General features: G+C 39.8%; 4 protein-coding genes across 5 annotated transcripts in view; all 4 read right to left on the bottom strand.

Moving 5' to 3' along the window:
* Positions 1–363: 363 nt before the first annotated feature.
* On the bottom strand, positions 364–34,383 carry LOC104839652 (cytosolic phospholipase A2 epsilon-like). Its single transcript, XM_010580052.1, has 20 exons — positions 34,357–34,383; positions 28,352–28,424; positions 23,939–24,075; positions 22,231–22,362; positions 21,555–21,595; positions 14,939–14,981; positions 14,270–14,333; positions 12,988–13,130; positions 12,745–12,834; positions 11,985–12,022; positions 10,187–10,322; positions 8,087–8,223; positions 6,631–6,853; positions 5,587–5,701; positions 4,662–4,799; positions 4,278–4,385; positions 3,270–3,461; positions 2,627–2,796; positions 1,439–1,625; positions 364–572 (listed from the first exon to the last, which is right to left on the bottom strand). The coding sequence occupies exons 1-20, from the start codon at positions 34,381–34,383 to the stop codon at positions 364–366; spliced, it is 2,403 nt and encodes an 800-aa protein (XP_010578354.1).
* A 7,504-nt stretch (positions 34,384–41,887) lies between these two features.
* LOC104839736 (cytosolic phospholipase A2 epsilon-like) lies at positions 41,888–61,928 on the bottom strand. The gene is made up of 17 exons (XM_010580194.1): positions 61,886–61,928; positions 60,941–61,077; positions 59,543–59,674; positions 54,881–54,944; positions 54,121–54,287; positions 53,885–53,977; positions 53,481–53,518; positions 52,178–52,313; positions 50,024–50,160; positions 48,174–48,396; positions 47,392–47,506; positions 46,235–46,372; positions 45,622–45,729; positions 44,963–45,154; positions 44,272–44,438; positions 43,259–43,439; positions 41,888–42,126 (listed from the first exon to the last, which is right to left on the bottom strand). The coding sequence occupies exons 1-17, from the start codon at positions 61,911–61,913 to the stop codon at positions 41,888–41,890; spliced, it is 2,295 nt and encodes a 764-aa protein (XP_010578496.1). The 5' UTR covers positions 61,914–61,928.
* Positions 61,929–76,863: 14,935 nt separating this feature from the next.
* PLA2G4F (phospholipase A2, group IVF) lies at positions 76,864–101,823 on the bottom strand. 2 transcript variants are annotated; one of them, XM_010580050.1, is made up of 20 exons: positions 101,713–101,823; positions 97,916–97,988; positions 95,639–95,775; positions 94,170–94,298; positions 92,640–92,680; positions 91,986–92,028; positions 90,670–90,736; positions 90,198–90,367; positions 87,948–88,061; positions 87,398–87,435; positions 86,305–86,440; positions 85,433–85,569; positions 84,064–84,286; positions 83,360–83,474; positions 82,054–82,191; positions 81,460–81,567; positions 80,358–80,552; positions 79,857–80,023; positions 79,029–79,215; positions 76,864–77,681 (listed from the first exon to the last, which is right to left on the bottom strand). In XM_010580050.1, the coding sequence occupies exons 1-20, from the start codon at positions 101,821–101,823 to the stop codon at positions 77,452–77,454; spliced, it is 2,559 nt and encodes an 852-aa protein (XP_010578352.1). In that variant the 3' UTR covers positions 76,864–77,451. The 2 variants fall into 2 exon arrangements, with proteins under 2 accessions (XP_010578352.1, XP_010578351.1); XM_010580049.1 differs by lacking the exon at positions 76,864–77,681 and having other exon boundaries at positions 79,132–79,215; positions 79,857–80,033.
* Positions 101,824–104,468: 2,645 nt separating this feature from the next.
* Positions 104,469–121,896, bottom strand: part of VPS39 (vacuolar protein sorting 39 homolog (S. cerevisiae)) — a 25,766-nt gene continuing 8,338 nt past the window's right edge. Inside the window, exons 8-25 of the mRNA XM_010580193.1 lie at positions 121,726–121,896; positions 121,070–121,190; positions 120,582–120,702; positions 119,645–119,774; positions 118,315–118,457; positions 117,286–117,429; positions 116,583–116,724; positions 116,219–116,305; positions 112,805–112,878; positions 112,086–112,184; positions 111,710–111,827; positions 111,099–111,227; positions 110,532–110,634; positions 109,622–109,667; positions 108,845–108,994; positions 108,537–108,671; positions 107,863–107,954; positions 104,469–106,680 (exon numbers count right to left, since the gene is read on the bottom strand). The exon at positions 121,726–121,896 is cut by the window's right edge and continues 13 nt beyond it. Of these exons, the coding sequence (XP_010578495.1) occupies positions 106,605–106,680; positions 107,863–107,954; positions 108,537–108,671; positions 108,845–108,994; positions 109,622–109,667; positions 110,532–110,634; positions 111,099–111,227; positions 111,710–111,827; positions 112,086–112,184; positions 112,805–112,878; positions 116,219–116,305; positions 116,583–116,724; positions 117,286–117,429; positions 118,315–118,457; positions 119,645–119,774; positions 120,582–120,702; positions 121,070–121,190; positions 121,726–121,896 (2,081 nt within the window). The 3' untranslated portion in view covers positions 104,469–106,604. The remainder of the gene's footprint in view (positions 106,681–107,862; positions 107,955–108,536; positions 108,672–108,844; positions 108,995–109,621; positions 109,668–110,531; positions 110,635–111,098; positions 111,228–111,709; positions 111,828–112,085; positions 112,185–112,804; positions 112,879–116,218; positions 116,306–116,582; positions 116,725–117,285; positions 117,430–118,314; positions 118,458–119,644; positions 119,775–120,581; positions 120,703–121,069; positions 121,191–121,725) is intronic.

The raw sequence follows: 121,896 nt of genomic DNA, 5'->3' as shown, positions 1-121,896 counted from the left end.
AGACAGAATAAAACCATACAAATACTGCTTTGAATCACATTTTAATGTGCTACATATTTCATTATTATCTTACACAACACCATATTAATTTATACGGAATATATATATATCAATTGTTAAAGTAACAAGGTAACAAAACTAAACACAAATTTGCTGCTTTGAAGTTTGTTTTGGATTAAATCTCTGATAAATTCCAATCTGTTCATCTGAACAGTCACATAAATGGGATGGAGTCCAGCATGTCCTCAGGATGATGAGATTTCTACTGCAAGTATCACTGGCAAGTATCAAACATCTTGATCTCACCACATAATAGACAACCCAAGAAATATCACGTGGAAAGTTGACGCTAGTGAGCGGTGGCTAATAATTCCGTTGCTTCCTCCGTGCTACTGCCAAGCGCAAGGCCTGAATAATCAACTTCTCGTTATTCAGGACATTGTAATCAGTCAGTTTCACCAGTTTGTCAAAATTCTCTTCACTGAAACACACCTCCCTTGTCGTAAATGGGGAGAGGATGCTGGAGACATCAACTTTGCCTTCAGCCATCTCTTCAGGACTCCTTTCCACACCTGAGGGACAAACCGCAAGGAGATGCACCAATAAGGTTTTACTGCAGTATGTGACTCATATCAGTCATTTAAATAATTACATGTAGAAAAGGGTGATTTGGAGGGAAAGATATGATTTGCCAGAGGGACGTAAAAGTAGTCTAGCAGCATTGTATACTTCAGCCTCTGGATCAAGCCTCTGTCCAAAAAATTATGTAAACCCAAACAGCTGGAAATGAGAACAACATTGATTATCAGCAGCAGCACTTGGAGACCACTCCTTGGACAACATAAAGTCTTTGTTACCCAAACTAGAAAAGTGCAAAGAAAAGGAAAACAAGATACTCTTGTACTGGATGAAATAACAACCCTCTCACTGAAAGTTTAGGAGAAATGATGGCACTCAGAGGACATAGTTCATATTAAAAACAAAGATCTCTGTCCACTTAGTCCTCAGTCCGGGAGATTACTTTTAAATATGTGAACAAAACCCAGATGAATGGGCTACCACCAAAATCTCCAGAAGGTTTTCCCTCCATCTTTGTTTGCAAGCAGCAGCACACAGCAAGTCCACATCTGTAGAATAAAACATATTGTGATGAGGACCTACCACCTATGCTGTACGTATTTGGGGAGTTTTACCTTCATACTATCTCTAGTAAGTCCTACAGATGAAATGCCTATTTTGATCTCAAATGTATTAGGAAAGCTTCTGGAGTTCTCATAGTTCAGACGTACTGACACAGACCAGTTATTTTTGTCAGTAATGAGACTGATAATGCCAGCATTGGAAAGAAAGTCAGAGATGACAGTGAGACATTAGATATGGAGAGGACACACTAGGCAAGTGACTTTTTTATTAAAATTGCTAGCCACAGATGACTCACCAGGAGCTTTATACTTCTTGAAGGTGTCATTTACTAGGGGGAAAAAAAGCACTGTTGGAGCTTGTGGACTGTCAGCATCTTCAAACACGTAGCATTCCTTCAAGTTTTCCCTGTCTTCCTCACTTATCTCAATTTTGGGAAATGGAATTCCTTGCCCCGAGATGTACTTTGCAATCTGATCCAGAGGCTGGATGAATGAATAAAATAAATAAAATTAATACAAAGAATCAAAATTCAAAAAAGATCCAGAGACCTGGATTTTTTAAACTCCAGCAGCTAACATGAATATTCTAAGGCTTGAATCTTCCTGCAAGATGTTAAGTTTCAGACGGAAACAGCCATAACCACACCAGACATTGCAGCTTATTTTATTTTCTGCATTGCTTTAGGCAAAACAATAAAACAGTCACTTTCTTTGAGCTTGAAAATGGAGCCAAAAGCCGCAGGACTGATTTTTTAATTCCAATGAAACAGGTTCAGAAGGGGAAGGCAAAGAAACTGCAAGAATGGAGGAGGACCACATCAGTCCAGATTATTCTGTGTCATTGCCTTGACTTCTTCATTAGTTATCGCTTTCCCAGTCTTTCTGTCCTCTGTGTATTGCTTGATAATGACTCCCTATTAAGAAATACATTTATCAACATACCTTATGACCTCATGAAAAAAAACTTTAACAGCTATATTTACTACATGCCGATGTCTACTTTTATATTATTCTCACTATACATGCAACACTAATTATATTTTCGTTATTAATCAAGTCCAGCATCAGCCAGTACATTTCCCTAAGACTGATATGAGATAAACAGGCCCAGAAACACATAGGGTTTACCATTTAATCTGTTAAAATATTGCCAGGACTTTCCATTGCCTCTGTAACTTGCTCAGTTCAAAGAAAAACAAAACCAGCATTAGAGCTCCAGAATGCTCCTCAGTCAGCTCCTCAAAAACTCTTCGATCCACTGCAGTGAAGACCTTGATGATTTTAAAATGCCTCCTTCCATCACTGTCTTCTAATATCCTTCTTAGTTACTGAGAAATAAACCACCTAATAATCTAAATAATAAATCAGATAATAATCATCTAATTCCCATTCCAGTACTGTAAAGTTAGTTGGTTTAACTGACAAGTGCTAGAGACCAAAAGACCATGAAGGAAAAAGATCTCAGATACCATGGCTTTCCTTACCAGTGTCTGGGACCCTCCACTGTAATTCAAATGCAAGATGACATCCACCTCCCTCTTCGATCTCAAAAGTGGTGGGTAGCTGGTATTGATGAAAAAACCAGTATCAACCAGGGAGAGCTCATCATTTGCTGTTTCCATCAGTTTATTTGGAAAGGAGTCTATCACTGTGTCTGAAACACAAACATTTCTCATTCCAACAAATAAAAAGTGAGATTGACTGCTCCTCTGCACAAAGTTAAAGAGTGAAGAATGGAGAATTCTCCATGCCTTCCTTTGACTCACTAGGAGCACTGATTTACAGGAATAAGTGACACACTACAGCTTTTTCCTTCCTTCCCTGACAACTCAAGCAGCTTTGGCCCTAAGGAGAAGATCCCTCCTGCCTCCTCAGGCTGAGCTCACCTTGTCCACTGGAACACAATCCCCAGAAAATCAAATTCAGTTTCACCCCTCACCTCACCCCTCGACCCCCCCCAAAATGAAATGCTGTTCAAATCTGGCTTCCATGTCTTCCATTTGTGGAAGGGAGAAGTGGAATTTCAGAAGTCAGTCTTGTTTCTTCCTCCTTGTTGGACATCCTAAATGAATTCCCAAACCTAAACCTCCTCAAAATGTTACTGAAAAACATGCAGTGTTACTGTGCCTTTCCAGGTAGAAAATTCTTCACTCTCCAGGTACTTGCTATGCATCTGGAAGCCTCTGATAAAATTGGGATACTGTGCAATGGTTGGGCGTCCTGTTAAGACATCTCGCAGAGCACAGGAGAGGGCACTTGAGGGAGTGAATAGACATGTGTCTACTTCATAGGGATTCATGGACAGAAGGGGCTCTTCCTCTGCAAGAAGGAAAGAAGTTCTGAGTTTAGGATGGTTTTCTGAAATGATCAATATTTTAAAAAAATGGAGTAACTAATAACCACAGTTGTCACCATCCCCCAGCCCAAAGGTAAATCAAACATAGTTATAAGCCCTTAAAGTCTATGCTACCAAATAAAACTCAGCATTAGACAGTGAATTAAATGACAGCTATCTGCAGTTATCAAGCTGCCAGGCAGTAAGCACCACCTCCCACTCTAGGCTTCCTCGAATGATGCCCAGTTCTATTGCAGCGTGTGGTGGAGGGAAGAGCCGGGTCCCAAAACATACAGGAGGGCAACACCGGCCTTTGAACAGGACACCTTCAGAATGCATGTGAACATCACCCTGCTGCAAACATTAGCTAAGTTAGGAGGCCAGTCACTCCAGGTTCCCTGTGCAATTAACACCAAGAGCGAGCTTTCTCCACAGGCAGTTTAGTGGAGAAAACAGCCCTCTGCAAGAGCTGTTGTCTATACTGATGGTATTAGTGGCCAAGGAGGACCATATCCTAACTTAACAATCTTAAGATGTGTTCTAAATACAACATGATTTTTACATCTGCTGGAGACTGGTTTTGTGCCTTTAGAAAAAGGCACGGCTTTGCCAAAGCTTTGCCAAAGAAGCACGGTTTAGTTCTTCTAAATCAAGCAGAAAAATTTCTTAGCTGACATCTCTGCTTTGCTTTCCTCATCTCTTTCTGTCTGACTTCGGCAGCATCTCTTTAGGCATTAGACCCCTGCACAGAATATAAACAATATATACTGGTGGTAAAAAAAAACACAAAAACATCTCACCAATATCTTTTACTCTGTCTCTGGTCCATCTACTCCAGAAGTCCTCTGAATCAGTAGCCAAATTCCAGACATACATCACATCTATGGAAAATATACTACTCCACATGCCTGTAAAGTGAAAGAGAGAATAGAAACTGATTGATGGAGTAGTCTTGGAAGAATTTTAATTGATACATACCTTCAGTCCTTCCCCTTGGATACTTCCTTTCTGTCTGGATGGATATCTTCGTGGGCTTAATTCCCAAGTATGTCCTTGCTAATGCAAACTCACACCTGATCAACCTGTTTGCTGGTGTCTTCCCAGTGCTGTACACTACAGACCACATACTCACTCGTGCCAGCTGCCTCTCAAGTAGGCCACCTTTCCCTCTAGGCAATAGTCACCTTGCATATAGCAGATCCGAGTCTCTGAGAGCCTCTTCACCATCCTTCCCATAAAGAATTCACTTCCAAAATGTTCTGCGCGAATAGATGCTCCGTATTTCAGGAGACTGACTTCGTAAGGAGTGAACTCCAGCCACTCTACGGCAACAGCAGGCAGATCGTGAAAAGGCAATATGTTAACTATTGCTAAACAGAAGACTACTACAGAGCAGGAAAAAATCGTAAGAAAGACACTGGCTAGTTCATAATATGCCATTCACCAGCTATAGCTGTATCTATATTGCCTCAGTACTAATGCCATAAGGTCCTTTCACATCAAGGGAGAGCGGTCCCAGGCTGTGATACAGCAATCTCCAGCAGAAAAGCCCTGGTCTGAATAAAACCATAAGCATTCCCTGCAGCTAATCTTACCCAAAAGGATGCATTGCTCATGTATAACTTGTTCCCTGTAGGGCACCAGTGACAGAAAGCTTAGCATTCACTTGGTGTTATGTACTCAGCTGCTCACATTAAACAAATACTGTGGAAATTAATAGTAGAGGAAGCAGTGATTTTCCTGCCACTGGACCCAAAATTTCAAAGTTTTCCCTTTAATTGTTCAAAATAAGACTCTGTGGAACCATCATAAGAATTAGTTTCATTATAAGGTTTTTGTGACCAGGATAAATTTTGAGTTAGGCATCTTCGGTGGTATAACTATATTCTCACTCCTGGCAATGTAGAGAACTCAAATTCTAAAGACTAAACATGTTTGGATTTTTTATTTTTAAGTGTTAGTCACTATTATCTGAAATTTTAAAAGGGATTTTTTTTCCAATTAGAATGGAAGAACTATTGTATTATTAAAGCTGATTACATGCATTTAGTTTTAGTTCAGATTACTTAAACTATAAAGGTGTTAAGAAATCTAAATCATAACCATTACCTCTGAACGCCTGAGCACTATAGTTGGACTTGAGGTTGATGGCCACATAGATGGGCAATGGGTTCTGACCGTTATCCACTGCCTGCCGTTGGTCTGAGAGTCTATGCTCGTCTTTCTGGTTTTGATTAAAAATGGTTAATGGAATGAGGTGAAAACCAAATTGCACTTGAAATAATATAATGTGAATTATCAGCTTTCTCCAGGTTCTCCTTCCCATTCTCAGCTCACTGGGTTGTTCAGAAATATCTGCCATGGGATATTCCAAACTTGGCAAGTATCCCATAAGAAGCACCTACACCCTATGTGGGTTCTGAGATTCGAGATATGCAGAGAGGTTAACAGTAGATTCAGCAAGGAAAAAAAAAAAACATTCCTGGGAAGAAATATGTGGCTAAGTGAAAGGTAAGGTACTTTCATTGGCTGGATCTCAGCAAACAGAGTTGATCATATTTTAAGATACTTTGCAAGTATATTCATATGCAAGAACATATTCTATTGCACATGACAGTTTAAAACTTCCTTGTATAAACATAAACCAGAAGAAAACTACTTAAATTATACTCTTTTTAAAGTACCAAAATTTCTATCACTCTTTCTTAAAAGTTAATAACATATTTAGAGAATGGTCTTTCCTGCTATTTGCATCATCTCCATATGCAGTATATAGCTAAGTCACTTTATAAATGCATATCTTCATTTATGCTGGTGAAGTAAATTATTTCAAATTTTTAAGTGCCTCTTCTTGTCAGAATATCAAATGGCCAAAGTGATTAGTTCACATTTCAAAATAGTTCTTTCTCAGGATTTTACTTTGTTTAAGAAGAAAGAACACCTTTGACTGCAATGCCATGACTCCTTCAGTTCAAGGTCAACCTCACTTTAAAGAAAGAGTAGTGTTTTAATAATGGATCTGAATATACAGAATTTAATCAACCACTAAACTAATTATTTGCATTAGTAGTACTGAATGGCATCCCAGGATTTATTTTCTTCTCCTTTATAGCTATGGAAGTTCATCAGGTTTCTGGAAAAAAGGAGTAATACCTTATCGTGTAGCATGGATTCAATGACAAGCCCCCAAAGGTCTATGAAAGAAGTGTTACGTCCTTCTTTAATTCTCTCCATCAGGTCATTATAATAGTACTTCAGACAATCCAAAGAAAAACAGCAGATCTTGGATTTGGTTACTTGCTTGCGAGCTTCCTTGATTGCGTCCTCCAGATATTTTTGTGACCAATTAGCATCTTCATACAAGTTTGCCATTGTCCTGAAGAAACATTAGAAGAAAATAATGAAAGAGGAGTAATGCTGCGGTTTGGCTTCAGAGAACTTTTGTGCAACCTGTTTGCCTGTTTCTTAATTTTTATGGGGCTCACAACTAAAAGTTAAACACACCTAAAATACTCTCATTTCAAGATCAAACAAAACCTCCAAGCTTTCCTGGGTTTGATGATAAAAGTTTGTGTGGGGTCAAAAACAATCTGAGAAATTCAAGGGAGAAAAAAAAAACAAAAAACAAAACACCCAAGGCTATTAAATACAAAGACTCCACCAGTCCTCAGAAACTCAGTTTCTTGGAAGATGAGGAGTATTCTATGGAGCAGTCACTACTAGTTTGCTCTCGTCCTACATTTGTTCCCAAGTATCTGCGAATGCCTCCTGCCAGCAAGAGAACTGGGCAGTTCTTGGGTCTTGGGCATGTCCTGGTACAGCCATTCTGAATCGTCTCCTTGAAATCATAACACAGACAGGTACACTCAGATCTCCACATACATACAGAAAAGTTCAAATTTTGGCAAATACTTAGACAAACCTGCCATTAATGTTTGAGCTTATATAATGGACTGACACACAATTCAGTGCAAAAAACCTCTCCACTTCCAACCAACTGTAGAGGAGTGGAGCTACCTAGAACCCACTTGATTAAATACTTAAGTTATTTTAAGTATGACATCATCTGTTGTATGCCCACTGGGAGAAGAGAGCACTTTATAATGAGCAACCATAGCTGCAGTCTCTCCGAGCTCAGTAACTTGGTGTCATTTGTTGGACTGTATGCGACAATATTAATTCCACTAGCCCCAAATACATCTTTTACCAGAGGGAGATGCACTTTAAATCCAAAATGGAAGTGAGAATAACCAGCAAATGGCAGGCATAAATTCTTCTTCCCATCTTTCTTCAATTTCCAGTCTAAAGACAAATTCGTTGCATTCAGTCTAAGGTATAATTGATAAAATATGAAAAGGGAATAGAGCATTTACATGAAAATATCAGGCATAGACTGTGTCCGTGTGGTGACAAAAGCAGCTGATGAATGTGACAATTGATCTCTTAGTATGTTTTGTTTCTTTTGCTCTAGGTGGACACAGAGGAGATTGTGGGGAAAATGGAAATACTTTTGCTTTACTAAGTGCCATATAGGCTGATGGCGCTGTACAAATAGTCAACAGGATTGAGCAGAGAGTACAAACATAAACCCTGTCTGGGTCATTCTCACCATGTGGTACCCGATAAACCACCGATGTAGGAAATGCAGTCTAACAGATTGAGTTTCTGGAGACCGAGCAGGCTGCCATACATCGCTGTCAGTGATCTCGTCCCTCCCCCAGTAGTTGTGATGGCCACCACCGGCACCTGTTCAACACAGCAAGGCAGGAGAGAAAGCCACGCACGGATTAGAGGCAAGCACTTCTCCTTACTGCAGAAATCAGATAACAGGTTACAGGCACCGACACAAGCAGTGACATTACTTTGCACAAAAAGGATGTGATTGTTGCAAAAGGCTGCTATTGCCACCACCTGACTGATGGGAGAAGGAAGGCTTATGTCCTACCCACTCAGATTGGCGCGGGGGGGGGGGGGAGGCTGGGTACTTAATATATAATTGGAATCAACCTCATCACCCTGGAATTCTTCTCAGAGTGTATTATTAGAAGCCGTCATAGAAAATACAGGATTTACCATGCCGGAGTAGATTAGGGATCTGTGATTCTGCCTCTAACAATCACCGGTGTCTCAGAAGAATGCACAGAACCCTGTAATCAGCCAGACCGCACAATAGCCAAAGCCTTCTGGCCTCAGGCCACTAATTACTATATGTCCTGAAGCACAATCATCGATAGGGCTTCCCCCCCTCCAAGGTCCAAGTGTAATTCAAGAGACAGACTATTCTTCTCTTAATCTTTTCCTGATCTAGTACACCCTTTGCTTCCGTTAGCATCTTGGGTTGTGTGGATGCTTACATGCCCTATGGAAAATGTCTATTTATACCTTTCAAGTACTAGCTTCTAATTTCATCAAGTGATTTGCTGTTCTAAAGTCAATGAAGACAGTTTGAAGAAAATATTTCTCCCATTCTATGAAATAAAAAAAACCCTCACACCTCCCCCTGAAAAAAACACGCAAAACCCCAGAAGAGGTGTTCTTCCTACCCTAAACTCAATAAGAACTTAAAATCTAGGAAACTTTATAAAATAATAATGAGGAAAAATCTGATCATCTAACTAAAATTAGAATAATTTCCAAAAGTTATATTTTGGTTTTTACATTTTCTAATCTTTTTCATTATAAATTAAAATTCTAATGATTTTTTTTTTTTCAGATCAAATGTAAGTCAGTTAACAAGGTAGAGGGGATTTTTTCCACAATTTTGAAGTTAAATACATGAATAACAGAGCCAGAGTAATTACACCTTTTCAAAAAACAGCTTTGGTCTTACCATTTTGGTCATACCACCTGAACCATTTTTCCCTGTGTCAGGAAACTCTTAGACAGCTATTTAAAAATGCTCTTTCCAGCTTTCTTGAAAACTTTATTTCCTATATTATTCTCTGCTCTGAAATCCAAAATACGATTTTTTTAACTCTGTAGCCTGTCCACAGCACTATTTCCTTCAATTGTAAACTAAAGAGGATTCTTGTTGTTGGTATGTTTGTACTTTTCTGATTTTCAACAACCCAGTTAGGCATAAGCAGTTACAAAACTTATGACTGAATTTTGGAGGCAGGAACAGCCAGCTACAGTGATAAAGCTACACTTCAGTCAGCTATTTAATCTATACAACTCAACGATGCTGTAAGAGTCACTCTTCCAGCTTGATGGCTTTATTCTAGTAGTCAGATTTCCCAACAATACACCTTTTCTGCTGCAGAAACCACCCAAAGTATTTTTATTCAGATATCTGTGTGAAAATTTTGCTTTCTGCCCTCAAAATCCTTTACAAATGCTACGACCACCACCTTGCTTCTGTTACCAAGCTAAGGCACACTATTTCCCAGGCAGCATCCCCCAGCTGTTCCATGTCTGCCCACTATAAATTTTCCTCCTCAGACCCATGAGCAATATCAAGAATAAAAAGGAATGGGTTGAATTGAGGAGCTGTTGAGAAGTTTTGGGGGCTGTAAGGGCGTTATCCTGCTTTCCCCGCTCTGCTGCATGAACTAGCTACTGCTTCTCTTGCTCATCTCTTGCCCTAGGTGGCCAGGCCTGCCCCAGAATAGCAGGATTAAACAAACTGGTTTTTCATTTGTGGTTTCAGTTTGTGAGCCAGGCCCCAATCCCCGGAGAGGAGTTGCTACCAGGGACTGCACTGGCTTGCCTCATGCTCTTTCAGATCCTCCTCCAAATGAAGAATCTTTTTCAGAGCAGCTGCAACATATTTCTTCCTTTTCTGCAGGAAGTCCTGCTCCTCCGTGCACAGGCTAAACCCCAAGCGCACATCCAGGTCTCCTGAGCTGAAATAGACAATGGCACAAATCAATGCACATGTCATTTATAGCTGATTTCAAGACCTATAGGGCAGGTAGTCAGTAAACTCCACAAATCATCTGTAAAACAGGCTATTTCCAAGTCTGAATACTGGTCAAGGAACAGAAGAAAAAGGAGCATTGCTATTGCCAGCAGGGAATAGTAGTGACAACGAAGAGGAGTTTCCAAGGTACTTCAGATTTCTTGTGAACACGGGCACAAAGACAAGACACACAAGTCAGGGAAAGATCACCAAAAGGGGTAATTTCAGGAGTAATTTTTTCTGTACCCATTCTTTTTTATCACCATGACATCCTGGAAAACTCAAGTGATGCCACCATCACCTGTTCTCAGGTTTTGACAGCTCACTAACAGTATTCAAAGCGAAGGTCCTAATGAGCTGTGTGATGGAGCTTGAACTGCAGAGCAAGCATCATCCCCTACTCAGCCTCTGTCCTGTGAAATCCAGCCTTTCACCTGTGTGCTGAACAGATTTCTAGATAAGCATTTGCAAGCTTCATCCTGCAAATACATAAGAATATCCATCATTTTTTTCCACGTGGGGAGCCATATTGAATTTTCTCCCTTGAGAAAAGTGAAGCACAAGCCAAAAAATTTGCAGAAAAAAAGGTACAAAACCAATCAAATGGCAGCTAATATTTTGTGCCTACAACACCACAAATACACTTCTTACTGAGAAAAGCACTCAATATTGACCAAATCTTCTGGGTCACATCGCACTCTGGTGGCTGTAAACTCTATCCTGAACATTACTTTCACCAATATTTCACAGACACGAATGTTTCAAGGGTTAATGTTAGTAACCTCTCTTCTCCAGCAAATTTGGTATATCACAGTGTAATTTTTAAAACAGAATAACGTCAACTGATTGACCTTATGGAAACAAACAGCTTTTTTAGTGCTAGATTAAAATTTCTCTTGCTCTCTCTATAAATCTGTATCTGTTAGATTTACATTTCAATACATTTTGCTATGGGCTGAGATTGAGTAGGTAGCTTTTCTTCCCATGCTCTGAATTTCATTTACACAAAGTGCTCCCATGCTCTGAAAATCCACCTTGCTTCCCTTCTGTATATCACCCAATATTAAGGATGCTGTGAACCATAAGAAGTTTTCAGCTGTACCATAAAACCTCACTGTCTTCAATTGTAGCTATCACTGGGGCAATTCTGTTCCTGCGAGTGGGTTGACAGAGGTGCAGCTGGTCAGGTTTCAGCTCCCATTCTGCTCAGTGAAGCAGAAGGGGAAGAAGCCAGGCTGCCCTGTGTTTTGGTGACTTGGCAAAGTTAAAGAGGGAGAGAGTTTATTTCAGTCATCATGCAGATCTGACTACTGGCATAAATGGGCAGCAAAATTAATATGCGAGTACTGTAGTTTTACTCATGTCTAAGAACAGTAATCATAAAATAGGCTCAGTTACTCTGAAGAAACCTACCAAGGCTCATAAACTCGTATGGAACTGCATGATCTTGTAACTGCAGCAGACTTGCACTTACCTCAGGCACCACGTGAGTACAGGACAAAGCACTCACGCGGCATGTGTTCATCTCTCCACCTATCATAGAAAAAAACCTAGATAACTAGTTTACAGTAATCCTGGATGATAGGACAAAAAGAGGCTATCTTACCATTTTCTCGCTGTCAAGCACAAGTGAAAGGAATGATCCTAGAAATCCAGAAAATGAAGCTAATTACCACCAAATTTTAAAATATTTCTTTCCTTCAAGCTCAGGCAATGCTCATTCAGTAAGAGAGGAGGTTCTCAAATAAAAATTCATGTAGCTAAGGACGTTATTTTGGTACAATTAACCAAAGTCTCACTCCCTGCTCTAGAATCAAATTCTCTCTTATCTAACAAGCCCATCTGTTTGGGGCAGTTAGTATGCCATGAGCTTGCACGTTACACCAGCTCACATTGTGCACACTTAGAAAGAGCAACAAGAATGAGACAAGTAACCTTATTTTAGAAAAAAGAAAAAAAATTACATACAAAACACTCTCAATATCAATATTTAGACATGTTAAGATCTGAATTAAGCTTGTGTTCTGGATGTTGGTTTTTTTTAATTCCTAGCCATTCTGCAATTACCCCAATACCCAAAAAGAAATTTTTGAATGTATGTGCATATGACAGTCATTTTTGTTCCTTGAAACCACTTAATGCTAATTTTGGAATGCAGGTTTGCAATGATTTTCATATTATTATAATTATTGTTAACACCAGCTTCCTTAAAAGTGAATATGACAGTCTTAATTTTTTTTAATGTTTTCAATAAATAGCTGTACAATTTTACACAGTGATTTTGTTCACTTGGTAACTTTATTTCTAGCAGGACAGCATTGAACACATTTTGAAAATATTTATTTCAAAAGGTTCACAGCACTCACCTCTTCTACTATTATTTCCTTCTGCAAAGGGAGTGAATTCAAAGGGAAGGAAAGGACCCCAGATCTCTCCGTTTCATTTTTCTCTGCCAGCTGAAACAATGTAAAAAGTGGTAGGGATGCGCACATGAAAGGTTTGTCATCTCCAGAACTTCTACTAAAAGGGCTAGTTCAGTTCACTGGTTACGTTAATTTCTTCTTCTAATTTCATTAAGGTTAATGATAACATCCAGAAGGGGAACATACCTCTTCTGGTAATGTGATATCCAGTCTCGTCTGGTCATTTATGACGCAGTGAAATATGATGATCCTAAGGCTAGGGTCAGAGTCCAGCAAAACTTTCTGGCTTCCTTCATGGGATCCTTTCACTGTAAATGTAAGCTCCTGGTCTAACCATGGAGGCAGAAAACAAAGAGAATTTTAACTATTCCAAGCAAACACACATAACTAATAAAATCCACTTCCACGCTTTTTGTCTGATTTTCCTTACACCACGATGATTAAGTAGACTTTGGGTGGCTAAAACAGATTGAAAACTGATATAAAACATCTCAGTGGATTTGTATAAATCATTAATATACAGAAATCACATATTTTTTAAATACTGTAGTGTGCTATTTGGTATGTGATTTCCATAAATAAATAAACCAAGATTTAGATTTAAAGAAGTATCAGCTTAAAGGCATTTTGGATTATTCATATTGAATAAGAGAGTAATTTATTTGATGTCAGTCTGTTCTGGTTCATTGTATACGTTTTATTGTATGTTGGGTCTGCTACAATAATCAAATGATTCAAACCCAAAAATCAAGCAGACTACTTAACATGTGCCCTTGCGTCACCAAAACTGAAACAACCTGTCAACCCAAAGGCTGTGTTCCTTGTACAGAAAAGCCTTTACGTTTACAGAAAGATTGTATGCTGTTCTCTTGCAAGATCAGGGCCAAGATACATATAATTTTAGGTCACAGACCTCTCCTCCCCACATTACATTTCAGTCTGAAACTTCTTACAATGTAACTCAGCCATTGCTACAATTTTCTTTATAAAGGTCAATTTTCCGTTCATGAATTATCTCAAAACAGCCACGATTTTTTTTACAATTTGCCCCATAAGTAGCTTTACACAAGCTACTGTTTATTTGAATGAACTTAAAGACTAGTGAAGAGTCCTGTTACATTTTACAGGCAAAGTCCTGATTTGGTGGTGGTTTGCATTTTGTGCAGACCCCTTTGATATAATTTTACATTTAAATTTAAGAGCTTAAGTTTATTATTTTTGCTCAAGCAACCAAAAAAAAAAAAAGATACCTCTTTCAGAACCAATTTAAGATTTGCCTTGGAACTAAATACTTGACTAACTTGAATTTTGACAGATACAATCTTTCTGCAAGGTAGGGCATGGCGAAACCAGGTATTATGAAACACAGCTAGAGTAACATGCACAACAGATTATTAATTTTTCAACATCTGTTATAATGACTGTATCACAACACAAAAACAATAGGTTAATGAAGCAATAACCTCACTTGTGGATTGCTGCTTCAGCTTCCCCGTATCCACTCTAACCTCCAAACAGGAAACCTCACGTGCCTGTAGTAAGAGACGATAAATGACGATTGAGAAAACTGTAAATGTCATTGCCATTGATTCATACTGTTCTCAACCAAACCCTCTAGTTGATCAATGAGCAACATAATTATTATCTACTACTGTGTCTTCAGATAACATGAGGACAATAGTGAGTGGTATTTTTTCTAAGTTTGAAAGTAAAGAGAAGCAACTTATGAACTGCTTGAACTTGGAGAGACAATTAAGTAAAGACGATAAGACCTATTCAAAATAATAGCTGTACTGAGATATGGGACTCTTCTTACGAGTATTTCATCACTTTTTTCATTAACCCCTGATAGTTCTGAGTATAATGTGGCAATAATGGGTAGGAAATCCAGGTTTATAGAAGAAAGGAGGTGGCACATGCATACTGACAGCAGCCTCACAGCATGGCTTTGCAGAGGTGGCACTGCACTGGAGTGATGGGAAAACAATGATCCTTAGTGACAACAGCAGACCCTTTTTCTCAGTAGGACAGTGTGGGTGATAGCACTGGCTTTGGGACACAGCTCAAAGTTTCCAGTGTTAAAAATATGAACTCTTGTTATGCAGACACAGGAAAGATTGTAAGAAATATACATTACCACTAGAACTCCATTAGTAATAATGCCATCAGGATAGTCCAGACTGAAAAATAAAATGGAAAATACAATGTCATGAGTGGGACAACTCAGATAAATACTTAAGTATACTCAGATAAACATGAGTTAACACGTTACTTATTTTTCCCCCATTAACTTTGACATATCTGACTTTAACATTCTCACTCAAAAATACCTCAAAGCTTTTATCAAGCGTGGTCCTAGACAACGAGCTGAGTTACAAGTTTTTCCATCCACCCATGACAGTATATGAAGCTGGGCTTTTACTCCTGGTTTTTCATACTTGCTTTAGTATGAATTCTGATATGTGAGATACTGAGTTTGAGGAGACCTGGAGGCTGTTACATCCATCTTGATTGTTTTGATCATTACACAGTTAGACCCAAGGTTTTGTACTTGAAAAACTAATACACTTGTCTAGATTTCCACAATTTTCCAAAAATTACCATAACAACAGAAGAAATTGTACTTACCTCTCTAAAGTGATTTACAAAATGCACATGAGATTTCAGTATATCACTATATGTGTAGATGTGTTTCCACTTACCCATCTCGGGGCAGAAGTGGGTACATATACTTCAAATGTCAATTTTTATATTCTTAAATATTTTTCCCTCAGAAAAATCAGGCCATGTCTCATTATGGATATCTTATAATTTACCATTTTATTAAATTGCAGATGTAAATTCATACAGTATCTCAGTAACACAGATTAGTCCAAAGGGAACACACATACATACATAAAATTATAAGGATTGACTCCTCAACCTGCTGCAGACAGTGTGAGCTGTTTATTCAGATTTTACAAGCTATGGATTATACACTCTGTAGTCTCACATAGTTACATAGTTGAGATACATGTTTCATCTCAGCTGAAACCAGGCGATATGCTTCATTTAAAATCAGACGAATTACATTGTTGTTATCCATTTTAAGACAAGGTTTATCACACCTATTAGATTTCAGTATAAACACACATGAAAATAGCTTTGTAAAATTTCCCATGACAAAGAATTCTCCCAGAATTTCAAAGCTCATCAACAGTTTAAAGTTTCATTTCCAAATCAGTATTTTCCTTAAAGAGAAAAATATGAATTAGCTAAATAGAGTGCAAAACAGTAAAAAAAAAAAAAAAAACCAACCAAACAACATCAACCAAAAAAAAACCAGTTATACACTAGAGAAAAAAAAAATTTACTTAAGGATTTTGTAGGATCTTTTTTTGAAAGTGTATTTTAAAAGAGTTCAAGGAACATTGGTCAGGAATGGGCAAAAAATACTCAGTGTTTCTGCCTGCGTGCAGGGGAATAGGTTTAAGTACCACTCAAGTTTTGTTGCAGACACAAACTTTTGCACTTAATTACTATTTTGTAGTCAAACAGTTGTAACATTACATGACATATGGTGTCACCATCCTCAAATACTTTGTTAAAAAAATTAAGGAAAGCAGAGAAACAGCATGGTGGATATTAAAAGATCTATCTCAGCCTGCATAGCCTGGCGAAAAGAAGGTGGAAAGACAGGAAAAGATGTCTCTCTATGGAAGTAAATATCCAGTAGAGTGTAGTATTATTTGAGGTATTGGTATCAGCAAAGTATTAAGTTAGGCTGATAGTTAGGAGGTCCAAGGCATGACCTTCAAGCAGGGTAGAAGAACCTGCACTGTTGGACAGGACGGCTTGGAAGGCTCCTGGGAAGAATCAGGACAACACAGGCATCAAGCACTGACAACTGAGATGTCCCTCTTGGGGTGTCACCTCTGTGGTCACTGCTGTAAGGAAGCCCAGCTGCTGTCACTTGTTGGTTACTCTCCACACTGCACTTCCAACTTTTATATCCCAAATTTCAAGGCTTCTGCCAGTCACAGCACAACAGATGTTTTTAATTTTTTAATTTTTTTTTAACCTGGTGATCCTTACACTTGTTTTAGGAAAAGCAAAGACACTCACCTTTCTCTGAAGCTTTGGAGATCAGCTGTGGCTAGAAACACAGCTGAGCTGGGTGCAGAAGAGCTCTTACTGTTCAGGTTGGCAGGGAACTTTGAATATTTTGCCTATCTTTGGAGCACTGAATAACGTCTACTTCTCAGGACCAGCTGGTAATTTCCCTAACAACCAGCCTGCTATTAGACAGCCCTCTTTACACATACTAACACTCCTGTCCTTCATCACAGTTTGTGATTTGTGGCCTTTTTTAATGCAGAGCTCAGTTTTACTATGAGAATTGGGAGCATATTATGGCCTGTGGCAGGGGAAGCCAGGAACAGAGACCCTGGGCATCCTGCTCCACTAAATGTCTATTGAAGGGGTACCTAAGACTGCAGTGGACTCCGTGAGCCTGGGGATCACTTCCCAACACCGGGTACGCATCAAACTGCTCTAAATGCGAACTGTAATATGAGAATCTGTGTGACTGTAACTTCCCATACAGCATTGCCCATATCATTGTAAGTCAGGCATGATATAAAAAGGAGAAGGTGGCAGACTACTGTGCTCCTTTTCACCAGAGAATCTGGATTTTTTGATACCTATCTACAAAATTTTAAATCTTTCATGTCAGATCCAGCTTTCCCTTCTTTTAGTAGCTTCCACATAGTGCAGGCTACTTTTCTGATCTTTCTGATGACCCAAGAGAAGCATGGGCAATGGTACTATTTCAACGAAAAAAACCTGTATTCACCTCAAAGATTCTTTGGTTGTCATCTTTCTCAACTTAAAACTTTTGCTTTCAGTGCTCCCTGGTGCCCTGTGACTTCCTGCCATGAACACAAATACAAACAGTAGACTTGACCCCCAATGGATGGAGACTCAGCCTACTCTGAGAGTTTCCTCAGCAGTGCCCAAACCAAATGGCTAGCAAGATCTGCTGGTCCCCACACATATGGGGGAAATTTCTCAAAATAACACAGCAGAACTACAGAAAGAAAAAAAAGGCTTTTATTTTCTAAAAATCATGCTTTTGCCATATTTCAGTAATTAATATTTAACTTTTATACAACTTTTTGTACACCTATTTACATTTATTTGTGTTAAGTGGGCTTTGTTTTAAACATTGTCTTTCACATTTGAAAAAAAAAAGAAAAGAGAGGGGGAGCTGAGATGAAAGGTTGTGTAAGAGTGGTCCTTCATTCTTCTAAGAGTTGTTTGAGATGCACCTCCTCAACCTGGGACATCTGAAAGACAGGAAGAGGCCAAAAAAGATCAGCAGACCCAGCAAATACCCTGGGGCCCTCAGACCTCTCCTTGGAAACACAAAGTACCTTTTAGTTCATCAGAAGTCTCCTTGTGGCCCCTCAGTATCGGGTGTGGGCTTCAGTAGAAGTCGGAGGGGAGGGAGATGTTGAGCGAGCGAAGCCACCTAGTCCAGCGGGACCCCGTCCCTGTAGCAACTCGTACAGGCTCATGCTCATGCTGGACCCTACCCGTGGAAACACAGGGGAGAAAGCACACATCACCACTGATAATCACCATAAAATAACACAAAAAGCACTAAAGTGCACAAATCAGCAACCTGTTTACAATGACCTTACCTTGTCTGTCGCTGCTGCTCAAGGGCAGCAGCTCTCATGCCAGCTGGGCTCGTGTTATGGGCCCATAAAATATTGGGCGGACGTTTGCAATCCCTTGGCTCGGTTGCTGGTGAAAAGGCACTTGGAGGAAGGAGCATGCCTTCCTCTCTGTGTCGTTAGGATCAAACGTCTGGCTCTCAGTGTCTGCCACGGGTAGTGGCAGCAGAGAGGTGAGCATTTGCAGGTACTGCAGGAGTGGCGTAAGAGTGAGGCAAAACTAGAGAGGGTATTAATCTTGCAGTTGTGGAAACCAAGCTACCAAAATGAAGGTTTTTCTTCCATTTTAAATAAAAGATAACAGGAATGAATGCAGGAACCAATTTCATCCAGCCCACCAGTGCATGAGAGAATTTTTACAATGTTCTTTGGTAAAAGTAACACAAAACACAATTTTTGCAGTGAGATCAATAGGCAAACAAAAATAGGAGTGACAAAGCCACTATTGTAGGTGCAACCCAGGCAATTTTCTTGGCCTGGGGTTACCCTTCATGTGTGATATTTTTCATCTGAAATGCTGGAAAGAAAGAACAAGCTAATACAGTAAATTTTGCAATTGGTAAAATCTGGAATGAAGATGGGGAAGGAATGAAAAAGTGCTTCAGATAAATAGTGTCAGACAAAATGTGCTGGTGGGAATAATTATTAATTTCAGAGATAAACTGTCATATTTACCTCAAAAAAGTATGTTCTCATTGTTCCCATCACAATACCAGATTTGTAGAAACTGTCCCGCATGCTTAGCTGTACTTCTTAGCACTATGGTTGGCTCTTCCCCTCTGAAAATTATCTCTAATCTCTGTCAACACTTCTCCCATCCAGCAATGCCAAAAACCCTTGCCAAAACCTGCTGAGCTTGTTCCACACAAGAGAGGTCAGTTTGGTCCATAGCTTTCTGGTGACCCTCTTAGCTACTTCAGTTCAGTCTTTCAGACCTTTTCATGGCTCTTTAGTTTATCACAGGTAATGTGATCTATTGACTCCAATTTTAGTGCACAAACCCTTTCATTAATTACTCCTGACATCACTACTTTTCTACGTTGAGGGGAAAAAAACCCCTCTCAATATCCTACCAAGGTCACGATATTTAATCAATTCAGATGTGCTTACACCTTTATTCCAGACTCAACTGATGGGCAGAACAGTGACCACCACGCATATGCAAGAAATGCAAATGAGGGATAGTAGAGGAAATGTTTATCCACCTTCCGACAAGAAGCCCATTTTCCCAGAGAAGCATCTTCCCTTTTCTCAGTCCTGTTGGGACCTCACAGGGACTCTCCCTGACTTATGATGCAGCAATTTCCTCCCTTTGCATGTGGAGTTCTTCAAGCTACAACTATTACATTGGTCACCCAGCTACCACACTATGAATGAAAAAAAGTGGATCAGACATGTTCTTGCTGTAGCAACTGAGCCATGACTGTGATTCTTTTTAAAACCTCTTCCTTGGGACTGCCAAGTGTCCTTTTTATTTGTACAGTCCCAACCATCATCTTCCAACCACTAGAATTCCTACTCAGACAGCACCTGCAGAAACTGCTGAATTTCTGACTTTATCTATTGAATATGTCTCCAGGAAAAGGCAATTGGTACAAAAGAAGAGTTTGACACAGAGCTGGTGTGCACATGCTCCGAGACAAATTCCAGCCTCTGTCCCCATATGCAAACCCACTCGTGCACAACATCCAAGTCAGACAACCTATCTGGACCTCCTTCATCAAAAGATAGGATTATCAAGAGTATGACTCTATTTGCCAACTCCATAAGCCATCCTCTAACTTGCAAAGGAAGAAAGACCCTAGACAGAACATTTGGGACGTCTACTGGAGCTCCCTTCCCCATTGCCATTACTGATGTCGTGACACTCCTAAGTTGTGATAAGCACCATTTGTCTTGTTGTTGCTGGGCCTTCTGCCAGTTTTGGTGCACAGTAAACAACAAACAATCCACCCTGGTGAGTCTCCATGAGTTGTCATAGGAGATTCTGGGACTACTTTATCTCTGATGACTTTTTTTGCTTGTGAACACTGAGAGATCTTTCCTTCTCCACTCATAACACTGAGCTACTGCCCTTTCTCCAGCAAGTCCCAATTTCCCCTTCTGCCAGGAATAAACATGTTATTGAAAGCCTCCACCAACTATTATCCTGCTAGGCCTCCTGAAGTGACCTGAATGCCTTGAGAAGGTCCCAGCGATACCATCCCTTCTCTAAGCTTGTTTTAACAACACTTTCAGTCCAATAACATGGATCAAATTGGTAACAGAAATCCTTTCAAGTAACTTCCTTAGAGTCATAAAGCAGAGAGAGACAGACTAGAATACCCATGATCCTGCATCACACTCCCTCTCCAGTTAGAGCAACAGACTCCCAGATTTCTCCATGGCATGAATTGCCTGAAGAAAACATGTCCCCTAAACAGTCAAATTCCACCAACAGCTTTCAAGCCTACCAAGTGAAGCTAGTGTTGCTCCTCCAGTTTTCCTGGTTCCTTAGTCCTCAGCCTCCCACAGTGATCTTTGCTCCTTACTTTATGGAGAATATTTAGTTCCTCTCCCCTCTGGAGCTGATACTCAAGCCCACCACAGCTCCTCATGTGTAGCCAGATGAGTTGAACAGACCAACTTACAAGAGAGCATTTTATAATGCTGTGGATTTGAAAAGCCAGATTCCCCACAAAGGGGGGACACAAGACATTTAGGCTTGGCACTCCTTCTTCTAAGGGTCAAAACTTCCTGAATATCGTAATTGTTCTCATACTTCCTTGTGTATTGATTCAATGACAAAAAGAGAACAGAAGGAAGTTGGTGCCCCAGAGGCAGCAGTCAAACAGGGCAAAAATTACATTTTTTGATATTTAAAATCTAAAAATATGTATTCTGAAATTCCAATTTACTAGACTTGAATGAAAACATCTAGATACTGCTTTCAGAGACTATAAGTTTAAGAAGCACTGTCACATATGAACCAGCTTTCCAGACTATTTTTATATTGAATACAACAGTTTATTTAGAATTTAGGACTCTACTCACGTGTTCTGCAATGTGAACTCCACCTCCAGCTCCTCACGTGACTGAAGAGAGGGGAAAAAAGAAAGAAAGGTATATTACTTATTTTTCTTCATAGCTTTCATCATACAAGTTACATATAATTTGTAGAATATATATTTAGAATAGCACTTAGGAAAATTCCCAGAACATAAGAATAATTTGAACACCCCTCTGCCCTGTGGTGCCAACTGAAGGTACTGAATTTTAAGATACTGAAAAAGCAGTTGCTAAAACTAGTTTTTTGAAATCTAAATGCAATATAAGCATGCAGATGTAGGAACTGCTGCTATTCTGCTAAAACAGCCATTTTTCAGATTTTAATTCCCAACACAAAAAGAATCAGCTGCTTTAATAATATCACAGTTTAAAGTGGCTGAAAATTCAGATCTTTTACCAAAAGCTAACAAACATGCCAGAAAAATTCAGAATTAAGGCACCGGGTAGTTAGTTCTACCTAGTTCCATCATAGATTTTTAGCACAGAGATTTGTTCTTAACAAAAACTAGCATGGAGCACTCATACAGGGATTTTAAGTCTTTCTTATAATAACAGCAAAATAAAGTTTAAGTAGATTTTTCCTATAATGAAACACTGTAAAAGGATATAGTTAGATGGAAGGAAAGAATTTGCTTTTGTTCTCCCCAATTCTGTTGCTCACCTGTGGATTCAGCTGAAACTTTACTCGAACAGTACGTCCTACAGTGAGTTTATCTATGTCAAAGAGAACTGTGCAGAGTTCGTCATCCCTGGTGATCGTGTCTTCATCACAGACCTTTAGCTCCAGCACATTCTACAAAAAGACGTTAAGAATATCATGGAGTTATTTCTATAACTAAGAGCTCCATAAGGTGGGAAAATCTCAAGACTAGATTTTCCTCCATCCCCCCTCCAGTTTTAGGAGAAGAAGGAGAAAGAGAAACAGAGAAGGGCAAGAGATTTGGGAGTATTAGACTTCACATTACTGATTGTTCTGGTTTCGGCTGGGATGGAGTTAGTTTTCTTTCTAGTAGCTGGTATAGCGTTATGTTTTGGGTTCAGTATGAGAAGAATGTTGATAACACACTGATGTTTTCAGTTGTTGCTAAGTAGTGTTTAGACTATGGTCAGGGATTTTTCAGCTTCTCATGCCCAGCCAGCAAGAAGGCTGGAGGGGCACAAGACGTTGGGAGGGGACACAGCCAGGGCAGCTGACCCAAACTGGCCAAAGGGGTATTCCAGACCGTGTGACATTATTCCCAGTATATAGAATATATATAGAATCATTAAGTTTGGAAAAGACCTCTAAGATCATCAAGTCCAAATGTCAACCCAACACCACATGCCCACTAAACCATGTCCTGAAGCGCCACGTCTACGCGGTTTTTTGAACACCTCCAGGGATGGTGACTCCACCACTTCCCTGGGCAGCCTGTTCCAATGCCTGACAAACCTTTCAGTATAGAATTTTTTTCTAATACCCAATCTAAACCTCCCCTGGCACAACTTGACACCATTTCCTCTCACCCTATAAACTGGGGGGAGTTGGCCTGGGGGGATCACTGCTTGGGAACTAACTGGGCATCGGTCGGCGGGTGGTGAGCAATTGCATTGTGCATCACTTGTATATTCCAAACCTTTTTAAAATTATTATTATTATTAATAATTATTATTATTATTTTATTAGTGTTATTATTATCATTATTAGTTTCTTCCTTTCTGTTCTATTAAACTGTTCTTATCTCAACCCACAAGTTTTACTTTTTTTTTTTTTTTTTTTTTCCTGATTCTCTCCCCCACCCCACTGGGTGGTGGGGAGTGAGTGAGCAGCTGCGTGGTGCTTAGTTACCAGCTGGGGTTAAACCACAACATACGTACACAAAGAAGCAGGCTTGTCTGCCTGGGGAAATGAAACAAGACAAGCAGGTCATGCAGAACATTCACGAACTTGTGATAAATATGTTAAATGTTTCTACATTTATTTTATGGCTTTTGGCTCTAAGTGTATAAAACAGGCACAGGTACATAAAGAATGTTTAAAGGATTTCCTGTCCACCGTACTTAGAACTAACTGATCTTACTGTTATTTCTGTCATCTTTATCTTGGGTTTCACTTGCATGTATCAAGATCAGGAATAGGATAATAGGGCCATATTCTGCAGGGCATTTAATTGCTTCTCACTGCTTCAGTATATAGTAGATATTTAAGTAACAAATAGCTGGAACAGAACAATACCAAGGAGGATGTAAGCAACAGAGTTTCTTCTGAGGAATCTTTAGCACTTCCAGTGTTTGGAAACTAGCTATATACTTATTGGTTTATTGTAGTTCTGCATAATCTACTGCCTATCTGCAGACATGAAATGGTGAAAACTATTTATTTTCACTACCTTGACTCGGCGGTCGATCTTATAGCAGAAAGCTTCATTCCAGACAGGGTTTTTGCTGTTCCTGATGGTCCTGGTCCGTACCTTCTCGGTTGAGGCAGTAGGAAGCCACAGTGTCACGTAACAGTCTGAAAGGGTGACTGTATAACAAGATGAGCAGAGTGATAATGTATCTAGAGAAAGAATTACTGCACTGTGCACATTTAACCCTAATAAGACAAAGGTAACACAGTAGGGGCTTTCTTCCTAAAATATACAGGGTGAGGAGTAAATAACACAATGAAACACTCACGGGAAAACAGAAACCTCCTCACACATTTGCCATGCTCATTCCCACTTTTTTACTTCTAGTCAGACTTACTTTTCTTTTAAAACTTTACTTTATATTTGAAATAGCACTGCACTCCACATGCAGTACATGCACACCTATCCATGCTACATTGAGCTTTATATTCATGACTATCCAAATGACTGGGGCAGGGTAATGTTGCCAAAACATGAGAATATCTACCAGTATATGCCCTCTGCCATGCGCACTCACACCAGCTCTAGGATGGCTCCTCGGTTGCTCAGGCAACACACCTCACAACCTTCAATGTGGGCTGCAGAGACACTTGTTTTCTAGCATCTCCTCCATGGATTTAGTACCTTAACTAATTGAAAGCCTTTATCAAAGTGCTGGCTTAAATGAAGAACAACAGATTTTTTTTGCCAAAAAGTGTTCTCCCATCAAAGATGAAAAGTTTAATTTCCTTATCACAAATCAGAATGTGCTAATTTCATATTCATTCATATATTTGACAAAATTTTTAGAAGTTGCATCGTTCTCAGCAATCCTTCTGGAAAACAAAATTAGTTTCAGTACCACAGTTAAATTACTGTTGATTCTCTTCCTTCTTACTATTCTATCTGAAGACTGGAAAAATCTTGCTGTCACTCATGTCTTGGGAAGGAAGCCATGAGTGCCACCAAAGACATCAGCTCCTTCCATATTCTGACCCTCCATGTTTGGAGGGAGAAAGGCCAGGGAGTGAGACTTGCAGAAGCTTGATACAGTACCTATAATGCAACACATATTCTCCCTATTTCACATTAGCAATGCTCAAGCAGTCATCTGGTTCTTACAGCAACCTTGTGAGTCAGAAGAGGTCAAATAATTCAACTCATAGTCAATCCCTGCATCATGCTCAAAACCTATAACAGTGTTGTTATACCATCTTAGGTACAATTTTCTTCATGTATTTCCTCTTTATCTTTCAGTAACAACTACAGATTTAGATTTTTCTACCAGCCGTATTTTTCCCAAGCTGTGCTTTTATTATGTAGTTAACCATGCTATCACAATCAGCAAAACCTTGATAATGACTGTGGGAAGGAAAGCATATCCAAAAAGCGGCCTTAGCCAAACCTGATCAGAAGAGCATGACCGATCAGATGTTCAGCAGAGGCACAAGTGTAGGCAGATGAAAATGTAAACGGTTAATGGTGATTAATGCTACAGCTTCCATTTTCAAAGAGCTAGAGACACACTGGTGAATTACTTCACAGTGGCAATGTAAGGATTAAGCAAGTAAGTACATTGAAAAAACTTGAATGACTTCCCAAGATCCCATAATACAGTCAGTGTCAGGGTCAAAAACTCAGCCTAGATTTCCAGGCCTATACCAAATCTATTAAAATTATCTTGCTCTGGAACAACAGGAGGGAGAAATACTTTTAAAGCATATTTATTTTTCACTGGTGAAGTAAATGGGAACATGAGAATCAAAGATCAAGAAGAAAGATTCACTTCACTAAATTAAACACAAACACTTCACTAATGAGAAAATATGAAAAAAAACACCAAAACAAGCATTGACATGGGGAACACCAATGTTTTCTCAGAAAAACAGGAAAACTAAAGTGAAGGAAATAAATGTTAACTCAGAATTGTAACAAGCAGCATACTGTTACCATTACAAACAGGTAGAAAAGGGATATTTTCCCATAGTTGAAAATACTGAGGTTTCAAGGAAAATTAACTGAAATGTTTGCCTTTTTAATGCCTCAGAAAAAGTAAAGACTGCCTGCCTGAAATATCCTTCCCACTGCAGACAAAAAAAATGAACAGGTTTTCCACCATAATTTGAGTTTCTTCAGAAAACAAATTTTCTACTGAGAAAATACTCTTGCTGAAAAGTTTTCAAATCTCTCTACCAGATGTACTTTAAACAAATCCTTGGGATGCCCAGGTTCTGAACTTGGGCCATCTCAAGGGAGTAAAGATATGATATTCATCTGTTCTTGAGTCCAGAATACAAGGTAATAAAGCAATACAATGCAGCAGACATGCCAAGAGGCTTCATGAAGACTGTACGATTCACTGTGGTAAGGAGTGACTGTGAGCAAGTTGCTCCTGAGGACAGCCACAATGAATTGAAGCATAAGCAGGTGACCTGCTGGAGTACAAAAATGCACACGCAATTGTGCAAGCAGGTTTGCAGACGCAATTGCAGTGACTGCCTGGTCAGATCAAACATTTGGTTGGTGCAAATCACCACTTAGGTATTTGAACACCTGGGTTTTGTTAAATAAAAATTCTTGCATACAACTATAAGCCCACAATGTGTGTGCTTCTGTACATAAAAATAGGAAACCCAGAACTTTAGATCTTACAAGGTGCTCTCACTTTGTCTAATGAACCAAGTCCCTTTTTCAAAATGACAAAGTAAATTTCATAAAACAGAGCAGTTTGATCAGCTGTCATTTCTAGAGTAAAAAAATATTAAGACATAAGCAGTAAATCATAGAAGATTTTTTAAAGCTAAGAAATAAAAGGAAAAAGATACGTAAGCACAGTAGTATTACATTGCGGAAGATGCAGAAGTAACCCAGCATACCACAAGTAAGCGCAGCAAAGATTTGTTCCCTGATAGTAATCATTCATTCAAAAATACTGTTGTTGTTAAGCACAACTTCCACGTGTTCCAACCACATCTCTCCTGCCAGAAACCACCAAATCCAACCTCAGGTAAGTTTTCCTTCTGCTCCTGACCCATCACACTAGTTAAAATCTCAAAATATATAGTAGGTTAACTAAAATTTACAGCTGATTTCCCTAGAAACTCTGACGTGCTGCACGAAAATCTGAGTGTACCAAATGAAAATTAATTTTAAGCCATGTTCAGCAAGATTTTGGGGAACATATTGTGGACTTTTCCTCTTTGTTTTACATCTTTCTATTTTATTCTTGTGGTCTTTAGATTTGGATTTTCTTATTCTCTTTGTCTTTATTTTGCCTTTTTCTTTCATGCCTTTCTAACTTCTTTAAAAAGATATTTCACCATTTAAATTTTCCCATGACAGTAACTCAGTGGCATAATTGCATTTTGAAAGGCACCTGAACAAGCCTCAGTGCACCCAGGAGGGTAGGTTACTGAGGACCCACATCTGTGGAACAGAAGCTGTGAAGAAGATCCTCCATGAATTGGAAAATTCCAAATTAAACCAGTCCCTCCCCTGGGTGAGTCAGTGCCACATCTGGACAGTGAACAAACTATTCATTCCACCTATTGCAATTCTCATTCTCCCACTGAGGATTTTCTTTTTAAATTTGCTGCCACACTGCCTGGTTCAACAAGCCAATGCCCATGAGTCTGCAGAGACAGAGGTGAATCCTTACAGGGCTTCCACGGTTGGGTACCACCAGACTCTGTAGACTTCCCTACTGCAGAGATTTCTTCTGTCTTGGGCTCTTCTCACTATTAAGTCTTGTTCTGTGACCTGGCTATGACATTTTTCTCTTATAGTCTCTATTCTAGGTATCCTTTTCCTGCTTCCCCTCCCTATCCCTCACTTAAAACTCCTTTAAAACTCTCACAGTAGTGCCCTGTTTAATTTTTTCTGACTTTTAAATTGCTCTGTTCTCTAGGCTAAATAAATTCCCGGACACACTAGATATTATCATCTCTTCTTGCATATTTATAAATTCTGTAGAACAGAATGTTTTTGCTTGTACTTCTGTTATTTTCATAGGTTTTCCTACTACTGCTGATTTTACATTTGCATCACCAGTCCTCTCCTTTCTTCTGTCCAGAAATTCTGTAGGGAACACTCAGGTTTCTTACTTAAAAGTACAAGAATTTTCATCATTTAAAGAGCAGCCTTCTGCAGCTAAGTCTGATGTCACAAGGGTAGGAAATGCATATTATACACAGAGGTACAAAAGAAAGAGATCAAATGCATCACCTTGCTTGAGTTAGTCTCTTTACACTTAAGAGCAGAAAGCAACATTTCAGTATCACAATAAAAATAATTCTTGCAAACTTGCAGCAACATATCTTTTTACTTCTACACAATTCAAGAACAGTAACATTGACCAAATATTTTCTTTACTTTAAAGAATTATAAGAAACATCCAACGATAGAAGTACTCACGCAAGTCTGCCTTCCGGGCATTCCTCACTCTTAGTATTTTTACGGTGAGCAAGTTGAAAGGAGATACCGGTCTCTGCACGACAATTCAAAAATAGAAAATAGAAAAAATATGACAATGACATTAATATTATAGTCTATAGTCACAGACTACTGTAACCCTAAGGTTCTAAGGACATAGATAAAACGAGGTTTTTAAGGTTGAGCCAATATCATTTACAAAAACCAACTGCAGCAGTTGGAAAAACTATACAAAAGTTTTGGCACAGAACCCTCTTCAGGTCTGAAATAGAAGCAACAGGTTTCAAAACTACATATGAGTTGAGAAAAGGTGTTGAGAGTTTGATTCGATAAAGATCACTTCTTTCTAACAGCACTCCATTATTATCACAATAAACCCCCCCACAGCACACGCGTGGTTGTCCTCACCTCTTACACAAGACTGCCTGCAATAGAACAGACTGTCTCTGGTTCGCCAAACACTGTCACAGTAGCTTCACGAGTAGAGCTAAGCGACCACCATGCACCAGCAAAAGCGCCTGCACCAGCACAAGCTCCCACGCACAGCCTAAAAGGCCAGAAATGCAGCTGACAGTGACAAGACACTTCTCATGAAGACTCTGATCCATCTCTGATCTTCAGCCCTGATCCCCAGCAGAAAGCTACAAAACTCTTTCCAGAGATGATCTTGGGAATTAACTCACAACTCCACTAGGTATCAGACACCTTGGCCTCAGAGATATTAATGCTATAATACCTTATAACTTCCATGGCTCATACTAATATGCCTTCATATTCCTCAGGCTACAAATTAACTCTTTCCCTATTTCACCTTGGAGATAACTACTTAACATCTTTCTCTCTTCTCCCACACTAACATCTCCTCTGTTTCATAATCACCATCCTTCCTTTCAAAACCAATGTATGTACAGATACAATTTCTCTCAACACTTGCTTAAAATTGGTATTTAGCTTTGTGTCTACTGATTCTGTTTTAGAACAGAAACAGGTGGTTTGTGCCCAAAAACTTGCCTAATCTTTCTATCTATACCAGTTGGTAAGAATAGATACTAACTCTACCCATAAACCCTCTCACTCCTGCGTTCATACTGTGCCCTAGTAAAGTTAATACAGTGTCCTAACACAAACACGTGGGTTTTATTACTTTGTATCTGAAGTGCCTGTATTAATCATAAGCAGCTAAAGTAAAGACAATGTACTGATGTTAACTAATAAAACATACCTTTCTACTGTTTCCTTCATATAAGCTATACATTTTGCCAGACGATTTGTCTTTCCAGCTGTAGCACAAGGCTTTTCCTGAAGTGTTTCACAATGCTTTGACAAACCATTGAGCAACTGGGACCATGACACGACATTGGACACTAACACAATGTAAGAAAGCAGGTCTTTGTCCTCACCAACGAAAACCTCAGCACCTCTGAAAATGCAGCAGAGATGAAGAACAGCCTCCAAGATATGCCTGGGTAATCCCCACCATCTCCTCTTGCACCTCCCCTTCGGTCGGCAAGGGGCCTGAAGATGCGGAGTTGAAGGTCAGGGAGACAGCAGCAGGAGGGTCAAAGCAGTCACTGACATGGGCACATTTGTTCTACATTATCTTAACCTGTCCAGACTCTAGCAGAGGGCACAGTTTTATGATGCAGTTTGCAAGCACTTGAACTGTCAGCTGTGGGACATTTCAGCTGTCTCAAAGAGTATACCACACCTCTACCTGCTGCATTATCCCAAACTTGGCCACAAAGGAGAACTTGGACAGACACACCTTGAAAGAAAAAAAACTAGTTATTGGCAGGGGGATGGGGGTGGGGAGCGGGGGAAGATTACAGTCTCCAGTCAAAAGCAACCAAAACACGCCATGCCCAGACTATATAGTTGAACTGCCGGAACTACTTTTCTATATACATTAAATAGAATTGGGTAAAAAGAAGCACTCCTAGGCACAGGGACCAACAGCCAAGGCTTGTCTATCCCTACCAAATCTACTGACATGTTTGTTATGTTTACGCTTGGACCCTGCTTTCTCACCCAATAAATCCTAAATGTTTTCATACTCAGCAGTGCTATTTCAGCAGAAGAGGTGGAGCATATCTTTTTACCCAGGAAGGATGGGGCTTGCATCCCTTGAATACAGAAGAACAGACTTGAGCAGAAGTTCCCCATCCCAGGGAAGTGCTATAACGACTAGGCTTGACACCATTTTAGAGAAATAACCTTTGCTCAGCTCTTTGAAAACAAGCATCGAGACCTCTATTTTCTGCATCTCCAGTGGTAAGTGGTTATCTCCCTGCAGCCCTAAGTGGCACACAGAGATAGGATCTAAGAAGGGTGTTTCTGTGCTCAGCTGTCCCTGTTAGCTGGATGTACGTATTTATGCGGTTCCCTGCTCAGCTGTTACAATTCCCATTCTGGTGTATCTAATTCTCCAAACATATTGAATCAATCTGCACTGCTTCACTCTAGGTTGTAGAGTCCGTTCCCATACTAGAGACTTGGAAGTCAGACCTTATAGCTCCTAACTTTTAAGTGCCTGAATGCTTTATCAAGTCTAGTTGTCAGCAACTTAAAGTCACACAGAAAAACTACTGGGGGGCATATCTTAAACTGGATAAACTGCTAGTAATAGGCAAAGACTTCCACATCTTTCCCTTTAACATGATGATGACCATATCGCAGGCTGGGTAAGTTCCAAGGCCAGAAGCCTCTGGGGTCAGTTATTACGCACACTTCGACTTTCAGCTTCTGTATTTATTTGTCTGAGACATGGTTGTTACCTCATAAACCGGAAACACAAGCCAGGCATTTTAATTATCACTGTTGAAACTACTTAAATATATGAGATTGCAAATGCAGGACTTGGTCACACTATCCTACGTCAGATAAAAGTCCAATTAAGTCCTGTGGCACACTTGCGCAATCCTTACGTATCTAGGGCCAGGGAAGTCAATAGGAGTGTTCATATATGCGAGTGTTCACCCATGTGACTAAGAGTTACATAACTGGGCTCTAAAACTGCTCTATTTCAGCAAAATTCCAACCTTAAAAGTCTTTTATGGAATTTTTTTCTTGAGGAGACTAGAGTGAAACACATACAACATTCCCAAGTTACATCAAGAGAAAAGGCAGTTATCGAAGTAAAACAGCGTGTCGGATCTATTTGGAGCAGAGCACCTTCCCTTAGTTTTCTTTTCAAAAAGGAACAGAAATCTCACCACTACTTTAAAAACTATGAAGACCAACAAAGAAAAACAGCCCTTTCAGAAAGAGTGGCAGGACTTTAAAACACAGATCAGTGCCTTGCTTCTGACCTGACTCAGGTATGTGGCACCTTTTAACTTCAAAGAGTTTTGGAGCCTCAAGGGCAGGCAGGATTTCATTATGTTACTATGTCTACCACCTCAGGCAAGGTCAAATGCATATGAAACACTTTTCCTTGTACTACATGTTTTGTATTTATTTCACCCATTTTAAAATATCCCATAGTTGGGTCTTATTAAGTCAGTAGAAGTCACTGGGGTTGTTCCAGGATAAAAACAAATGGAGCAGTGGTGACTCAAGGCCTGTTTCTTTCCAAGAGCTATGTAAAACTTGTGTGACTTCAGACTGCCATTTTCATGTGATTTTTCTTCTCTTCCTCTTTGCAGCTCCACAGCTGGACTTGCGTGTTTGAATAAATCCAAATCTTAGAAGAGAAACCAAGTCACGCATTTCCACAGTTCAACATGGCTTTTTCTCAAGACCATGCTAACCTATATTATTTTTATATGATACAGCAATTTGAGTAATCTAAAAAGTATTACTTTTTTGCCTGCCAGCTTAAGGGCACTACCAACATTTTCTCACCAAATTTTTTACATATTCCATTTAATTTAAATGGCCACTCAAGTTTAAATCACACACATCCCATGGGTTGCCCTGAAACTAATTCTGATAATGAAAGCTGATTTCCTTAACTGAGCCATTGAGCAACAAAAAACAACTCAGATATAATATGCTGATATATTTATCATCATGAATACCAACTTTCATGGAAAAAAAAAAATAAGCAGCTCAGGTCCTTCCTGATTTTTGCCTCTGTGAGCCTCAAAGAGTCAGGGCAGAAAGAAGGGGCTCTGGGTCCTACTCTAAGTTTTATGTACTATATTCAGGCCAGTTCTGCCACCTTAAATACCCTAGAGACAAGAGGCACAATCTAAAGCCACTGAACTGTACATGTCTCTTACCTAGAGACCTACTAACAATGTAAAAAGCACTGAGGATGAAAAAAACCCAGCTTGATCCTGTAAACACAGGCTAAGTTTACAGGACTAAAATTAACAATTTTTATGATCCCAGCATACTTCCTTAGGGCTGCGAGACTGTACACAGAGGCCTAAACATCATTTTAAAAAAGCTACTTTTTGAAGAAATTCTGCAAAGTCTCTGCTTTACCACAGCATTTCACTTTGAACAGAGAAATTAAGTGGCGCTCGGGCACAATCAGGCAACAGACACTACCAGTAACAGCAAACTTTCATGAGGCAGACCAAATTTACCATCATTTGGGAGAATCTCTGTATCACTGCAACCCCCCACATGGAACCAAAGCCCAAAACAAACCAGGCTGGGAAGCCCCCAGGTCACTGAAGCAGGTGCAAGAGCCAATCTTTCCAACTAAAGATCCCCAGAGAGTTGCAACTGATATTGGCAGCCCCAAACCCATTGCAAGAGTCTGAAGACAGCCGCCTCCTGTTGCCCCTGCCATTGTTCCCATTCGCTGGCTCATAGCAGCTTATCTGATTATTTTCCTTTATGCTAATGCCTGTTAACATGAACATCTGCTAATTGCCCAGGGAGTTTTCATTTGCCTGTGCAAAGAATTCATCCTCGGTTCAGCCTTTACAAAGCTCCTTGTTGCTTTTTTTGCTATCAGAGAAGTTTGGGCACTGCTCCCACTCCTACTGGGCTGACGAGATTGGGCTTGTCAGGAGGCTGAACACAACATATTTATTCTACAGTTTCACCTGTTCTTACACTGTATTTTTAAACACTGTTACACAAAGAATTGCAAGCTCTATGGCAGATTATTACAGCACAAAGAAAGCCTACAAGGAATACTAGAGCACTAAGAACAACTGAAAGACCCGTTTAAACAGTCTTCTTATGAAGGAATAACATATAAGACAAGTGGGTGTTTCATCCAAGGAAATCAAACACAAAAAAAGGAAGGAATTAAAAAATTAATATAGGTGTAGTACAAACCAGCCCAGATACAGTGCAACACCTACTCACAGCATCATAAGCATCAGACCAGACACCAACAGAAGCCAGACTATTCAGAGTTTACTGAAAACCAAGGCAATCGTTCATCCACAGAGTTGAAGTCACAGCTCAGCTTTTCAGGTTTCAGTAAATATTGCAGTACAGTTTTCCCCTGAGCCATTGAATTCCTAACATTTTTTCTGGTGATCTACATTCAGCACTGGACAGCATTTAATGAAGGGCCAGCTAATTACTACCTACCGTTCTCACCGCTGGTGCTGAGGTGCCCGTAAAAGTCTAGGAAAAACAACACAAGGCAAAGTTAAGAAAACTAAGCTACATGTTAAACTCTTATTTTAGGCTGGCATATAAAAACATCTCACATTCAAAGCCATACTTAGAGCTATGCTGATTAATGACACCTATTAGGTGCTTTACTGACCACCAAACCCATCACAACTCTGTACCAGCTTATTTCCTAGACATGAAGCCTTTTTTTAAGGAAGCACAATAAGTAACGTTGTTAGCCCTAAAACATAGCTTGAAAATGCAGACATGCCACGAGGTTCTGTAAAAGGCTAAATTAAGAAAACCGTCCTTGCAACCACGAGATCTGAGGAACAGCAAACTCGCTTTCCATGGATTGCCCGTACATGTCAAACAGCAGCTTCTCCACTGTGCTCAACTTAACTGAAATATCAGATAATTTTACCCACTTTATGCTTGCTATTGCTTCTTCTGCTTACCTCATTTGAACTTAAATTTGATCCCATTGCAGCCCCAGATGCATATAAGTCCAACGTTAATAGACACAGAGTCGTACAGCTGGCAGGATCTCCTCATGCAGATTAGGGGTGGAGGAATAGGGATTTTATGATGAGGCTCTCCCGCCCCACCCCTCTATTATTTCCAGTCATTAGGCAGTCCCCTCCCTGCTTCCTGCAGCCTATTAGGGCACCTCAACTGAGTCAGTAGACGAAGAGTGATTTCTTTTCTATCTACTGTGATGTTGGGGGGAACGGGACACTGAAGCCCCTTTTCTGCATTTTTTGCAACAAGTTTTGCACTTATGCAACAACCCTAACCCCCAAGCAAAGTGCTTGCAACTAATTAAATCACAGCTCTCAGAGTATCTCTACACTGCCACCATCATACTGCAAGGTAGTGGAGAGAGATCTCAACAGCTTCTTTCCAACCCATGAACTCAAGTACCTGTAGCAGTCTTCCCATAGCTGCACACAGTTCAGCAAGGTAAGCGACCCCATTGCAGTGCCACAACTAAGCGATTGCAGGTCCCATGCTCCCCTGAAGCTACTTTGGGCATCTGTGCTACACTCAGTGACGTTGCCATATGCTCAGTATTCTTTGCCTGGATATGTAGCGTATATCTAGAAAAAAAGTGAATCCATGTCCAGAAATCTTGCAGTTTGATTTTAAATGCAATGAGAGGGAAAGGAGGAAGTATAAGCAGTAGGTGAAACTTGGGGGTGGAAGGGTGAGGCAGGAAAGAGGGTTGTGCTCTCCTGCGTGGGCCCAGGGAGCGCAGCAGTCTACCCATCCTCAGAGCTTACTTCAAAGGGATCTTGTGTGTGCTCGCTCTCACAGCGGGTCCAGCAGGCACCCCACAGCAAACCCTCCCTGATTCCTCTTCACTCTGGTGAGCAGTGACTCACTGGCTGTAAGAGCACTGTATTACACTAGCCCTAAATTAACATGTATCTGCAGGCTGGTAGATTTTGGAGCTTGCAAGGCAAGACTCCAGCTCTGCCACACTTTTTCCGGCCTCTCTGCTTGATGACAGGAGGCGGCTCATACTCACTCCTGCATCACGAGACCCAAGTGATTATTTTTAAATTGATCTTATTCATATTGATGAATAATTCACTTCATGCAGGTAAAGAAAGTAACTTTGCAAACTGCAGTGATTGCTACCTAAATGCACACCCCTGTGCCATGGAGATCAGTATCAAAACAATTCTTCACAGAGGAGGAGAGGAGGTGTTGTCCAAGGAACGTCGCTAGAGTCAAATCCTCTTTACATGCAAGTTGCTTCTTTCTACGTTGATGTCTCTGTGATACATGTGATGACTGTTCAGAAGGTGTTATCCAAAATGTGCAGTGGTACTACCTGGAGGTTTCCATCTAAAGCATTTAATAGCCTGCTGCTCACTCCATAGTCACACTTTGCACAGCCTTCTCAATATATATGGAATCAAAGGCAAATGGCTTATAAATATGAACCTGAAGCATCTGAAAAGCTCCTTGAAAGAACAACCAAAAGATATTTCCAATGGACATGAGCATCTCTACCCTAAAGACAAAATATCTCCCTTAACTTCTGTCTTTAATACTTTATATCTGTGTTAGATACTTAAGAACAAATTTAGGTGGAGTGGTCACAGCTGAGAATCACTTACTCGCACTCTCGTAAAACCAGCCTTTCCAGCTTTTGAAAGAAGAATACTTCCCTGGAGAAATTCCAATATTAAAATTTAAAGTGGGAATCTGCTTTCATTAAAAATGTCTGTAAAACATCCTCTATCAAAGGAAAGAGGGTAGGTTATCCAGCTCAACTTTCCTGAGTTGTCCCAGCAGATATATATACCTATATACATTTTTACCATCCCAGCTGTTTCACAGCCAATACAAGACTCCCTGACATTACATACTTTTACCCATGTCACTTTTCAGATCCATAAATGAGATACCACTTCACAATTTAGAACATTATTCCAGAGTCAGTGCATCTTGCCCGCTGAATGGTTTCCTGATGTTTAGATTATGTCTTCCCTTTCTCAAAATAATGTCTTCATTGCCATACCCAAAACACGTTCAGAAATAATTCTTCCTCTCCTGCTCATGACCACCACCAAGTTTTGTAGGTGACATTGTCTTCTCTTAACTGCTGCTTGTCCAAGCCACACAAGGCAGCTTTGGAATATAGTATCTTTAAAAGCTTTGTGCAAGTCAAGAATTACGATCTCAACAGTTTTTCATTCATGCAGTAAGTTCATGATAGAACTAAGTGCTGAATGCTCATAACGCCCATAACAGTAAGTCCTTGTCATCACTGAGAAAATTTTAACTATTGATGGCTTATTCACTGGTGCCCATAAGGACTACACAACCTGGTTCAAAATAAATAGTGATTTTGTAGTTTGTCCTACTGGCATTTTAAAGGTAGAAATGTATCCCTAGAATTATGATTTCAAAAAGACTATTACTTCAAAGGTTAAGTATGATGTTGGGTTTTTTGCACTTATCCTTAGTTCTTCCACAGTTCAAGGAGAATTTCAAAGACAACCATCAAGCATGCAGTAACTAAATTCACGGATGAAGTTACCAAAAGTCTAAAGAGCCATATATTGGCTCTTTTTAGCAATCACATTTCCAGAGTAAATAATTTGAAACAGGTAGTGATCTTCATATACATGCTATTTACACTCTTACTTTGCTTTCTAAAGACTAGAGAGACTGTGTTACAGCAGTCTCTTTAAAGCTCTGAGCAGTAACAAGGAAAGTAAAAAGGAAAGTACAATTTTCCTCTGCTCTCCACCTACTTTGTAGTGCTCATTTACATGCACATGATTTTGTACCTTTGTCTTAATTAAGGCAAAGTGGAGCAAATATAAATATCTTGCTGATCTGACGCATTTACACTTAATCTAAACTACCTTGTTGCAAGCAGTAGTTTTCCCAACATGATATTCAGGTAATTGTATATCTAAGTGCAGTAGGTTGCAGGTAGCAATAACAGCTGCATCCAATATCTTACAATTACCTTATATACCACTTCATCACCTTCTGATAATCCAGGACTACAGAAATGTATGACTAATGGGGGGTTTCATGCTATTGCAAGAGAAAAGTATCCTTGTACCACCTTTGGGATAACAACGGGAGTTGGTCATCATTTAAACACCTTGAAGGTAACAAGAAGTGTAAATAACCAAAAACATGCTAGAGGTGTTACAAAATGATGTCACGTTAGAAAAAAAATAGTCAGAATTACCAAATAAAGCAAATTAACAAATAAACAAATATAGTGTCAGATCTATAGTTGGGGACTTTACCCAGCTCTAGCCTTTCAGTTTGTTTCCTTTTTCATTTCTTTTTTTATTAAAAACCAATTCTGTAAGCTACAAAACCTACGTAGACCTCACCCTGCCAATCAAACAAGAAAGCAAGCAGTCCAAGTCAAATTCCAGTTACACAATGGACCTAAGCTCAGTAATCTCTGCACACAAGAATAATTACCATGGATGAAAAGTGTCACTTCCTTCCCCATGGTATCAGATTTCTGTCTCTGAAAAATTCAGCTTTGGCTAGATACTTTTTGGCCTGCCACTAATTTAAAGCAACTGTCTGGCATTAAAAAAAAAAAAAATATATATATATATATATATCTTTCACATTACTTTTCATGTTTATACATACAACATCTTCAATATATTTGTCCTTTAACGCTCTACAATATCCTTGATGTTTTGTATCACATAAGGTCAAAAAAAAAAAAAATCACACAAGATCCAAAAATGAACTTCCTGAGAAAACATTGTTGGAGAAGGCAACAGGGGGCACAGGTTAGAGAAAAAAAGTCTGAAAATTTTTGTATCATCAGTTTTTAAGTAGGAGAGACCTTCAATCTGAATCTGAATTTAAATCCCTGAGAATGAAAGGTACAAAATCAGTCACTGGAGAGGGAGATCACACTAGCTGATCAGGGCAGAGGGGATTATATTTTTGCTTAAGGCACTATTCCAATTATGACATATATGAAAGAGGACTTCTGCCTTCAAAAGACTATTGAGAAACTTGATTAAAACAATTCCAAACGCCTTTGATGTGTTTTGGAGAGATAAAATCTCGCTTCTCCTACTTACTCACCAGAAGCAATTGGGCAGTTTTGCCATCCAAAATTCATCAGTAAAGTATTGGCCCGGCTGTTTCCAATATATGCAATCCTGCCTTCAGTTTTGTTGCAACTGAGTTTCAAACCCAATCCTTGTCTCAAAAAGCAGTAGCTCGCAACCTTTATCTCTGCTTCTCCCTGTGCTCTGTAGATCTGAGCATGCAGCAGCATCTCTCTTTACCTTTGCAGGAACAGTCGGAGGTCGCCTGACCTTTTCAGGTTCATTCGACACTTCAGACACTGTTCAAGTAGCTTTTTCTCTCTCCTAACCCCATTAGACCACAGACGTGAGGAATACCAGCACCAGCCTGTGTCAGCTAATTAGCCAGTAATTCCTTTGGCATAAACATGGCAAGACACATAGCCCAGGACCTTTACAGGGAAATCTAGCGCCAATTTGAATCTGAACCAATTCTCAGAATATCATGAAGTCACCTCATGTCACCAGCTAATTAAAGGGGCAACTTCATCTACAGTCAGCCTGAGACATGTCTGAGTCCTAACAGAGGCTGTAAAGATTCACAGCTAATTACTTACAGGATCGTGCCATTACATTTAGCAGAGCTTGTGTGACAGGTCGCAAACAGGTGTTTTCAAAAAAAGAAATTGCTGTTGACCTACCTGGATCTTAAATAGAACAATTATGCCAATGCTGAATCACTTTGAAAAATCCAGCCGATATGTCACTGAGACTCAGCTCCTTCCTTAAAAAAATAGCACTGGTGATACTGAACATCTCTCCTTTGTTATTTTTTATTAGTAGCTGGCAAACCACTGGAACAAACGTCTCTTCCCCTGTCCTTTTACACTGCCTTTCACCATCACATCACAGGCAGACTCTGAAGTATTGCTGCAATGCAAACAGCATGAACAGGTTTTAATAGGACAGAAGAAGAAGCCTTTCCTTCCCCAGACAAAAAAACAAATGAGCCCATTGTGGATAAAATTTACAAGCCACCAAGGTAAGACCACCGAGCTTGGCGAGCCCAGGGAAAGTGTTAGCCTCATCAGTATCAGCTTCTTGGAGCCAGGTCCCAACTCAAACACCAGCACTTGTCTGACTTTCCTTCAAATCAAAATATTGAGCTGCTAAGCTAGACAATTTTGGCAGCCTAAGATTTTTCAGTGGCTTGCTCAACAGGCCCAGATTTCTTAAAATGGACTCCCTTTCCTCAGCTCATTCTAAGCCACCTTAATTTTCTGGGTCTGCTGCCAAAAACACACATCATCACCACACCTTGGGTGAGTAAAGCTGAAGGCCTGGTGCCAAGTGTTGCAACCACTAAAAACCAGTTGCTGGAACACACCAGGCACAAACTGCACTCCTCTGTTACATCTTCCTGGTGCTGTAAAAATGAATCTTGAAAATCTTTAAAATACTTTAAAAATACTTAGCAAAAAATTTTAATCAAAATTTTAAAACCTCGTTTCATTATTGTTGAAAAATAAACTTATGAACACAACTGAGCTGTCAGAGCAACATCTTCCTTTTCTTCTTTGCTCACGGAAAAGTATTGCCACCTCACTGGTGAGACATAACATCAAATTATCCTAAGCAAGGGCAAGAAAAGAATGTGAAAAACTGGCTTTCTGGTTAAGAGGGCAGAGTTGAAAACAAAAGATTTATCAGTAACTGAGAAAAAGAAAATAGTTGTTGGGCTTGACTACCTTAGATCTGTGAAAAGGAGATGCAAAGGTTACTGCCGACAATTTCCTCTTACGAAGGGAGACTTTATTGGTTTGATTCATATTGCAGCAAAGCTTGACAGGAGATACCTGCTAGCATTATCTCCTGTTAATTGAACTAATGCACAGAAAAAGGACTGTCTCAGAGGTAACAAAGTATGATGTTGTTATCTCCTGCTTAATGAACAGAGTTCTGTAAGACTGGATGGCAGAGCACACTACCTTCTGACCATGGCACATGAGAGGAAGACACAGGGTGCCACACTCCCAGGGTAATGTGGGCATACTGCCAGCATACAGATGGATGCACTTTTTTTTTTTTTTTTTTTTTTTTTATACTCACATCAGTGTAATGAATGAGATGACTGCAAAGGGGAAGAGAAAAGACTGATGAGAATATAGACACATATACAGTGCTAGCCAAGTGCTGCACTCTGTGTTACTGAATAATCACCTTGGTGTTTGCAAATGTCAGTATTTGGACTTGTAAGCCTCTCATCATCATCCCAGTCATCTGTGCTCTTAAAAGCAGAGCTTCCTTCCATTCTTCATCTTCCACTGTTGAACTGGCAGCTTTTCTTTCCTCCTTCTTCAAAGGATGCCTTTGTTCCCTCAATATTTGATGTCTCTGTATCAGAAGCACTTTTTCCCAGATCAACTCACTAGCTGAGCTGAGTCCACAGAACTTAATAAAAAAACCCATACTTCAATGATTGCATCTATGAGACTTTTATTTTTAATAAGATTATGCATGGGTACTTAGTATTTGAAAGGTAGCTATTACACTGTATGTATATTAATATATACAGGAGAAAATAAGATCTAAGAATGACCAGTTAAATATCTTTTCTTAAACAAGCATTTACCTAAAACGAGTATGAAAATCTCGTGAACACTCCTGTCTGTTTTGGATGGCAGTGGGAATAAAACTGTAGCAGCAGCTACACACTGACCATCATAACATTGCAGAAGTCAAAGGAGTTGGTATCACAAATTTTGTTGCCACCACAAACATCTGTGAGCTTGCAGCAGATTAATAAATGAAGACATGGTTATGGCCTAAGGCTAGGATGTTAAAACTGTTTTTCCAAACCCATTAAGTGTAGGATTTGAAACCTTAGCTGTTATCCTCAGCTTCAAAATCTACTTGGTAGGCAATAGTTCAGAGAGAAGTTCAGCAAAAAAAGATGCTGTCAGATGATTTTTATTAGACAGTTGGCAGAAAAATCAGGGTGTTGTATGTTGATCACTCTGGTGTAGGCAATCAAAAATGTAGACTCAGTGAACAAGGCAAGGCTTTGCTTGGTCTTTGCTTTGGTCTCTGGTTCAAACACCACATACCACCAAGATTTGCATCCAAATCTGGCACAGACTTTTATGAGGTTGAAATCTCATTCTTATATGACTGTATATCCAAATAAGACCCTATAGCTCTACAACTGCTTTTCCATTCCCTAAAACAGTGAAGAGAATTTTTAAAAGTAATCATGATCTGACAATGACTTAAATGCCAGAACCAGCATCAGCCCTCACAGACAGTACTGAATAAAATACATAATGTTCTTTAACAAGCTAACGTGGATGTTCATTCTGTATGGATTCATGTTCCCTGAATATTTGTTAGTCCATTACCAAAACATTTGTATATCTCCTTCTGATGAGATTCATCAAAATATATTTTAAGAGAGTTTAGATGACTGAGGTGAAGAACAGTTTTTAAATCGCTTCTTTCGTTCCACTGCAGTTCGCAAAGCCTGAAGAATTAAACATTTATTATTCAGGATGTTGTATCTGCACAGGTTCAGCAACTTGTTGAAATTCTCTTCAGTATATGTAAGCAGACCAGTGCCATAGGGAGCAGTACAGTTGGACACATCTACTCTTCCCTGCTCCATCTCTGTGGGACTGCGTTCCACATCTGAAGTAAGAACATAGCGAAGTTCAAAACAGCAATGTTACTGAGGTGGAAGACTCCTACCAGGTAATGCAAAATGCACAGTAACAGCCACAAGAAACTGAATTCTCTCAGGAAAATGGTTCAGGATTTAATTACTGTATAGATACTACATCTGCTGCACTAATAAAATCCGCTACTTCCCTGCTTGAGTACAGTCACAGCTGACCCAGAATTGACTGGCAGAACAACTTTTCCATGCAAAATGCTTTCCTCTCTAAATTAAAGTTTTCCATCAGAATATTTCACTTCTGCAGATTTGGAGTTTTGTATTTTTAACTTTTCCATTGGGTGCTGAGCTGACAGCTCCTTATCTACCAACTGGTAAAAAATGACACCAGTAAGCTTCTGTGTTGGGAATTCTCCCTCTCAGGTGGCTGAGATTTTCAGCACATGCAGCAGGACAAATAAGATTATGAACTACATGAGATCTTTTCCAGTAAGCTGGTACATGGATTTTTGGTCAGGTTTTGAGGAAAGCAAGAAAACTGGAGCTGAAGCAGGCAAAAGTATTTGTAAACTGAAAATTAATTTGCCAGGTAGTTTTTTTGGTGAAACAAACAAATCACTATTTATTCTATTGCTGAACTAAAGAAAATAATCTGGCAACTTTTTAAAAAGTGACAGATATCAAAGCAGCTTGTTACCCTGGCAAATCCTTTGCTTCATTGTATGTTTTCAGCACTTTCTAGTCTCGTTTTTTCATGTAAACAAATTAACAAGAGGATGCTACCTTTTTTAACAAAATAAACATAGTATCTCATTACAAGACTGCAAGTGACAGTGTTAGCTACTAGTGGATATAACTTAGTAGATGCCTCCAGTCCTTTATTATCAAAGGAACACAAACTGTCCTGGATGTCAGATAAGGGGTTTTGCCTCAAGCTGCAGCTATTCACGCTTTTAATTTTGAAACTCTTCAGTTCAATCCCTGATTAGTTGGCCAACACTATATCCATCACAACAGGACTGGGAACATGATAACTGAGCCAACTGACAAGCTTGCCAGTCTCTTGTTTTAGAAGAGGAACAAATTCAATGAATAACTGGATGTGACAACCTCAAAAAAAATGATTGATTAATGCTGTTAACTTACTCGGTGTCTTGTATTTTTGGAAGGTATCACACACCAGTGGGAAATAGGCCAAGATTGGTGCCTCTAAGCTGTCCTCAAACACATAGCATTCCTTCAGATGTTCCCGGTCTTCCTGGCTCAGGTCCGTGCTTGGGAATGGGATCCCATGCTCCGAACAGTACTCTGAGAATAGGTCCAGTGGCTGGTTCAACAAAAAGGAGCGTTACAACACAAACAGAGGTTGAAATAAGGCTACCAAGCCCTATAATTGATATTTTACTGCGCTAGGCAATCTGTGATTGATTTATATGTTTACAAATAAGGCTAACTGTGCACTGGAACAAGCATACCCTCTTGATTTTAATATACTCTCGGTAATAGAAATTTGGTTGATTTGCTAACACTGTACATTTTTAAAGCAAGATTACTGTTTTCTGAAATTTATATGAAATACAGATCATTTTTGTGATTTAGTGGGCATAATAGAGGACTTGGATCAGAAAATTTTGATTACATATGGTATCTCACGTCACAGGTTCTTGAGTGTTTGCATTCAGTGCACCTAACAATCAATGTCCTCATGTCCTCCTAGAAATAAATTACATTAATTTCAATCATATACACTCCTCAATGTTTCTTCACAGAAAAACAAAAACTTGACTGAAACTTATGCAAACACCAAGAGTCAAACAAAAAAGAAAAATACCAAATTTTAATTCAAAAATAGCAAAATTTTGTATTAACTAATTACTTTGTAGAAGTTATTTAACTAACTATTGAGGAACTTGGTACCACAATGACAAATCTGCACAGATACACAGAACAGGTTATCTTCTATATGTCTGTGTCCACGTGTGTGTTCCACAAAGCTACTGAAAATACCCCGGATAAAGACAGTGACATTACAGTTAATAGTATCACTGATATGATCATTTAACTTAATAAAAACCAGACCATTTTCTGAAAAAAAGAGAAATGTGGTAATTTAGCTGCTGGACTCATACAGATAAAGAATCACTACTTCAAAACATCACCAGAGTCTGTGATCCTCCGCTGTAATTTAAATGCAAAATGACATCCACTTTCCTCTCTGGCCTCAGAATGGGTGGACAGCTGGTGTTGATGAAGAAAGCTGTATCTACCAGCTTGAGGTAGTCACTCATTTCATTCAGCTGATTGGGAGAAGAATCCAGCACTGTGTCTGAAAGTCAAAAGCTTATATTATCGATTAATTACTGCAGGAGCAAGTCCTTTTTTTTCCCAAATCAGCATAACAAGGAAAGAAAGGACAGCCCAAGCTTACATTAGCCTTTGACACAAAGCCCACGTTTAAATATTTGTCTTTGACACAGTTTTAGCATATATAGCTCAACTCTGAGATCAGTAAGAGGGAGCAGTTCTGAGACTCAGGCTCATCCAAAGTGATACATTAACCTGCTTTTTTAGCTGGTGTAAATTTGTGGCTATTTAGCTTCAGTCAAAGCTGTAAGTCATTTTTCTGTAGGAAGAACAGAATTCAAGCAAGCCTGCTGTGGCTTCTCCAAGACAGAAACAAGACCAGCAGTACATCATCTGGGGCTCAGCAAAACACATTCCACAGACATATTAATCAAATAATTTTAATCAAAATTTGCCTTTGTGCTAAAGCTTATCAAATACTTGTCCTTGGCAAGTAGCAGCACTCAAATCACCTTCAAAGATGCATCTAAAATAATTTACTATTACCTTTCCACATGCAGAAGCTCTCATTCTCTAAATACTTGTTATGTAGCTGTAAGCCCTTGAGGAAATTATGATAAGTTGAAACCACTGGCCGTCCAGTCATCATTTCTCGAAGAGTATTGGAAAGACAACCTTTGGGAATGGATAAGCAAGTTGTCTGTTCATGAGGCTTCTTGGGCAGAGCAGGGTGTTCCTCTGTAGGAAGAATGAGAAGAGGGTATGTGTCTGCCTTTGTTTAGAGTGTTTCTCTGATACTGATAATAACAAAGAAATAGGGGCTGGGCAGCCAAACCACCACGGCCCCATTTGTGATGGAGTGCACACACCGACATACAGACTGTTCTAGGCAGAGGTGGGTTTCAGAGCCACAGCATCATCATGTTGTTCCCTGTCTGGCCTCTCCCTCCCCAAAGGACTCATGATAACCCTCTTGTGACTAACAAAACTCCCCAGGGATGTTGCACAGTGAGCAGCGCAATGTTTTTTCCTGTTTTCCAGCACAACTGTTTCTCTCCTGTTTTTCCTTCATTCCCAAAGGCCTGGTGTCCCCTAACCCAGAAACAGGACACAAAACCAAACCCTTTACCAAATGTCAGGTTTCACATTTCAGAGAGGTGTGAAGACAATGCAGATGCAAGTAAAAAGTAACCCAAATAACTAACCAATGTCATGCTCAGTGCCTCGGGTCCATCTGTGCCAGAAGTCCTCTGAATGACCCGAGAGGTAGACAGCATCCATAAAATTCTGGGAAAATATATTACTCCATGTGCCTTGAAAGTTTAAAAAAAAAAAAAAAAAAAGCCACACTTAATACTGCTTTGAATTTTTAGAGCACAGCTGTGACAACCTCTGGATTCGGTCTCTGTGGTTGTTTAAATTAGCACTGTTCTAGTTATGAAATATTACAAATTTTAGTATGAATATCAAATGCCATGCCATTCCACATCATGTCTGGCTTATGACTAGGCCATTTTAGAAACTTGGCTGTTTATACAAGTCAGACTGTGATTTTAATACTTCAAAAGATCAGTTCTAATGTGTGTGCTCTGTTTTGATCTAACCTAAGAAGTTCAGCAAATTAACTACATTTGTCTCAAGTATTTGCTTCCTCTTTTGTTACTTTTGGCCGGTTCATTTGAGATTTAAAATGACTGCATCAGATACATTATTTGGTGTACTGGTATTGCTCCTTGCAGACCAGTAGTTATTATATGCCAGGTCTGTGTAGTCAACTATGTGGTTATAAAGGTGATGTTTTCTGAGATAGTAAATCACCTTCCAAGAAGCAGATGCGGGACTCTGGGATCTTCTTCATCAGGTGACCCATGAAGAACTCACTACCAAAATCCTCTGAACGAACAAAGGCCCCATATTTCAGGAAACCCACCTCATAAGGTGTGAACTCCACCCACTCTGCAAATAAGGCATCAAGAAGGACTTATTGCAGCCACCTGAACACATGTAAAAGTAACAGCTTAGAGAATCCAATGCTGGAAGAACAAGGCCTGTAGCTTCAGCATGTTGGTGACAGGCAGTTCAAATCACCATGTTTTGAAACAAACAGGTGCCCTTCAACGCATTGCATGTTAGATTGGTGAATGCAAAAGCTAAATTTACTTCCTCCACTAACACTGTGAAAATCCATCCAGCTTGGGGTTCAGGTCCATTTCTGTACTAGGAAGAACAAATTGGGGCTGAAAGTCCACTGACTGCTAAGGCCCTACGTAAGATGTGGTGGTTTTAGTTCTTCTGAGTCAGCAATGACACCAGCTACCATTCATTCTCAGACTCTGATAATCACTGCCTTGTGAAGGTAAAAAAACTCTGACCAAAACCCACCCAAACTTTGGCTGAACACACTGAGACTGCAGACTGTGCAGATGATTGTGCTCAGTTGCAGGATCTCCTGCTTCGTTAGGGCCAGAAAACACCACGGAAATAGTTAGTGATCAGCATCATTGATCAGGGCACAGAGCACTGCCCCTCCTCAGATCCCTCTCTGGCTGCTGGGAGCTTCCTTCCCCTCTCAGCCCCCTCCACATCTCCCTTCTCCTCCCATCCTTGCCCTCCTCCCCCAGCTCTTCACAACTCTCTTGGACTACTGGTGCCTGGGCAGGAACCCCAGCAGCTGAAAGAGGCTGTGAGGAGTAGGTGGGGATGAGAGTGAGAAAGAGCAGTGGTGATGGCTCTCAAGGCTGCCAGCAAAAGGCATCTCTGCCCCTCACAGGGCAGTGTCTTTGCACAGGTATCTCCCTACCATAGTATTAGGATGCATGTTTTTCATCCAAGTCAGAACCCAGGTGCGAAGACAGGGGAAAAAGAAATTATTTAAAAGATTTATTAGCTTGGACATAGAGTAAAAGCTTTTGGCATTCACCCAGCATTAAAAGGAAACTCCTTAGATTTATAAAAGTCCGTATAATGATCATTACCTTTAAAATCCAGAGTGCTAAAGTCATCCTTGACATTGAGGGACAGGTATACGGGCAGTGGATTCTGCCCCTGATTTACTGCCAGTTGCTGATCAGAGAGTTTGTGAGTACTTTCCTGTTTATAAAGAACAGAAGTCATTGTAAAAGAAGAACGTGATGCATGGACCTAAAACAGTATCTAAGCATGGACTATCAATGAAACGGCTCCTAAACCTCAGCAGATTTTTGTTCTGTGTACTTCAGTTGTTTGACCACACAAATGTGTTCATGCATTATCTGTTATCAAACTTCGCCAAAACATTGTGACTGATGCTTCCAGGGATTTTGGAATGGCGGATAGAGCAAAAATGTGAGAAACTTGTCTGTGCAGTCACTAGGATATGACTTGCTTTAAGGAAAGATAAAGATATTTAGCTACCCTGGAGGTGCTGCAGATAAAAGCCAACCAGGGCCCACTTCATTCAATACGGCTTTGTTTACTGGCTATATATTCCTATGCCTGAACTTAGCTCTGTCAGAGCCACCTCTCCTCTGTATGTTACTAGAATGCTCATTTGATCTGAAATTGAAGATGGAAAATCAGTTTCATTAACACCTTGACTTTTTAAATGCCCAGAAATTTCCCCTATATGCTTGCATTTTAGGCTTACTGTGTTATTTTTCTTCTAAAAAGCCAAAGAAAGATCCCTCAGAAATTTTGAGGGTCTTTCCTATAACTGAATCCAGAACTTTAGACATGAAAAGTTAGAAATCCTCTAGAATAAGGGATAGATATACAATACCTGATGATGTAGCATACAGTCAATGAAGAGTCCCCATAAATCTGTAAAGGAGAGCTTGTGCCCCTCTTGCTTTCTTTCACAAAGCTCCTTTTCATAGTATTTCATATGATCCAATGAGAAACAGTGCAGCTTGCTCTTGATCACATGTTTCCTGATATCACCAATTGGCCCTCTGAGATCATTCTGTGACCAATTTGCATCTTCATATAACTTTGCCATGGTCCTGGTAAAAAGAAACATACTGTGGTTCATCACTGGGTACATGACAATTCATGGGCTTATACCTCACATAAGCGTTTTGTTTCAGGATACACAAGGCTCTTACCCTCCAACTTTTACCTTGGAAGAGCAGTTCAAAGCCCAGGCAGAATTTAGACTATAAAACGATATTTTTGCTGTAGCGATACATTCAAAATCATCCTAGCTTGTTTCTTCTCAGAATCAAAAGAGTAATAAAGCAACACCCATAACTTAACACAGTTTTACTAGAATTAGCCTTTGATTGTCCAGGTTCAAGCCACAGCTTCTGTGTGAGGCCAGTTCCCTCAGCTGTTTCAGACACGGTGTGAAATGTTAAGCAGGAGTTTAGCAGCAAACATTGCCCTGGACAAGTGCAAGAGCTCCCCTCCTTGGGCATGCAGCAGGCGGGTCACCTCAGACTCTTGGCACACACAGGGCCAGTCTGCTTGAGATTTCAGTTCCCAGAGTTCAGGCAGATTCCAGTCATCCATTCTCATCCCCCAACCCACTTGTTCTAGTTCTGTCTCATGGATCTTTTTAGAGCAGCCCTCCAGAGGCAAAACACTTTAAAGCCCTAGACCCCTGCTAGTCATGCAAGGCAGTCAACATTGTGTGCATGACACTCCCTGTTTCGCAGGGCTTTTCTTTTGAATTCTCCTTTTCAGATCCATTTAAGAGTGGAGCCAGACAAATATTACAAGAGGATTTCTGAAGTGTTACATGCAACTAGATAACCCAAGAGATACACAAAGGAAAGGAAAACAATATTTTCCTACTTTTCTTTTTCTTATTGCTCTCAAGCTTGCTCGGGTATCAGGTCTGCATCCTTTCAAAGATTCAAGACCCCAGGTCTCCAGCTACATTGCTTCTCTTGCACCTCTGCAGCATCTTCTCTGACTCATGATTAACATCTCATTTGTCTGCACTGGCAATCAAAAAGTTTACTTCTCCCCCAGGAAGCAATCCTCATTTCTCACATTCCCAAGAAAATGCCAGCTTTTTGGCCTAGCAGGCCCTATTCAGTCCCTTGTTCATTGCCATAAATAACCACTTTTCATTCAAACTGAAACACAAAGACACCTCTAACCCCCATCTTAACATAGGAATCTTTTCTGTCAGGTAACTGGGAAAGGAGAAATGGAGCTGAGTCATACAGAATTTTCATCAAAAAATAACCACTTTTCCCACCCATTCTCTGCATCAGGCACCGAGTTTATGACAGAAACAAGTGCAGCCCCCAGGAGAACTCATACTGTATGGCATGGCAGAAAGGCGTGTATCCGAGCCACAGAACAGCTGCAGGTGGGTTTGTCACCTACACTGAACTGCAAGGAGATACAGGTAAACCATCCTGGGTTGTGCTCTTTTCTTTTAGTTTCTGTAAATACTTCAGTGCAGTTATAGAAATATAGTAGTTCTCACTCAATTTGTTTCTTGTAACTAGAAGAAATAAGGGCTACAGGACTGAGCGGTCCCATGAAATGGGTGAGCATCAGAAGGAAGCCAAGCCCCAGCATCACACTGAGTAAAATTCGGCAGCAAGGCACTATGCTTCACCAGGTTATCACTCTGCTAACACAAACAGCAAGCACAAGCCCAGCTCTCCTTACCATGTTGTGGCAGATAAACCACTGATGTATGAGACACAGTCCAAAACACCCAACTCCTGGAGAGCCAGAAGACTGCCACACATAGCCGTCATGGACCGCACGCCCCCTGCGGTGGTCACGACTGCCACCACTGGCACCTGCTCAACACACAAAGGCACAGATTCGTTCATCACCAGATGAAATAGGGAAGTGATGGGCATGCAGAAAAAGTAATAGCAACACCCTGATTCAGGTAGGTTTGGATTCAATTCACCCTCTTCATGGCAGCGCTTAGGTGTGTGTCTGAGTTGTGTAAACTTTGGTTGGACTTAGCATATGCTGAAAGCATCTTCCTGATCAGTGATGCTTTGGTAAATCAGAAGCTGTAAGTATGGCTGTTGTATGGCATAATCTATTTTCAGATTTGTAAAGTCTTTTCTGTATGTTTCCCATTTTTCCTTTTTCCTCACATCTTTCCCTCAAAACACATTTTAAAATCCTGAGTATAACCGAGGGCAGAGGAGCAGAGCAAAAGCTGCCTGCATAATTTTTTCTTCCTCTAAGTTTATATACAACATTTGCTATTCTCCAGGCAGATGGTGCCAAGCTTTATAGATTTATTTTAATTTCCTCTTTGTTACCCAGATTACCTCCCCCTCCCCTGACATAAATGCTATATGTAATTTGGTCTTACTTTCCTCAAGGATGCAGCAATTTTGTTAGCCATCCTCCCTTTGTGCCATAGGTAGCACTTACCAAAACTGAGACAACAAATTTATTCGGTTTTAGGAACGTATCTTGCCATGACCTTTAATCTTGTCTTCATTGTATTTTATCATCTACTTGGGGGTTTTGTTTTTTGTATTTTAATGTGACTCAATAACCCTTTATTCTCATTTAATAACAAGTCCTATTCTACTTGTTATTTAAGTTCATGAGCACTTCGACTTAGTTAAAAAATGCTGTCCTGGGGGCTGAGGAGAGCAGTGGAGGAAATCCTACACAGGCACATTCTCCCAGTTGCAGAAGAGTCCCTTCCTGACTCTTGCTCCGAGCACCACAGCCCCATAACAGATTACTGTCCTCCAGTAACAGAGCAGCTACCTCTGAGTCCAGGGATCCCCAGGAGAGGAGAAAGCAAGAGGTAACACAGCGAAAAACATACAAGACAGATGCTGCTGTACCAGTGTGCTAAGGGAGAGCTGCAGCCTTCCTCTGTGAGCCCTGTGTAGCAGCAGAGAAGAGGAGGGGTGCCAAACTGAGGAGAAACAGTCTCAGTCCAAGCAACCAAACTTCACCATTTGGTTTGGTTGCTGTTGTTATCCTGGTTTCAGCTGGGATAGAGTTAATTGTCTTCCTAGTAGCTGGTACAGTGTTTTGAGTTCAGTATGAGAAGAATGTTGATAACGCTGATGTTTTCAGTTGTTGCTAAGTAGTGTTTAGACTAAAGTCAAGGATTTTTCAGCTTCTCATGCCCAGCCAGCGAGAAAGCTGGAGGGGCACAAGAAGTTGGCACAGGACACAGCCAGGGCACCTGACCCAAAGTGGTCAACAGGGCATTCCATACCACGTGACGCTACATCTACTACAGAAACTGGGGGGAGTGGGGGCAGGGGATCGCCGCTCGGAAACTAGCTGGGTGATGATCGACGGGTGGTGAGCAAATGCACTGTGCATCATTTGTACATTCCAACCCTTTTATTATTGCTGTTGTCATTTTATTAGTGTTATCATTATCATTATTAGTTTCTTCTTTTCTGTTCTATTAAACCTTTTTTATCTCAACCCACGAGTTCTACTTCTTTTCCCTATTTTCTCCCCCATCCCACTGGGGGGGGGGGAGTGAGTGAGCGGCTGCGTGGTGCTTTGTTGCTGGCTGGGGTTAAACCATGACAGTTATACACATGTTCATCTCAATAAATATGTTCTTTGGGTGCCCCTGAGTGAGGATGGAGGTTAGCAGAGAATAAAGGAGCTATAACTGACCTCCTGACACTTCCTCTTTTCTCTGTGCCAAAAAATCTTGGATACAATCTTAAGTGCATATGATGGCCTATACATTTCGGTCTAGAAGATGTGGAGGAGCTCTATGGGTAGTCATGCAAGTACATCACATCCACTTCATTCAAACTGGTGCAGAATATTTCAAGTTCCCAAGATGCTGTCCCCACATACCTCATCCACCTGCAGGTCTTCATCTAAATGAAGAACATTTTTCAGAGCAGCAGCAACCACCTTCTTCCTTTTACAGATGAAATCATGCTCCTCTGCACATAGATCAAACCCCAAACGCAGATCTAAATTCTTGCAACTAGAGCATAAGAACAGAACATGTTACCTGTAAGCCACTTCTAGAGCTACAGCCTGAGTCATCAAGCAAAACCAGCAACAACAATAAACCAGTTTAAAGAAAGGCTACTTCCATGCACATGAAGGTTCCCCTATGCAAATGAAGGCAGGTAAATGGATATCACAGGCCCTGTAGTTTTGCCTTGCTGTGGAGATTTTAGACCAGAATCATGTCCTGAACTATTTCACACCATCGTGAGGATGTTAAATGAATCAAATTCTCTGCTGATGAAAAAAAAGGAACATAACTGAATTCAAGCTGTTTCACATAAAGCTCTGAAATTTGGACACCTCTTCACATTCTCTTGCCACGTATGTGTTTCCTGAAGAGCAGAGGGGCCTAAGCAGTTACTTAAACTTAACATGCTTTAGGCAAACTCACCCTAATACCATGGTAGGGTTATCTCTACTAAGAGCTTGTGCTGTAAATACTTGAGTCAGAAAATGTCTCAAGCGTATCCCTTCATATCTGTACATGATTATGAACATCATGTGCATCATTAATTCTGGAACTTCTATTTTCACAGGGCTACTGTTTCAGGGGGTTTTCAGCCAAAAGGTTATTTCATCCCTTCTGTGACTTGTAATTAATATTCAGTAAAAACCTCTGATTTATCTCTGTCTGCAGTTAGTGCTTGCAATGTAGCTAACTAATCAGTAGGGGGTAATGTTGGCCTTTGGAAAAATCACTGCAAGCCAGTCAATAAATTACTTTCCACTTGTTTCATTGAAAAACGACCTTCAGAGGACTGGTAGATGCATAATGGTGTTAGAAACACGTTAGAAATGTTACACATAAGCATGTGTGTGTTACAGATAAAGGTTAAAAGACAGAGGGATTCTTAATATCAAAATTAAGAAGCATTCACATTAGGAAAAACACTGTGACTGGTTATACCCCATGACTACGTACCACCTATTCTATGCTGAACTCTTACCAAGCAATTTAAAAGCATGCATCATATTATTAACCTTTCCCCATATTTTAGTCTTCTTTAACCAATTACAATCTTTATTCCTTGCTTCAAAATGAGCTAGTTTAAGCTGTAGCTTGCGTTCATCTAAAGATGATACTATGAAAGGATAGAAGATGGCCAAAGTAATCATTCAAAAGAAATAAAAGATTTACCCATCTGCTTCCTTCACAGACACCTCATAAGATTCACCCTGAGAATCAAGAATGAAAACACCATGAATTTTAGGTAGAATTGAAAGTTTGCAAAAGCAAGTTTTACAGTATTAACAATTATTCAGATACATAGTCGAATGATAAATCTTTGGTCTCTTCTCAGGCCTTCTGCACAGAATCACCACTAAGATCCTGCTTTTAAAATACTTTTAAAGCGATCAGCAATTCTGAATATGCTACTTTTTCCCTGAATAATAGTTATACTTTCAAGTGTATGCAGAGCTGAACATACATATAACTCAGCTAGTACACATTTAATAACCAAATTAATAACGGAGCAGGTGTCACATAGATACAGCTTACACTTGCTGAAATAATTCCAAATGCTGCCAAAGGTTACTCACTCTCATCACTGTCACTTTCTTTCCCAAGTCCAGAGAATGAAGAGGCACAGCCAGAGGACTAGTTACATCCATTTCCCTCCTAGATGAGCCATGCTGAATTAAAGCAGGAAAAAAATTGTTATAAGGAGAAAATTATTTAGAACCTATAAGTACAAACCTACCAGAGCACGGCTAATTCATCATGCTTCTCCCAAAAGTTACTTTAGCTATTATCACTGTCCACAAGCAAAACATACACCACAGAAAAAACACTCCTTTGGCAGCATCATGTGCAGTCTGGGTTGACTGTGCTTGATGTAATGGAACATGGTGGTTTCACTGCTTCCTTGTCTGCAGCCAGGACCTTTGGAAACATCCTGGGTTTCTTCATAGGATCCTTTCATTGTGAACGTGAAATCTCTCCCTAAGAACAAGAAACAAACCACAGTAAAATGTTAACTGCATCTAGCCCTGAAAAATAACAAATAAAAAAGCCTCAAGTAAAGTTTCAGCCTTAGTGCAGTCAACATTAATCTGGGCCACAATGTTTTTCCTCCCCCATAATCAGCGTGAACAAGGGCCACAGAATAAGCAGCAAAAGGCTGGTGCAGCATTGCAACCTCTCCCCTGCCAAGCAATGGAGAACATGTTAGACCAGTGGATGCCACAAGCAGCGTTCACACCCCCTGAGTTTCCACAGTAGTCTTTCCACTCCTTATAGTTGTGTCTCCCCTCTTTTATTTTCTGTTCTCATCACAGGAATTCCAGTTCCATCACACTGCAGTGATGATTCTGAGTCTCCCAGCCACCTCCACAGTTTCCCTTGAGCTACACAGTCACACCACCTCCAGAGGATTCTCACTATTAGCAAGTAAGTAATTCAGGAAACACCTCAATCAATCCCCAAGCAGCCCTGATACAAATAGAGACTAAAGCAGACCAAATATTTATCTAAATTCAGCTGCTTCTCCCATAGCACAAAAAGCAGTGACAAACGATTCATATCAGTAACCTCACTTGTGTAAGATCTCTTCATTTTTGTTTCATTCACATGTACTTCCAAACAGGAAATTTCACGAGACTGGAAGAGATAAGCAATAAAATCACTGGTCACAGAAACAGTTCAGGATCCTCCCTGAAGATCTAGGGGTCCTGTAGAAACACCAGGCTTGGCCATGATGTCCTGTGAACGTGAAGAAATTACAGAGGCTGATTCTCTTGTATAAATCATGCAAGCAATACTGTGGTCAAGGGAGCTAGGATAGCTGTGGATCTGTCCCATTATATTTAAATACCATTCAATCCCCAACAGTTAACACAAGAAATTTTTCTCCCCATCTAGGCCACGCTTTAACTTTTGTCTACAGAAGAGTGAGCTGAAGGATACAACTCTGCAAAACAACTGGACAAACGGGCCTCTACTTCAATACCTCTGGGATGAAGCTGAAACTTCCCAAGAGAGTGCTGCATAGGAGGAAGTAGCAGCACAGTACTTCAGACATGGTGTGAAAAGAGCCTTCGGCTGCAAGGTAGACATTCAGTAGTAAACTCTGCAGTGACACTGGATTCAGTCCCTTCCCAAGTTTCCTTATTTACTGCCATTTCATCAGTGAGCAGCTCACTGGCACTGTGGCAGAGTGCTGGTCCAAGCCTCTCCCAACATAGAACGCATTACAAGCATGGCCAAGTTCAAAACTTTACAACCACACCTGTGCCTCATCTGAAAAAGAGTAAAAGCTATGCCTAAAGGCATAGTTTTTCCAACTACATCCTTCAGTTCTGCAAGAACATAAGCATAAAAAAATGAAACAATTACCACTAGTACGCCATTAGTAATGATGTTCTCAGATACACCTGGACTGAAAAGGAAAGAGGTTTATTTAAGAGTGGGTATATGAGCAATAATCTTTTAAATGAAAACAGTTCTCTGAACTCAGTTTTTCTAGCTGCCAAGTGCCATCAGCACTTCTTTCACCTCTGTCTCATGCTCGCTGCCAGGTCGCAGTCCCATAGTTCCTAGGGACACTCCCTCTTTCTTACCTTCCTTGATGAGCATCATCTCTCCTTAGGCTGAATTACAAAATAAACACCCACCCTCAGCTATAAATAGTAATTGAGACTGTCACTCGAGAAGGGATTTCACCAGATTCAGGAGAGAAAAGCAACCATGGGGAAGCTGCTGAGATGGGATGTCTAGGCACAGATTCATGAAGCCACTTCCCCAGTGCTGCACTACCACTCTCTCTAAAATGCAAAGTTTTCTGATGACAAATTCTGTAACATTTAGGCTTTACTCACATGTTTTCCAGTAGAAATTCCACTTCTAGTTCTTCCTGATTCTGAAAATAAGATTTATTTTTCATTTAAGGAAAATGTACGCATAAACTTTTTCCTTTGATAGAGCTCTGATGATTTTGTATAACCCTCCCTTGCAAGGTTTTCAAGGTTTTGCTATTCCCACACTCTCTGCATCATAATGTAAATGGATGGAGCCTTCTTTGGCTGCCCTTTCATTTCAAGTCTCTCCACCGCTCTACTGTTTACAAACCAACTGTCCCCCAAAGGGGAAGAGGAGATCAAGTATCATGGAATAGGGGGTAAAGGTCCTGTTATTCATTTATTAGTAGGATGAGACATGGGTCAATCAATGCCAAGGAAGGAAGGTATAACAGGTGAATGATGCAGGACAATAAATGGACCTAGGTGGTGAGCATGTCTGGGTTAAAAAAAAAAGAATCTGCAGAGTGTGGTGACTAAACATTAAAAAAATTGTGGGAGAAAAGGCCAAGTTGGAAAATGAAAATTGCCAGGGTGAAGGGAAGAAGAGAGAAGAGGAGAGACTGAAGCTGTGAAGGGGAATGAGGGAAAGAGCTCACAAGTGCCAAATCAAGATGAAAAGGGGGGAAGAGCATAAGAGCAGGAAACAGCAACAGAAAAGAGTAACACACCAACAACATAAGAGGGACTGAATAATGTTACTGCAGCCATTTGCTGGATCAGCCTGTGTGGGACACAGCCAATCCAGGAAATACCACACAAAAACATATATCAGAGAGATCTTCTATATCACCCACAGGAAGGAAAACACTAATTAGTGGAAGATATAAATCTCCTTCTGACAAGCAATGGTAAAATTTTTCATTCATATTCAGAAGAACTAACTTTTACTGCCAAATATCTCTTCTGTCTGGCTGTACAGCATACTTTAACTACGCAAAGAGAGTGTGAAAACTGTGCCAGGTCTGATAATATAGATGCCAAGGTAAAATCATCACTGCAGTAAAGGTGAAAAGAGTATTTTTGTATATACTAGTTCATGGCAGTAAAAAGGACAGCTCAGGTGGCTTCTCTGAGGGCTGGATCTGTGGCATATTAACTTAGCAGCACATGGTTCTGCTTGTTTATTTCTCCCAAAGCCTACGCGTTTCATGTGAATCAGGGTGATCGCAACAGTTTGTAACAGATGGCTGAGGGATGGATTTTAGAAAGCAGTTGCCTTACAGAGATGCAAGACAGACTTTATCAAGCACCAGATTGTGACCAGTCTGTACTATCCAAACTCACTGACTGACTGTTCCAACTTTATCCAAAGAACAGCAGAAATAATGTTCAGGAGACCCTGGCTTGTAACATCTGACTAACTGTGCCTGCCTTACATTCCCATCCTTCTTATGCTGTTGTACACACACTCACGCAAATTACATTTCTATTAAATCCCATTCACATTTTTGTGGGTGAAAAACCTGGAGCAAAGCAATGGGAAGACTTGTTAGACCACACCATGAGCAAGAGGCACAGCAGGAAGCAACTGTGATGCTCTGACATTACCCATCCAGCCTCCTCAGCCCTCTTTTTGAAATATCTTGGTAGATGAAAGAAATCATTATGGACAGAGGTGGCTGTACTGCCTATTATTAAGGTTGCCCAGCATGTTCCATTAATAAGTCACTTTTTTAAAAAAAAAAACCCAAAACTAACCCTAAGTGTTCTAAAAATCCATGTACAGATCATAATCTATGATGCCTCATGGGCACCTGAGTAGGAGTCGTGATCTGAATAAGGACAGCTTGACCAAGACATTCCTGAGACACAGCTCACTTTGTTTTATCTCCCCAACTTCCACCTTGCTAAGCCAACGGTTAAGCGAACTCTGCACATGCCTCAGAGCAAACTCACAGCTTGAATCACACCTCAAATGATCTCAGTTACATGAGGCTTTTTCTAAGGAAGGTCATAGCCAGCTGGAGCAGGTATACTGAAATCCTTAGTAAGGATCTGCTTTCCAGAAAAATAGTTAATAAACACTCTCCAAAGCAACAGTAATAAAAAAAAAAAAAAAAACGGGAAAGAGCATTTTCCGGACAGCCTGACACAGCAGTCTAGAAACAAAGAGAACACACACCATTCCTAGGAATTGTAAACTCAAGCCCTTAACGAAGTGTGAAAAAGCTCTGAAGTCTCATTACTACACAGACTCCAAGCAGAGGTGGTGTTACATTTTGCAGAAAGTAATCTGAGTACGTATTTTGCTCTCTTAAAAGATGGGTGTGATTTCTCCACCTGTCCTCTCAGCAAGTTCACCAACCAAACATTTCAGAAGAAACTCTTTATCCCCTCTTTAATACAACCAAACACAATATTCATAGAATCATAGCATGATTTGGGTTGGAAGGGACCTTAAAGGCCATCTAGTTCCACCCCCCCTGCCATGGGCAAGGACACCTTCCACTAGACCAGGTTGCTCAAAGTTCCATCCAACCTGGCCTTGAACAGTTCCAGGGATGGGGCATCCACATCTTCTCTGGGCAACCTGTTCCAGTGTCTCACCACCCTCACAGTGAAGAACTACTTCCTTACATCTAATCTAAACTGAAAGAGGGTAGATTTAAAGCCATTATCCCCTGTCATATCACTACATGCCCTTGTAAAAAGCGCATTCTTTTGAGACATATGCAGCAGATAAAACTCCTAGGTCACACACTGACCTAGAAGAAAAGAATAAAATATTGAGGAGATTCTCATTCATCAAGCCCTATCCACTCTGTGCTGGCTCAGCCACCCTAAAAGATATTTGTAACCCTGTAAAAAAAGATCATAAACAGACTTGCTGAGAATTTAAAAATAAATTAATTAATTAATAATAATTAAAAAATTGTTGTTTATCAGGAGGTGGAAAAAAATCTGAGATATTTTCATGAGAATATATAATCATTTACCAAGCATACTGCCTGAAAGCGCAGGACAAAACCACTGGTGAAGCTGAGAGGAGGTACCCCTAGTGAGCTACTGGCCAAAGGGTCAGGGCAGATGCCCAGAAAAGGGGCCAGGTTTATTCCCATCCCTGCTCGGTTAGTCTCCTACAACAGCGAGATGTCTAACCATCAGTTTCGTCATTTTTGAGTCTTGCTCTTTTTTTTTTCAAAAGACATTTTGAAATATCAAAAAAATTTCAGAACAGGAAAGCCATTTTGCATCTGATTGCAATCACAACAAGAGGGGAGACTGTTATCCCTCCTAAACCCTAAGCATTTAACTCTGTGCTTTAATAAGGTCCTTTTAACAAAGCCTTTGTGTGAGAGAACAACTCTAACGTTTAATATAAGTAGTAACTTGGGACAAAATTCTGACCAAGAGTATTTTATCTATCCTCTTAATTTCACTCATCTTTTCATTTCTCACCTCTGGATTCAACAGAAAATTCAGGTGAACTTTTTCTCCAAGTTGGATTTTAGCAACATCAAAGCGAACAGTCAAAAGCTGGTCATCTGGTGTAAAAGTATCCTCATCACAGACTGTCAGCTCCAGGATGTTCTGAGGAGAAAGGCAGAGATGCATATAAATGCCGTATTCTGGGACTACTGAGGCCAAAAGAAAGGTCTAGCAAGAGTCAGCATGCAGCCCTTGCATTGTTCAATGTGGACAGACTCCTGCAACAGTGTGGAGCTCAGTTCACAGCTCCTGTAGCTCAGATTGCGAAGTCAAGGACTAACCCCAGAAGAGGTAAATCACCAGATTTGGCAATGAACAAGAGCTCAAAAGAAAGGCAGCATAAGTGACATGTATGATAGTAACATGCACTGGGCAGGGTAGAGATTACACATGCTGTTCATCAGATCTTTTATGGATTCAAAATTACTACCTTGAGAAATTCTGGCATATCAGCAGAAAATAATAGTAGAGAGCAAACTCTTAGCCCTTTACAAATGGAAGATAAAGCATATTAACAAACTCTTTTAACAAGCTTTAAATTGTAGTGACTGCCCTTGCAATTCCTCAGGGCTCAGATCACCCATGGCAGCATGAGAAGATGCAGCATTATTAAGACAGGGAAGCTGACCCCCCATATCTAGATTGTGCATCACTTGCACTGACTGCTAATCTATTTCTGCTAACTCCACAAACATTTTAACAGTTTTTTACAACTGTTCTGGGACAGAAAGAAGCATTCAACTTTATTCCAGATGATCCACAATCCTCTGGGTTTACACTTATTCAAAGCATAGGATAGGCATGGTTCTGTTTTAAGTCTGTATGTCAAATGTACAGTTTGCTTTCTTATAGCCTATTAGGCTTTTGAAAATATGCCTGTTCAATGATGGAATAGTTAGTATTAAAAGATATTTTTAATTTTTCAAAACCAGTATTAAGTTATGGTACCTTTTATAATTTACAAACTGCATCTCTGTTACTGTATAAAGCAGGTATTACAAGCTTACAGCAACATACAGCAAAAATGCCTTCACAGTTGCATGTAAGAAAATGTTAACTAATCCTCTAAATGGTTTATAAAACCTCCCATCCAATTCACGGGGTTCTAGTGCTTAGAAGATGACAGAGACCAGTCAGGGCACCAGAGAATCCATACCAAGGCTTGCATATTTACTTGCTGGTAGGAAACAGCATCTCTCATGATGTCTCTTGACACTTTCACTATCTTTCTGTTACCATCCTATTCCTCAGCATACCCGAGTTCAAGCCCCTACATGAGCGTCAAGGCTCTCTAAAGAGTCTGCATGCAGCAGGTGAAGATGTTCCCTTTAGAAAGTGTCTGCTCACTACCACAGCTGCAGATTCTACCTTTACTTCACTTTGTATCATGAAGTGGAAAGTTTCATTCCAGACAGGGTTTCTGCAGTTGCGTACAGTTCTTGTCCGGGCTTCCTGACATGAAGCTGTTGGCAGCCACAGCTTGACATAGCAATCAGTTTGGCTCACTGTGTTAACAAAAAGATGCGTAATTAGTACAGCAGTACTTTTTTATTATTTCTTTTGCCCAGTCAGGGGAAAAAAGATTAACATCTGAGGAGTCCTAAATATTTCATTACACCCAAAGGAAAACATTCTGGGTTTAGAGTTATTTAACTTTTCTATCTACATTTATGTCAATTCCAAACAAAGGTCAATTTTAAACCACTAATTCAATTTGTTAACAACAGCCAAAATATTTAATTTCAACAGTGCTGAAGTATGCCAGCTCTTCTGTTTTTTTACTTCTACTTTCAAATATTTGTGAAGCTCCTAGCAAATTCATGTATGACTTCACTTCCTGAAACTTCGCTTTTTCAAAAACTGAAGAATTTAGTTTGGGGGATTTTTTGACCTGTTTCTAATTGTAATGCACAAGTCATCCACAGTGATATAGCAATGAAAACAGAAACACAGCAGCACCCAACACAACTACTGATTTTTCCTGCATCCTTCATAAAGGTGCCCCCTTTCAGAAGGGAAATGGGCAACCTGTGGATAAAGGGGCAATGAAGAGTTAGCAGAAAGGGAAATACCATGGAGCAGCCAGTGAAGGGACTTTCCCAACATAGAATTTCTATTCTATTTCATTTCTATTGTTAACTGTTTTCTAAATTATTTTAATTGAGTCTGAACAAAAGTGAAAATAGATACAACTTCTTCAGCCAAAAAACCTGAGACATTACTGTAATCCAAGCAACAGGTGTAGAAGAGCACTAAATTCAGGTGACAGTGATTTCCTTGCTAGCCTATAAACATTCCACCAGTGATACTTACACAGATCTGCTTTGCGGAGATTTCTCATGCTTATGATTTTTACAGTAAGCCAGCACAACTGAGGTACTTCTGGCTGCAGAACAATGAGAAAAATACCTTAATTATTAGCAAATAACTCAGCTATAACTAAGACAGCCTATCCGATAGCATAGCAAAGGCCATTCTTTCATTAATGCAGTGAATATGTTTCCATTTTAATTATTTGAGACAATTTCTGAGAAGAAATTCTTTCTTGTCATTTGACACCATGTAATGTCAGATTCCAGCTATATTTACTAACCAGCTGTGCTTAAGATTAAGTTTTCTAAAGATTTAGGGTTTGGAGGTTAAGTTTTGATTCAGGGTGTAGTAAGAAATATCACAAGAGTTTTCACACAAAAAGTCATTACATAATTGCCCCTGTAAAATCCAGCTACCTTCAAACTACAGAGTTTGCTCCTCAAATTTCAGTCTGAGTGCAACAGATTACAGCACAGCACTTCCTGGTGTGCCAGCATGGGGACCATGGGATGCCCTCCTTCCTCCGGCAGGTACTGCTGCCCATCTGCCACGTAACGTTACTGCTGTACAGGACAGATACCCTCCATTTTATAATGCCCCAGTCAAGATATCACTGCTACTGGCCAGTCTGGCTGTGGGATACATAACACCATAGCATCCTCCACCATACCAAAATACCTGACCTTAAAAGGATATAAATGACTAAAAGAGCAAGAGAATGGTTCTAGAAGCAAACAGCCCAGTATGGGAGTCCAGAGCTCTTCAGTTATACCAGCAGGAGAAAGTCTGAAATCAGAGGCTTGGGGTAAGCATTCTTCCATTTCACACATAGGTGCAGCTGCCCGTAAGGCAGCTCTAGCATTTCAGTGCAAACTTGACATAAGGCAGAGGCAGCTGTATTTTTTTTTTTCCTCTGTGTGACACTGAGTAAAGATAACCTGTCATCCATAGCTAGGGTCTACATTAATCAAAATGAAACCACATTACCACAACTGCAGAACTGATATATGTACGTAAACCAGGAGCTAGAGGAAAACCAGAACTGAAGAAAGCACAAATCACTGAACAATGTAAGAAAATGGAAAGTTGCAAACACAAATCAAATTACAGATTTGACAGGATAAAATTGCCAGTGTGTTAGATTATGCAATTAAACAAAAAGAAGCAAGAATAAAAGTTGTAATTGCCTATGAATGCACATACACAAAAAACCAAACAAACAAAAACCCAAAGAGCACAAATAGTTGATTCAGAATGCCCTGGCTTATTCAGGACTTTTGCATAATAATTTTAAAAATATGTTCACATGGAAAAACACTAGGCTGACCTGACTGATTTACCAAGGAGAAGCACTGAGGTATAGCAATATATAGACATCCCATAGCATAGGGCTCTACAGGGGAACAGCTTGAAGGCTCCACAACCCTCTCCATTTCTGGTTTTCTCTCTCCACTCCCCATCACAGCTACACATAACCCTATACTTGGTTACAGGAAAAACAAGACAGTCTTGAAGAACATCAAAAGTAACATACTACATACGGAAGCAGTAACTCCATTAATTAAATTGAAAGGAGCAATTAAATCTTCAAGGCATCATGATTTTGGAGAAACTGTCTCCTTAGGACCTCCTTGTGTACCTCTTATTTTGATATGCCAGTGTCCTGAAAGGAGCAGATTAACCATCTAGAAAGCAGTAAATCACCAGACTAGATGCTATTTACAGCTCACTGGAAAAATTCTCAATGCAATAGTTTTCTCTCAGAAAGTGCCATTTGAACAAAACCAGCAGGTTTGGAAGAAACCCATCAACCTCAGCAGAATTTTTGGCAGCAGTGTTTCTGGAAATAGAGAGAATGACAGAAGTAGATGATCTGAATTGCTGAAAGTTCAACTTTTCATCCCAAAGGATTAATTTTTCATCTTCAGCTTTAATCCCAGCCATATTCAGGAGTTTGGAAAAAACTTATTCATGAGATGACTGAAGTACTAAGAAAATATGCAGACACAAAACCAATTATTATTCCATAGTGCTAGCAGGTAGTGAGTTTGCTGCTCTCCCAGATCTAGCAAAGAGTTAGCCTCATGCTTCTGCACTGAATACAGCTAGGGAGCAGATTCAGGAAACTCAGGGGGAAAAAAACCACATCATACAATTTTTAATTTTTTTGAAAGTTATCATTTAACATCGCTTCAACCAGCCATTACTCAGAACAGGGAATAATTTGTTACATATCCAGTATGTACCACATTCAGTACCTTTCAACACCTTTTACCAGTTCAATTTCATAAAAATTAGTGTTCAGAATTATTTTAAGTGGCAGACACTGAATAATCCATTTCATCTGTTGATCTGCCTCCATAAAGCAAAGGAAAAACAATTTGAAGACTAAGCCTTGGGTGTTATGAGGTATGACTACCATCATATAGTGAGGTCACAGTAAAATCAAGACTAAAATCCAGCTCTCCCAGTTCCTTGCCCAGCATCTAAACCACAAGTTCATCACCTTCCCAACCCCTAAGTCATAGTGAATGTTTTCCACTCTAGAGAGCACACTCACAGAAGAAACAAATATTCCCTTAACTAACCGTTAAAAAGTATCACCTCTCACAGTAACAGTTAAGCTTAGGGACAGATGGGAAAGGCTGAGGGAAGACTGCAGGCAGCATGGCCATTGTTCATATCCCGCAGCCCTCTCCCTGCAGCCAAGAAGCTGCCCTCTGTACAGTACCTCATCTTCAGTGCTGTGCGGCCTTTCACGATTCTTCCTCTTGATTCCAATCTTCCTGTGTGGGTTTGCTCGGACGAACCAATCCTGGGGACAAGGAGCCAAGAGAGGGGCCAGTGATGAAACCCAGCAGTCATTTCAGTTTCTACTCATATTCACCACAGCGATAGCAGGGGGTCCTACCATTTCTCCTCTTCACGATGGGATATGTACGTCTCCATCTCACCAAGATCATTTATCTGCTGCTCTTACTAATAAACCTGCCCACTGCAGACTCATTTGACATTTAAGGATCAAAATCCCCCAAGCACTTGCTTTTGATGAATCTCAACCAGATAGCCACACAGATCCTCCTGCCCCACAGCTGGTTTGCTCTTACCAAAGGCGAATAGGCTGACGATCCCATTAGTATCTCTGCCTCATAAAAGGCAACACTATAATGGTCCAGTCTGTATGTCTCACAGCTGGCAGGTGCTCCTGGACCACACTACTTTCCAAGCAACTGAGGCAGGGAAGAAGAGGTGTATAGATTGACTCATAGCTCCACCTCCCACAGATTTCAAAAGCACAAATTATGCACTTGTTCTGTGCCACGTGAAGATTTTTTTTTTTTTTTAAACACGACAGTGATTAGTGGAAAGGAGGAGATGGGTGAAAGATATTATCGTAGACTAATTCCAAAGTAAAATAGTTATCCTCCACCGTAAGGGTTAAACAACCACACACCGAGGGATATCCTGAGGCAGTTGCAACCCTCACAAACTAGGAAATACTTAACAGAATATTCCAACTACTGATATCCACTGTTACTTTCTCTAATCCTAAAATTCATACCTGTGCTTTGGCAGCACCAAGTGGAGTGATCTGAACTTCCAAACAGCAGCATTCCAGCTCCCACCGGCTTCTCCCAACAGATGCGCAACTGCAAGTGTTTTCGCCAAGTTCACTACAAATTACAGCCACAACGTTGAGGCTGGCTGTCATGGGCTTTGGCAAATAGTTAAAGAAAACAGCTTGTAGCTTTTCTTCTCTCTTCTTTCTGTCACATAAAGGATGTTACAGGGTAAGCAGAGCCAGGAGGAGCTTTTGTTACTGAAACATCTTTTAGTGAAAGTGCTGCTTTCAATTAAATTATGTTAGAAACCCATATAAGCTTTAATGCAAATAACTACATATGATTTTTTTCCCCAAACTATTTAAACATTCACATTAAAATTGTCAAGTCTGATTTTTCATTCTGACAAAACCTGAAGTGACAGTGATTGAAATCCATAAGAAATTAAGTCTTCATGTAATTTTCAGAGCATCTGTTTAAAGCATTTGTGTAAGATGAAGAACAAGAGACATTAAGCTGCATTTCCTGCTTTGATAATACAGAGAAGACCATGGGAAACGTCTTTCTTGTGCGACAATAACAAATAACCTGTTTGACAATATTGTCTGTTGCACATAAGTTGCACAATTGTGTTCATATCCTGTTAGAATTAAAGTTTTTTTCTAATACATGATTCAGTATGACCAGAAAAAAAAAAAATCACACTCACATCACCAATTTATGCCTTATTTACCAATCATTTGCATCAATATTCTCAGGTTATTTCATAAGTACTTCAACACAATCAGAGGTGAGTTGACACAAGTGACAATGACAACAAATGCACAAGCCGCTTTGTGTTACTGGTGAGGAGACAGTTCCCAAGGACTGAATCACACAGGAGCACCTTCATCTCAGACAGCACTACTGGAGTCACCCCCATTCACCGCTGGGGGAATGCTAAGTCACAGCACCCAGGATCTACCTGCATCTCCAGATCAGACCAGAAGGTATCACCTATTTATCACTAACTCATAGGAGTCAGGGTGGTCCCACACTAGAGGCTCTAAGGTGGGATCCACACCACCAGTCAAGCATGCAATTGTGCACATGGGCTAACAGCGTCCGGGCAATGGAATTTATCACGCTCCGAAAGCAAAAGAAGACAAGACCTCAAGACATCTTCAGTGCTTGTCCTTTACTGACACTCACTTTTATTACTTTTTGCATTACAGCTGTGGGCTTTTCCTACAAAGACATTAGAGGACAGAAGTAAGTATTGAGTATAAGTTTGTAATCACAGCTGAGTCACCATCACTAGTTAATGAAAAGAAAGAGGTTAAAGTGTTCTCTGGTAGCACCTAAGAGCTGAACTGCTCTTTGGAAGTGCCCAGCTCTCTCCGGTGACTATGATTATCATCCTACACCACTCTGACACTTCAGTTATTTACCTACAACTAGAAGCTTGCTTCCCTCCCCCATTTTTATTTTGGAAAGCATTTATACACAGTACAGCAAAGCAGGGCAGCTAGTAGGTGTGCAGCAGCAGCATCTATAAAGTGTTTTAAAAAGCCCACTAACAATGACCTAACTATTGATATACTTTATCTGGACACTTATTTATGCATGGCCTGCAGTGTGCCCAGGTGGCCAAGACGACCAACGGCATCCTGGCCTGTATCAGAAATAGTGTGGCCAGCAGGAGCAGGGAGTGATCATCCCCCTGTACTCGGCACTGGTGAGGCTGCACCTCGAATCCTGTATTCAGTTTTGGGCCCCTCACTACAGGAAAGACATTGAGTTGCTGGAGCGTGTCCAGAGAAGGGCAACCAAGCTGGTGAGGGGCCTGGAGCACAAGTCTTATGAGGAGCAGCTGAGGGAACTGGGGTTGTTTAGCCTGGAGAACCAGGAAAACTTATTGCTTTCTACAACTACCTGAAGGGAGGTTGTAGCAAGAGTGTTGGTCTCTTCTCCCAAGTAACAAGTGATAGGATGAGATGAAATGGCCTCAAGTTGCACTAGGGGAGCTTTCAATTGGATATTAGGAAAAATTTCTTCACCAGAAGGGTTGTCAAGCATTGGAACAGACTGCCCAGGGAAGCGGTAGAGTCACTATCCCTGGAGGTAGGGACACAGTTTAGCAGTGGACTTCGCAGTGCTAGGTTTACAATTGGACTTGATCTTAAAGGTCTTTTCCAGCCTAAATGACTCTGTGATTCTATGGATGTAAGCCTGATTGGGGTCTTCTTTCAGCTGACCTTGTAAGCAAGACTGAATCTAGCAGCAATACTCAGGCAGGCCTGATACAAACTCCACCATGGATATAAAGGAAGTGTCAGTGACTCAAGCAGAGGGAATTACGGCTTGGAACATTTAGACTGCTATAGATAAATCCCAAAGAAAATTAAGCATAAGGCCTAGCCTGCGGCCTATGGATTTGTTGCTTTTACCTGACTTACAAATGAATGTGTGAAGGGATACATCAACATAACTATAATAAACTGTGGTGGGTTGACTGAAGCCAGCAGCTAAGCAGCCACACTACTGCTCACTCGCTCTCCCCCCAGCAGCAGTACAGGTGAGAGAATACAAAAAGCAAAATCAAGAAAACTGTTGGGTTGAAATACAAACAGTTTAATAAGTGAAGGAAAGAGGAAAATAAACAACTGATGCAAATGCAATCACTCACCATCTCCCACAAACAGAGCAATACCCAGCCAGTCTCAGAGCAACAGCTACCTTGGAATACTTTACTCTCAAGCAAAGACAGACCTCATGACTGGAGAGTGTCTTAACTCGACACACTTGGAGAGTCAGGTTATCCATTTGACTTGAGAACAGATGCTCTCTAGCACTGAAGATTTCTCCAGGTGACAGTGTTTAAGAGTAATCTAGATAAGATCTACATAAGATATCTAATGAAAAGACAACTGCTCTGAAATAATAAGCATCAATAATGTTTTGGCTTGATATCCAACCTTAGATATCCCATGTAAAATAGAGGAAAAAAAAGTTTTAAATTGTAGAAGTTTTTTATTCGTATCTGGTGTGAAATGATATATCACATACCCCAAACCTTTCTGCTTTAGGGTCAGAATGAAGAAAATACATCACTCAGGAAGATTCAAGTCTTCCAGTACTTATTTCAGTTATTGCTACATTTCTTCCATTCAAAGGCCATGAAAAGAGCCTGCAGAATCTTGTCTGTTATTCTGGATATTGTAGTTACTTATAAGAAGCTGTTTGTCAAAATCATATTTACAGTGCATCATATTCACCTACTTATATGAAGAGCAGCAGCCAATGAGAGGTACCACTTCTTCTGCCCACACCAGAACCGTGCTCCACTCCTACAAAAGGGAGAAGAAAACAGTCCTATTAGCAAAGTTTCAGACTTCAAAGTGGTTGCACAGCTGGCATCAGTCTTGACAGCACCTCTGCTTGTGACTGTTATAGACAGTGCTTTATAAAGTGGCTGCTTAGTGGAAAGATATTTTAAAAAGAATAACCTCAAAAGCTGTGCTCAGGGAGTCAGCAAAAGGACAAGATAGTGCTCACACTTTTCTCCTCCTTCAGGAGCAGTGGGTGATGGTCCTTGGTGAAATACACAGCACCAACAAGGCAGAGTTTGTCTTCTGGAGGTGTCAGCTGATCAGGGAGCAAGTCCAGCTGCCAGTCAGGAAAGCAGGCAGTCACTAGCACGGTATTCAGAGAGTTGGTCTGTACCTATCTTCACTGTGCAAGGGAATAAAGAGATTTCAGCCGTCCAGATATGAGAAGCCATGGATGGCTGTCTCCATCACTGTCCCCATCCTAGAATAATTCCTTAAAAGAGACGTTTTGATTTATTAGAGCAATTTAAATTTTACCACAGTGGAACAGGTGCCATAAAAGGAGGACTTAAGGAAAAAATTCAGATACTCAGATAAACTCAGGTGGTCCTGCAATTCTCCCTTGCAAAAAAAGCAAAAGCCATGAAGAATTTAAAAAATGCCACAGAGTTCTTCCCACGATTCCACCAAGCAATAATTAGTGTTTAGTATATTCATAAATTCCTATGGGATCTTAACAGATAATGACATCTCGCCATTTCTATGTAATTTATAGAGTGGTACTTTAGACTAATGAGCTCATTCAATTTCAAAAGTGCCTGTTTTCTTCATTTGTTAAAAGGATTATCATACTTCAGCCCCAGCTCAACCAGAATTTGCTTAATGAAGTCAGTGTGACATCTGACTAAGATTTATTATTTTTTTTTTTAATAATTCTTAGGAGATGTAAACCTCCACTCTTTGATCCCCAAATACTTGAGTTTTACAGAACTGAAGAATACAAACAGTATTTGTCATAGGAGGAGCATCTGGATTAGATGCTCTGGACAAGCAGAGGTGTCAGACCTCCAAACAGAAAGCAGCATCTCTGGGATGGTATTGAGAGTGAAGATCAGGTGTAGATACACAGCTGCTGTACTCTCCTCTGAGAGTGCCACCTAAGGGCTGATTGGAGGAAGAGAAAGAGCACACAGAAACAACAGGCATTTACGTGGGCCTCAGAAATCCCACTGAATTACTTATTGGATCAATGAAGTAATTTCATCATTATTGGGCTGAAAAAAAAAAAAAAAAAAAATCACTGGATTCACCAGTATTTCAGAACATTGCAAAGACATACCTTAATGTTCTCCTTGGGGGTGGGTCATCATCAGCGAGGGGGGCATTAATAAAAATCTCAATCCCCTATCCAGCTATCTATTTCCACAGGACTTCCAAGGATTTGTCTTTGATAAATAAGTCAAATTCAGTTGGGATCAGCCACAGGTTAAAAAAATATTAGAGTAGAATACACATGCACAGGGAATATGATCTCATAAGTCTTGATGCCTTAAAAAAAGCCAGGAAAAAAAGAGAGAAAAAAAACATTACAATTTCTTGGGTATTTCTTTCAAATTAATCCTATCTGGATTCTTAAGGGAAACAGTGTCCACATAATAAGGCTTCTTGGGATACTGGCACAACACAGCTTGGGGATTTCTCATTGATCTCTCAGTCAGGGTCAGTAGTATAAAGCAAGGGGAAAAATCAGGTATTAAGGTAAAAGACAGAGGGTAAGTGTACAGCTGACTGATAACTGCATTAAGCATATGTACTTTTGTGCCACTCAGAACTTAGCAGGATCCATAAATACTTTTGACTTCCTACACTGCTTGTGCTTATTTCCAGAAACACAGTAATATAGGAAAGAAAAATATAGCTGGTTATTGTTATTTCTATTGACAGCCCAATCTCCTAGCATTTCCATGTCTTCTGAGCACCATGAGAAATACCTTAAAAATTGCAGGATTTGCTAAAGAATGCACCTTTTAAAGGATAATTGAACTTCACGGTGCTTCTATAAATATGAGTACTGACTCAAATGGGTAAAAAATAAAAACACCAAAGCAGTCCTCCAGTCACTGAAAACACACACCCTTGAATTCAACATGTCTATGAAAGCAAAACACAATTATGCCTCTAGAATAATTACATTTCAATCAGCAGCAGATACCTGGTTCTCTGACAGTTAAGTAGAGAGGTAGGGGATTTTGCCCCCAACACCTGACCAAAGAATAAATATCCCACAACAGTTGGATAGAAAACAGACAGCAAACTGTGGGAGAAAACCTGAATTAGCTACTAATTGAATGGAGCCAACTTCCATTTCCTGATGTGTACTGTGAATGCTACAGGACAGGGAGCTCTGCATGTAACCCCAGGTATGTGACATCTGGTATCAGTTAAACCAGAATACATGTTTTTCTGATTTTTTCCCCCTCATTTCTTTCTGACACAGTGCTTTAATGCTGTTGACACATTTTAAATGAACCTATGGTGTAATATTTTCCTTAAAGCATCATATGCATCATTATGCAGATTCCAGTAATGGATCCACAGTAAAGGACAAGGTGAAATTCACAGATAAAACACGCTTAAACTTGCTGTGTTTCACAATGGAGTAATGAATGCAGCCGTCCAGGTGTCATTTTCTAGAATATCTCATTACAAAACACAGGCTAACCTTTGCAGACAAAGCATTCACAAAGCACTTGTAAAATACAGTCCCATTCACTCTGAAGCTACTCCCCAGCTTCTCATTTCCAGCTCTGCTTTTCAACTTCCCTGATTTGCTAGCAGCAAAAATAAAAAAAATAATCCCTGGTGAGTTGGGAAATAATCTTAACAGCAGGGGAGCTCCATTGCTCTACAGTGTTAGTGACCGGCTGTGTGGTGGAATACTAAAGGAAAAATATACCCACATTTAAAATATGCCTGCAAATTTAAATCCCCTGCGTTTAAAATATGGATATGCCTGCAATGAGTCTACAAACTCTGAGGAGGGCGTAACAATGCTATAGTTGTACAATGGTTGCATTAGTTTAGGTTTATATGCATATAGCCGCTTTGCAATAGGAACCCTTAGCACTGGAGATGGAAAAGAATGTATTGCAAAGGTATAGAGATTGGTTAACCTCACAGCAATGTTGCAGAAACCTACTGTAATTTCCACTTGTTACAAAGCAGAAGGAAATGTTTGTGGTGGTCAGGTTTGGCAGGACCAGTAACCATAATTAGCCTTTCATAAGATTCCCGTCCCCGCCCCCCCCGATTGGGATTATGTAATGATTCTTTTTGTTTGTTTTAAAGCTGAAGGTTGCATGTAAAATTTAGTTACCCGTGATATTGCAGGACTTTTTTTTCTTCCCCCCCCCCAAAAGAAGATGATTGAATTTTCATCCATAATTTTCTGAACAACTCCTCTGAGTTATCACACCTAGTTAATCAAGCTTTGCAGGTCTACACATTTACCCTTAAGGTAAACTCAGCCTGATACTTACATCAACACCCTTGGTTGAAACTACATGAAGCATGAATCATAGTCTCTGTGGAATTCTCATCACAATTTCTGGTTTGTAGGACATTATACAACTCTTAGCAGACCTGAGCTGACTTAAATGTGATGGTCAGCAACCCAATAACTAGTTCACAAAACAAACAAACAAACAAAAAAAACCCAAACAAAACACACACACACACCAACAGCACTGCCGAGCTTAACTGCAATTGTGGATAAAAGTCCAATAAGTCAAAATCATAGGCATGATTACACACCCACAAAACTACAGCAGGGAAGATGCAGTACACGACAAAGCTTGTAGTTAGTAAATTCCAAGGCTTATAGTCTGTAACAGAATGTTTCCCGGGTCTCTCCTGTATTACTAATCCCAATTCTAACTGACATATTTTGCCCTGAAATTGAAAGATTCTTCTGTCAGACACAGTTCATTTCAGAGAGATTTGCTCAGACATTTGCAGGAAATAGGATAGTAATAAATATCATTTTATGGCAGCCTACTCTCACAACAGGCTAATGAAGTTACTGTTCCTGTAGCTCAAGGTCTTGCCTCATGATATTTTAAGATTATAAATACAGCAGGTGATGCCTTGTTGAGGAGCAGGTGGAGAGTCATTGCAGTGTCATGTAAGAGAGCACTATCTCCCTTTAATGCATTTGAAAAACGTGATGAGTATGGAAGAGCATGCAGGTATGCGTGTCAGTGCTAAATCACAGACTGTACAATCCAATCACTTTCAAGACAAAGTTTCACTCACCACCACCAAAACACCAGCGGTGATGGCCTTAGTGGGGGGCATCTGTGCTGTGAAAATGAAGGGTCAATAGAAGTGATGTTTGATACCATTGTGGCGATCTTCCCCCTCCTCCCAATTTGATATTTGGGAAATCCACAGTCAGAAGGTATAGTCTCACAGAAAAAGGAGTCATCAATATTCCTTCATGCAATAAAGAATGTTTTCATGACTTAAAGGAGCAATCTCATGCTTTTGTGCAACTTCACTGAGCTCTGCTACTGTTTCACCATGAGTCAGAAGTGGAGGAAGAATATTAGATATATTCTATGTAAATACTGGAATAGGTAAAGAAACATTTTCAAGTGCACTAATCTGCTCCTTAAACCACAAGAACCACAACTCCTCACAGCAGTGATTTAATTACATCTTTATGCTCAGGAAGGAGCAGCACAGGGATATGCATGACCACATTCTTTCAGATAGAAAGCAAGCTTAGTAGTACCACCATGAATTGCAAAAAATTAGGTTATAAATAAATTTACATTCAGCAGCACTTGGCATGGTCCTCACCTTTCTGCCAAGAAAAATTCCACATCCAACTCTTACATTTCTTCTCCTTTCCCTTCAGAGACATACATGGGTCACCTCAATACATAGTTCATAACCTCAGGGACCATTGGATTTTCCGGACAGTAACTGCTCAAACATGTCTTTATATTGGGTCTGGCCATCTGTTGGTGAAGCCCCACTTCTGACATTCGCCAAGAACACTGTTCCCTTCACCAATAACACTGAGTCAATAAAATATTTGTTGTGGGGTTTTTTCTCCATTATCCAGCAATCTTCCACTGTATGTGGCTGTGCACATATATAAACACATTTAATAGTGGAATACAGAAATTCTTCTATGATAAGCTTTTTATGAAAGACTTAATTCATTAAAAGTGTTTCAACAGACCCTGCATTATTATAAAAAAAAGACTGAAAGGGATTCATGAGTTGTCAAATCCACCAGGTGCAGACAGTGACAGAATAATCAAGAAAGGATACATGAACTTCCCTTTCCCTAAACCACCACAAAAAGTAGAGCCACAAAACATTTCCCAGAACCTCATAATGAATTTTGTCTGTCTAAAATCAAAAGCCGCAATTACAACATAGCAAAGACTACAACAAGGACACCACTTCCTGTTCTACATCTGGGCAAAAGAAGGAAATTTGGCAAGTAGAACTACTTCGGAGCACCACGGAGTTTACGTCCTGCAGGACACCAAATGAGCTGGTGTCGTGGTTTAAACCCAGCCGGTAACAAAGCACCACGCAGCCGCTCGCTCACTCCTCCCCCCAGGCCACGGTGGGATGAGGAGAAAATATAAAGAAAGGCTCGTGGGTCGAGACAAGGACTGGGAGGGATCACTCCCCACTTATGGTCACGGGCAAAAGACAGGCTCGACTTGGGGAAAAAACAAAATCAATTTAATTTACTACCAATCAAATCAAAACAAGGGTAATGAGAAGTACATCCAAATCTTAGAACACCTTCCCCCCACCCCTCCCTCCTTCCCGGCTCAACTCCAGTCCCCATTTTCTCTCCCTCCTCCCAGCGCAGGGGGGCAGGGAATGGGGGCTGGGGTCAGTTCCTCACACGCTGTCTCTGCCGCTCCTTCCTCCTCAGGGGCAGGACTCCTCACTCCTCCCCTGCTCCACCGTGGGGTCCCTCCCACGGGAGACAGTCCCCCATGAACTGCTCCAGCGTGAGTCCTTTCCACGGGCTGCAGTTCCTTCCCTGGGAGGGTCCTTTCTGGAGGCCGATCTTCAGTCACAGGCTGCTCCAGCGCGGGCTTCCCCATGGAGTCGCGGCCATCTTGGGGGCATCCACCCGCTCTGGTGTCCTCCTCCCCGGGCTGCAGGTGGGCATCTGCTCCCCCGCTCCCCTCCGTGGGCTGGGGGGGGCCAGCCTGCCGCCTCACCGCGGGCTGTGAGGGCATCCCCTCTTCTTCCCTGACCTCGGTGTCTGCTGAAGGGTTCCTCTCACATCCCAATCCCCCGACTCACTGCAGGTTCCCCCCCTCTTAAATCCGTTCTCCCAGAGGCGCTCCCGCTGTCACTGACGGGCTCAGGCTGGGCCAGCGGCGGGTCCGACTTGGAGCCGGGGAAGGTTCCAGCAGCTTCTCACAGGAGCCGGCCCTGCGGCCCCCGCCCCCGCTACCAAAAAAACCCATCACACAAACCCGTAAGAGGTGGCTACTTACACACCGGGGTAGGAAATTAAAATTAACTATTAGGTCCCATATCTTGTTCCAACAAAGAAGCCCTGCCACTGTGGAAAAACTTACGGAGAAGCTGTGCCTTAAAAGACTCCATTGTATATGCTTAGCAAATTTGAGTAGATACAGTTTTTGGAGAAAAACATTCCACTTCCCAGCTGTATGCTGGTATCTAAATACCTGTATCTCCACCGTGTCCAAGCATCTCCAATTAGGAAAGGACTTCAAAACTAAGAAAGAAGTAAATCAAACCATGCAGTTCAACTCAGATTCACATCAGGAAAAAAAAAAGTAACAACTCAGTAGGAACAAAGGAAACTCCCATCCTACTGCAAACAAACATTCAAAGGCATGGCATGGTGGCAGGCTGAAAGGCAGCTGAGACAATAATGCTTGAAATCTTATATGGATAAATATACAAAAGTCACTCAGCAAATATGACAGATGTCCAAATCCTACAAAGCAGGTAGCTATGCAGCACCAGTTATAAAGAAAAATTATAACATTGACTGTTTCTCTTATTTCAGCTTAAGTAAATAAGTGCTAAGGACATAAAGAATACATCCTGCCAGATATCGAGGAAGTTTAATCACCCAGATGAAGTCACTGGTTCAAATGCATCTAAAGAACTCAGTTTTGAGCCACGCTTCCTCAAAGAGAAGAGATTACTTTATAGTGCAGTGCAGCACCAGTCCGAGATTGACTTAGTAAGTCACCTTCCCGCTGTCAGGTACCCTGACGTAATAAAAGGAACTATACAATATAGTACTACATTGACTTTTTTGCTTACTTTTTATTGGAATAAGGAAAAATATATCAAGACAAGTGTTCATAAGAAAAATTGTGAAAAGCACGTTAGCAAAACTAATGTTTATTAAAACACATTTAAAAACATATCAAGAACCATACCCACTTATATGCCTTTACATCATTTCAGAAAAGAAAAATTTCCTGGCTCCAGTTTTCAGACACAGAATCAGTACATTCAGCTCAATGTAAAAGCCACAAAAGTAAACAGTGTTTGTTTGCCACCCTTTTGTATCACATATTTTCCAACTGCGTAATTCAGTACTTTTCTCTGAGCTTTCTGCAAACTGAGGTGAATTCCATCCCATAGCATAGCAGCATCTGACATTATTTTATTCATTCACATTCATAAGGTGTGCCTATCTTGAATGTTCATGTTTTTAAAATATATAGACACACACAGAAATTCCTTGAACAAAGGTCTGGCTGAATTGCAAACCCAAGTGTAAGGAAAAAATACGTAATTCAGACTCATCAAAGGAGCCTTCCTTCCTCTTACACAGAAAGAGAAAGATGAGACTTGCAGCATTTTTAAAGTTTCATCAGCTCGTGATGATCAAACTGTAGGAAGAAGCAACACAATCCCATGAGGTGTCTTTAATTGTTAAATATAAAAAAGGGAACTATTATTTCCTCAGAAACAAATGGTTACAAAAGTAAGGTACTCTGTATTGAACTTCTGGGAGACTAAAAGCCATTATAATCCTTGAGAAGGGTAGGAAGCAAATATCACAGAGATCTTTGAAACGATGAATGGCAAAAATGGAAAGCAGATAATGACTGTTCAGTCTTGAAAGTACATGGGCATCAGCCAGTAGCACACTGAAAACAAAAGGAGACATTTCCTCTCTCCGTGCATAGTTACAATTGGTGGAGTTCCTTGCCAGATGATGTAAATTGTGAAAGTTCGTGGACGGAGGTTCAAAAAGCAAGAGAGATAAAGGTATAGGAGAAATCAGAGTTTCCTTGAACGCTGCCAGACCTTTGACAAAAAGAGGTGCTTCACTCAGAGGAGTTTGGAAGATTATTCTCCAGGTGCTTGAACTGTTTGAATAGACCTCCCTAGTCATCTGGTATCAGCCACTGTAAGATGAGATACTGGCCTAGATAATTCCCTACTCTTCCCCACATGACAAAGCAACATCCATGTTGCACTGTACATCCCTTGAGTTTTTGTTAAGAGCATCCGTTATCTGGATTTTCAGTGTCACATGTGCTACTCCCTTCACAAGACAGTTTCCAGCTATTAGTTTTTGGTATTCTGTCTTGAACCACACGACTTTTGTACACTGCAGCCTGGCTGTATCCTCAGCTATGGAAGCTGCTTATGTATTGGACATATTGATGACTTTCTTCAACTTTCTCCTTTGCAGAGCCAAGTTTAGGGTTTTGAAGAGAGTGTCCTTGCTGTTCAGAACATTGTAGCGATTCACTTCCACCAATCTGATGAAATCGTATGGCTCAAAGGTGAAATTTAGTGTACGGTATGGAGAATCTTTCGACTCAATGACAAAGTCACCAAAGGATTTCTCTTCTTCTGACTCACGTTTAACTCCTGCAGCAAGGAAAAAAAAAAAGCCAAAAGAAAAAACCAAACCACACAAAACAAGCAGCTGTAGTAGGCTCATTTTAGTTGGATTCTGCAAGGAGGATACCACAGATAACTGTTGAACCTTAACTTTTTCCGCAAAGCTGCTCCTCAGAGATTTCAGCTCCTTCAGGATCCAAAATGCTTGGAAGCTGAAGGTACAGTATTATTACTCTTTCTACTTCCACTAGACTCCAAAATACAGGACTAAAATACATTTTCATTGTGATAAATTGTTTAGTACATCCATGATTATCATGCTCAAAACAGGAAATGCAAAGCTCAACTCTTCTGGAAGTACTGTTCTACACTAAAATAAAAAACACTAACACCCTGAGTTCAACTGACCTTAGGAGGGTAGTATATACTATACAAAATATGGTAACTCGTGTTTTTAGCACCCTGTCACTTAAATTTATAAATACCAATCTTGAAAGATGAACGTTAAAGTAATTTGCTAAAAACACTTTTGCTTGTTGCTATTCTAGAAATAGTAGTCTTGAGCCATATTCAAGCCCAATACTTTGAAACTCTTCATCGTTGATGAGTAAATGCAGCCAGGGCCTGGCAAATATTATAGTATTAATATAGATAGCATTAACAGAGTCCTTTACATTTCCCTTGCCTGCATCAGTCCTGCACATTCATTTCTATGTATTCCAAAGGTTTTCTTCAGGATGCTGTTTCCTCCCAGCATGGGAGAAATAGGACATTGAATTTTGTCTGTCTCTTCTTAAAGGTATAGCTCTATCTTTCATTCCAGTACTCTTACTGGATAGACTGAGGTGGGCCTTACTGTCTATACAGATCACATTAAATGAAGCAACGATCATTTATCACTTGGCCTTACACTACAAGGGCACAGGCCACTTAACATTGAGTTACATGATCTGACATATGGATTGGTCCCCAACACTTTGCTGCTTAGTGGTTTATTCATATCCAATAAAGAAATGAACTTATTTAATCCGATTTGTAGTGCTTTCGTGTATATTCAGAGTAACTAAAAGTAACAAAATCAGGTATCAGGGCAGAAAGGTTCAGAAAGAAGCAGCAAAAATATTGCCTAATTTTGATTCTTTCAGCCTTTAGATTGTTTTGGTTTTTTGTTTTTTTTAATTGTCAGCCTCTTCTCCCACTCTCCCTTCCAAAAAACTAGTGGAAGCTAATTCCACCTTAAATGAAAGTAACAATTTAATAAATACAGGGTAATACTAAGAAGAATGAAAGGAGGGACACTGAGCCCACTGAATTTTCCCCATCAACACACCCAAATGATTGTAAAAATAGCTCTTTAAGATACAGCTCCTTTACCTGGAGCTTTGTATTTCTGGAAGGTGTCATTCACCAATGGGAAATGGAGCACAACTGGAGCCTTTGGATTATCATCATCCACAAACAGGTAACACTCTTTTGGCTTCTTTTCATCTTCCTCACTCAATTTGATTTTTGGAAAAGGAATTTCCCGCTCCTCACAGTATTTCTGAGTGAGCTCTAAAACCTGTTGTCAAAGAACAAAAATAATTTCAATAGAGTATCAGCAACACCTCTAAGATCATCTAACTACAATTCTCAAAGGGCGATAGACTTTCAACAAAAAAAAAAAAAAGGCAACAAATCCAACTTCAAATTGGCAGAAACAATTTTTCTGGCTGGTGATACAGAAGAAGACTGAAGAGCAGAACTGAGAACTGCTACCAAACATCAACAGTTTGCAGCTGTGACTTTTTATGTTTTGTTACTCTAAATATATTCACTTTGACTTTTCTGCACTTAAATATAAACACTTGTATAGAAAGGAAATAACTTGTTTTCATGAAGAAAATCACCAATAGCCACTCTTCCATTAGAAGCATACATCTAAGTAACAAGGATCATATGAGCCAAGCAAATACTCTTATTTTAGATAACAATCTATTCAGGCTTCTGAAAAGTTTTGAATCTTATTACAGTTGTCACTTTCCATCTCCTCATGACATTCACAGTAAAAAAAATAGTACAATAATATTTGAAAAAGGTAAGGATTTATTTTAATGCATTCTTTCATTAGTGTTTGTATTCAACATCAACTGATCTGCTGCTGTTGTGAATATGATTCTGTGCTTTTATCTTCATGTAATAATGCTCAGCTACATCTCTCACCTCAAATGGAGCTTCCCAGGAAAAATTGAATGACAAGATAACATCCACATCCCTCTCTGGCTGAAGTACCGAAGGAAAGGGAGAGTTGATAGAAAAGCCACCATCCACTAAATACAAGCTTTCTTCCATGGGGGTCAGCTGGTTGGGAAATGCATCCAGATGAGTGCCTAGAAGACACTCCAAGTAACACAAGTAACTATAACGAATCATTACACACCTCTCAGTAACAAGCAGCAAACAAAGCTTATGCTAGGGCTATAAGAAGAAAAAAGACATTCCAACATGCACATTCATCTGAGACTGACCTGTAAAGTCTGATGATGAGGTTGCCTTATATGCCACAACACACATAGCGGACCAAATTTTTTGCTACAGTGTAAGAAGGGGTAAATTCCCTGACTTCAGTGGAACAAAGTCAAGCTCACTTCTGTTCTGTAACATTGACTGTTACAGAACATTAACATGCTATTTTACACCCCAGATACATATAGACTCATTTACCTCTCCAAGCCACAAATTTCTTGATGTTAACATAATCTTTATGAAGATACAATCCCCGCATGAAGTTGAAGGTTTCTCCACATGTGACCCGGGACTTGAAGAAATCCTGAAAAATTTGTAACAAGGGGCCCCCAGGTATAACCAAGCGAGTCTTCAGCCGTGTTGGATCTCGGAAATGGAATCTTCGGCAGTCATCTGCAGAAGCCACAGAAGGATGCAGAACACACAGAAAACGCTTGTCCAGCTCCAACATTTCAATCAGACTTTTCTTCTACAATATTTAACCAGTTGTCCTAAGGCTGAGTTTGTCCTCTAATAAAAAAAGTATTGTAATGAAATTTAAATGAGCTGTATATTCTATAGCTGGATAATTTACCTGCCCTGTTTAGCATTACTCACAAATCATTGTCCATATGCATTTCAAACCCACACAAAGAAATCCTTGTTACCAAGTGATGACAACTTCCATCTTATAAAACAACAACGGTCACGCGCACACAGGAGCATTTATAGTTACAACAACAAAAGCATGGGTGGAAAAACTGGGGCTGCAAAAGCAGAGAAGAAAAAAATATCTCCCCCTACTACTTACTATAAGGCTGTAACTATGCACCTGAGTAACTCTCAGCCTTTAATACACTTCCTTTTCACTGCTAGGGAGGCATTGTACAAATGGAGAACAATGCGTAAACATAGAACCAGCTTATCCAAGGTTACAAAAATCAGGCCAAGGAGGGATTTGAAAACCTGTTTTCCATCCTCCTACTTAGCACTCCAGTTTCTGTTCTTCCTCTTCTCATGACTACAAACCCTGCACTTGCAATATGTGTTTAAGACAGCTCCCAGAACTAGCCCAAATTTATAGTCAAAAGTCAGATACAAAATTTTAAAAAGGAAGAGAAAGTGTACTGGAAAACTAAAATTGCTTTCTTCACTATATGTGTGATGGAAGGGAATAATACAGTACAAGAGAGATCTGTCCAAATCCATCCTTTATGCTGATTTTGAAAATATAGCACATTTTTGAGTCATACTATTTGTATGATCATTCCAAAAACAGGAATCTTTTGAAAAATCCTATTATTTTAATGCATGTTCTTACCTACAACTTTGATAACATCTTTGAAAGAATCTAGAAAGCCCAGTCCTATACCAACCACCTTCAGGCAGATATCATCCAAGCTTGCAGCAAAGGCACTGCCCCACATTCCTGCAGGAGAAACATAAAAGAATTTAATACTCAAAAGGCTTTTCACAGTGTAACCAAAAGGCCTATAATTCAGCTGCCATTCGTCATGGGAGAGGGCTGTCACTTGACCCCTACTATTCTAACAGGTAATGTTTGAGTTTAAACCTTTGAGTTAATCATGTGACAAATTCTGATGTAATAATACAATGCAGAAACTTCTCCAAGAGAAAATCTCTTCTATCAGCAAGGGAAAGATGGCAAGAGAATGGGAAGACCTAAAGCAGAAATTTTTGACGGGCAGCTCATAAAAAGAGTCTTCTTGCAGACTCAGGACACCAGACTAATACTATGAACATACACCTAAACCTTTGGAGAAAGATTTTACATTTTTCCCTTCTTCAAATTCTTTAGGAAGGAACAAAAGGGCATGGGTTTATGTTGATGAGCCCCAAAAGCAGCGTAGCTCCTTTCCATCTCCCCATTTTATTCATTACTGTAAGATCATACCTTGTAGAAAACAAATCCTAGGCTCTGGACGTTTCTGGACAAGCCGTCCCATGAAGAACTCACTGTCAAAGTTCTCTGTTCGGACAAAAGCTCCATATTTGCGAAATCCAACTTCATAGGGAGTGAACTCACACCATTCTAAGAACAAGCCAACAGGATATTTATTAATCTCAGAGTAAACGTAGGTGAAAATGCCCATTTGATTTCTGTTCACACAAGGGAGACAGAAGGGAGTCTCCCTCTGCTTTTCACCTTCACTATGGATTTCCCTGCCACTCTTCTCAGTGATTCTCTATCTTACACATGATTAATAAAAACTCTTCTACAGGTTTTCATTGACTAAATACAACCTCCTTTCTTCCTGCCTTTTGGAAAAAAAAAAAAAAAAATTAAAATCCCATCTTGCTCTATCTTGACTTTGTTACTGCAGAAATAACCTGCCTATTTTACTGCCACTTTAAACCATTCTGATGGCTCCCTTTTCCATCACAAATGGAAGCTAATTCACTTTTCTCAGCCTTTCTTCATGCTACTTACCATCTCTCAGCAACTACTACAGTACTGACTTGAAAACTCAATTGACCCACTGTGTCAGACTTCACTGTCTGCTTATCAAAGTGTCCCCTCATGCTTGAAAGCTTTCCACAAATATTTACAAATCAAATTCACTGTCATACACGCACACTTGTCCAGAGCAAAACAAACAAAAGTCCCATAGTGGTACACAGATGGTACACAAGCGTTTCTGTTCCTGTCTCACTGTATCTACCCTCACTTATTGCATCATATTTAAAGTTTCAAGTGACTTGGAATAGGACCGGCCTTCATTTTTTTTTACTGTAATTGTATAACCAGCAAGAACCCAGGCTGCTAAAAACCACAATTTTGATGATGCATGCTACAAGGTTGCCAACCCATCATTTTACGTGAATCCTACACAAATTGATTATCTGAGACTATAAAAGAAAGTAGGTCACCTAATTACCAAGGACTCCAATCCTCTGATCAGGCACAGACTCATGTATTGTAAGAATCTTCCCTCTCAGTTCCTGAAAATTTCAAGCATTTTCTAGAAAAACACGCAGAGTGGCCAGCAGAGTTGAACTTCATTTCTCTGTTACAACCATGATGAAGACATTTGCGATCAGGATAGCATTCTGCCAAGCAGTATCCTATTGCCTGTTGCACTACCAACTGCTGCTTGAGCCAGGTTTCCTGTTGGCAGCCACTCACTACCCAAGGAACTGGATAGGTGAAAGGAATTTATGAATTTTAGCAAACAAAAATAAGTTTGCCATGTTCATACCTGCAAAGTCACCACTGCTAATATTGGGTCTCACATTGACAGCTGCATAGATAGGATAGGGGTTCTGGGCCCATTTCACTGCTTCTTGCTGATCAGACAGCTTTGATGGATCTTCCTGGTTACAAGCAAGGAAGGAAAAGCACACTTTAGTCAGGTAAGTTCTGTGTCCATACTTCGATAGTTTGAAGCTGTTGCTTAGCATTTCTGACTAATAGTGCTACTGATTCAAAGTCCCTTTTCCTCCCTCTGTCCATGCATATGGTTAGATTTTGCCAGAATATTTATGCAGTTGCATATTTAGAACGTCTGGTATTATTAATAAACTAGTTACCCCTCTGATTTCTGACTTCGATTAGCATAGTAAATACTGCACAGTAATGCCATTTTGCAAAACCAACATCATTCTCTCAGGCTTAACCTGCCCAGTAAAGAAACTATTAATTTAGTAACAGTCATTCCAAATAAACACTACATTTTTCTATAAGACTGATCTATACGACTTCATAATTCTTTACTAAAGAAGGGTGCTGGGAACCCCAGGACAGAAAGAGATGAGAACTCCCTATGTTTATTCCACACCACCTATTCCAGAACAGTTCACAAAGGTAGAGAGTAATTGGTTTCTTGACACACAACATGTGGGTGGGCAGAGCTCCCACCTGGAAGACAAACAGCAATACACTTCCAAACGTGAACTCTTTTACCTTCTGTTGTAGGAAATATTCCACAATAAGGCCCCACAAATCTGTAAAGGAAACTTTCCGTCCACTAATCTCCATTGCATTCAGCTCCTGGAAATAGTATTTCAGTCGTTCTGGGGAAAATGCCCCTGCTTTGCTGCTGGACACAGTACCCTGAGCTCTTCTGATTGCATCTTGAAGGTCTTTCTGTGACCAGTCAGGGTCTTGATATAATGTCGATAAACACCTGAAAATGCTTATATTAATGTCATCAGTAATAATGACCCTTGTATAAACAATTTTAGCTAGTTATAATTAGTGCTGCAGCACCAAACTAAAAGCTTGAGAAGTCTAGCTAAAAGACAAAACATCGTGAAGAGAAGAGAGACCATAATAATGGATTTCTGAACTCTGAAACATGCTGAAAACCCTGACACCTACAGGACAACTTCATCCTGATTGCTAACCTACCTTTCAAGGATGTTTCAAGTATCATATGCTAGCACACATGAACCCGTTCAAAAAGATGAGTTAACTCCAGGCCATAACAACCCTGAGAGACTGGCTGACAGCAAGGGTGCTACTGAATACAGCAATAGAGGCCATAGCCTTCATCAGAACACAGGTCTAATTAAATGAGAAACTGGTTTGGCCTATTGGCTATCCACGTGAACAGATGCCTACATTTGTTTGAAAGTCTGTTTCTGAATCAAAAGGGGCACGCCAGATCACAAGGTCAGTGGAAGAACTAGATACATAGGAGTTAATTTAACACATAAAGCTCTGGAAGGGAGGATTATACTGTCAGGTTGCACAAGTCCTCAGTGAAATCATTTCATGAAAACAATGTGTAATTATGAGGGATGACTTCACCACAAACTCCAAGCACTGAACTACTGAAACATTCTAGCCATGTCTAACATTTCAGCACATTGCTCCAGTCCACCAAAGAGCAAGCTGGTGCTATCCTTCTATTCAGCTGCATACAGCATTTTGGAATGTGTTGGCACAGTGGTCCATGTGGACATGTTTCCAGTGACTTGCACCACCTCGGTTATCTTCTTGGCAAGAGCAAGGAAATGGGGAAAGTTTTTGAAGTCAAGGCTCTGAGGGAACACACAGCAGTTTTATTCACGTAGTACGTTCTAATATTCAACTGCCAGGCTTGCAAAAGCAGCAGATTCATAAATTTAGCCAGTAGCTGTATGGGTTAGAAGTATAATGGATCTCTTGGACTCTTTAGGATCCCCATCAGAACTCACAGGTGAGAACTGATAAAATATTTGACCTCGTTGTCCGTCTAGATGGCACAAATGCAATTTTGGCCTTATTTTGCATCAACGCTACCATATTCACCTGTAAGTTTCTGGAATCAACACTGCATGTAACTTACCAAGTAGATCCAGAAATTCCACACAGATATATTGCAGCATCCAAAAGGCCCAGCTGCTGAAGCCCAGCAAGACTGCCATAGAACGAAGTCAGTGCTCTCATCCCACCTCCAGACCCCAGTACTGCTACAACTGGAACCTGCAGGCAGCAAACTCAGTCACAATCACAGACTTTTGAATTGCCAGTAAATTACAGAACTAATCCCATTTCAGTCTCATTCTTATAACAAGAAGAGATAAAATCTCTATTTCTATTTACATTTCAAGTAATTTCAGGTTTGATTTCAACCAGAACTCCTTTCACTACTTTGTAATTGAAATATATTGTTTACTATAAAACATAGCAGTGTTATCTTAGGGACAGCCACTTACTGAAATTGTTATGTATATTATCACACATTTACTTGCATGCCATACAATATAAACATAAGAACAATAAAAGGGCAATAATTCTTATAACAGCACCCAAAGATCACAAAGCAAGGTATCAGGCTACCTAGCTATAACAGTGTTCTCAAATCAGCAATTAGGAAGCTGTTCCTGTGATCTGAGCTTCAGTTTAACCATTCTGAAACAGACTTTCCCATCACAATTCAGAGCTCAAAGGCCAAGAAACAAGAGTTCAACTAAAGAAGGTACATACATTCTGAAATTTCAATTTTTTGTGTTCCAAAACACACACATATCCCTCAAAATTTTAGAAATATAACAACATTTGAGACTTCAGAACTGAAATGTCACAGGGATCTACCTCACACCATGGTGAATGCAAACCATGGTTTCTGTTGATTACAGGCAAAGAATCCTACAATACCTAATTATCAACCAAGCACAAAGGATTTTACATATCTCATTACAGCACTGTGCTCCATACCTCATCTTTTGGAGGGGATTCTTTTAAGTGAAGAGTCTTCCTCAGTGTCTCTGAAACTATTTTCTTCCTTTTGTCCAAAAATTCTCTCTCCTCTTTACAGAGGTCAAAACCCAGACGTATGTCAAGATCCCAAGTGCTTAAGTAGAAATTAAAACAAAAATAACCAAAATCATCAAGGATTTGTAATTACCAGGCAAAATCAGTTTCTGTGAATACACAGTCTAGGTGCTGAACTGAATCACTGGATCAAACTCCTAAATGAAGTTTTAGTGTATGTCTATACACCAGCTATTTTGTAACAGCAGCTTTTGGAAGTAAAAATGAAACTTCTCCCTATTGTATTTCTTCCTTAATGTATAAATACAAAGGTTGTGTCAAACAGTATTCAGATTAAGCTTCAGGAATTTCACAAAGAAAGAAAAGATTCTCAGTAGGTAAAGAAGATTGTATGAGGAACAACTGAGATCACTGTATTGACATGGATAGAGAAATGAGGGGAAGAACGATTTTAAAAGAGAAATTTCTAAACTTAAGAGGCAGAAGGGGACAACTGAATGCCAATAAACTTGCCATGAGTTTGTGAAAGGGGAGCAGGATCTTCAGTTAATTACTATACACCCAATGACCCTACCAACTTACTAGCCAACTGCTCAGTTTTGTGTGTTATTCTTTCCTTATCTCTTCTTTCTTGCACCCTTCATCTATTTTATAGTTCAAGCTCTTCACACACTGAGATGTCCTTTCCTATTTGTCAGTACAGCACTGCACATATTTTGGAAACTACGTGTATCTAAGAAAGCCGATTAATATTTACACCACCAGCTATTTTATGTTTAAGTATTAGGAACACAAAATTTGTTCAGATTTCAGCAGGACTGACACCAATCCAATAGACAGTATCTGCAAAGTCACGAGTCACAGCCTTCAGAAGAAAAACAACCAGGTATTTTTCTCTAATGTATCCCAAGAGATCAATGGAGACAACAGACAGAACAGAAAACTCCCCAGAACAGCAGGGAGAGTCACTCAGTTCCTTCACTATGAGAATAAAGGCCTTTCCTGATTTTTAGAGGTCTTGGAGGCTCCTACTCACCTCTCTTGAGTTTTCAAACTCATATCCAAACTTTGTCCCTGTGAAAGGAGAGAACACATCTTGCAATTGGTAGCAATTACATAGGCGGAACTACTAACTAGAGGTTATGACATCAACAGCATCACTAGATACTAACCAGAAAAGCACATTCACCCACTAAACTACATCTCTGGAACACCTTTCCTTTGCACCTATTTTAGACATTTTCAATAGCCTCCACAGAAAGTAAAAACATTTACTCAGAGAGCAGGGTGAAGAAAATTATTTCTTCTGCAAGCTTCTTGCTTTTTGCCTCCTCTGGTATTTTTCATTCATACCCTAACAGACTTTTTGCTTTGGAAAGTGATGAACTTTATACTTATTTTTCAAGATGCAGCCATGAAAACATTTTTAGAAGAATTGCACTGAGTAATCTCAGTATTTCATTCTAGATAGCCAAGAAAATGGCACTCCTAAGAATCATGTGCAGCTTAACTTTCCAAATGTCTATAGGCAATGGGGAAAAAGTTATCCCAAGCATGTTAAAACAAGTGCAAAATGTTGACATTACCTCTCCCAGAGAAACGATTCTATCAACCTTTTGTCCAATAGGAAGGGAATTCACTGGTACAGTCCCCAATCCCATAACTGTAGTATGCTTTTCAATATGAGGGTTCATACCATCCTAATAAAGAACAAAATGTTTTTTGAGCTCTCCAGAAAAAAGTTAGATATTACTTTCATATGTCAAAACAGCAAACAATCCATATGATCATTATAACTAAATCTTTCCCAAAAGTCTAGGGCTTTTCAAGATCATCCTGCGCTCTGCTTGACAGATCTTTGCTGGGATTTTTTGTGTCACTCAAATAGCTTCTTTTTTTTTTGGTTGTTTGGTTTTGGGTTGGGTTGTTTGGGTTTGTTTTTTTAAATATAGCTGTCTGCCACAAGGAAAAAATCTTTACCTCCAAATAGAAAATTTCCTCCCAAAATCATTGTGTTCCGACATGTGTCAGAAAGCTCACAAGTGAGCTTGCATTCTGTCTTCATATCAGGATTTGGAAAACCAACAAGGCAACAGTGTTAGACATACAGAAAAAATACCACTAAATAGGAAATAAGATAATAGCCTTAGGAACAAATGGGAGCATGCAATTAAAAAACCATAATTATCTTTACAAGCAGAACAAATTAAAGTTTGCCAGGAAACCTTTGAGTTTTCTCCCATGTTGTATTAGCAAGTGGCAAGCTCTCTTAACACAGAGCTTTCTGCAGATTCCTAAATTTAAAAGAGGCATATTAAAAAAACCCTTTTTATCACAGGGCCACACTCAAACCTACACAGCCTACCAGGTGGGCTGGAGCCTTTACACACACTGCAGGCCTCAACCCTTGGGAGGAGACAGCAGCTTAAAGAAACAATATGTTGTCACCCTTCTCACAACAAGAACTGAAGACAGACAAGGAACTACCCACAGATTTCACAGATGTCTTCTGACCAAAAACAGCTGTCCTGAGTCAAATGTCCCTCTAAGCCCACTGTCCTCCTCCTAACAGGAGCAAATAACATGCATTTAGGTACAGGGCAAGCAACATTACTATATTCCTGGCACTCTCCTACCTCTGATAAGAGAGGAAAGGTCATACTGGATAGCTATGCGCTCTAGGCCAGCTCTTGAAGGAGTATGTTCTGCTAGATACCAGGGGTGGTTTGGTTGAGGTTTACCACCTGGGCTAATCTCCATGGTTGACTTCTACTGTGTTTTTGCTTGCCTGCCTCTGAGTTTTTGACTAATTAAGTCCAGGTCTCTCTCTTCATTTCACATTTGCTGCCCAACCAACTCTACTGCAAAGCTATTCTTCCATATTCTTTTTTGTGTTCTCTTCTCCGTAGCTGCCTCTAGAGTAAAGATCACCATCTGCATTCATGCTGCCCAACTGCTTGTGAGGATGAATAACATCACAGAATAAATAGTTTCCTTGCTCTCATTTTTAGTGTCAGGCCATACTGGGAGCAGTCACCACAATGAACATTCAGTCACTCCTATGGGATACACACACTGCATGGGTACCTGTAGAAACTGTGAAGTGATAGACAAAGCTAAATAAACCCTTGCAAGTGGCAAGTGCTCTACAAGTTTCTGACAGAAAAGACTTACTATAGAGTATCTCAACAGCTGAAAGCAAAGATGTCTTCATGTAGCAAGCATGTGCAGATTCAGATTTTTTTAATCCCCAAGTTTGAACAGATTTTAAAGTGTTGGGAAGGATATACTTCTAAGACAAGTTCACCTCCTTACCCAATGTCAAAGATCCAATGCAAAGTCTGACATTTTTTATTCAATTTTTAAAATAAAAAATAGTAGTGTGTAAAAAGCAATGATAGAGAAAAACTTATCTCTTTGCTCATAAATTCCTAATACATAACCAGAAAAATAATACATCCATTCAAGACAAGCTTCTAGCCTACAAAATTTTGATCTGAGCAATTACAACATTACAGAGTTAAGTTTGATCAAAAAGGTGTATCTGGAAGTGATTAGTATCCTTCATAATAGATGGTTGCTAGCACCACATACATATAGTACTCCCCAAGAAACTTGCTTCCAATGCAAGCTTTTGACATCCACGGGTAGCTGAATAATATACCCAAACCTGACATCCCTAAACATCTAAAGAAGTCCCTGACCTTCTCATGATCAAATTAAGGCTGTTCAATTTATGTTTAAGGACACTTTCATGGACCAAAAGGTACTGGTTTCAGAGTGTATTTATTCAAAAGTAGTCTGTAAACTTTGTAGCAGTCAGCACAGATGCTTACCTGTAGGACAGATATGGTTTGCTCCAGCTCCACTTGCAGTTCTGGACACATTTCTTTATCCACATGAAAGACAAATGAGGTTCCATAATCCTTCTCATTGCCTGGCCTCCAGGGAATACACAACTGCTTCTGATATGCCCCTGGAACAGACACCTTGACCTCACAGCTCCCTGTGCATTAGAATAAGAAGTTTAGACCACAGGAGCCATTTAAATAAATGTTCAAAATCAGATACTTGTTAAGTGTAGCTGAGACTATGAAAACACAAGCAAAAACTCTCTTGTGTGGTACCAGTGGATGTGACCCAATACTGTTTAGCATTAAAAATAAAAGCAAAATTAACTTAAAAAGACAATTTTTAAGTCAGTAAATAAAAATGCACTGTATAGACAGAGAATCAAGTCTTCCCCCTCTCCCAGGGAATAAACATGCTGAAAAGTAGATCTGACTTCAACTCTGCAGGCAGCCCTACCTTGCTGGCTGTCTCCTGTTTTTTCCTCTTTGTTGACAGTGCCTTGCAGAGACAAGCAAGGATGAACCTATGAAGAAAAGAAACCACCTCTGGTTATGAGATTTTAGTTCACTTCTTTATTGAAGCTTAATCCACCTACTATACTAGGTATAGGTTTACAGCTGCAAGCTGTCAAAAAAACATTATGGATTATTTTGATCTTTCAAATAAAAAGCAAGTTTTATTTCAGCAGGATGGGATTATTTGCTTGTTTCAAAAATCAAAACCACTCTTTCTAGTCCAATTACTGGGTTTTTTTGCAACTGGTACTTCATAGTAACAAGTTCTCAACACCTGTTTTTTTTCTGTTGTTTTACCTTTTTTTTAATGCATGTGTGAGTACCTATTCAGAACTTGTTCAGATCCAGGCAAGCACTTCATAAATTCTGCCATGACTTTCTGTCCTGGATTGTCTATGTCCTCTTGAAATTTAGTGTCTCATGCCATTCAGTCGCCAGCTTCCCTTCTAGGGTAGCAGATGAGATACTTAATTGGCCATAATTACTCTAAAAGATAAGATACTACTCCACTGCTTGAACGTAAGACTGATTTGCTATGGGAAATGGGAACACAAAAGACTCTCATGTGAAATAGTTTGCAGAACTAGGCTGTTAAATGCCACCAATTTTTCCTGAAAAAATGTTAAAACTCTGCATTTTGACAATGATGAACTCTTTCCCATCCTTTTCTCCTTATTAAAAACATCGCTCCAGTCCCTTTAGTTTGAGTGCAGAAAAGGGGTGGTAACACCTGTATTTTTAATGTATAATGCACTGATTTTCTTAGACTGATTGCCCCAAGAGAACAGACAAATCCCTCAAGACCAAAACTCTTGAGTCTGAGAACAGGAGGCATCACCTACTTACTAATGGCACTGATAAAAGCTTAGAAATAATACATGTTAAGATAACAAGGGGAACTGTACCTGGCCAGCATCTAGGCTAGAAACCTCAATACAATCTGCAAGACGCACTAGCCTCCTAAAGACATTTCTTGCTTATACTTTTTAAAACAGCCCTACTGGAAAAAAAACCAACACTCCCCCCCCCCCCCCCCCCAAAAAAACCCCCAACCTTTTCTGTGAGTTGGTATCAAGTTTTAAAAATTGACAAAGCTTTTTAAACCAGCAAATTAAAAAAAAGGGGCAGATGCAGAGAGAGTAAGAGCTATTTGGAAGCAGGATTGGAATTCTCAACAACTCTTGTCCTCTTGCTGCTAAAAACCTACCTTTCAGGAGTAAATCCCAACATATATGTAATTGACTTCCATGTACTCACCACAAGGACTCCATTAGTCAAGACCTCTGTAGGGGCATCTGAGCTGTGAAAGGAAAAGATTTCATGCAAATGAGTTTTGTTTTTAATTTGCTTCATCCTACTTTATAAACTAACTGCCTGGATAAGTGGTGGGGGAGAAAGGTCCTTGGTGTGAGAGATCTATGCAAACTAGACTGACACCAGGTATATTTCCCTTCACAGAACAATGGGGGGAAAAATACTGAAGAAAAAATTTGTCTGCAACTATAAGCATGTGCTATAAGGCCTCCCCATCTCAGTTATTTTGATAACCTAGAGAAAAGCTGAGCTTAGATAGACTATCAGATAAAGTATCCCTTTGTTTATATTGCAAGGTTAACTGTGAAAGCTTTCCAGTCCTAAGTTAACTCATCCACAAAATATTCATTTCTTTTGCAGCGCTGCCATTCCCATGAAGTCCAGCAAAATTTTATTTCTTTTTTGGTACCCTAAAAGTTTTGGTGACTTGAGCTTTAAGTATATTTGTGATCAGCCATTGGTGAATCAACTTGAACACCACAGAGAACTGTACAGCATTAGCCTTTTTATGGGCAAGACTGTCCCTGCACAGAAAAAACAACTAAGACAACATATCTGCAGAGCACAAGTTCATTCAGCTCTTCAGGTAAGACTCACCATTTCTCCAAGTAAAACTCTACGTCCAGCTCTTCATTAGCCTTTGAAAATAAAAGTTGGACACACGTGACCCTTGATCTTGAATATTATTATGAGAAGTTTTTCCAAGAGATTAAGCGTTCTTCCTGTTACAAACTACAATAACTATTTTTGTTGCTTTTACAAAAGCTCCAGTTAAATTTTGGAAAGTTTAAATTTATGCCTTTTGTTGTTGTTGTTCTTTAAATATTCCTCTCCTCCTGGACATATCCTATATGACCAGGCACATCTATATTTGAGGACACAAGTGCACACAAGTGCGAGTTGGCTCTCAGATCCACTACCCTGCTAATGAAAACAAAAACAAACAAAAAAACCCCCACACACAACTCTTCTGGCTCAAATACCACTGCAGTGCCATCTCTGCAAACAGCTTCTACATGAGGCTTTGTGCTTCCTCCCATTTATTATTTCAGCAGACTGTACTCTTAACTCATTGCTGCCTTTGTCTTTGAGAGACATTGATCCAGCCATCTTTCCCCCTACCACAGCATACTGTAAATGCTTGACATCAGACCTAACGGAGCTTTTAAAATAACCAAGTAGAAGCCAATCTATGTAATTCTCTTTACTGAAGTTGAAGTTTCCAGTTCCACAAATACTGCTCAAGATGACTTACGCATTCAGCAAATGGGACAGAGTTAGTGGGGACAAGGAAGTTACAAAGCCTCTTTCCATGATCACAAATAATTTAGAGTGCCTGTGACACTGACCAACACCTCCCTGCTAACTGCATACCAGTTAGTCTGCTTCTGACTATACCAGCACTGACTAACAGCACTGAAGCCAAATTTCTCAAGACACATCATTAGCTCAGCTTTAATCCAGACCTATTGCAGCAATGTGTTTGAAGCAGTTACAAAAAAGATCAGACTCGTGATGTGGCTTTAGCTACGTAAAACAAGCTGTCTTGTTGCAAGTCCATAAACAGGTGCACAAGGAATGAGAGCAGCTAATATGCACCCATGGCACCCACATGAAGCAGAGGTTAAATGTAACTGAACATAACTCAGGGAAAATAGCCTTTTCTTAGGCTTTTGACTTATTAAATATGGAGGTAACCTTTGCAGCAATAAACTTCTTCACTGCGAACTGATGATGATCAACTAGGCAGTCTGCAGTCCCCACAATGATTGCTGACTGCAAATGCCTTTAATTTTAAGCTCACTTTAAGCCCCCTCTAGTCTCCTGAAAATTCAGTTCCCTTTAAAGGTGTTTTAACATCTTCTGAAAGAAAGCAGTCATCCCAAGTTTCATTTAGTTAGGCATGAAAGACTGTGGAACACACACACACACACAAAAATAAAATCACTAGGAATTTTAAAAACATCTCAGATGATAGTAAAACCATATATGCTGCTGTCACCTGCTGACACATTTTCCCTTTCTGGCTTCTACATACAGATAAATCAACTAGCATGTACTGCCGGATTTCTGTAATGATGAGATGCAGCTATTCACAGTTGACCTGGAAGGAAGCCAGGGACTAACCTCAGGGTTCAACCTGAAAGTGCGCAGCAAGGGCTGACCCAGCTTCATGCCCCCTACATCAAAGACGATAGACGTGAGCTCATCACTGACAAGGACATCCTTATCATAGAGTGTCAGTTCCAGAATGTTCTAAAACCAAACAGAAACAAACAGCCTCAGAGATGAAGAGACAGAAACACTTCCATAAACCTGAGTACCTGTATCCAATAGACACTTTATGCATTAATCAATACCCTTCCCCTTTCCCACTCCTGAAGAGAATTCGCTATTTCCAGCAGGACTTACAGCATAGTTTAAAAAAGCTCCTAGTTGATAGTGTTTAGCTAAAAGATTTTCTGATCTTCCCAACTAGAGAGCGGCCCCAAGCAAATGCATGTGGCAGTACTCTCCACGAGCTTCAGGCACAGATTTGCCTGAGGAAGCAACAGCAATTTCCACTCTTTCAGCATGATTCAGTCCAGGATGTTATAGGGACCTATCACTTCCTGCTCAGCACTGTCTCAGAGCAGGCAAGTCCAGCAGAAACTAATTGAAATAGATACAATGAGTACATATAGCACCCAAAAAGTGGCCCTGCAGCAACTAGTTTTCAAGGAGACAAGACTGAACTTAGAATTGTGCAGGTGTAGCCTCACAACAGTAACCACACAGAGACCTTGTGAGACTGCAGGGGAAGAAAACTGCAAACTAAGCTTCAGAGTGTGTGAGCTTTTTCTTACCATTTAAGTCAATTACCATTCCACCTTTGTTACCAACCATTATGGGAAGGTACTCCAGTGAGTGGGATAGTTAATAAGCACGTTATTCCAAAGCCTAGGATGTTATTTAAAGCAATAGTACCATACTAACACTAGCCTTTTAAAGTACAGTTTCCTTCCCTCTACCATTAATGTCTACTTTGAGAATGAATGCTGGCAATCTGAAGAGTTTTTCAATACTCTATTAGGTCATGCTCAGACAGCAGACAGATGTACTGTCTCTAAAAGTTTGAATTTTGCTTTTCTCAATCACAGGAACTTGACTGAATGAACTAAGTGGCAAAGTGATTTGAAATTTAGTTCCCATTATTGTCACTCAGCCACTTGGCTGTGTAAAGCAAGTAGAGCTACAAGAAGGCAACTGCTACTCTGTGAAAGTAGAAGCAATCCTCAAATAGAAACCTGCTTTAGCAAGGAATTTCCTTGAACTCTACCACGTAGTGCCATGACTTCCCTTTCCTGAGTTGCATCACAAGGACATTTATGGAAAATTCTAGCTGCAATTTACACAAGAGTGCAGTTACAAACTGCTGTGGTTATCACTGGACATGCATGGTACAGTTTTTTGTACCACTTTAAGATGACTGACACCTTACAAGCAACACTGGTTTTGAGGGTAATAAAGATCCCTTGGTTTTGAATGAAGTATCAAAAGTAAGCCAGTACACAAATGCAGACAGCCCAGCCAGCTCCACAAAGCGCACTCCTTACCTTGACAGCACTATGGATTCGATACTGGAAAGTTTCATTCCATTCTGGGTTATCAGAGTTGTCAACAACCTGAGTTCGGGAGACTATGGGAGATGCAGTGGGCAGCTTTAGTTCCACGTAGCAGTCTGCCTTGGACACTAGAGCAGAGAGTGTAGAGGCAAACATCAGAAAAACTTTAATCAAACATACTCTTTCCCATGAGCTCCTAATTTTCTAGATCTCATTGTATCATAGAAACATGCAAATTTAAGGCTGGACTTGTAAAGCAAAAGCCTTTAATGAAGTACACTTCTTTAAACAGTAGCAAATTCAACATTAGGTACCTATACTTCTTCTTTTCTGGTTCATCCAAACCATGAAGGCCTTGATAAAAGAGACTACTTTTCGAAATGAGGAAGATCAACTTTTTAACAAAGATGACTGCTGATATCAGGCTCATTGCCTCTTGTCCTGTCACTGGGGACCACTGAAAGTGTCTGACTTCATTTCCTTAACATCCTCCTTTCAGATACTTGTACACATCCCCCTGAGCCTTCTGTTCTGCAGGCTAAGCAGTCCCAGATCTCTCAGCCTCTCCTAGTGTGAGAGACGCTCCAGTCTGTTTACAGTCTTAGTGGCCCTTCACAAGACTCTTTTTGGTAGCTCCAATATCTCTGTTAATGGAGTGCCTAGAACTAGGCACAGTACTCCAGATGCAGCCCCACCAGTGCTGAGAAGAGGGGAAGGATCACTTTGCTTGCCCTGTTGGCAATGCTCCTACTAATGCAGCCCAGGATACCATTAGCCTCCCTGGCAGCAAGGGCACATTGCTGGCTTATGGTCAGCTTGCTGTCCGCCAAGACCCCCAGGTCCTTTTCTGCAAAGCTGTTTTCCAGCCAATAAGCCCCCAGCATATGCTGGTGCACAGGGCTGATCTTCCCTGGATGCAGGACTTCCATTTCTTTCTGTTGAACTGCATGAGGTTCCCATCAGCCTGCTTTTCCAGCCCATTGAGATCCCTGCTGGATAGCAGCATGACCCTTCAGCGTACCAGTCACTCCTGCCAGTTTTGTAACATAAGCAAACTTGCTGAGGGTACACTTTGCCCCATCATCCAGATCGTTAATGAAGACACTGAACAATATGGGACCCAGAATGGAACCCCTAGGTTACACCACTAGTTACTGACTTCCAACTAGACTTTGTACCACTGATCACCACCCTTTAAGCTCTGCCATTCAGCCAGTTTTCAGTCCAACTCCCTGTCTGCTCATCTAGCCCATAATTCATCAGCTTCTCTATGAGAATACTATGCGAGACAGTGTCAAAAGCCTTACTGAAGTCCAAGTAGACAATATCCACCACTGCTATACCCTCATCTAGCCTGGCCAGGAGCTGAGCCTTCTGTTTACATTCCCTAAAAATAACCAATTGTCTCGGAGTCCTTCCTTCTTCCAGTTAAGGCCCCTTTAACAACGCAAGTATGAGAACCATTCTTCACTCCAGTTGAACAGAAAGGCCATGAAAAGAACTTCTCTTCACAGTGTGATTCTAGCCCTCAGCCTTTCAGGAGGGTTTTCCATTCCCCGGACAGTCATTTAGCATTCCAATAGTTCAGTGTTGGACGCCAGATATAAACTTGAGGCAGGCAGACTACCTTACTGTATTAAATCTGAAGGAATTAAATCTCAAGAGAGTTTTAAAGGTCCAAATGCCCCAAACAGCCCTAAGAGCTTTATTCAACACAGATGCATAAGAGAAAGGGAATATATACCATGCTATCAAAACCAGGAAGAGGTAAAAAGCAGTTTGTCTTGGAATCAGTCAACCACCTACCCTCTTAAAAAGCTTCAATTACATCAACAAAATAGCAGGCACATGAAAGAAAGCACTACTACAACTGAGAAAATAAATATTTGGAAGCTAGAATTGAAGATTGCTACTTCTAGCGCAAGAAGACTGTTCAGCAGGAGCAAGGGTGAAATTTGCCATGACCAGAGAGCTGAATCCAGACAAAGGAACACAGAATGGGCCACAGTAGGATGTGTAAAGGAGCAGGGAAGCAAAACATCACCAGGACATACCCGATCTTGTTCTGCAAGTAGCAGGGTTAATCTGCAGCTTGGCCTTGTATCAAGCTTTTAAAATACATATAATGCTTTACAAGAGAAGCCTTTGTTCAGACATAAAGGCAATATACTATGTGTAGATAAGAAGTTCCCATAACAATGCTACCTGTGTTACAGGTATGCATACAACAAACAGTCTGTTTTCATAACACCTTGACTAAATACTTACACAGATCTGTACCCTTGATGTTTCTGGCTCGGAGGACTTTTACTGTTAGGTTGTAGTAAGGGTGCTTCTCCCACTGAAAAGAGAGAAACAAGCTCAGCATGTAACTCAACTGCAATGCCTGTTCTATGACCACATCAGTATCAGTCCAGAGAAATGGATCAGACCAGCCAGCCCAAAATAAACTATTAATGAGTCAGTTTGGGAACACACACAGCACTTTCAGTGTCCTGGAAGAAGACTAGAGGACTAAAGGAGTCTAGAAGGAAACTCAATTCCCTTTCAGCACGGCAATGCGTGATGTCTTAGGATAACTCCTCACAGACTTCAGAAAATAAGTCCTTTATTTAGGGTTTCCTCTAATTACAGAACAATTTTGAATTTCTTCGTTAGTTCATTCCTGCTGAAGGATAAGCAGACACTGAAGCTGCTCAAATGATTTTCATCATGACTTGGCTAGTTTAAGACTATTTGCCAAGGGCACATGCATGCTTGAGTAATAGCAGACACGGCGAGAATCTTAACAGCATGGTCTAAAGACATAGAAAGCATACACTGTTTACAAAGAAGAAAAAACTCACTTTCTTGTAGGAACACATACTTCATGGCAGTTTGAGCAAGAAAAGACAAACCTTAAATTCCTTTTCATTCTGGACTGTTACTGGTATCAGCACTATAAACATGCATGCCACTTTACCAGCGTAGATCAAAATGTAATCCTTGCTCTTGAAAGCTTCTAGGAGGCTATTTTTGGAAAGTAATGTTAGTATCTAATTGCCTGGATGTGAAGAGGAAAAAAAAGCCTGACTGAATCCTAGAAGATCATGAAGGACTAAGGGGGGGGGAGGGGGAAGACAGGAGAAAACAGCTTGAAAGGATTTAGTGCAGAGACCGCACAGAAGCAGCTGTGTAAGGCTCATGAACAGAATGGGATTCTGCCTGATTTCCATCAGTTATGACACAATTCTGTCCAGCTAAGAACCTTTTCTATTCTTAAATCCCATTTCAAAATGCTTTTCACAAGTGGTCACTACTTCACGTTCATCATTTTCTACATGGTTGGCTTGAGACCAGAGTTTAATTTCAGATATGCTAAGTATTCACCTACAACTGAATTCAATGGGATCTTCACTTACAACAAAATGCTGCAGTACGCCAAACATTATATAAAAACATTGGCCCTACATATTACTAACTAGGATCTCAAGGAAACCAATGAACCCTGAACTGTCAAGCTCTCCTTGAATATTCGTTATCTGATAAATGGAACTGTACTATGTTTGTTAAGCAGTCACATATTTCTGGAGTTTTCCATATTTCTTACCACTTTAAGATACTTGCCGGCTTTTGCAAAACAGGGTTTGAACAAAACCCAATAAAACCAAGACATACATAGTATACTGAACATCTTTGTACTGAGTACCATCCACCCTGATGAACAAGTGAAGGGTAAAAATTACACAGGTTGTCTAAGATGGCTCACATGCAGGTGCTAAATTAAATTTGTGCAAATAAACTCCAATTATACCATTATTACTGTTAAAGGACTTATATTTGCAGCATCAACATGCTGAAGATACTCCTTCCCTCATTTGTTTCTGGGAACAAGCCATGCCTTCACATCGAATTTCACCATGAGCTCTATCCTTCAGATGCTAGTTTTTCCTCCTTTTTAAACCTTTCCTAATCACCTCTATTTTGTTCAGTCACTGACACTAGTTCCTCAGGCAAAGCCTGACCTCCTTTCTACCTCATCAAGGTGGGGAATGGACTACAGAAATTCAAGATTGCGTATGTGATTCTCAACGACTTCCTAAAGGTGCTGCAACTCTTCAGGTTGTTGAGAAATGAAGCTACATAATCACACCCCCACTGCTGTCAAAGCAATCTTCACTCAGGTAGCCTATCATCTGGAAATCTGACACCATCAGCAGAGGAAGCACAGTACACCCTGAAGACAGCATATCCTTCTTTTACTGCACACCATCTATCAATATATAGTTACATGTTCAAAATAAAGTCCTTTCCAAAGGTCTCTAACAACCTTTGATTTGCAGGCAGTCATTACACAGCTGAGGATACATTTTCCACACCCAGATCATAATTTAAGGGCACGTAACGCAACAGACATTTCACTGTGCTCCCAAGTCTGTGCTACGAGTTATGCCAGAACCTTCCCATCTGCCCTTTCTACTTATCTTTTAGCCAAGGCACAGCAAGGTCATAACATGTTGCAAGGTGAGCATGCAGAGTAATGAAGCATGAGAATATCAGATATGTTCTATCTGAATGCATCAGGGAAAAGGCAGGCAAGAAATCTGTATGGGAAATGAGCAACAAATAACGACAGTTCTGCCTATACCAGCATACATGAAAGCACACCGACATATGCAATGGGTGCAAGCAACCAGTTTCTACTTTGCACTTTAATGATTTTTCAGAATCACCTTTTCCAGAGCTCAGGAGACTGCATCTGAAGCACAAACCCCCTTGAAATCCTTAAATGAGCGTACAAGACTGAATTTTCACACACTCAACCCTGCTAACAACTGTTAGCAATAATAGCAAAATCAGTAGCAAATAAAAATGTAACTTCTAAGCTGTATTTTCTTTTGTGTTCAAAGCTACCAGGCAAATCAGGTAGCTCAAAAAAAATGTCTGGCTTAACAAAGGAGCACTTACTCCCTGTATTGTTCCTGCTCCCAGGTAAACACTGCTGCCCATAATTTCCTTCCTTGTGGTCAAAGTGCCACAAGTTTACTTTTAAACCCAAAAGCAAACTCCTGGCTTTCCTAGGCACCCCTTGCACTTTCCTTCCTCTCACAGAAGTGTGCACCCACAGTCATAAAAGGAGAATTCAGACCCAGTCCTAAGAACCATGGTCTTCTGGAGGGCAAGTTTTATGATCAGTCGGGTGATACGAGTAGTGCTAGCAGCTCAGTATCACAACAGCAGTGGCAAACACTAGGCTCGCTCCCACTTATATTGCTGTTTGTCTTTAGATATGTGAAACTAAGGCTAAACTCTGGAAAATTAGAGATCTGATCATGTTGAATTTTTATCACACAGCAAGCAGAAGTGTGGACAGGCACAGAGGCAGCAAGCCACCTTGTGACATCTAATGATCACCTCAATTTTAAGTTGTAGATTGAGGTGTGGGGGTCAGCAGGACAGGTAATCAGATGACAGACCAGATCTCCCAGGGAAAGGCTCCTTCGCAAACATTTAGTGCAATTCAAAAATCGAGGTTATTGGCCAGGCCATCGTATACAATGGAATGATTATACACCAGTTAAAGGACAAACACATTGAAACCACTTTATCTAATGTGGTTGTGCTGCATTATGAACAGGGTGTGAAGTCATCGTTAATCTTTGTCTACTGTAGATTATTAAGCCCTGTGGGATAAGTTAGAAAGCAGAAAGGAAGGGAATGGTAATCAAGGATATTTTGCAAGAAAACAGATAAGCACTATTTTGTCTCTACTGATGAGAAGTGCAGTATTCTGCACTCTCCTTCCCCCCCCCCCCAAAATACATGGCATCAGCTTAATTCTGCTTCCCAAAACCTAAGGAAAGAGACCTGCTCTGCATTGCCTCACACAGACCCTGAATTTACTAAAAACCTGGAATCTCCATTAGCATTCTTGTTATCCAAAATTTTCCCCAAACTATAAACTTTTTGATTAATTCCCGCAGAAGCGCAGGACTGGTTTTCCACACGTGCAGTAACAGCAAGTCACTGCCGAACACATCGGCTAAGGAATGGTGTCTCAAAGACAGCGCTACAATTTGTCTTACCCGCCAGTGATAAAACCCAGTCTCTTTCCTCTCCTTCCTTTGGAAAAGCACAGCTGCCAGAAAAGGCAGCACTCTGGGTGGAAACGGGCCCCGCAGCACCTCATGGAACATGGGAAAAATGTCCCGTCGTCTCCGCAGAAAACCTGACAGGGAAACACAGAAAACAGAGAAGTCCCCAGGCGCCTGGCTGCGAAGGGCTGCTCTTTACAGGCTCGCTCTGAAGTTTTGCGCAGGACTGGGCTGCGCTCCAACTGCGAGAAGCGGAGGTGTGGCCTGCGCTTGCCAAACAACCCAGTTCAAAACCTCGCTGGCAGGTTTTTCAAATACTGGTAAAAGATAAGGGCAGCAAAGTAGCACCAAACAGGGAAGCCCTGGGTAGGAGGAAGCACCACTCCATGATTAACCCACAACCTCAAAACCCCCAGTCCAGATTTCCTTTGAGAGTTCCAGCAACCTGACCTAGGACTTTGACCATTTTAAACCCTCTCAGAGTTTCAGCATAGCCTAAACTAGTATTTTTAAATATAAAGAAATTCCCATCTTACAAGCCTGAAGCAAAGCCAAATTTGTCATTGACTGTAGCTGTTGTGAGAAGTTTCAGGGAGGCCTGAGCAGAGACACCACAACATGGTCTGCATTAGGATACCTCAGAGAATATTGATTCACCGCCATGTCTAACCTTTTGCTATGTGAGCGGCCTGCGCTTGTGCCCCCCTTTATTCTCATTTCCATGTAGCTCAGTATTGATTCTCCACCAAAGGTTATTGAAAAATTGTACAACAGATTGGGCAGATTTTTTTATGCATCTACTGTGTCTTTAGAAATATTTAAGTAGTAAAGGAAGTGATTAGTTTATTAACAGCTGCTGACAGCTGGCTTGTCTGGAGCTTTTTATTAAAGAGCTTAAACTGAAGCAGCAGACCAAAAAACAAACTTAAGTGTTTCAGGAATTAGAAAGTGGCAGAGAATGTATGAAAGCCAGTAATGCAGGATGTCACCAGCTCCACACAAACATGAGAATGTGACACATTCTCAGCAAGGTCCCATTCATTAATCATTTCCTGTCATTAGTGTCAGTCACTAGATCAGAATTTAAGAAAATTAATAAAAGCACAGGCACTGACATTTAGAACACAAACAAGTCAGTACTAGTTAGTGAATTCACAGACTTAAGAGTCAATGCACAGGCAAAAAGCAAGTATCATAACATTGCAGAACAGCCAGCAACTGCTGTAAAGCTCTTGTGTGGTACTAAATGGCTTGGTAAAGATAGACACTGGGTTGAAGCAGCAATTTCTTTGCATTTCTACATACTGCTGCATTCAAAGTGAAGGACTGTCATATGAGGTTTTATTTATCTTTGAAAAACTGCAGAATCATAAGTGTGATTTATTTATATTTAATCTAATATAGCTCAACTATAAATTACCAGAAAATTGAAGCAGCCTTACACAGTAAGCTAACATGGAGAAACTACACTAATTCTAAACAGCTTATTATAGGCAGTATATAAAGCCTGTATTTTACCTTGTGAGTGCCCAATTGCATTTAAAATCAGGCTTACCTGCCTTCTCCTGAAGTGTTCTCTCATCTTCCAATGAAATCTCAGCACAGGGATCTCATGTTTATATAATTTCTCTTGAATTTCTCTCTCAAGAAAAACTGAAAACTCTTTAGAACATATGCTTAAGAATTGTTTCATAGTCAACAGATCATCCATTAGCAAACAGTGTTTAGGTGCAGTTTTAGCTATCTACAGACAATGTTGACAGCCAACTTAATATCCAAAGAGAAGCTACTTTCGTCATTTCCTAGCAGACTAAGAAAACAAGCAAGCAAAACAGCATCAAAACATTAGGCAACACAGATGGCCTCCCACCTGGTAACTTAACTTCTGCTTGGATTAGCATCCCCATAGTGGTAAAGGTAGATGTATACCTACATTTCATTCAGTTATTTTGGTGTCAGCAAGCACGAACAAATGACACCATCACCAACTATACTATATAGTACTTAAAATGTGCATAGATATCACAAGGGACCCCTTTTGCTCCCATTCGCAGCACTAAGAGGAGAGCTGAGATGCAGTATAATTAGAAGAGATGAGATTCCAAAGGATGCTATCAAGGTTTTGATTTGGGTTTATTTTTTGGTGGGTTGGTCTTCTCCAGAAATACCAATATACTCAATTGTCCAACACAGAAACAAAATATTCTTCTTCAGTGCTGATATCTCCCATTTCTACAGAATGCAAAAACTGAGGATCTATATTCTACTTCCAACACTAGACTAGTTTATGACCTACAATTCAAGCAGCTGCAAACCTGTGAATCTAAGCATTTCTTGATTTGGTCACACAGAGCTCAACATCCCTCCTCACCCCGAAACAGCATATGACCACTCAAAAAAAATTGTCAGTAATTTTAGTGTTCTCTAATAAGTACATATTTAATGGTATAAGACTTTCAAAAACATTATTCAAAGAGAGAATACAAAAGTGGGTTTAGTAGGATTTTGAGAACATTCACAAGCATACTATAAACTTGTAGATTTCAAAAACAAAGTTGAGAAGTGATGACAGCTCTCATATGATGTAGCCTCATTTGAATTACACATATCAAAGCAGGAGCGATACTGGGAGCCCCTGTATTGGGTCTGACTTTCAGGAGAAAGTAAGGACTAATATATTAAAAAAAAAAAAAAAATCTACAGCAGCCCAGAGAAGCTTAACTGCACAATGACTGAAACACACACACTGGTTCACAATATTTATTACAATCTATTGCTTTAGATAAACCTGCTGTATGGTTAGTAAACCCAAACCACATTATAAGAACCAACAAAAAAAGTTACAGCACAAACCACATCTCTGTAAAAGGTATGCAATGAAGGTGAACAGGGGCACAACCTTAACCGTTTAAGTAAGAGCACAATGAAGACCCTCATATGCGAATGCAGCTCTCCTGGTAGCAGATAACAAAGGTAAATAAAAATCAGACTAACAGTACTAAATATAAGATAGGTAAAAATCAGAGCAATATTGTTATATCTGTATACAAAGAATACAGGGCCTTTTTAAATACCCTTCTTTCATTCTCAATGACCTGTAAACACAACTCTCCCAAACCATCTTCCCTCTGTACCTGAACTAGTATATAAAGATCTATACAGAATGTGCAAATCCAATATAAGTATTTTTAGGCTCTCTTCTTCAAATAGAAGAAATACAAGGTTAAAAACATTAACACCACAGATTCCCTCTACCCAGCCTCTGCAGAAAGACATCAGTAGCAATACTGCCCAAGACATCCAAGTACAAAAGTAGCATGACACTGGACCAAGAAATCCATAAGAATGCATGGCATATGAACAATAAATACAAACACAGGTGGAAAGGGAAAAAACAAACAGTTATCAAGGGAAACTATTAACGCTGGCAAATGAAAATTAATTAGGACTCTTGTCAACCTACAGCAGATCTGTTACTAAGAAACGCTCACGTAACAATGGCTTAAGTAAACCTGTAACGTTAACTGAGATCCAATTACACCTTAGGCAGACAGGCTGTATTCATCTACTTGTTCATTAAGAGGTGGTATCTGGTAGTTACATGCCATACTCCATACTATTTAATAATTACATATTATAAGTATTGCTAGACCAGGATGTTGGGAGTCAAATAGCCCAATATTGGGTTATTTGCTACTGCTGCCTTTTCATGACCAATGCACAGATTCTTTCTGCACCAAACATTTTAATATCCCTCATACCAATCTGCTATAGGTTAAAGTTTGTGGAAAAAATAAGTTAGACAAAAAACATTACAGCCTACAAGGAGTATGGTACAATCTAGTTCTTGTAGTTAAGACTTCTGGCCCAAGAGTAACTTAAGAACAGTACCAGCCTGAGCAGAACACAGTTCTAGAGCATTTAAAACAGAGAGATGTTGAAATAGTCTGGATTTTACTTCAATGCTGGAAAGTGAACCAGAGACCAAAAAACTTACATACGCAAATCTCAAGTGTAGTCTAGAAGCTTAATCAATAACTATAGTTCACTCCCTTCAGAAGTTGATTTACAGTGTGTTCTTTGCTTTTTGGTTTGAGTGCAGATGTGAACTTCTTAGAATAATCTCTGAGCTTCCACTCATGCTAAGAGTGACCATATTCAGTGCAAAAAACACACAAGTTAATTCAATTTATAGCTCTCAAACTAAAGTAAAAAGAAAAAAAAATGCTTACTAGTGGTACCTACTGTTTGTCTGACTATCTCCTGTGGAACAACTTCTTATCAGAAGGTCAGGTGATAACACTGAATATCAATAAAAATATTCCTTTGGCCAGCACTTAAACATTCCCATTACTGAGATGAAAGTAAAATTCTGTTTTCCAGGTCTAGAAATAGGCACAGAAGCCTTCTCCATGCCAAACACCTGGTAATCTCCATGCAACACTGATACAGCTGCAAAAACTTTAAAGGAATTTTTTTTTTTTTAAAGAACTATTTACATACAGGGCCAAATCACAACATTGTCACTCTAAGGAGGTAAGTTTTATAGTAAAACTTGACTTGTGGTGAACGCCCAACAGTTGTCTAACAACTCATTCGCAAGGTTGGAGTGCAATAGAAAACCCACTACAAAAATCAATTTCTATTCTTCATCTGAGTACTGAGAGGTTTGGTGTAGTTGCCAGCACTATAACAACATGGTTAAAGTCATTTTCTAGTAAATCAATATTACCAGATAGATTCGGTCAGTCCACAGATACAAATGACTTCTAGCTAGTATAAGAGAACCTAGCAACAAGCCTCAAAAATCTCAGAGGCATCAACTTCTTAAGTCGTCAGTTCCAAATTTCATATGAATGTTGGGATTATTAACCATGACAAGGTCAGGTGTCCAATGTGTTGACTTCTTTGGAGCAGAAATAATGCACGACTATTGCATTAGGGTATCGAGCAAATGCACTGTAAAGAGACAGAACACAAAAATCAACTGTGAGTACAGATAAACAGTTTTCCCTATTCAAACAAGAACATCCAAGTTGTGCAGAATCAGAAAAAGGTGCTTACATGAAAGTGACACTTTCTTGTTTTAATTAAAGCCTGAATATATTCTTGAGAAAATCAGATAAAACAATTCTATGGATTTTGTAAGTTTTGTTTTTAAAAAAATAGTATCTGTTTTCATTTCTATAGGCACACTTTACTTGGAAGTCACTAGTAACAAGTTAAAGACTGGGTGACATGCTGACATGTTTGCCCTTCAAAACCTTGTTGAACTTAACAGCATTAGAAAAATCCTAGACAACCAAAACAATACTGCATATGCAGATTTAAATCCTGATGCTACACACTACAGACTAATAGCAAAAAATTCAATATGCACAGCAACAAGTATATTTAGACCTACGTTCATCAAAATGTTTTGGAAGAAGCAGCCTTCCCTATCATTGTGAATGCTACTGATATCTCAGAAGGGTTCACATCAACAAGAGAAACAATGAATAAGCTAGTCATGTAGCATTCCACTGAAGTTCAGAGAGAAAAAAGAAAAAGCGCAAATAAAATTTGCATGCTATACTAACCCATAATTACCTACTAGGAATGACAAAAGAAAAGTTATTGGCATCTGGGTATCAATTGAAATTAGTTCTACTTTTAGATGTCCTAAGATAATTAGGCTAGAAAATGTAAATCAGCCAGGGAACCACAAAGCCATCAGATATAGAAAACTATCACGCGTATATCTTACTTTAAGATTCTTTACATCATCCTTCTTAACTCTAGTTAAGAAGTGGGTAGTAGGCAGTGTTCTTAGAAAATTTTCCAAATTCAGTATGAAAAGTGACTTTCTGCCTTCTAGAGTTGTGAAGTGAGAAGTCTTATGAGTTTCTGAAGGGATTTTATTCTCCTTTGTTGAAAGCAGTTTACTCTTGCAGTAAACTTCACTGACTAAAGCTTTGATGTTTTCCCAGCCACTCAGTTGAGCAATGTAATTTGTAATTCAAACACTCTTCAAATGTCTCCCTCATACTGCTGTTCTCTCTGTGTATATACACATTCCAAATTTTGCAACATTCTTAGTTTAAGTCTACCAGATTCATATCTGATTCAGTTTCCCAAGCTTTAAGGTATATGCTCTCTCACCTGTTACCTATCTTTTTTTTACATACAGTGCACACCTTCTCCTCTGTAATAATGCACTTCACTTGCTGATGCAAGATCCGCTCCTCCTGGACCTAAAGAAGAAGAAAAAACCAAAAACAACCCTTGCTTATAAAGCAATATCACACCACAGCTCACTTTAGTCTGGTGAAACTGAAAACTGTCACAACATTTAATTTTCAGTGGCTATATCTACCATAGCAAGTTGTACAGCACAAAAGCAGCAGAGCAAGTGGTATCGAACATCCAACCCCCACACTATATGAATTGCAGGATTTTACTTTCAGCTAGTCTGGTCCACAGACTAAGGCATTCTAACCACTAAGGGGTGTTCAGGCGAACTATTGAACTGCATTGTCTGGTTTAGTTTATTTGAAAGAAATCCAGTCCATGCTCTCTGAGATCATCCTGCAATGCACACCAGAGCACAGTAAGTCCGGAGACACACACACACCCCCCTCATCCAAACCAAAATGAATGTCCTCGCTATCTCCTGAAAAAGGGACATTCAATCTACTTGATGCACGCCTACTAATTTCAGGTGCACTACAGCACCATCTAGAGGACACACATTCCGTATAAGGAACAGTTAATTTAAATACTGAACATCTGTTTTAAAACACCATCCCAATAAATGACAGGTGGTGGGTAATTACCCTCAGAAACTCTGCATGGAGAAGATTCTTGAGCACTTGATTAAATCTTTTCTTCTGAGCATTTTCTTCAAGGACTTTCTCTAAGAAGATTCGAATCTCACTAATCTGGGTATTTGCTGGGAGCAGGTTTATCGCCTGGAGCAAAACATATACTTAGTTAGGAAAAATTAAAAAAGGAATAGAGAACAAAACAGAACAGAAATTGACACATTTAGCTTTACTCTCTTACAGTCTGTTCACTTGCCTACTCCAGTACCTTCTGTCACCTGCCAACAGTACAAACTGAGTACTTACAAGTCTTGTCTTACCTTGGTGGTATCCAGTTTGCTGTGATGTAGTTCCAAAACCTGCAGAGCAGCCTGCAGATTGGCTTGAGGCTCCAGCACTTCCATCTTGATTGGTCCCAGGCAATGAACACTAGGTGGGGAGAGATACATCCGAAGCAGTGACAGATAGACCTGTTGCACACAAAAGGAAAGTTCTGAAACCGCTGTACACATCCACAGTTGACAGTGCTGGTAGAACCCAGCAATGGTACGAGTAAGTTGTACCCATGCCATTCAAAATTCTGAAGTGCTAACTTAGACAGCTCTTATCTTAAAAGAACAAAAACTGAAAAGTACCAATGATGTCCAAGGCCTTTTAAGACTTGCATTCTACACTAAAGTTTTTCTATAAGAGTAGTTTTAACCACGCCTCCCTCATTTATCTTACCTAATTCATTTATAACCTTTAGAAACCAACACTTCATTGCCTCTTACCATTATCTTTTTTGTAGATGTTTGTGGAATATGCACACAGTATTTTGTCTTCTGAATTCCATCAGAACTTTAGCTACAGAATATATGCTCAATTCCAGTGATACAGTAATATTCTCAACAAAAAAACCCAAATTTATAAATATAAAAAAACCCCAATCATCTAGTAATGCCTAAATTCCAAGAGCTTATACATAGGTTCCTGTCCACCTATACAAACCCTGAAAAAGTCTGTAACAGGGCAAAAACTTTAAAGTCCGTAACATGGAGTGAATAGTCTAATACCTCCTTACTGAAAAGGAAGGCTGGAAAGATGAAGCTACTTACATCTTTGTTGCCATCTTTGTTTCTGTCATAATGTTTATGGCAGTAGCTAGAACAGAGAAGAATCAAGTGAAATGCAGGGACAGTTTTGGAACCCAGAGAATCAATCCACAGAAATTACCATTTAAACGTTTTGATTACTGAAGCCATCCAAGTTAGGTGACCGTACATCCAATTCTGATCAATTAATCAAGTTGCACAACAAAATTACACTGTTTACTCTGCATTACAATGCCGAGAAAAGGGAGGTTTTGTGCAAGTCTCCCCCTTCCAATCAACTTAAAAAGCTTTAATGCAGAAACTAAATTTAATTCAGCTGTCTAAAAAAAGGGAAAAAATATGTCTCAAATCAACACATCATAGCATAAAAATGTATGTGTAGATATATCTAATTACTGTATCTGAATCACAGAGAAGGTGTTCATTAGTGTACACTGCATACCAGGGTTGAATGTCCTCTAACAGGCATTTGCTGAAAATAGCTTTAAAATAAGCTATGTTAAATAGGCCCTAATGTTCAGATATACCTGCCAGTATCAGTTAATTCTATTTTCACCTAAGTACTTTAGATTCATTCAGAAGGTTCCCTGACACAATACATCTAGCAAAATGCCTTATCACTGCTAGAGAGGATTCAACTAACTGAAGGAGCTTAACTTTGCATCTGGCCTAGTGAATGTCACTCCAAAGAGAAAGGAAGCAAAACAACATACAGAAGTTCAGAAGCTAATGAGAAGTGGAAACAAGGCATCATCATCTGTAATGAACAGATGCCTGGAGGAGACTAAAAGTCAAGAAAATAGGGCAACCTGGCTTACAGCATTGATGCTCCACGTACAGCAACATTTCACTACACATCCTATCCATAGGGCAGTGAGCAAACTAAGTCTTGGGGAGGGGGGGAGAAACTTACTCTTCAGCCATGTTGGTGTCCTTCAAAATATGAACATAAATAAACAGAGCTTGCTCGTGCTTCCCCATACGACCCAAGAGCAGAGCACGTTCTTCTAGGAGACCTAGTGATAGCATGAAGGATTAGTCAATAGCTACGCAGAGAAATGACAACATAAGCTCCATTAGTGACCAGACTAACAGAAGGAACTATAAACTGTAGTCTGAGCACAAGTTAAAGTTACACTGAGACTCTAAGTCTACTTCATACTATTCTCAGTAACATTTTATGAATTCTTAAGCAACCTTAAGAAACAACAAACTTCACATCTGTTGTGCAATTCAGGCTCACCAAAAAGTTAGGCTAAATATTTAAGTGATGGGAGACACCACAAGGTCTTAAGCCAACAGTTACAGGAATCCTGCAGAGACTGGTAAACCCAACTGTACCAGCAAAAACATGAGTTAGTATACACACCAGCAGCCATCTTCTCTGTTTTTAATTGCCATGATTCTACAGTAAGCAAGAAAGTTTTGCTGTACAATGCAGTAAGCTAGGGTTTAATTGACCTATGGAAACTGAACTCACCATCAAAGGGGAAGTCACTAATTAGCCGACTAGGTTCATACCAGCTAGACTTCTCCAGAAAAAGTAGAAGCTTTTTCCGGTAATCCCCCAAGTCTCCTCCTTCCTCCCCAGCAGGCACTGGAGTTTTATCTATATGGAAGAAAACAACAGAAACTACAGTATCACAACTATTTCACCACACTACTACAAAGAAGATGATAAACAAACAAATCATTATGAGGAGGAACCAAATGCTGATGAAACCTGTTACATGGGCTGGCATCCTGCGGCACCTGACAAATTACTGCAGCTCCTTAAAACACATCAAGTGGCCACTTAAACAATAGACTCAGTTATTCAAGACCCTTCCCTACCCTTAACATGCAGAATTCAGGGAACAGTAGCTGCCATTCCACTCAATCATGAACAAAGTGTCACTTGGTACCTTAAGATCTCTAGGGAGGCAATAAACTAGACTTCCCTACAAACCCACAACTTTTGTTGTTCCAGTTCCTTCATTGCTTGGGATGTCTTCTGGATGTGAACAGGGAAGGCTTACAGCAATACACTGTGAAGGCTCCCCTGTGCTGTCCCATGCCCCTGGTCTTCCCACCAGAAAAGGCTAAACATACCTGCAGGGTAAGAACTGAGATATTCTTTCATTAAGGCCTGCACTTTCTCACAGTACAGCTGGATCAGACAGTTGTGAAAGTCTGCACCAGTTTCTTCCCAGACATGAATGATGTGTTCCTGTAAATACATGTTCAGGTTCAGTTATAATCACTTCCTCTGGGAAGTAATTTGTTACAAGCAAGCAACAGTTCCATGCTTGCCTTTACCAAGCTTGACTTCAGGATTTCATACATTTTAATTATTTTTTCTTTGCACAACTTATGGCAAAGCTAGCATTCTCTGAAACAGCATCAGGCTCCAACGCCTGGAGAACTAAAGCCATACACATAACATTTTATACTGAATGTAATGCACTAGTAGAGATTGAGTTCTTACCAGATAAGGAATAGTCAAGCTTTTAAAATTTTCTATCAAGAAACTGAGCACTTTGTCTCGTGGCAAAGCTTCCACTTCAGGGAGGTCTTCTGTAAATATCTGTTAAACAAAATTTTATTCACAGAATGGTGATTTTTTTTAAATTTAAGTGCCACAGTATATTTTCTCTGAGGCACTGAAGCCCAGCATATCATCACATGTGTCCAAAGAGTAAGCGCAAGAAATATAAAAAAATCTGAGCAGCTTATTCAGGCACTCAGAAGCTATCTCACATCTGAAAGGATTAACAAACATCCCCACTTCTGCCTTAGTTAACACTCTTCTTTTACGGTGCCCAACACCTCCCAAATACAGGGAGACAATTCTGTATCAAAGAAGAAAGGGAAAATAAGAAAGGCAAATTAACATTTGCCATTTAAATACTCAATCAGGCTCTTGTGCAAAAAGTGTGACATCAACAACATTAAATGTTGTATCAAAGTGTCCTAGCTACTTATTCCAAGATAAGGTATTCCAAGAATGGCAAAGCATAAGAAAAACTGAAAGGCTGTCCTGCTCTATCTACTGCTAATCTTACCACAGTACTGAACATAGAAAATATAAATTATATATTTAATTGGATTTAGCATTAATACATGGCTTCTTACATTGAGTTCTCTCAATTCCATACACTGCACTAAGAATCTCAGTGGCAAGGTGCCTGTTTCAACCACACTTACCTTCAGTCCATCTTCAGGAAAATCTCTTAGCACCCAGACAGAGTAGGAAAATACCAAGTGCAAGTTCTCTGTACCTGGAATACAAAAAACAGCAGTGTTCAGTATTAAAATCCTAAAGAACTCTCTACTCACAACACAAGCAGACACTTTCAGACCCAGCAAAGCTTAATGTACAGGAAGAATCTGGTTTGTTTTTTCCCCCACTCAAGTCAGGCAAATCACACATTCTAGGCTAAAACCGCCATTTCATACTTTGTAAACATGACTTGAAACAGAAACAAGAATTAACTCAAATACTAAGCAGCACCAAATGTAAACAATTCAGACCAAAACCAAGATCAGTTGTCTTAATCACATTCCAAAAGTCTTCCCCTACCATTTGTTTTTATTAGGGTAGAAAAAGCATTGTTCTTGTGTAATGTCCTTCAGTCCATTTCCAGCCTGCCAGTCTAATGACTTCTATAGTAAATGGTCAAATACTTCATAACAAGTAGTAAAGCATCATAGTACTGAAGTAACCAGCATAGAAACTACACGACAGGTAATAACTTTCCATTTTTTAAGAAAATTTAGGATCTCCCTCTTTAAAAGAACACTTTCATTTCATCAATTTGGTTCACAAAGTTTATAAAACATGTTAGGAAAACATGACTTTCCCCTTACCCTCCTGACCGGAACCACTGAGGCATTCACTGCCCAAACAATGCAACAACACAACCATACAAGAAACAAAAACTTACACCAACCCTATAAAAAGGCAGTCATTGTTTGCTTTTCTTCATCCCACAATATCATCAGGAGTAAGTTACTTTTTAAATATTTAAACCAAGCAGCATCTTCATAGTAGCAGTATTTTAAAAACCAAAAGGTGAGCGCTATGAAGTAAAACAATTAAAACAGCCCCCAGAAGAGCCAATTTCAAAGTTTCAGAAACAAAACAGTGACTTGGCAAATGGCACTATGGTCATAGGGTCTGAATTTCACTGAACTTCAATTAACTTTCTGAATTAACAGGGCACTGTACGGTAATCGGTTTGCTAGCCTCACTGAGAAAATTTAAATAAAGGACAGGACAAGCCATGGGAGTAAGTTCTCATTTAGAACATGAGACCGAGAAGAGAAAGTCTAACTCGTTATAAAGAAGTGTGAGATTAATTAGAATAGCTCCTTTCCAAAGCACTGATGAAGCTGCCTTTGCTGAAATCACAACCAAATCACACATGAAGTTACAACCTACTCAAAAACACTCAAGAAGGCAGAAGAAGAGGAACTCATCAAGTAACTACCAAAGCTTATAGATCAGAATATTAAAAGGCCAACATTGCATCACAGCACAAAATGAAACAACTGGCTCCCTCAGCACGTAACAGTCAGCTGCATGGGGATTTACACTGAAGGTCACAGGCAAGGGTGTTTTGTGTTGCTAGAATTAAAGCAGAAACTGGATTTCTAAACTCTCTCAGCAACGAATCCCTAATTTAAATAGGAGTTTTAATAGAAAGAAGTTCTGCATAACACTCTTTTAACAGATAAAGAATGGTGTAACGCAGAAAACTAGCTACCACCCAATCAAATATGTAGTTCTCCTGTGCCTACCTCTGCAAAGATAAAGTATATTTTTGATGGACATGGCCAAATCACAGAATTAACAATATTTGCTTTGATGCAATAAACAATAAGTGGTTACTCTGTTGACACATGGCAAGTATCAAATCCAAATCAGTAATACATACTTGATAACTTAAAAGACCACAGCTACAAGCCTGGAGGAAATTTTCTCTAATTACCTGAGAACTATTTAAGAACATTTCATTAAATGCCCAAAACCCTATAGACAAGAGACGACTAAAGAAAAGTTTCTACTTCACTCAGAAGGTAAGTGAAAGCAACTAAAAATACATTCCACATAATTAAAGTTTTAAAAGATAATTTAAAAAAAAACCCCAATTATTACTTATATTAGAAGCTCCTAACTACAGAAGCCTCACCAAAGTAGGGGCAGAGGGAAAAATCTGTAGAAACCCCATAGTCTGAAATGCTTTTATCATCCTATTTAAGGGACTCCCAGAAATGACACTTATCAATTAATCAAGGCAGAATGGGCAGTGCAATTACGCCCCCGCCCAGTGTTACATTTCTTGTATGTGGTTGGGGGGGGGGGGAACTGCAAGTGACACTAGTGTCAAACATTCCATTTATTATCAATAGTTAACGTTCCATTCTAGGTTGCCCCCACTGTATTTCATTACTCTGAAGTGAACAGACCCAAACATCCTTTATCAGTTTTAAAGAGCTCAGCAAGAAGCATACAAGAAAACTGATTTGCAGGAGATCCTGAAACAGAGAAGCTCCAGAAGTCTAAGAGAAATTTAGCAAGCTGCCAAAATTTTAGAAAAGTATGCCAGACAACTTGGATAATTATAGGTCTTAAACATCATCAATCTCAAGTAAAACAAATAAACAGCTGACATAGGTCAATCGAGATGAATTTATAAAGGTGACAAATTATTTTTTAAATAAGATTAAAAGTTTGCTTTATAAAGCTGTTTGCAGAATATAACATACCTACACTTCCCTAAGATGAGTAACATTACCAAATGACACCAATGAATAAGAAGTGTAAGATACAGACATGGCACATATGGGAAAGGTCTCAATTTCATTCTAAGTAATGTATTATCATTGAATAAACATGTTGCTAACAGAAGCCAGCAGTTCTTAAAAGAAATGATTATAGATAAAAAATACCAAACTTTGCCAACAGTGTAAGTCTAACAAACAAAGGTATTTCCCCTCAAACTACTCACTCCCAAACTAGCAGTGTGATACTTTTTAAACAGTTGTGCATTTAGAAACAAATAACATTGGATGGGAGGGCACTGTTCTCAAAAGTAGCAAAAACAAAAAAGGACTAGGGAGTTCACAATGAATAGTCAACCAAGCAAGTTCCCACCATGATGCTGTGACCAGCAACTATAACCATCAGGTCACGATCTAGATCTACCTAAACACAGAAAACAAAAACTTCATATAGGATTCTTCATCTCAGGAATTACTACAAGCCCCAGCAACTTGAAGTTAGACTTTCAGCTGGAAAGCCTAACCCATAAGTTAGACTTCCCTTTTGTCAGTGGTGGCAAATCATCACTGGAAGAAAATACAAAATACTACAGCACATTTTCTACCAATGAAAATTTTTATCAGAAATAAGGAATGTTTTCCAGTAAGATACTCAAGATTCAACAAGATGCTCATGAACTAATCCTTGAAGCTTGCATTATGCAAGAAACCAGACAAGATGACAAGGATACCCTTTAGCTTTACAGTCTCTAGAAAGCTGCTGAAGAGTAGAATAACTGCTAAGCCCAACAAGAGTAACACCTTCACAAAAACAATGCTCTCCTTCACACTCACCCAAATGCTGCAGATATTGCACTGTCCTCTCATGACCCTTCAAAGGTGAGTTGGCTTTCTTTGACTGATCCACCAGTACCTGTAATGCTTTCAGAACAACAAAAACGTTCATTGCTTTATACCACACGTATCACTCCAACTTGAACCACAAAAAAGTGAATTTTTCCTGTTCTGCTACCAGAGACAAAACAAAGTTTTGTTTTCAACACACAGACCAAATGGGTAACAGACCGATTTAATCACAAGACAGACCCAGAAACAAAGTCTTTTCAGAATATTGCCTGCTCACTGAAGACAAGTTAACTCAATACTAGAATACATGCTCCTATCCCTTCTCCTCTCCCCACCCCAACCTCGTATCTACCTTTCTCATGCAGACCTTTCTTCTCATACAGTATTATCAGCTCACTATATTTGTGTGCCTTCTTTAGTACATGCTCACTCTCCTCAATATGGCAGTGATTGTTCTCCAGACGTAGCAATGGTGCCACCAGTGCTACATTTGTCTGAAAGAAAAAAGAGAGCATTTAAACATACTTCTAGTGTGCACCTCCTAAGCTTACAGTACAAAACACGAGTTGCAGGAGAGAAGAAAAAAAAAGAAGCCTTATAGCATAAGAAACAACACTAACATCTTAGAGCAAGGCCCATTTTCATTTCCATAATTTGTTGGGACAGAAAGAAAACAATATATCAGAGCTATTCCCCTTCAAGAACAGAGGTCAGCTTTGAAAAACGTTGTTGACAGCAAAGATCGTACTCTCCTGCATTTAGCAGTACAAGGCAACGCAGGAAGCATTCATTGTAACTTCAAAATAGGCATGGCCACATTCTTTTGACAGAGGCAGCAACCAGAAATGGACACATCTGTTTTATTCTGTGAAACTACTTCCTGACCAGTGAGCAAACTAGCTAACACCAAAGTTTCACAGATTGTTTTTAGACCAAAGACAGACGGTTGTGTGAGAATTTCTGTAGTAGCTCCTTATCATCCTCCTTAAACATTTCAGCCTGAGATTCCAACAGAGCTTGTATGGTAAAGGCCTCTAGGTCAGGCAGGCACTCACATGGAGGTAACACTTTAAAAGGGTGGTATCAATGATTTGTAGCAGCTTCTTTTTGGATTTGATCGTGGGTGTTCCTTCCATGAGGGGTGACGTACTGGACTGATGATCAGAATCATTTAGCTTCTTCACCAGCTGACTTCTTTTCTGCAGGACATCAAACGAAATTTTAACAGAAAAAGACCATGGATTTCTCCATCCCACCTCAGCAAACATAACCCACCAAGTAAAAAGACTAAATATTAAATTAAATAAACCAATTTAATAACTTGTTTTAATCAATTGTTTCTTAAAGAATTTTTATTGTTACTAACTATTCAACACATCGCCTTTCTAACCACATTCAGGTGTACACATTTGTTTTGCAAATTTATGGTTTTGCAAGATGTCCAGAGTCTTGAGAAAATAGTCAGAAGGAAACTCTGTTAAGCTGAATAAAGACACTTTAGAGAAGTCAGAAGACATTTAAAACATTTGGAAAACAATTTTGGTTTTGAACTACTAGGCACAAAAACTATCCTCCTTCAGACACGAGCTTCCTTTTAGTCTAGTAAGAATGGTGATAGAACAAATCAGATTCCAGTTAACAAAATAAAGAGGACAGGAAGTTACAGTACCCACTACCTCCTGTTCCACCTTTTAATGCACACTTTTGACCTGTATCCTGGATAGAGTGCCCTGCACAATAGTCACCAAACAAAAACAAAAGATCAAGAGCTTAAGACCTCTTCAGAAGGCTACTAGAAATAAAATACTGGACTCATGTTCAGGTCTGGTCCATAAGTAAATTTTGTCCAGTCCTCACAAAAGTCACATGTGATGTCTCCCATAGATCTGCAGGGCACCTCACGTCTTCCAGTTCCCCTGCTTTCTCAGGAGCTGCTGCCATAGTTTCCAACCATGAAGACAGCCCATTAAGGCTAGCATGACAGAGCTGGAGTAGGTGTACTGCTTCCTGCACATCAAAGCTAACCAACAAAGTATGCTAAAACTGAATAACCCTACTCTAAAAACAGATATAGGAGCACTCACTTGAGTTAGGTAGTCTATCAGAGCTAAATGTGCCTTCTCCAGCTCTGCCCCAGAGAGCCCTGGCAGGGGGTTGGGATACTGTAGCTGTTTCCTGTAATCTGTGGGCAGCAGGTCAGGATACAGACCCATCACGTGAGTGGGATCTAAGCAAAAAAAAACTAGTATTAGTAACCATTCATAATATTATTTTTGCAAACTCTCAAATGTATGTAACCTTTGAGCAAGCTTAGCTTTCCAATGGAGTTGTTTGTAGTCAACTTGTATGTCCACAAGGTTCCAGATAACAAAATTTGCTTATTACAGAAAATAAGCTAAAACAAGGCAAAAGCAGCAAAAGACAGACTGTTTCAAAGTCCAGGCACAACAAGGTCCAACCTGTGCACTTAGCACACCTGGAGAACAAGCCATTATTATAATCCTCTTACTGCTCTTCTTGCAGAATCCCAGCATTAACAACTCTTGACAGTAGGACAGGATTTCTAGGAACAAGCAATGTTTTAAGAGAAGATTTATTGTGCTTTTGAAACAAGAACTGAATAGCACCATCTGCAACTAATGAGCACCTATTTTCATAGAGTTTAAGCAAATTCAAAACTACTGCCCTCTAATTTAATTTCAGAGTATTTTGAATTCTCAGTCCTTTCTTTTTATTGTAGCTTTCCAAAGTAAATATGATGTAAGTGTCACCAAAACAAGTAAAAGTTCTAGGTTTAAATGCACAAGGGATATGCTGTCACCAATAAAAGAATCTCAGTCTTAAGCACTATTCTATGGTACCGTCCAGCCTTCAGGTGTTCTTCCGATAATCCTAGTACAAACCAGAGGAATAGCATCGGAGACTATTTTGACTTCCAAAACCACAGAAAACTTTCCTGGCTTCGGCAGCTTGCTCCATTAAACAGGAAACAGGGTTAAGGGTCCTCAGTTTGGTCCGAGTCCTGTAGATTTGCTAAATTCTTGATGTTCCTTATTTTTCATTCCAAGCTACAAGTAGGCTTTTGGCAGATGCTGAATTCCTCAACTTCAAGGGTCTGTGTACATGCTATGCACACTATAAAATAGCCTACAATACAAATATATTCTGCACAAAGGGCAAATTCATTGATTTAACTCATTGACTTAAGTTAAATACTATAACCAGTTTCACAAAAAAAAGCTAAATAGCTGCCTAGGCTATTTGCCATTCACAGCGTACTGGTCCACACAAGACACCACTGTTCTAAAACAAAAACAAAGCAGAAAACAAACATACACAGACCCCTGCAATAGTCCCTGAACTTCATTTAATTCCTCCTAACCTATGTATCTCAATGCCAACCCAAGCATTTACCTGTACCAAGCTTGGCAAAAACTTGCATGGATTCATCAAAGCGCTTCTGGCAGAAGAGGTTGAAGGCAAAGAGGTTCTTTATGTGGTGAATTTGTTGTCGCTTCTCACTATCTGAATCATCTTTCATTTCCTACACACATACAAATTAACAAACATTAAAAACTGTTGGACCTTGTAAAAGAGAAGGAAACACTCTACAGAAATAACAGGAGTATTATCATTTGGAGACAATAAGAAGAAAAAAGATAATCTTCCGAAGTGACACCTCTGAAGGTGATTCTCAGATGCTATGCTTATTGTGTCACTGAGATAACCTGGAAGGTTTGAAAGCTACCTCTGGTTATCTATATACTCGCTCTATCACAGCAACTATCTCTTCACTCATTCGTCTTTTCAAAATTTTTTTTCAAGTTAGCGATACAAAATGCAATTAATTAATTTTAATGTAGTTCCAGGGAAGTTTCCGGAAACCAGAAAACACTAAAACAGTAAGAGCAATATAATTAAAAGTACCGTTTCAGCATCTCTAAGAAGTTATTATGTTTCAGGAGTAATATGGAGGACCATTACAAAAAAAACTGGTCATCTGACACACACAACTCCAAGCAAAACCATTTACAAGCAGTCTGAAGACTTTGAAGTCCAACTGACTTCAAAGTCTAAAAGAAGGTAACCAATTAAACAGCTAAGAGACATAATCTTTCACATACAAGATGGTATCCCAAAATCTAAACCACAATAGATCAATATGGAGAAAAAGCAGCACAAAACTAAAACTTAAGTCAAAAAAGGCTACAGTTTACCAGTTTGTGCAAAATGGACAGTAGGGAGGTTAAACTCTCCAGAGTAGCTACAGTCAAGCAGAAGGCAAACATCCTTTAGTGTTCTTTTGCACAAGTGCATCCACTGCAAACTCAAAAGGTTTCTGAGTACTTACTGCCAGCTGCAAAGCCAACTCAAACTGCTTGTCCTGCAGAAGCTGCTGGATCTGTGTGGCTATTGACACTGGAATGAGCCGCCAAACAAAGTGATTACTTGCCACATATATAATATTTGTGCTGTAAACAAGACAAAAAGGTCAGTTCCTAAGTTCCAGCACTGAGAAAGAATCAATACCCTATCTGAAAAAACAATCCTGATTAACACACACATCGCTCAATCAGATACAGGGGCAACTTGAGCAATATTGCAAAGCAGAAAGGAGAATTTATCTCCAGCAATCAGAAATTCCCAAAGACACTCAACTCTATCATTTCCTCCTCAAGGTATGGCCTCCACCCATCTGCTCATAAAAAACAACAGACTGCTTCAATGCTGCTTCTTAAGCCAAGGGAGTTAGAAAAGCACCTCCTCTCCCAGTTTTTCCAGAGTGCTACCATACACCCAGACAGCCCAACAAAAGTAATGACCAGTTATATTCAATACCCTCCAGAGGTGATGAAGCGTGGTCTCTGCAGCTCAATACTCTGTACCAGCAGCCGGGGCTCAAAAGTGCGAATCTCCACATACCTCGGCAGAACAGCAATGATGTAGGGAGGCTGGTGTTCTATTAGTGAAACAAGTGAAAAATGTAAGTTGGTTGTTCTCAAGTATTCCTTGAAACAAGCCATGACTTAATGTAAGGCTTGTCTTCAATTTATTTTTTTTTTCCCCTTGAAGTGTGTCCCTTTTTTGCTTATTAAAAACAAAGCTCAATGCCCAACACTGACAGCAATTTGCTAATAGACTACTATCAGGCTTTTTGTTCATCTTTCAACATAAGGAATTTCTGTCACACTCAGGTGCCCAAAAGAACTACAGTGCTTTAATACACTACACTCCATCTCAAATCTTGTCCCTTTATAAAAGATATGCAATACGCCTATTTCCTGAGAACAAGACAGGCATACAGACTACAAGCAAAGAAGGGGAAGAAACAAGAATAAACACATGAAACCTTCCACAGAGTACAACTTGAAACACTTTTAGAAGCTGTCATACTCCCAATCCAGCTAGTTTCTAAATACTGGGAACATAATGATTTTGTCATATACAAAGGAGTAAAGAAGCAAATTTTAAAAAAATTTACTGCTAATTCTCACCCATGGCTATAGGAATATCTGTCCAATTCAAGGCACATTTCTGAGTACAGACCCCTTCTTCGTTTAGCACAACTGTTAGATCATCTTGGCCAACCGCAACTTTTCCATCTGCTACAGGAGCTACCAATGGTTCCAGCTGCTTCCCTGTGGGAAATAGTTCTTTGATGGATC

Source organism: Haliaeetus leucocephalus, unplaced genomic scaffold, assembly GCF_000737465.1.
Source record: "Haliaeetus leucocephalus isolate CR32 unplaced genomic scaffold, Haliaeetus_leucocephalus-4.0 Scaffold696, whole genome shotgun sequence".
Classification (NCBI taxonomy): Eukaryota; Metazoa; Chordata; class Aves; order Accipitriformes; family Accipitridae; genus Haliaeetus; species Haliaeetus leucocephalus.
The sequence above is the reverse complement of the archived record's forward strand: the minus strand, read 5'-3'. Positions and strand labels throughout refer to the sequence as shown.

Coding starts and splice junctions, on each gene's coding strand:
- LOC104839652 (XM_010580052.1), bottom strand. CDS start 34,383: ATGGGATCAAATTTAAGTTCAAATGAG. Junction 14,334..14,938: donor TTACTAATGGAGTTCTAGTG/GTAATGTATATT, acceptor CTCTTACTACAG/GCACGTGAGGTTTCCTGTTT. Junction 12,835..12,987: donor ATATCACATTACCAGAAGAG/GTATGTTCCCCT, acceptor ACATTGTTTCAG/CTGGCAGAGAAAAATGAAAC.
- LOC104839736 (XM_010580194.1), bottom strand. CDS start 61,913: ATGAGAAATCTCCGCAAAGCAGATCTGT. Junction 61,078..61,885: donor TCTCCGCAAAGCAGATCTGT/GTAAGTATCACT, acceptor TTGTTAACACAG/TGAGCCAAACTGATTGCTAT. Junction 42,127..43,258: donor CCAAAAATACAAGACACCGA/GTAAGTTAACAG, acceptor TTCTTACTTCAG/ATGTGGAACGCAGTCCCACA.
- PLA2G4F (XM_010580050.1), bottom strand. CDS start 101,823: ATGTTCCATGAGGTGCTGCGGGGCCCGTTTCCACCCAGAGTGCTGCCT. Junction 90,368..90,669: donor AACAGGAGACAGCCAGCAAG/GTAGGGCTGCCT, acceptor TCTAATGCACAG/GGAGCTGTGAGGTCAAGGTG. Junction 88,062..90,197: donor AAACCATATCTGTCCTACAG/GTAAGCATCTGT, acceptor GTTCTTTATTAG/GATGGTATGAACCCTCATAT.